We start from the raw sequence: 121,896 nt of genomic DNA on the forward strand, positions 1-121,896 counted from the left end.
AACATTAAATATACTAATTATCCTGATCTGAGCATCATACAATAATGCACACAGGTATTGATATTCAATGCTGTACTCCACAAATATGTACTGTCAATTATGTTTCAATTTTAAAAATATATATGTATTTCTTTGCACTGTCCACTGAAAAATTTTAGAAGCAAAGCCCATAAGTGTGGAAATAAATACTTCTAGAACCCAGATTATGGTCTCTAAAAGGCACTTTCCAATAAAAGGAATCAGAATTTCTTGGGAAAATGGTTAATTCCAGGTTTGGGACAAGAAATTTAAAATATGATCCTGAAATACCTTATTATTCCAGAAAGAAAAAAATTTAAAAATTCCATTGGGATTATATCAAAAGGACTCAGAAGTCAACAAGCTGATCCCTTCCCTGGACAAAGTTGAGACAATTTGAGGATCAAAAAGGACAACTGGAATGGTTTTAAAAACACCAAACAGGTTAAAATGCATGAGTTTGTTATGATACTTAAAATATAAATTTTTATTAAAGACCTTGTTTACTTTTGGAGGATACCAAGGAATCAACTCATTATTTTGAAAACTGGTAAATACAAGGAAAGAATCAAGCATTCATTATACACAATTTGAACCTCAGCATAACCAAATCATTGATGAAGGAAAGTTTATCTATATAAAAATTATTCTACTAATAAATGCAGAAGAAATGATACACTAGGAAACCCACGGTCTTAGTCATTTTGGGCTGCTGTAACAGAATACCATAGACGGAATGGCTTAAACAACAAATATTGATTTCTCACAGTTCTGGAGTCTGATAAGTCCAAGATCAAGGGGCCCGTAGATTCAGTGTTTGGTGAGGGCCCTCTTCCTGGTTTGCAGACAGCTGTCTTCTTGCTGTATCCTCACATGGCAGAGAGCAGAGAGCAGAGAGCAACCACTCTGGTCTCTTCTTTTAAGAGCACTAAACCCATCATAACCCTACCCTCATGACTTCATCTAAACCTAATTATTTTCTAAAGGCCCCACCAGCTAATACCATCATATTGAGTTATTTCGACATAGGAATTTGGGGGGGAAACATTTAGTCCATAGCACCCCCTAATTAAATAGTGGATCTGGGAAATGATCATTAATGGCTGTTGAAACCACTAGGTGAAAAGCTGATTGAATGCTGATATGGATGGATCAGGCTGTAATAGCTAGACCACTGATCAATCTTACTGCAAAAAGAGGGCCAACTATTGTGTGCCTCCAAATGGAAGAAAACACCACCACCTATGAAATAGTCTTGCCAAATATCAAACCTAAACCTATTCAATCCTCTAGATCAGCACTATTTAACAGAAATATAACACAAACCACATATGTAATTTTAAATTGGCTGCTAGCCACATTTAAAGAGTAAAAGTCAAATAGGTGAAAATTGAATTTTAATAATATATTTTATTTAACCCAATACATCAAAAATCATCGAAATTATCATTGAAACATATAATAACAAAAATAATTAATGTTTACATCTATTTTGCACTAAGTTTTTGAAATCTGTTGTATATTTTTACATTTTCAGCATATCAGAATTCAGACTAGCCATATTTCAAGTGCTCAGTAGCCACATGGATGCTATTTCAAACAAACCAACAAGAAAAAAATTATGAGATGATGAAACAAATGTGAGTACTGTCTAGGTATCTGGTTATAGAGAGGGCTTGATATTTATTTTTAGGTGTTTAAGTTTTTTAAGAGAGTCTTTATCTTTTAGAGATACAAATTAAAATATTTACAAATGAAATTATAACATGTCTGGGATTTTCTTCAGAATAACCCAGTGGCAGCTGTAAGAGGAGTGGATAAGAATGTTGAAGACAAAAGACTGGCCATGAGCTGATTGGTTGACACTAAGAAAATGGCACCAGCTTGCTGTTTAAAGTTACTGTCAGGGCCAGCGGTGGCTCACTTGGGAGAGTGTGGTGCTGATAACACCAAGGCCACGGGTTTGGATCCCTATATAGGGATGGCCGGTTAGCTCACTTTGGAGAGTGTGGTGCTGACAATGCCAAGTCAAGGGTTAAGATCCCCTTAGCGGTCATCTTTAAAAAAAAAGGAAAAGAAAAGTTACTGTCAAAGAATAGAGAGGCTCTTCCTTACGAAACCCACTGCAAATGAGATAATGGAATCAGGCTTAACTGTTATTATTGTCCATCTCTCCTGACCCAGGGGAGGTTATAACAGTGCCAGAATGTCTCCCCTAACTCTGAAGCAGACACCCAATTGTGGGTAATATCTCTGCCACCCTGCATCACCCCCACTCCTGAAGGAAAAAAAGATGGTGCGCCTAAATCTTCTCAGTTCTGTGAAAAAATGAAGTAATTTCAGTGGCTCTCAGGGAAGGAAACAAATGTTTGCAACCCAGCATTGGCCAGAGTGTTCCTGGTGGAGAAGCTAGCATGACAGAGACAGCACTAAGCTAAAGATGAAATCTCCTGGAGCTGCTATGATCAGTTAACCATCCCCTCATGGAATATCTCTTTCCTTCTGTATCCAGCTTTAGAGGTCTGGGTTTTGTTTTAGCAAAGAAGGCAATGCTCCTTTCTTTTGTATCACTCACATAGCCTAGTCAGTTAGCAGATAGTGAATAATGGAAGGATAATGAGAGACAACATGGCATTGCTGGAAGAACCCAGTCAAATCTGGGAGGAATTCTCAGGCCATTTTATAGGTGGACTGGAATACTCTCCCCTTGATAAAACTCTACACATCCTTTTTTAAATTACCAAGACAACTGTTTTCCCTATTGTCCCTTTAAGTAGAGTCACATTCATCAACCAGCACGTTCTTATTTAAGTTCAGAAAACATGGTGAGATAGACTTTTACATTTTCATACCATGGCACTTTATATATCTCATTAGTAAAGTGATTACTACGCTATTCAGTAATAAAGTGTTTGTTTCCTGTACAAGCTGTGATTTCAAAAGCAAAGACCCTGACATGTTCACCTTTGAATCTCCACCAACCAAAAAATGTGGGACATAGTCAAAGACAAAACATACTTGTGGAATGAACAAGGCATCCATTCAACAAATATAACTGAGCATCCAAACAAGTTAACAGTATGAAATGGCAACTTTTAAATCTTTTACCTCCGAATGAACACTCCAAATGTGGCTTCTTAGCTAGAATATTGTCACTGACTTCAAAATCACACGCAAAAAATCAGTAAGTTATTTTACAGTCACTCTAACCCATATACCCACACCTTTGAAAAATTCATAACCAGAATTAATTAGCTTGACCTGCTCACAAGACATGGATTTGAATGACTCTTGTTATTTTCTAAAATTTAAAGAATATATACAAAAAGCTATTATCATGAATACTCACCTGAACGTACTGCCCAATCTGTACTCCTTTCCCAATCTCTGTTTCCAAATGTTGCTTCAAAAAGGTTTTGAGTAAGTGCAGTGTCATTAGAAAAGGTCTTTACTCCCATGATTATCTTCTTAGACATCAAGATTAAGTTGCTTTTATCAAAATTCTGTTAAAAGGAATCAGAGACATGACTGTAGAAACACTAGGCAAGTGATATTGTTTTTATATCTATCGCAGTGCCTTACCCTGGAATCCAAGTGCCAGTGAGAAGGGAGCAAGAGTAGAAATAATAGCACGGGCTCTGGAATCAGATATTCGTGAAACTGAAGTACTATATTTGACTATTCCAGCCCTGGTTCCTCAATTATAAAATGGGAACACTTGCACTATTGGGGGGATTATAGATTTGTTGGGAACCTTAGAATAAAGAACATTGAAACAGAATTAGCATGAGCTAATCCAGGCTGCCAGCTAAGAAGCAAATTCAACTCAGTAATTTGTCCTGCAGTTCTATTCCTTGATAATGAATAGACAGATAAATAATGAATAATAACAGACACTAACATTTTGATTTTCTTTATGTGCAGATATGTTCATCGTCTGGTGATTTTCCACTTTCTCTCATCTCTTAGGATAGTTCTTTTGTGGTTGGGCGAAATTTGATAGACTGAATGAGCAAAGTGAAGCTTTCTGTCCCTGCAGAATATATGTAATTTTGGAGTTTTCTCCGAGTCTGTAAATTCCAAGAAGGCAGGTGATGTCTGTGGGGTGTTCGTTATTCAATCCCAAGTATCTAGAGAGTGACTGATACTTAGCTGAAAGTGGATAATTTTTTTTTGACTGCATAAATGAATGAATTCTAGGTATCAGAAAGAATTAGGATGGGAAAAATATGTATGACTAAGCAGTATCCCTGGTGCCAGGATATTGGGAAGGCCCTGATCGAGATGTTGGTTTTATGTGCTGATTGGCTGGAACAAATTCGATAGACCATCATGGACCCATGACAAAAAGGATCCCCTGATGGGGCTCTGGAAAATGAACACCAATGCTCACTCCTTCCCCTCTCCTGATAAAAACCAGTAACCCTTAAAAATTATAAAGGTATAAATATGGGGGTGGGGGTGGGGCATAGGCCAGGGCTTGGTCTATATGATCTTTCTGAGCTGGGCTTGAGATATCTTTTGCCAAATCCCATGGTGTACATAGTCATAATAATAAGGTCAACAAAGCCTCCTAAAATGTTATCTACAAACAGAATGGTCTCCACATTTAAGGACCACTATTATTCCAACAGCCAGAGATGCTAATGTCTATAAAGCACCTGGCGTGTGATGTAGGAGCTACTTTAGAGTATCGAAGCTACATCAAGGCAGAACAAAAGATAGGGATGTGGAGAAGGGCTGACAAAGCAAACCTAGATTCTCTTTGCAGCCTTGCCTCTCACTTCCTGTTGGACCATTGGTTGGTCACACTGTCTGGACCTGTGTTCTGCCTCTGTAAATGAGGTAGTTGAAGAGATGATCTGTAACATTCCTCCTACCTCTAAATTCATATTCTGTGTGTCACTGAGAAGCCTCTTTCTGACAAGGAGAAAGACTAAACTATTTTTTCCCCTTTTTACAATTTGTCCTTTTGCTTTTCACCTATATGTAAATGTATGAGCCTTTGACCAAAACAAAATGACCATCTCTCCTCAGCCTTCTCACCATTAAAATGCAGTGCAGATTTCTGGGGCCAAAAAGGGAAAAAGGAAGTTACTAAGTCACCCTAACTTACTGTTCCTACAGTATCAGGGAGTAATTATGGGCGTAGCCCAGAGGACAACCAGGAGTGGTGATTGCACAGGGAGTGTGGCCTAGATCTCCACCTGCCTCTGGCCTTTGTTCCTAAAGAACAGCAGACACTCTGTATAAGACAACACAGTTTAGGGAGGTCAGTGAGTGACATAGGAAAATCCTGGGCTTCTGAGTCATAGTACTGAATTCAAATCCTACATCCCCTGTTTTTTATCCTTGAGCAAGTCACTTAACCTCTCTGGGCCTCAGTTTCTCCTCTGTAAATGGAAGAAGATAATGTCAACCTCAGAGGGCTGCCATGAGCAATAAAGAAAGTAATGTGCTTAAGTAGAGAAAGTACTGTACAAATTATAATGAAAAGAGAAATGGGACAGGCAATGTGTTAAAGATGGAAGAGCAGAGGACATAATATTGGCATGTAGTGAGAAGAAAATTTGCCACACAGTCCTTCTTTAATTGTTTCAGTGGATAAATATGTTGCAAGATGGGGCAGGGGTTGGGGTGCAGACAGGAAGTATAGTGAGGAACTCTTTTCCTCACAGAGCTAAGTCTGGCTGGAAGGTGAGGCTCACAGAATTGGAAATGTAACCAAACCAAATGCCTAGAGCACTGGTTGTTGATGCTTTTATGAATAAGGGAAGCCAGAGTAGAAGCTCCTCCTTTTCCAATATTGAGAGCCTAGGATTCTGGTAGAGCAAGTTTTTATGGAAGATTTGATTCTTGAGCTAAACCTTGGAGAATGAGTAGGATTAGAATATGACCATTGGGAAAAAGTGAGAAAGCCCAAAGCAATTGGATAGGGCCAGATTTTGGCAGGCCTAGAAATTCAGGCTGCCAGTTTGCCCCTTTGTGGTATTGGGGAGCCATTGAAGGTTTTTAGTAAGGGAGTACCCCAATGAAGATAATATTTATGAAAGCTTAGGATACTCACAGTGAATGGCATAAATACAGGAAGAAGAGAGCAGAGCTGGAGAGGACAAGAAGGGGATGAGGGCAGGATGGGTGATAATCTTCCTTAAATCATGTCTTTACTGCATCTTCTGAGCCAGTCACCAAGTCTTGTTGAGCTCTCCTTAAAATATCTTGTACCCATCCCTTCTATGTATTACATCATTCATCCTAGGAGTATATTTACCAGCTGGATTTGACAGAAAGACAGGTGCCACTGATTAAAGCAAGAAGTTGAAGTAGAGAACTAGTTTGAAGGAAGATTGTATTATTCCATTTCTGTTGCTTATAACAAAATACGCTAAACTTGGTATTTTATAAAGAAAACAAAACTTATTCCTTACAGTTCCTGAGGCTGGGAAGTCCAAAGTCCAGGGAACACATCTGGTGAGAGCCTTGGTGGTGGCAACAGTGACGGAAGAGTATCACATTGCGGAAACAGTGGAGCAGAGAGAGACTAACCTCCCACGTGCTCTCCTTTTAAAGCCCTTAGAACCACACCCCTGATCACCATTGCTAATCCATTCACTCCTGCATGGTCCTACAAACCAATCACCACTCCAAGGCCCCACCTTTCAATTACCATAATAACATTTCCCACCCTCAACAGTTAGAGTGGGGATTAAGCTTCAATGAGGTTGGGGGGGTTGGCAGGGGGATCCAATCTACAGCAAAGATAAATAGTAAATTTGATTTCTGACAGGTTGGGTTTGTGGTAAGCTGAATGTTCAAGTGGAAAAGTCAGTAGAACTGACTTTTCCAACATGACTGGACAAGACTTTCTGCAAAAACAACATGAATTTGGAGAGTCTAACCAAAATCAGATAAAGAGTAAAAAAGAAAAAAATTGAACATACTCTGTCACTCTTTTCTTTTCTCTTTTTATGTGTAATTACTAATGTGGGAACAGAGTATATTTGCATAGTTTGTATTTTCTTCAGCTGGCACTATGGGGAACAATAACCGGAATTGTAATGGAAATGTTATTTAAGTTTGTTAAACTAAAATAAAAATAGATAAGAAATGGAAAATGTGAGTAAATATTTTAGCTTTGGGGGGATGTGATTTGGACAACTTACATCTACTATGTAATTGGATTCTATGAAAGGATTTATGACCAACATAAATGATGCTGGGAGAATTTTAAGACAGTATTTTACAATTTGAAAGGAAAACAGATCTTCAGACAGGAGACCGCCTTCCCATGCATTCATAAAAATTAGAGGAAAACTTCACCAGCCCACCAAGCTTGCAATGTTCAGTCTCGAGGGCTAATCTTGCCTAAATTTCCTTACAAAAGGAGAGTCCTGAAGATGCTGGCCCTGTTTCTCAATTATCGGAGTAGCCCTCACTCCCTTACCTTTGGTTTCTCTCCCCTTACTTTTATTTCCTCCCTCTTGTGCCTTTTTGATAGCAACTATAAAGCAGTGGTTTTTAAATGGTTATAAAACTTTTATTTGAAGCAGAGATGATTATGTACTTTGGGACAAAAGGGAAAAAGAACTAAATAAAAGGAAGTGACTCTAAGCTCTTAAGAAAGAGAAGACCATTAATAGCAACATCTTGATTTTGTTAAGAGACAAGCTGAAGCCATCCAAAGTAGACAGGGAGCAAGGTGATAATAAGAGAAAATGTGTTTCACAGACAAAGGAGCAGACAGCAGGGGAGAGCAGTTCAGGGAAAGAGGCGAACATTAGGGAGAGAGCAGAAAGGACCCGATAATCCCTCTGGATCATACTGTTGGAAGCAAGGGCCCTTTGAACTCCTTGGCAACTTCAGCCTGTTCTCAAAGTAGATTGTGAGGAATGAGAACAAAAGAAAAATTCACTCTGAGTTCATCTTGTCAGAGCAGGGGATATTGCTTTGTGGCCAGCACTAAAAGATGGTAAAGGTAGAAAGTAGAACTGAGTAACAGAAAAAAAAGGTGTCAGGTCACTGGGAGCTTGCCTAGTGTAAAGTGAGATAAAACCATGACTGACAAGACATTCAGGTCCTACCACATACTGCTATACAAGTCACATCTAACCAGGGCTCAGCTGGCTAAAACCTGAAGATAATGCCTCAACTACTCTAGAATGTTTGTTCACTTGACAAACAGTAATTGAAATACTGTGTCAGCCAGGACTATTGCTGTTAATGCTATAAGGTGCAATAGGAGCCCTTATATCCTTGTACCAGTTGGTTTTGTGAGGCCAGAAAGGATCACTGGAAAGTGAGTATTGGGAAATTGATGTTGACCTTGGAAGGGCACAGGCCTAGCAGAAAATAGGGGTGAGATATATGAGGACCAAGTGGAACTAGAAAGAAATGTGTGTATGTTTGAACTCCTTGTTATAGATTGATTGTTTGTGTCTCCCCACCCCCCACCACCCCAATCCATATGTGGAAGTCCAAATCCCCAATGTAATAAATAGTATTTGGAAGGTAGAGTCATGAAGGTAGAGCCCCATGAATAGTAGTGACCTTATAAAAGTGACTCCAGAAAGCTCTCTAGTCCTCTCTCTGCCATGTGAGGATATAACAAGAAGATAGCAGTCCACAACCCAGAAGAGAGACCTCACCAGAACCCAACCATTGGCACCCTGATCTCAGACTGCCGGCTTCCAGAACTGTGAAAAATAAATTTCTGTGGTTTATAAGCCACCCAGTCTGTGCTATTTTGTTCTATAGCAGCCTGAACTGAGACAATCCTTAAGAGGAAAGAAACAACCAACTCACAAAAATCCTGATGTATGCCTGTGGTTCAGGCATAATTACTAATGGCACCCTCCCTTTTACATGCGAAAGTGCCCTAGTTTCAACAAATTATGTGGTCAGCCTAACGTGAGTGGTAGAGACGACCTCCAACCTTAAAATTTCCCATCCGTAAAACAGAAGGGTGAATAAGATGATGCATACCTCCCCTTTTGGCAGATTTAGAATGGTTCTGGGAATTACCTGGGGGTCATGCAATTGAGATGGGACAACATGGGAATCTGTTAATGTGGGAATCTCTAAACAGCTGCAGGAACCAGATCCTGTGGGTACACTTTCTGTATATTTTGATCAGTTGAGAAATTTTTAAGTGCTAAAGATTCCAAAGCCCTTCCTCCATATTCTGAGCCAAAGGTTACAAAGTAGACACCCCAAGTCTTGTTTCGCTGGCAAAATATTTTTTTAAATTGATATAACATTTGGGCCAACCCTGTGGCGCACTCGGGAGAGTGCGGCGCTGGGAGCGGGGTGACGCTCCCGCCGTGGGTTCGGATCCTATATAGGAATGGCCGCTGTGCTCACTGGCTGAGCGCGGTCCAGCCGGTCACAAAAAAGACAAAAAAAAAAAAAAAAAAAACTGATATAACATTTAAAAATTGTGAGATTTCATCTGAAAACCCAGATTTGTGGCTTCTCTTGAAAGGCTGGAATAACTGACAGCACTGGACCCACAGCAGCAATTAGTAAGTGGTGGGTAGCAGCTGTCCCATCTAGATGGGTTACTTGCTCTCTAGTTTGATTGTCTCTACCACTCACATTAGGCTGACCATACGATTTGTTCAAACCAGGGCACTTTTGAGAGTATACGGGAGGGTGCTGTTAGTAATTATGCCTGGACCACAGGCATAAACCAGGATTTTTGTGAGCAATGAGCATGTATGATTACCCTAATTCACGCTGCTTGCACTGGGCTTGCTTCATTCTTCTTTGCCCTGTTATTTGACTTTTGTAGTCACAAATCAGGGAATCTCATAAGGAAGATGGGAGAGAAAAGGTGTAAAATGAGTAAGACACATGAAGATTGTAAAGAAAGCAAAGACATTAAAAAGAACATTAAAATGAACATCAGTTCCACCAAATCTTTAGGTAAAGGCACAGCCTTGCTGGTGGCTGGCTCAGTGTTTAAGTTTGACCTTCCAGGCTCCCTGCCCTACACAGCACTGTCAGTTTTAATAAGCTGTAATCCCATAGCTACAAGCAAGACTAATCAAACTGCAGAGAGCAGCCTGTTCCTATTCAGGAAGGCACAGGATAATCATGTAACTCTGGTTTCTCAGCGAGCTCCAAGCTGCCTCTACAGAAAAAATATCCTGTATTAGATAGTTGCTTCACACTCTAGCCTTGACCCTTTGATGACCTTTACTTGAAATTTTTATAAAAACATTTTAATTGCACAAGTATTTGGTTTTAAAAAATGTTTAAAAAGAATATTTTTGCTTTACTTTATTCCAGGAAATAACAAAATATCCCTCCCCAAGATATATAAAAAACCTCACTCCTATTGATTACCCAAGTCTACTTGAACTAATCACAGCCCCCAAACCCGCTCAACACCATTCAGGGTATGGTTACAGTCTCAACATGGTGTGTGGAAGAGTGGGTGGGAGGTGAATTTGGGGAGCTGGAGTGGCAACCCAGGTTGAGCACCTACAGGTACCAGTGTGGTACTGTGGGTTACACATGCGAGTGCCAGCTATTCCCATTGGAGAGTGGGATCCAGAGCTGAGCTGCAGTAAAGTTCCTAAAGCACCCAATATCTCATGGTCAGGAGGCCCCTCTATTCAGTCCTTGATTCTCTTAGCCCTTTCAACCCAGAAAAAAGTCAAAATAAGAATCTATTTAGTGCAATGGTTAACTGTTGAGTTTTAGTTAGATGGAGCTAGAGTCTAACATGGGAGCTGAGTAGTGATAGGCCCTTATGCAAACTACTGAACCTTCCTGACATTTCTGGTAGGTCCTCAGATAGGCTACTCAAACCTTCCTGAAATTCAGTTATTAACAGGAACAGGTAATACCAACACTTCACAGCCATGCTCTAAGGGTCAATGAGATATATATGGAAAGCATTTACTAAAGTACATGGCACATTTTAAATGCTCCATAGATTGTGGTTATTATTATTTTTATTATGTGCTAGCACTGCCTTAAGGACCCTAATTATATAATTTACAGAGATAGGTAAGGGAATCTTCATAATGTGTATTTGAATATCTCCTTTCTAGAGTCTTCATTTAGCACAAATGCTCTTAAAACAATGAATACAGATGGTATAAATATAGAAAAAAGTTTTTTACAATGAGAAAACTCTAGAACATTTCTGGTACAGTGGAAATTTATTATTTTGTTTAAAAGACACACTACCATTTACAGAAAGCAATACACACTAAAATTTTTTAATTAAAAATGTTTACTGGCTATTGCCATTAATAGATTTACTACATTAAAGGAAAGAAACATTTTTTCAAATGTGCTAATAAGAAAAAGACCCAGGAAACTGAACAATGTGGGACAGAATTTTCAGTGTTTTACACATAACAAAACTCATAAATTTTATATGGATTCTGGGATATTTACAGATATTTATTCCCTCAACAATGGGTTTGGCATTGAACAGAAATATGAACATATGAAAAAGCCCAATCCATTTCAAAACAATCAGATCCTTGAGAACAGAAACTCTGCCTTCCATAAGTACTCCTTGCCTTTAATGAATTCTTTAATTTTGAAAAGTCCTGGACATTCCAATTCCAATACAACTAAAAAGAAAACCTTATAGATAGGCTCCTGACACATAAAAATATAAAAACCACATAATTATAGTGTTCAGTAATGCCCACTAAATTTTGAACAGCACAATACAGTATGAGTATAAACAAATGTATTTCTTATCCCTACAAAAAGAGGTATCTGTTTGGTTTTGTTATTGTTTTTACAAAAACTATGTGTGTGCACGTGCATGTATGTATATTCCTTATAGAAAACTTGACAAATATAGAAAAGCACAAAGAAAATAAAAATTATGTTATACCATCAACAAAAATGTCACTCCTTTGGCATGAGCAGAAAAAAATCATAGAATCAGACATGGCCTAGGAAGGACCCCCCAGCCTCAGGATCTGCTGATGCCAGTTCACCAACCACTTCAAAATCCACAGACCAAACCTCTTTTTTTTTTTGTCCTTTTTGTGACCGGTAAGGGGATCGCAACCCTTGGCTTGGTGCCGTCCGCACCACGCTCAGCCAGTGAGCACACCAGCCATCCCTATATAGGATCCGAACCCGCGGCGGGAGCACCGCTGAGCTCCCAAGCGCTGCACTCTCCCAAGTGCGCCACAGGGCCGGCCCCCAAACCTCTTTTTAAGCTCTCAAATATCTCTACTGTTGCCAGTCTCCTGGCGCCACTTTGTTTTTCATCTGGCCATTAGTGATTAATACATAAGAATAACAAGTAAGGCTATGGCTCTAATCTAAAACTTTTTGTTCCTCAAACTTTAGAGCTAGACAGAATCTTAGAAATTCATTCAGTCCTATCCATTATGGCCATCCCCATTTATTTAGGAGGAAATGGGCAGGGAAAGGTTAAGTGACTTGCCCAGGTGTCACAATGAGTAGGACAGAAACCAATCCTGTAATTGCCAGCCCAGGGCTCCGTCCAAGTGCACATACTGTGAACAAATCTCCACAAGTGAGAGGGCTACAGTCATTTGTGGTTAGACTATAGTTGAGGTTGGGGGACAGATCAGAGTGGATCTGTATGATGTGATGAAAGCAGCTCGGCAAAATTTGGCGCCTAAAAGGCAATTGCACTGGCTCTAGGAAGACAAGTTATAAATAGATCATGTGGTCAAATGAAGGAGTGTGACCTGGGCCAACTGATCATAGGAGTGTTTGAGCCCCACATTCCAGGGATGTAAGAGCCTGGACACAAGAGACACTGTGACTGATTACATTGCCAGGGCAGTGTGAAGGTAAAAAGTATCCAAAAGAGCCCCCTGAGAGTATGAAGATCAAAATACAGAAAACCCTCAACTCAGCCAGATTCCTTCTCCAGTCAACAGGCCTGTGTCCACAGAGGTCATGCTACTCATGAACAGTCATCTGCTATCAAGCCCCAATCCAACCCAGTGGTCCCTCAGAAGCTCTTCACTCCCACTTCATCACCCACATCTAAAGCTTTTGTCTTTGACTAAATGAATCTCTATTGCCTAGATAACCTAGTAATTTTAAAGGTCATGGTTCATTTCTTTCTGCTCTATCCATGTTATTTAAGTCCTTAAAAGAAATCTCTTCACCCTTATGTGGGCAGTTTAGTACAGATGTTCTCTATTTCAGCAGACCTTATTTCCAAACTAATTAAATGATTAAAGCTAAGATCATTTCTTCTTTGCTTCTTCCCATGTTATAACAGTGGTACAAGCTCAACGTGAAGAGTCAGACTTGTATTTTCCAGGTCTCAAGATGCTTGCCTGCAGATGAGCTCTTTCAACTTTGCCAGTCTGTCACTTTTTAGTGCTTCCCGGATGGAGTGGAAAAACCCAAAGTAGTGTTCAAAGTTGTGCATCATAAGGAGGACTCCGGCCAGCAGCTCATTAGTGACCAGCAGATGGTGGATGTATGCACGAGTGTGATTCTTACAGCAGTAACAGGAACACCCTCTCACCAATGGGTGAAAGTCTTCCTGGTACCTGAAAAAGGAAGTCACAGTGACATTCTAGAAAGTGAGGAATACAAGAAACCCACATGGAGCCTATCTATTCTGCTGGTGAGATTACAAATGGCTAATAACATCACTGCAAATGTTCAGTGCTGGGCACCTACTTAAGATGGCAATGTGGTTAAAAGTTAACAAAGAACACAATGAATCAGGGAGACCCAGGAGTTTTCCTCTGACAGATGCAAACTCCAAGTCTGAGGGTTACAAAGGAGCATCAAAAGAAATTCATGTGGTCACTCATTCATGTAGAGCATTATTAGTCACATTGTAAAGGCACATAGTGTTAGAAAACACTGCTCTGTCTGGTGAATGATACTTCTCCCTCGGCCACCACTACTAGTATCAGAAGACATGGCATTTTGCAGTTTACAAAGCACTTTCTACTTCTACTTGCACAGCTTTTTGCAGTTTATAAAGCACTTTCACATACATTGTCTCATTTAGTCTTCACATCCACTTTCGGAGATAGCCATTTTTATTGTCATTTTACAGATGAAGACTACTATGGGGGTTAAGAGGGAGGGCTCTGGAGCTACATGCCTGGGTTTAAATCCTGGCTCCACAACTCACTTGGGCAAGTCACTTCACCTTCCTCTTTCTGTGCCTTTGTTTCTCATCTGTGAGCCAAAGGTAATAACAGTGTCTACCACATAGCATTATTGTGAGGATTAAATGAGTTAATATAGTAAAAGGGCTTGAACACTGCTGGGCACATACTAAAAACTATATAGTTGTTACCTTCTATCAGCTATTAAAGAGAAGTTAAATGACTTGACCAAGGTCATACAGTTAAGAGCAGTGCTAGGATTTGTTTCCAAAACTCCAAATCTAGTGCTAATAATAAGGATGTTACAATTTCCAACTAAATCCATAACGTAAAGGAAATTTTAAACATTTATATTACCCTAACATTTTAAAAACAGAAATGTTTTTAAATGATTTTAAATGTCTCCCCAGCTATTTTTCAAGAAGTTAAATCTGGTAGATATTACCATTTCAGGCCTACAATTAAGAAGTCTTGTCAGAATACAGACAAGAACTAGAATTTCTGCATTCTTTCATAAATTCTCAAGTCTGTACTACTACTAGATAGACATAAATAATTCAGAGCCCCCAGAATGTCCCTTCACACAAGTCAAAAAACAACCCAGAACTAAAGTGAGTGCACAAAACTCAAAGAAAAACCACTCCGAGGTTCACTGATGACTATCACCTTTGGCCAAATACAAAAATACAATATATCTTAGTTTATTCTTTATATAGGAAAATATTTTATTTAAGATTTATAACCTGTATATAACCAAGTTCCTTACAATTTAAAAACTTTGTTGTGTTTCATCTTGAAATCCTTATTATGCTCTGTCACTATATAAGGTATCAGAAGGAGTAAACACAAAACAATAGATTTGTTCTAATCTTTCTGACAGCTTTTATAAAGCAATAGTTATCTAGCCTTGGTTTTCTGACAAGACAAAGTATAAAAATTCATATGCAGAGAAAGAGTTTTTCTGGAACTGAATTTGAGAAGGCCTAAATAATATCCAACTATAAATATTTTACAAAGTCATAAACCAAAAAGGGAATAGTTACATAAAGTTTTAAAAAGACCAAAATCAAAAAGTTAGAAATCAAAATCTAAACTTTAGGAATTTCTTACTTTTTTTCCTTCAGATTAATTTCAAATGATGTCATTTCTTCATTGCATCCAGTTGTTTTAATTTTTTTTATTTGATCCACATATTTTATTTCTTCTTGTATCCCATTTTGTTGTAATACTGAAGGACAAATCAATAAAGAGTCCTAAATGAAGATCTGATAAGGAGTGGCCATTGGAAGAATTTTATTTTAGTTATTATTTCATGCCTTTGACCCTGTAATTCCACTCCTAAGAATGTATCCTAAGGAAATCACACAAGAAAAGAAAATAGCAATATGCTCCAGAATGGTCACTGACCTATTATCTCCAGCATCAAAGCAATTTAGAGATTGAACAACGTCTAAGCAAATTATGGTTACAAGTATATAACATATAATCTTACCATCAAGGAATAATTAAAAAAACAATTAGGATGGGGGTATATGTGGGTGGGTGGGGGTTACATGTACATGTACATGAAAATAAATTGGGTTTTGTAACTGCCTATATTCCAAATAAGATTAAAGTAGAACATGGTTTTAATTTATGTATTCTGTATGGAGATTCTGGACTTTCAGGGAACACAGACTATTCAGAATTAGATGGGAATTTGAGTTGTTCCCTTGAACTCTTTGCTTTAAGAAGGAACATTCCTAGAACTGCAAAACACCAGCTTCTCTACAAAAAGCTGCCTTGAACAGGGGCAAGTAGAGAAGAGGTGTTTTGGGAACGAATGATAACAATCTCAGTGTTGGTCCAAGGGGAAGGGACAGATGGTCCTAAGAAGGTAATTTTGTCAAGGCCAAAGGAAGAAGAGAAGTGACCTGAGCACTGAGCTATTATAATTTTGTTCCATGAATTTGCATGCTGATGTAGAAAATCATAATAAAGGCTTGACACTTTGGAAAACTCTTGTCATATGAGGGAACTGGTGACAACTTACTTGTTTGGAATTTTCACTAAGTAATTGGAAAAGGCATTTAATTTACTGTACACACACACACACAAATGTGATTAATAATAGTTGTATACAAATGTTCAAACTATTTCAGTTTTCCTCATCATGAAGAAACCTGGCTTTCTCAGGCCAAAAAAGGAACTTGTTTATTCCAGAGAACTCAGTATCAGGTTCTGTTTACAGCTTTGCATATTCATGGTACTGAATGACTAACAGTTACCTCTGTCCTGGTGTAAATAATTTAGTTTGTAAATGAAGTAATAAAAATTCATGAAATGTTAATGGTACACCCATCGACATACATTATGTTCTGCTCTGTCTAAAAGGACAGTAAAATTGACCTCCTATATGTAAGAATTTGATCAACCTGATTTATTTTGTTTCGAGCAGTAATCCAACTTAGATTGATGGTTAAATTGCTTTATAAAAACGTAACATCTTCTGAATGAAATCTGAATCACTTGTAGGTGAATAAAATGAACCTTTATAGAAGCCTCTGGCCCTACTGAAATTTAAGGTTGGTGGTGGTCAAGCAAGAGTTCAAAGGACAGTGGAAAGCCCATGTCTGAAGGCCAGAGGGGAAGACTAGGCACACAACACTCTCCTGAAGAACTGCTTTGAGGGACCCCAGCCCAAAGTGTGTACCCCAGTTCCCTTTCTACTGCCAGTTAAATGTTAGAATCTGAAACTGATTTTCTTGACTTCTGAATAACTAAACAATAAAAGAAAATGGCAGTGCTTCAAAGCAACATTAGCAAAGGAAAATAGCTTTCACATCTCAGTATGTAAAAAAACCAAAAAAGCAAAGAGTAACACTAGGATCAGAAGATGGTGAGGTCTGCCTGTATTTTAATAGCATGGAGTTTGCAAAAACCACACAAGAACTCTTTTATGAAAAAACAAAATTAACTTTTACCAAGCAGTTCAAAGGTTTTCTTTCCTTAGATTTTCATCACAATTCACTTTGAATATTGTTTTTTCAGGCTGTTAACAGAAGAGGTTTTGTTTTTCTTGGTTCTACTCACTACAAAATAACATCTTAATATTGATGAGCTACATGTATAGTATTAAGTATCGGGTTTTGTGTATCAACATGCCAGTGCATACAGATAAGAAATAAAGCTGTAGTTTTATAAAAGACTGGTCTTACAGGTATACATTTCTGTCTTGTGACTCAAACTAAAAATTAATAGGAAATAGAAGAAACTTAAGGATAAGATAGAGATTAACTTCAAAAGACCTACATGTCTCTTCAGGATTTGGCTGGTAATCGAAGCTGAAAGTTAGGGCACATCCCCGCTCTGTCACTTGATAAGGGAAAAAACTCTCAAATAAGTCCACTCCTCTCTCAATACACTCAAGCACCTCATCTGGTCGGCTAACACCACAGATGAGCCTGTAAAAATAAGAAGAACAGTGACATGAGGACAATACCAGGAACAAAATCAGAGTCTTTCCAATAAACAGGGTACTAAAAGTAATAAAATGAAAAACACCAATTATGGTTAGAGTGGCAGGCAATGGATAACAAGGTGTGGTAGAAAGAACATAGGGCTTTGGAGGCAGAGAGACCTGGGCTTGAATCCTAGCTCTGCCATTTATTTACTTGCTGTCTTACTTTGGGAAGGTTTCTTAAGCTCTCTGAGTTTTAGTTTTCTTACGTTAAAAACAAGAGGAATAACACCCTGAGAATCACTGTAAGGATTAATGAGATATTGGAAAAAGCACACAGCATAGTTTCCGACTCCAAAGAGAAGCTTAATAAAACTGTGTTTTCTTTCTACTCTGATCCCTTCTGAACATGCCTTCCTGGTCTTAGACTAAATTTTATAGCCTACCTATACACTATGTAGATTTTTTTAAGAGTGCAAAGCTCTGTGCTTTACTTCCTCCCCAAATACTTTCAATTTAACTGTATTTTGCCTATAACTATTTTTCACAATTGGTTCAATAAAGACATTTTTATCTACTATATTCCTCATAGGTTCATTTACAAAGCAATTCTTGTTCTCAGAATTTCAACTACAGCCATAGGATCTAAGAATCTAGTTGGCTTTTTTTTACACTTTCTCTATTAACAAGAAGTCTGCACAGTATAATGAGATGGTGTTTTCTGAGGCAATGGATAAGGCATTCTGAAAGTGTTAATACATAATACTCAACCAAATTTTGCCACTAAAACAAGATGTAGAGATGCAGTACAGTAGATCAGGGCTGGCTGGCTGCTGCTATTTTTTATGTTTGTTTTTCTACCCATAGCTCCTTTTCATGAACTGGCAGAGAAAAGCTTACAGACTCCCTGATTTCTAAAAGAAATTCAAAAAAAAGGCTTATGTAATATTAAACAAGCAGAGCCCTTAAATATATGCCAGTTTTCCTGACTAGTTTCCTTCAAGTAATGTAATGTTTTAGAACTCTTCTCCAACTGAAGCTGGCACTTCTATACACTTATAGAAAGAAAAACAATCCCAGCTTTCAAATTCAGTAACAGACATCTGTGAGCACTTTAACGCAAAGAAGTCCAGAAAATGACTAGAAATACTAGTGCTGAATTGTCATCCGCATCAGAATGAAAAAGCTCAGGAAGGAGAGCAATGAGAACAAGAGAACTAGCTTAACATTGAGGGGCAAAGGCTGGGTGGGGTGATGGAAGTATCCTGTTCTGGGTGGTATTTACACAAGTGTCTATATGAGTAAATATTCATTTGAGCTGTACATAAGATTTATGCACTTTAAGTTATACCTGGATTTTTTTTAAAAAGTGCAATTACACATAGTACTATGTACAATCCAACATCCATACAGGAATATAAAGTAGCACCCCATAATCAAACCTCTTAATATATCTGCAGGAAGAAAGCATGAATATTCACACCAAGTGGGATAAAAGACTATAAAGTCTTTTTTTAAAAAAAAGAAAAAGAAAAATTTGGAAAGCCTGATACAAGTACAATATCAGTTTCATTCAGAAACTTAGAATTTGTAGGTTTGACTCTTGCAGATCAGCTCTTCTCACCAATACAAAGTGAACCCTGTTATTTATGGAAACATAGGAACCAACTGTACTAGTGCTGCCAATCCCCTCAATTTAAAAACATGACACCACTCACTACTTGCCTCAAATCTAAGAACTTCTTAAAGGTTCTTATTAGTAGAGCCTATCTTCATTCCACTAGGCATCCCAGATCTGTCCTCAACTTTCCTCAATTTAAGAGTTCCACACAGCTTTGTATTTGCCCACAAGTATAAAGTTATAATGAACAAACAACATTTTAATGTGGCATAAGAATGAAGGGAAACAGTATAACACATACCCTCACTTATGAGGATCAAATAAAAATAATTCACATGGCAATTATCCTCTGCTCTATATTCTGTAATTAACGGCAGGAAAGCCTTGATGGAAACTTCCCTCACAGTCTGCCTTAGCATACTCAGCCCAGAAAGGACATAATCAAAACATCAAAACACACGTTCATGCACAGACTGCATAACACACACTTGACCAGCACTCCTGCCCTGCATCACGTGAGACTGGCCTTCACCCTAACTGAATACTAGCCTTGGTTTGTCCTCCGGCAGCTCTGCAGTGACTGATGACAGCAAGTGCAGTCTAGTCACCAGGGTCGTTGGATTCCCTTGAAAGCCATCCAGAAGGAAGCCACCTACAGGCCGCTTGGCTGTCTCTCGTGCTGATCTCAGCCTCTCCTCCATCACGTCTCCACCTTCAATCACTCCAATGATCACACTTTTCTGAAGCACCTGAGTTAAGAAAGGATTAAATGTTTTAAACCATTTTCAGTAACAGAGACCTTTGTTTAAATGAATCTTATATGGAAGACCAATGGATAGAAGAGATCTCAGTGAAGCTGGTATAGCTGAAGCACATAGGGGGATGGTTCTCCATTCTCCCCCAAAATCTTTAGGGCTCCAAGGAACACACTTTGAAAAACAACACATAGGTATCATATCAAAACAACAGCATAAGCATAAAGGAAACAGAGAGGGACCCCAGCATTTGACCAATACACAGAAGTAATGTGAAATGACAGAGCTAATTGCAACAACATAAATGGGGAACTTGAGGTTCATCTGGCCTTTCTAATAATCATCGTTGTCACACTCCTGTCCTGCTTTCTACTTACATGATCATCACTAGTCCTAAAAGGATAATTCCTGGCCCAAAACAATTGCTAGCAGGCCAACACTAACTACTCAGGCCCATGGCAATGTCCTCACACTGAACTCCTGCTGTGGATACTGTGAGTTCTATTCAGAATGACAGCTGTTTCCTTTAATTATTTCATGTATATTAAATTTACTAGCCAAATTATATTTTTATTGCTAAGCTCAAAATAACAAGGTTCCTCAAACTCAATGTGCTTTGCCATAGTGGGACCTGATCATTCCTCAGGATTCCTCCATATAAATGACTTCAGACAATGAAATTCTCCCCTCTGATCACTATCTTCCATTCCCCCACCCTCTCTGCTCTCCCCTAGTAATTGCATCCTTTGCCAACTTAACTATCTCTGCTATCGGGATCCCTTATTTACTACTTTAGCTTCATCTTCCTCACCCCACCATAACCATTCACCACCAGCAAACATTTATTGAGGACTTACATGTCAGGCAATCTGCTACATGATGAAGATATGGTAATAACACACAAATTAAGCTTAAGAAGGCCACAGTTTTTTAATATAGAAAAATGCATAAGGAAATCACTGCAATACAATATGACTGGGGCCATGATATAGCTACGTACAAATCAAAGGGGTAGCAAAAGATGAATAGAACTTCCTAAAAGTGTCATGGACCAGTTTCATAGAATGATAAATGGGATGAAATGAGCCTTATCTGGAAGCAATAGAAGGAATATGGCTAGAGATACAAAAGGAAGAAACAGTCCAGAAGGAAGTCTGTGTACAGACACAACAGAATGAGAATGAAACAGGTTAACATCTAAAGGAATGGCAAGTTATTCCAAAAGGCAAGAGTGCAAGCCGCAGGAGAAAGTAGCCCACAATGAGCAGGAGGAGTAGGTGGAGGCCAGGTCACAGCAGGCTGCCCATGCCATGTAAGAGCTGAAGTGGAGAATCACTAAATTCTTTCAGGGAAGTGGGCAACGGGATCATATTTGTGCTCTACAAAGATCTCTCAGAAAGCAGGGCTGAAGAGGGATTAGATAGAAATGAGAACGGAGGGCCGGCCTATGGCTCACTTGGCAGAGTGCAGTGCTGATAACACCAAGGCCACGGGTTCGGATCCCTATATAGGGATGGCTGGTTAGCTCACTTGGGAGAGCGTGGTGCTGACAACACCAAGTCAAGGGTTAAGATCCCCTTACCAGTCATCTTTAAAAAAAAAAAAGAAAGAAAGAAAGAAATGAAAATGGAGACAACGATGGAGAGGTAATTACATAGGAGATGAAGAGGTTATAGCTTAAGATGGTGATAAGAAGGGTGGGAAGGAGGGGCAGATTCCAGACGTACATAGGGAGATGGAATCAAGGAACGATTTAATATTAAGTGTGAGTGACAAAAAGGAGTCTTGAAAAGCTCAAATTTCTGGGCTGAGGAACTTGGTGGATGCCATGAACTGAGATAAAGTACAGAGGAAGAGCAAAGGAAGAAAAGGTTTGAGGAGATAAGACGATGAGTCCAATTACCTTTGAGGTAGAGGGATATTCTAGTGATATAACCTTGCTATGACCTAGTAGTTATGTAATTCGGAAGCTAAGTAGAATCATCTTGACAGTATATACAGTTTTTGAATTATTCAGCAATTAAAACTAAGGGAGGCCTGCCCAGGGACAACATATAGAGTATGATGAAAAGAGAGCCTTAGATAGAATCCTAGAGAACAATAATACTTAGGGCTCAGGGAAAAAAATAGGAGAGAGCAAAACAGACCAAGAGTGAGGAGAGACACATAGGAGGAGGAACAGAAAAGTGTGATCATGAAACATAAGGGAGGCAAGACTTTCAAGAGAAAACAGTGGTTAGAACTATAGGCTTACCTCTGACTCTTCCTGTAGCCGCAGACAGTTATCTAGGAATAGAAGTGATCGGTCAACAGACTTTCTTGCCCTTTTTAAGGAAGTTGCTTCCTCACAAGATGCCTCTCCATCTGAGAGGCACTGGAACCAGTCTGGCTGAAAGGCCTGCTGAATTGCCATGAACTTGGAGGCAGTCATTTCCACTCGTCCTCCAACACCCCACACAGACACAGACTGCCAGAGAGCAAGGCAATGAGGAATTAGTAAAACACAAGAAAAAAGAAAGCAATAAAATGATAAAGCAATAATTCTTCTCTACAGCTGGAGAGATGGTAACAATCCAATATCCTAATCCTAATTATGGTGGGTAAAAGAGTTTTACGATATTCCAAATTCTCTGGGGACCTTATTGCTCATAGAGAGTCCTTCAACGGCCACACAAGGCAACTTCTAGGCTAACTCCTAAGAATTTTTTGTTACACTTTCCTAGTCCAGTCTTCCATTCTCCCCTATCCCACCTGCCCTATCTCCACACCACCCTTGCTGTTCCTACACACACCACAGACTTGATTTCTGTCTGACTTTGATCACAATGTTCCTTTTGATTGAAACGCTCCTCTCCTACTTCTTTGACTGGCAAAATACTATGTATCCTTTAAGACAATGAATTCAAATATCTTCTACTCTAATGTGTTCTCCAAACTTTCCTGGGCATAATCAATCGCTCACTCCTCTGAGCTCTTACAGCAATTTGTACTTGTTTCTTTTATAGAAAAGACAGCACTTATGACACCACTGTATATTTATCTGACTAGAGTATCCCAATTCATGTTTATAAACCAAAAGCACAGTCTAGGGCCCCACACATTAACATTCAATGAGTGTTTACTGCATTAAGTTAGATACAGAATTATGTGCAAAGACATAAATACTATAGTTCACGAGAATCTCTATATAATTTTCCATCTTTGGTTACTCCTTCCCCTGTAACACCTCTCTTCTTAGAAGAGATCAGCAAGTACATAGATTGAGAGGCCACACTTTTTATTCTGTACTAACTCAAGAATACTGTTTAAACAAATCCTCTCTCCCTTACAAATCGGGTAGATAACTGAGATCAACATGTTTTCTTTTTAATTCAAATTACAAAATAAAAAGAAACTTAAAACAGAAATACAATTGAAAATAGTGTTCTTAGGTATGATTAATAGATATTGCTGATGTCAGTAAAGTAAGTGTAGGAAAAGTGATTGTTTGTAAAACAATAGTACACACTGAAGCTTTTCCAGAACACTGTCCTCAGGGATAATACCAATGGGGCCACCTCTCAGAAGAAAACTTTTAATTAAGTCCTTTTGATACTGTTTGTCACCAGCTAAAAGCTCTGGCTATAGACCAAGCTTTTTCTGTTCTACTGGCAAGCAGTACTACACTGAAGTTCTACTCTTTATAGTTGTACATGTGGTAACACTTATCAGCAACTTTCCCCACTCGTCCTGAAGTTGTTAAAACTGCAAAGAAAGCATGGTATCATAGCAATTTCTTTTTTTGGCATATACTTGACTCTCCTCCACCTCCAAATTTTTTACAACAGCAAAAATGGTGAGGATACATTCCTTGCCTTAACCTCCTATTCAGGCAAACATACTCTTCAAACAAACATAGAATCATCAAAATAAAGAGAAGGCATAAAGGGATCATCCTAAACAGTGGGATTCTAGCATCTGAGGGATGCAATAGGCCGACTTCCTGGGACAAAGCTGTAGCCTTGGAGGCCCTTCTGAGAACACACCTTGTTTGTTATATAACCAGCTGGGCAGGGGCTGACTGGATCGTGCAGGGAGCAGTACAAGAGCGATTCTGGCATACCTGTATAAACGCAAAACAGAACCCTTGAAAGTGCTTACATCAACAATTACACTGTGTTGTAATAGAGAACAGCTGGATAAAGCAACTCTAAACACATTAAACAATTGGTATCAGATCTTGGAATTATAGGAGACCTATCAACATGAATGAAAAGATTACTTTGAAACCAACTAATCTAAAAGAATTATATGTAAAGGTTCATGTCTAATGACACAGTGAGCTGCTACAAAGGAAAGGTATATCAAAGTACGAGATACAACAAAAGTATTTAGTAACATGTTGATCCCACTGGATTTGATTTGAAGAATTTAGAATCGAGTATGCTCATTCTAGGTACCATCCAAAGGGAACTGGATGCTGTAAAGAAGAAATGATATAGTCAAAAAGTAATCTCATTAATAATAATATCATGGGTTCCTGGGGCAGAACTATAGGGAAGCTGTAGGACACTACAGACGGATCTCATTTTTCAGTGTTTCATTGACTCAAGATGAGTTTCTTAGGTCCTTTAGTCAAAAAGACAATCATTTAAAAAAAAAAATCCCCCTAGGGCCGACCCATGGCTCACTTGGGAGAGGATGGTGCTGATAACACCAAGGCCACAGGTTCGGATCCCTATATAGGGATAGCCAGTTAGCTCACTTCAGAGAGCCTGGCGCTGACAACACCAAGTCAAGGGTTGAGATACCCTTACTGGTCATCCTTTAAAAAAAAAAAAATCCCCTAAAATGTTAGTAAACTATATGTGCTTAAATTTCATAAGCTACACCACATTGTCCATAAGAAAACAAGATAGGATTCCACTGAAAAAAGACAAAAATAAAAAAAGTAAGTTAAAAACCTCTGTAGTTCTCTACCTTATTTTCCACAATTTTAATTATTACAATTCTCTAGAAAGCTTATATCAGATTTTTTCACTTAATTATATGCTTGTATACTTAAAGGTGATTATTAAAATTGGTCTTAGATCAAGGAGAATATTACTTAAATTCCTCTACTGAAATACAGGGCCTTGTGACAACCAACAAGCCATCATGCAGTTTCATTCAGAAGCAGAGGACTAAGTACGCAACGGAAACAAGATATTCGCTCACTTGAGTACTAGATATTGGGGAAATGTTTCAGGAGAAAGGGGTGTACAGCAGAACTGGTTCTTTAACTAGCTCTGCTAAGTGTTTCCTATAAATAAATGGACACATACATACTATATACAATCTTGCTTCTGGAACAAAATAGTAACATATCAGAATATAGCTGTATATAAACTCTTCATCCTCTGCTTTATGTTTAAGGCTCAAGCATGAGACTGTGTTGGATCTATGGACATCCTATGCGAGCTCTCACCTCTGGGTCTTTGCTCAGTGCCTGGTGTGTGTGCCCCACACCTGTCTTCCAATGCTGCTGCTCACACTCCTGACCTGGCTAACACCTGCTTCTCCCTAACCCAGCTAAGATGCCCCATTCATCCTCTCTCTCAAGAATCCTCTCTTTATTCTGAACACCTTCCACATGTACCCAGAGCAGGTTATGTGCTCCTCCCTCTGGGCTGTCATAATAAACTTACATATCCCTAATCCTGCAAAGCAGTAACTACATTCTTACTAGAATTATCATTTATCTTTATCCCAGCTAGGCTCCAAGTTCCATGAGAACAGCAACTGTTTCCTATTCAACTTTGAATCCCTAATGCTTGGTTCTTAGATGTTCAAAAAAATGCTTATTTAAACAATGAATAAATAAATGTACAAATAAAAGATCAAAGCATCAACAGCACCTTAAATACAAATTAACACATCACCTGGCTCATACAAATAACTCAATGTTTACCTATAAATTTTCCAACTCCTTCCTTATATTCTGTCAAGACTTCATAATATTCTGCCCTGTAAGCAAAACAGAAAAATATATAACATAATAATGAATCATTCTGTGGATACTCTATACAATAACTGAAACCCTCTTATCCTCACCCAAACAAGCTATGTGACAGTAAACATAGTCTTGAACAATAAAGTACACCATTAGTCAAGAGTCCCAACTAACTAGGCTAGGTTCATTAGCCAGAATAAAGGTCTTCAATTTGCAAGCGGTTCTGAAAGAGAAACTGGTAAATATCAACTGCTTCAGAATACTTGGATTTTCTTCCTCCTCTTACCCCACTAAAATCACTGTTAGTAACACAATACTGCATAGTTATTTGATCATATTGCAGGCTCTTCAATAAAGTGTAAATTTAGTATGTATATTACACAAAATGATCTAACTCTATTAGTTCTGTTTCTAAAAAGTAGTACTAGCAAGTATATGTGCGAAGACAGAAAAAACTTTAAGCACATGACAATAGCCCCTGAACTTCAAATTTAGCTCTCTTAGAGCATTCCCTGCCATGTCACCTCTGGGAGCAGTGGCGATGAAGGCAGTATGGGACTGTATGTTTAGAGGAAAAGTGAAGCAGTTCTAACACTTAGGCTTCCAGATTAGGGCCAGGTGATGTATAATATATGATACCTCCCTTCTGACATCATTCTGAAAATCTACAAATTATACACACGAGCAAAAAGAAATCTTTCTCTGTATTATACCTAATTAAGGTAACTAAGCTGCTGCCAGAGTCAATACTTAGATGACTGGGTCTTAACACTTACAGGGATGACAGTGTAAGCTGAGCCATGGCAGGAACCCCATGGATATTACACAGTGTGTGATGGGTCAGGTGTGGGGCAGAGCCAGTCTTGGTGTACAGAAGGCAGCCTGGGATGTCCATGGTGCGGTCCCCTGTTTTGCCCAGGTTTTTTATTTTTCCTAGGCGACAGCCATTAACTACCTTGGTAAGACTCAGCTTCATCTTAAGGGATTCCTCTAGGTCCTAACAAGAAAAGATCATTAAAATTAGAAGGAGTTTCACAATATCTAAAGGCTAAGCATTTTGCAAAGAAAGCAACCTATAGAAAAATTAATGACAGCATGTCTTATTACTACTTCCAGCCTACAATTATCAGATGTCAGAATAGGGGAATGGGAAAAGACACAGGGAGAATAAGATACCTTCCGCAAGGTCCCAGAGCAATATGATAACATCACCTACTTTCAAATTTAGTCAGGGAATTTTTGTCTGAGCTGATGAAAAATAAACAAATGGAAGGATGGAAACAGAAAGACTAATCATGAAAGAATGTCATGGAGCTGAATTCACCCTCAGCCTTGAAAATGTGTATGGAGAAAGGTCACGTTGCTTAGGCCACACCGATTGCTGATTTGATCCATTTTTTCCTTCTCCAATTTGAGAGAATACTAGCAATATGATTTGTTCCTAATAATGTTGTTAACTGAAGAAAATAGGTTCCAAAGCAGCATTCTGGTGTTTATTAAAATATATGGAAGAGGGGCTGGCTGGTTAGCTCAGTTGGTTAGAGCATGGTGCTGATAACACCAAGGTCCAGGGTTTGATTCCTGTACTGGCCAGCCACCAAAAAATAAATAAGTCAAAGATAAACAGAGATTATCTCTGAAGTTGGATTATTTTCCAGTTTGTTCTTATATGTTATTCAAACAGAGATGAGAAACTGTGTGAAGCATATGTTCAATCCGTAAGTAATCTATCAATACTTTTTATAATTGGGAAAGACAGATATTTGTTTAAAGAAAAAATAAAGATAAACTTTCTAACTTCCATAGATACATCAGGGAAAAAAATCAGAAAACACAACCAATTACTTGTCGGAGGCTGCAAAATAATTAGTATTCAGTGAAGCAAAATCCTAGGTTCCATTTTTAAAATGCACTACAAAATTTGATAAGTGTGCATGGCAGATGACTGTCAAAATGTCACTGGAGATACCAACATTTTACAAATACTTCATTATATCTCTATAGCAAGTACCATACCACCTGGAATGCTTGCCAAATGGGCCAGGCTCAGTTTTTAGTAGACAAATTATTACAGCCATCTGAGAGGCTCCAACCTCAGATCCCATCCTTGTAAGCATTATGCTATACCATACTCTGAAAGTCAACTATTGTTTAAGATGCTGCTGAACAAATAAGCATTATCTGTCATTAGTTTAAAAATATTCAGGAATGCAAATATTACTTTTTTAAAGACACAAATTCTTATATTTAAATAAAATAGCCATTACTGTCATTAGAATCTTAGACATAATAATAATTACTTTCTGTATGGTCCAATAAGAGATTTCATGTTAAACATAAATTATAAAAATTAGTATAAGTGTATGAGGAAAGCTTGGTCTATCTTCTATGACTATATCATTATTTCAAGTTACCAAAAAAGATGAAAACATAAAAAAAAGTGTCACTGGAATCCACAGAAATGGAGACTGTTATGGGAAAAAAACTTATGTTTTAACAAAGAATAATATATTACCTATTTTTAAAAACCCCTCGTTACATATTAAAACTGTTAAAAGAAGAAAGTTTATCCCCCCAAATTACAGAAATATAATTACAAGCTAAGAAGAATGTGCTCTAGAAAATATAATACAAGGGAAGAATCATATTTCTTACTCTTTTATCAGACAATACTGATTTCAAATGATAAAAAAATATTTTATATTTTAAACCAACAGAGCTCTGAAGCCATTTTGTAGCAAAATTAAAGACAGCATTTTGCAATCTAAGTAAGCTCCACAGATTGAAGCCGGAGGAGCACAAAGACGAGAAATGCACTTTAAAGCTAATGAGTCAACACCTATTATTCTGACTAAATATTGAAATCAATCAATATGGAACACTAAGTTTTTGAAATGTAAATAAGAACTAATGAAAATTTAACAGACCAGGATTATTAAAAACTGCAATAACTTAAGCACTCCCTACCCTCACACACATCTGAGAATGGGAGAAACTGTATTGTCTGGAGCTATTTCAGAAAGGGCTCCTCCCCTTACTCCAGAAATTCTGTCTCGTCTGAGCTGTTGAAGGTATGAAAAGACTTTAAATGTACACACACAAGTTGTATTTTTTTAAGTTAAATTCACTTAAAGGTAGGAAGAACCTTCACAGGGTAAATTAAAACGTTTGAAAACTGAAGTTTAGGATTCTAGAATGATATCAATTATTATTATTATCTCTCCCCATCAAACCCATGCTTTCATTTCTCCAGTTTAATAAATGACATAAATGACTGAAAATCAAAGCTTCTGATGAAAATGAGATAATCCACTTTTTCAGACTGAGTTAATTCAATTCCAGGTAAAAACAAACCCCAATGCTTTAGTAAACCTGTGTTTAATATCCCAGGTAATGTATAATTGCCATTAGACTTTAGACTGCTGAAAGCAGTTTATAGATTTTCACCATTACTACCAGAGACCCCAACCTGGAAACTCATCACCATCATCACCCACTTTGTCATTTTACAGTAACTTAGGCTCAGCAAGATTAATCATAGGCTTGGTCTAGAACCTAAGACTCCTGCAGAGAGGCCTGTGCTCTTTTTATTGTGCCTTTTAAGTGAGAGTAATGCTACCATGCTACAAGATGTATTCTCAGACTTTTTTTTAGAACATCCTGCAGCACATCATGGCCACTCAAAGAAAAAGATGATTTTTTCAAAGTTGTATATGAAGTCTTTGACACACTTTCTTTTCCCCCTAAAACTCACTGTGGAAATTAATTTTAAAAAGAAGTTTTCAAGCCCTTCGACTTGAAATATCACATATGCTCAAAGAATGACTTCCTGCTGTGCTGTCCAAGGCCACAGAGGCTTGCACTCTTGGTGGGCTGGCCACTGGTCAAGGATCTGGCCTTCAACCTGGCAAGCTCTGAGCCTGATCTTGTGCATACATCCAACACAGATCCATCACTTAGGGTCAGGCTCAAACAAACTAATCTCAGAGACTAAATGACAAAATCAAATTGCACAATTATTTACTCAGAACCAAAAAAAGGAAAGTGGACATGTCCATTCTTGCCATAAAGAATGCCATTCAGGAAGCCAAATGTAATGCTGTGTAAGCATAGAATTAGCATAGGAAGAGTTAGTATCAATTATACACACAAAGGCAACTAAAAGGAAACCCATCAGTTCTTTTCATATCACCAAACTGAGATTCTGCAAAGTTGGATACAGGGACTCTCCAAGAGTATAGAGGCAGCTATCCCTAGGAGCTTAGACTCTTGGCTTCCTATACTCGACTTTCTCTCAGGGACCTCTCAGTTCAATCCTTGTGTGAGGAAAGAATAAACATGTTCTAGGAGTCTCCATCTTTTAACAGAAGAGCCTCAAGTGTAATTAATCGTCCACTCAATACTGAAGGAATAGTATTCCCCACTCTTACCTCAACTGAAGAAATAGCTTTCCTCATTCTTAACCCAAGGTCTACCATTACAGGTATTTGTAGTCTAGAGGACATCGGCCACCATGTTCTTAGATGCAGAGATGGGCTTCCCTGTGATACAGTGCTTTAATCCCTAAAGTTTAATCCCCATAACTTTAAAGATGAAATTCAAAATCTTCAACTTAGCAGAATGAACCCACTAGGTCAGCTGGAGAGAAATACTCAATTGGCCCTCTCACAGTGCAAGACTTTGAACTCACATTCTGCTGTTTGGGGCTTCTTAAAAGTTCCACCCTAATCACAGTAATTCGACATGTTACTGAAGGAAAAAATAAGCACAGAAAAGCAGATGATCAAGCTTAAGAAAAAGCATTGTAGTAGATAAATTGCTATTGTCAGTGATTCTGTTTGGTAAGGATGAATGCAAATACTAGGAAATCTGAAGAAAGTATCAGAGAATGCTGGAAATCAACGCTTAAAAAAATAAAATAGACTTCTGTCCAGAGCTAGAAGAACCAAGCCTTCTTTCTTCACTCACTGATCAGATTATGGTAAATGTTTGCATAACTGCATTTCTTTTCTAGGTCCTCAAATACAAGTTTTTATTATGAAGTAATGTACATAATATACACACACAAACATATTCATGTACATATTTTTTAAAGCATGCTTTGGGAGTGATACAACCCACTAATCCAAGCAAAGTTCAAGAAAGAGACCAACAGTCTCCAAAATATCAACTGGCTTTTTATTTGCCTCCATCATCTTTCGTTCCCTTTTGAGGGTCTCTTCTAATAGATCTGGTGTTCTGCTTTTCTAAATATACAGAAAATTCACACTTCACTTCTACAGATGAGAAAGTCTACGAGAAAACCATTAGTATGTAAGGACAAATGACGGTCTGTCAGTGGATCTGTACCTTTACAAAGGCTGACAGTCTCCCTGAACCTCTGGCAACAGTGTACCTGTCCTAACATCTCTAGTGCCAACCCACAAAGTAGCTGTGTCCAAAGCTCCCGCTCTAAATTTCTACTCTGCCTTATAATAAAGCCCATATATCCCTGAATGGGCTGTCCTCGGAAAAGTCCAGGTTTAGACAATAAGATTGGATTTATCTTCACTCCATGGGCCATCTCCGGAGCTCCAAACCTCCTAGGCGCCTAGCTCAGGGATTCGAGACGGTCTCACCCTCCCAAGTATCCTGGGCAGTTCAGGAAAATCTTCCAACTGAGAACCTGGCCCTTCAGCAAAGGCTGGTTGAAAGGAGGCCCTTTTCTCTCACAGATGTCGGCGTGGCTCACACGATTTGGCAGAATCTGAATTTACGGAAGCCAAGTCCACCAGGAGACCCAGAAAAGTGAAGGAGAGACACAGCGGAAGTACAATCACAGTTTACTACAACACACCAGGAAGCGTCTGGGCCCGACACGACTCATCCAACCCTAGCAGTCCCCACACCAACAGGGAAAAGGGGCACTTACCCGCAAACCTCCCAACTCTTCTAGCCTGCAGACCCGTAAAACTCCTCACGGTTCGCTACCACGTGTCCGGCATGCAGAATTCTCGGCCCCCTAAACCACCGCCTCCGAGGCAGAGCCAATCAGGGAGCAGGGCGTCATCACCGGGCGCCAGAAAGAGGTGAAGGCGCTATCAAAGCGAGCCCTGGTGAACTGGAGGAACCAGTTGCCATGGTAACTGAGCTAACGCGAGCCGCCTGCGCAAAGCCTCCTGGGAGTGGTGGTTTGGCGGCGTCCCACACCTGCTTTTCTTAAGGACGGAGGAACTACGACTCCCAGTGCGACCCGGAAACAGCCTGGGAAAGGGGCGGTTGTTCAGCTTTGGCCAGGATCTGGGCCTGAACCTGGAAAATGCTGCTGGGGCCCCAGGAAAGGTCCTCCTCAAAGAAGAGGATGGGGCTGAATCGCTGGAAACGGTTCACAAAGAAGCCGAGTCCCAAGGTGATCCCAATCTGGAGCTTTGGGGGGCGGGACCGGCCCAAGGCGCTGCACAGTCCCGAAGCCAGCCGCAGACACTCCTATGCTTCCCTCCTCTTCCTCCCAGGGCCGTCCTTACCTGACACGCCCCTGCCTTGACAGCCCCGGAGCCAGCATTGCCTTGAGTGAAGTGCTTCTAGGACCTTTGGGGTCTGGGTACCTTATGGCTTTGGTGGGCAGCTTTGTGCAAGAACTGTTTCTCAAACCAGAGAGGTCTGCCAGCGCCCATCAGGGTGAAAGGAATTAGAGAACTCGGCCCTCTCTTTAGGAAAGTCGCAGATTTCTTTTTTCTTTTCTTTTCTTTTTTTTTTTTATGTTTTGCAAGTCTAGTGGAACTGATCTTTATTGAACGAGGGAGACCTTCACGTTAAATGCTCTGCCTAGGTCGCTCCCCTTCCCGTTTTACATAAAGTATATGAAATGATCTCAGGAATGCAAGTAAATATTAAATATTTGATTCACTTGAGAATTTCTAAATTCAACCAATTCAAAAATAAATCTTCTCCTGTTCCCTCTTTTCATGCGTTAGCACCTGAAAATAAGATAAAAACCTGATAATCACATTTTATCTAATTCTGTTGGCGGGGTCGGGGGGTTAGGGGCTGGCCGGTACAAGGATCCGACCTCTTGATCCTGGTGTTATCAGCACCACGCTCTACGTAGTGAGGTAAAAGGCTTGCCCCGCGGTAACCCCAGTTTAAATTTGAAAAATATGTAAGTGACATGTGCGAAGTCACACGGTGTGTGCTTTCTACAGATCACCTTTTTAACAGTTACAAAAATAAGCGGCTTCAAATGTAAATGAGAGTGCTAAAATGGAGAGGTTTCCCAGCTTTCAGTTCCAGAGTAGTTTCACCAGCTGTTTTCAACCTTAAGTTACACTTTCCCAAAAAGTATTCTGTAGATGTGTGACCTTTGTGAGGGCCCAGAAAATTGTTCTTGTGGTTTATTCTATACCAACTAAATGCACTGGACATATTCCACTTGGTGAATATCTTGCTCCAGATACTGGAGGGTGCAGCCTAAAGCATTAGAGACACCTGGAAACTGAGGCTGCTCCTACTGCAATGTATTAGCTGTATAATGGATTAGATCCAGAATAGGATATGGGGATATATATATACATACATACATATGTGTGTGTGTGTGTGTGTGTGTGTGTGTGTGTGTGTGTTCATATATATATTTGATGATGAAAGGTCAATGTTTGGGACAATTTCTTAGGACTTGAAAAAGGAAAGATTTTTTGCTGCTAGTGCTCATTGTTACTGCCTTAAGGATTAAAAGGTAAAAACTCAAGAGCTCCTTGAAGTTCAGTTGTGTTTTAATAGGATCAGCTCTTTCTTTGTTGCAGTGACAAAATTATTCAGCTGTAACAGCTCCATTAATTAGTTATCTGTAAGGTGCTTTGAGGGTGAAGTGTTAGGTAAGTGAAAGAGTATTATACCTTTCCCACCTCCATGTGTCAGTGTGCTAGTTAGATAAACCCCTTATTTTAAAAACCCATCTGAATTTTTAGCAAAGAAAATACCTCTTTTTCTTAACTATTAGAGGGAATTCTGCAAAGCTTCTGGGGGTTATAGAGAGTGAAGAGAGGAGGTGTCCTGATAGCCTGATTTCTAGTTTCAGATTGATATCTGACTGATCTGGGTGAAAATTTATTTGACTTCTACCTCATTTTCTGCTTTGTAAAACAGTAGAGGTTGGATCGATTAACCCTCACCACACCCCCCAGTACTTATTGAACCAAAAAATATCCCTGATCTAGGTAAGGTAGGAAAGTCTCTTGCTACAGGCTACTCCTGAAAAGAGTAAGGAGAGGAACACACCCTTCTCCAAGCAGGAGATTACTTGGATAATCTGGCTAATTCATCAATGTTTGTTTGGGTTTTTATGAGTATTATATCCAGTATTTTTATATCTTGGCTGTTAACACTGGAGAGCTTTAAAAAAATACTGATGCCTAAGTCCTACCCCAGACCAATTAAATCAGCATCTTAAGGTGGGCTTAGAGAAGAAATAAAAACAATCAGTGTCCCAGAGAAGGCTTCATGTTTTTTCCTCATATTGTTATTCTATGTTCTTTTATTGCTAATCAGTGCTGAGTTTTCTAATGAAATGCTTTGAAGAAAGAATAAAGTACACTTTTCCGTATGCTTTAGTCAAAAGGATAGATTAAAATGGCAAAGTTGATCAAGATATTGCTGTGTATTAATGTTCTGTATATATTACCTACAGCCTGCTTTTGACCCTGACAATGTGGAACACTGGATTAAGGTAAGGCTATTTCAAAATTCAGATAGAAAGAGAATTGAGAGTCGGGCATAATTGTATGGAAAATAAATGCTAATGGGTCTCCACTTTGCACATACTTTGCTATTTTTATTACCATGTGACTATGCATCTTGCTTTAATTTCATTCTTTTTAGTATTTTTTTCATTATTCCATTTGTTCTCATGAAAATGTTTAAGTGTGAAGGAAAAATAAACAGGTGTGTAGACATGCTCTTTCAAATGTCGTGCATCTCACATTAAAAGAATTAAAGGAGCAGGGGAAGAGAAACCTTGGGAGAGGATGTGGTGGCCTTCCTCACATTTTGGGAGGACTGTACTGTAGTTACATTGACATAGGGGGTCATGGGGTAAAAGCTACGTGTGCATCACAAGCAAGAATTGTTTAATAATTAGAGCAATCCAAAAATAGTGTGCGAATTCTCTTAAAATGAGATGTGTTTTCTGTCTCTATGAGATGTGTTTTCTCCACTCTATGAGTGGAGGTATTCAAGTGGAATCTAAATAGTCACAAAGTTAGACTAATGAAGAATATGTTTGAGCATTCAGTAGGTTAGATAATCTCTGAGATCTCTTCTAGGCCTGAGCTGTATATTTTTGAGTCTAAGTAACATTTAAGTTGAAAGTGCCATTAAACCACCTCAGGTGCATGCCTCTAAGTGTCAATTTGGCAACTTGCCATACTTGGTTCATTTGTGTACCACATATTTCAAAATTATGCAGTATTTTCCTGGGAAAATATCTTTCTGCCTGACAGTATTTTGAAGAGTTAACACTTACCTAAATTGACATGCACTATGAGCACCAGGGCAGAAATAATCATTTTTAACCATTTGTTTATTCAGCTGGTATTTATTAAGTGCCTACTAAGTGCTAGCCCACTATGTTCGGCACTGGAACTAAAACAGGACACAGGGTAGGTACAATCTCTGCAGTTCCGGAGTTTATCGTCCAGTGGGAGATAAAAAACTTACTTAAAGCTCATGGAAGAATTAAAGATGTAATAGAAGCATGTGGTGGAAGGAACTAATTTAGATAGGGCCAGGGAAGGCTTCCTGGATACTAGAGGTCTGACTTAGAAGGCCACTAAAATGGATCCACCATCATGGAGGCTAGCCTCTGAGATGCCCACTCCTCAATGTCTAGTAAGCCTAGCTTGCATATCACTGTTGACAGTCCCAGTGCCAAGTACCTGTAGGGCTAAGTAGTACAGTTACCATCTCTTCCAGAGGGGAAGACTGAACTAAAACAGGAGGATAACATTCTTCTTTGGATTGTCTGTACCATTTTCCTTTTTCATCCAGTTGTCAGCCAGCCTGACTCAGATTTTTATCATTCCCTTTATCATTCATCTGAAACTTTTGCAGTGCATCTTTCTCCATTATGCCCTCAAATCTCTTGTCTTGAAAAAATCAATAAGTCCTTATTTGACCCTGCAGTCTATTCTGATTGCTGAACAATTTCTTTCTCTTATCCATTGTCTTTGAATGTATAGCCTAACTCCTTGCCTTTGGATTTTTATTATCCTCTCATGTCCACAATTATTTTCCTGCAGTTTCTATTTCTTACCATTCTATGGAAACCGTTGTCATAAATTACTTCCTGACCAGATCCAGTGGTCTCTTGATAGTCCTCAAACTTTTTAGGTTACCTTTGATATAGTTTTCACTTTTTTATTTTAGAAATCCTCTCCTCCATTATCTTTTTGTAACACTGTTTTCTCCTGCCTCTCCTACTACCTTTTTGTTCACTTCTCTACCTCGTTTCTGATTTTAGTGCCTGATATATCCCAATTCTAGGTGTACTCTAAACAGTTATAACCTCTGGACCTAAGACTTCCAATCCCATTTGAGTTGTCCACCCTCTCAGAATCAGCTGTGACCTTGTTACCTGGAAGGAAGGGGGAATATGCAGAAAGGTGTAGAATGTAATGAAAGTTAAGGAAGCCCTCTCTCCAGAACAGAAAAAGGAAGATTGCCCAGCAACACTGAAGGCATGGATGAAGCAGAAAAACCATAATTTTTCATGGTGCCAAAATTTGGTAGATCAGATTGATGCAGACTTGGAGTTTTTCATTTGAAAGGCAAAGGCACAAGGGGTTTGGGAATGATGTAAGATGGTAGCTGAATATCAACACTGAATAGGAAAGAAAGGGGACCTTTTAAAAGTCTCATAGATTGAAAGAAGAGGGAGGCATGAAATGACTGGAAGATTTGGTTGGATCCAACATCAATGTTGTGGGAGTAGGGGAAGTGAAACAGAGATGGATAGGAAGTTGATGTTGGAAAAGGAGTTATAAGTCTGGTGTGAGCAATAGAAAATTCTGTGTGACATGATTCAGGGTGACATTGTCAGTGTGTTGTTGAAGTGGAATTGAGAGGGAAGGTTTTGGAATGTAGAAGATCAAACAAACCTTAAGATGTTGGTGAGTATCCTCAGGGATGTTAAAATCACTTAGAATCAGGTAGATGCTTAGGTAGAATCTAAATGCTCACCCAAAATGCAGCAGTCCACCATGATTTACAATTTATCCTCATCCTGATTTGATAGACTGACTCATCTTACTCTGATGCATTCTTGAGTGAGATTTCTAAACATTTTCGTCAAGTCAATTCTCTACTCTTGAACCTTCAGTGATTCTGTGTGCCATCAGGTGAAACTCTGTAAATTCCATATGGGCATTTAAAACCTTCAGTCAATCAGCCTGTAATATCAATTTACCTGTAATAACTCCTATACTGATACTCTGTGTGAATCTTGTTAGGCCAGTCTCCTTTTCCTCCATGAGCTAGGTGTTCTCTTTGCTTTGACTGATGCTGATCCCTCAGCCTGGAATATGCATCCTTCCTGAGAGGCCAATCCAGATCTTTCCCTTACAGCCCAGCATGAGATGCACCTCTCAGTGAACAAATTTCTCTTACCCAACTCCACTACCTAATCCCATCATCTAATACTCTTTTCCTTGGAATTATTTTGTCATTTATAAACACAGATACATCATCAAGCATTTCCTTTTTTTTTTTTTTTTTTTTTTTAATGACCGGTAGGGGGATCTTAACCCTTGACTTGGTGTTGTCAGCACCACGCTCTCCCAAGTGAGCTAACCGGCCATCCCTACATAGGGATCCAAACCCGTGGCCTTGGTGTTATCAGTACCACACTCTCCCAAGTGAGCCACAGGCCGGCCCTAAGCATTTACTTTAATGCACAGTTATTACAAAAGAATTGGGCACTTTCAAAAATAGATTACTCACAAAACTATTATACGTATATGAACATGCAGTATGCGAGGGTATGTGAAGAAACTCATGGTCTTATCTCCCTTGAGAAAATGAAAGATTACATTGTAGCTTCTGTTTTTGCCATCCATGGTGATAGGGTCTGGAGTGACTATGTGATTAATGTGTGGAATGGACACAAGGAGCATGTACTGAGCATTTGTAAGATCATGGGAATAACTGAGATAGTTCCTTTCCAAACAACATGCTTATGTATAATGTCGTTACTGAATAATGAACTTTTGAAGGGTTTAAGTTATTTTTTAAATCACTCATTGCTTTAGAACTGTTTTTGAGTTTTCTATTGTACACATGGCATATGGAAACAAAAACAAAAACAGTGAACTTTTTAAGAACAGAAACTTTTACTTCTGTTTTTCTCTAATGCCCACTATGGTGCTAGGAACAGAGCTAGCTTTCAATGAGGACTTGCTGAAAGAATAAGTTGTTAAATTGATACAATGTTTTACTGAAATATAGGATAGACCTTTCCTGTCTGTTACGTATTTATTTTGAAAAAAAAAGTAAGGATGTAATATTTTAAGACAAAGAGATACAGAGATTATTTCTAATCCTTAGTATCATCTAGTAGTTTTTTTCCTCCCAAATCTTCATTTTAAGTGATATCCCAAATACTTTGTTACAGCCAAGCAAACCTTTCTCTTTACTCCCTTATTTGTCAGTACCAGGCTCTATTCTTTTTTAGTACCAAGATCAGTCTTCCTCCTTTTATCTCCCAAGCTCTCTACTCTGCTCAGTTAAGAATGGGTACAAATTTCCTTTCAGGTGGGATGACACATCATACATTGTTATTTCTTTAACTCATAGCCTGAGAACTAAGTCAAGTCTACAAATCTGTTTTTATTGTTTATTTTTTTGTTTGTTGTATTAGTTTAAAACACTGAAGTCATTCAATTTATTTGTACATTATATATATGTGTATATACAGACACATACAGTGTATGTGAAATTCATCTTGCTGTTTTAGAATTGAAGATCGTAAAGGGAAGGACTATGTGCCAACCATAAATCCAACATATGACATATGCCAGTAATGTAAATTTGGACACATCAGAGGCTGTGTGAAATAATATAGGAAAAGGTCTCTACAGAGTGACCTTGTAAGGAATGAGTGATATTTTCTTGACCATTACTCTGATGAGATCATGTTTTCTTCTGGTTGATATCTTTTCCTGTATGTTCTGTTTTCTACATCTTTTTCAAATTACCCTTGAGTTTTTGCCTTTATTCCTCTGCTTCTGTCTAACTTTAACATATGGTAGCCCATGGTACTACCAGGCTTTCCACAAAGGGCAAGAAGAAAAGTCATTTTCAGAATAGGTCAGGTGACAATATAAAAATGGGAAAGTACAGCTTTTTTGAATAAATCTTTCATTTATTCATTCATTTAACACGTATTTATTGGGCATTTGTGAAGCACCAAGCACTGTTCTAGGTTCTAGGAGCTCACCTGTGTAGAGGACAGCAATCCCTGCTAATGTTTTACTTGGGAGAAACAATAAATGATAAAATGTTATAAAGTGATAAGTGCCAGAGGGAAGGTCAGAGCAGAGAAGGGGAGAAGGAGAGCCAGGAGAAGGGTGATTACAGTTTCATAGAGGGTGATCAGAGAAGGCCTTACTGAGAAGGTGACATATGAGCAAAGTCTTGAGGAGGTGAGGGAAAGGGTCATATGGATATCTGTGGGACAGCAGTCTGGGGCAGAAGAGAAGTAAGTACAAAAGCCCTGAGGTAGGAACACACTGGGCATATCTGAGGAGAAACAAGCAAAGTCAGTGTGGCTGAAGTAGAGTGAGCAAAGGGAAGAGTAGCAGGCCAGGAGGTTGGAGAGCTCACAAAGGGCTTGGTGGCTCAGGACTGAGCACATTGGAAGGACTTTGGCTTTTATTCTGGTTGGGATAGGGAGCTATTGAAGGTTTTTGAGTGGAGTTATGACATGATATGGCTTTCAGTTTAAAGGGGGTCATTCACTGTTGTGGTGAGAGGCTATTCCAGAAAACCCGTGAGGAAATTGTTGTGCCGTGGACCGGGGTGATAGCAGTGGAGTTGATGGGAAGGGTCAGATTCTGGATATGTTTTGAAGACACAGTCAACAGATTTCCTGACAGATTGTGTGTAGGGGTGGGAGATTGATTGATTCATTCATTGGTTGATATCAGATTAAGGAGGACTCCAAAATTTTCATCCTGAGGAACCAAAAGAATGGAGTTGTCATTACCTTAGTTGGAAGACTGGAAAGACAGCAAGCATGGGAGAAAGCAGGTTTGTGGGGAGGGGGAAAGAAAGGGGCTTAGTTATAAAATAAGTTCTTTTATATTGTGCACGTAAATCAAAATGTCAAGGCAGTTTGTCCACCTTTACTGTTCCCTTCCCCAGTCCTGAGAATTTGATCATGTTTTTACTAGAATCTCACTGTTGAGTTTAACATTCTGGATGACTACAGTTCAGTAACTCTGTTTATCCCAATTGTATTGAACCTGTAGTTTGCCTAATATATGAAGGGAAGTTCCTTTCAGGAGTTGTAATTTGAGGAAGTTGTAGCTCCTCTGCCTTTGATTCATATTCATATGTAAGTCTTAGTGGCATGGAAACTAATAAAATACTGTATTTCTTTATTTAAGATAAAATATCCGGGTTTCAGGATCCCATTACTAATGCCTCAAAAAAAAGTTATCTAAACCTTAAATAACATTTGTTCAAATATAAACATTGTGAACACTTGTTAGAACTCAATAAAATACTGCAATTAACTTAACATTATATATGAAAACGAAAAATTATTTGGGGTGGATGTCTAAACCTCCAAGTTCCTTCAAAAATGGAAAAATGGAAGAATCTTATAGTTGATAGAAAATCAGATACTTGAATAGGAGAGAAATTCTCTAACCCTGAACAAAGTTGTCATCTTAATGGATTTTTTTTTTCTGTCATATTGAAGAGAGTGGAGAAAGCCTCAGAATTTGCAGTTTCGAATGTATTTTCTGGCAAAAAATCAGATTTACCCAGAAGGCTTTGGGGCCAAATCTTAGATTTGGAAAAATCTGAGCAAATAGAGGATCACGATGAAGTCTATGCAGAAGGTAAGAGAATATATTTTTTCCTGTGGTATTGACAATTCTTAAAGCATAACTGATAGTACATTTCAAAGTACAGGATGGAAGCTTTTCTTACGTGTTCTTAATATTTGTTTCTACTGACTTGAAGCTAAATTTACTCTGGAGTTAACCCCAATATTACAAATAAGGGCATATTTAAGGCCCATTTTATTTCCTGAAATAGAACCACATCCAGAGATTAATGTAACAGTTAACTGGTGAGTGTTCTAAGGTACTAGGCCTATGGCACAGATGATAGCATGGTTTTGGGCATGGTTTTTTTGCTTTTTTTAAATTTTATTTTTAAAATTTTTAATTGACTTAATTGTACATATTTATGGGGTACTATGTGATATTTGATACACATATACAATGTGTAACGATCAAATCACATTAACATAACAGCTCAAACATTTATTTCTTTGCACTGAGATTCAAAATCCTCTCTTCTAGCTAATTGAAAGTATACAATAAATTGTTGTTAATTGTAGTCACCCTACAGTGCTATAGAACACTAAATCATATTCCTCCTCTCTAGCTATACTTTTGTATCCATTAGCCGACCTCTCCCTAACCTCCCTCCTCACTATTCTTGCCATCCTCTGGTAACAACAATTCTATTCTCTTGCTCTCTAGTTCTATGGAGTCAACTTTCTTAGTTTCCACATATGAGTAAGAACATGCAGTATTTTTCTTTCTGTTCCTTGTTTCTTTCACTTAATGTAATGTCCTCCAAGCTTATCCTTGTTGCTGTGGATAACAGGATTTCATTCTTTTTGATGGCTGAATAGTATTCCATTGTTTATTTATACCACATTTTCTTTATCCATTCATTTATTGATGGACACTTAGGTTGATTCCATATCTTGGCTATTGTGAATAGTGCTGCAATAAACATCAGACTGCAGATATCTCTGATGTACTTATTTCCTTTCCTTTAGATATATATCCAGTAGTGGGATTGCTGGATCATATGGTAGTTCTATTTGTAGTTTTTTAAGGAACCTCAATACTGTTTTCCATAATAGCTCTATTAGTTTACATTCTCACCAACAGTGTAGAGGAGTTTCCCTTTCTCCACATCCTTGCCAGTATTTGTTATTTTCTGTCTTTTTGATAAAAGCCGTTCTAACTGGAGTGAGATATCTCATTGTGGTTTTGACTTGCATTTCCTTGATGATTACTGATGTTGAGCATTTTTTTCATATACTTATTGGCCATTTGTATATCTTCTTTTGAGAAATATTTATTCAGCTCATTTGCCCATTTTTTAATCAGAGCATTTGTGGTTTTTTTGCTATTGAGTTTTTTGAGTTGCTTGTATTTTCTGGATATTAATCCCTTGTCAGATATATAGTTTTCAAATATTTTCTCCCATTCTGCAGGTAGTCTCTTCACTTGGTTGATTGTTTCCTTTGCTGTGCAGAAGCTTTTTAGTTTGACATAATTCCATTTGTCTATTTTTACTTTTGTTGCCTGTGCTTTTGAGGTCTTTTCCATAAACTCTTTAGCAAGACCAATGTCCTGAAGCATTTCCCCTATGTTTTCTTCTAGTAGTTTCATAGTTTTGAGTCTTATATTTAAGTCTTTAATCCATTTTGAGTTTCATTCCTCTGTGTATGGATATCTAGTTTTCTCAGCACCATTTATTGAAGAGACTGTCCTTTCCCAAATGAATATTCTTGGTGCCTTTGTTGAAAATCAGCTGGCTGTAAATATGTGGCTTTATGTCTGGTTTTAATTGTTTCATTGTTCTATGTATCTGTTTTTATGCCAGTATTATGCTGTTTATGTTACTATAGCTTCATAGTACATTTTGAGGTCAGGTAGTATGATGCCTCCAGTGTTGTTCCTTTTGCTCAAAATTGCTTTGGCTATTCAGGGTCTTTTGTGGTTCCATATGAATGTTAGAATTGTTTTTTTTCCATTTCTGTAAAGAATGTCATTGGTATTTTGATAGGGTTTTCATTGAATCTGTAGATTACTTTTGGTAATATGGTCATTTTCATAATGTTAATTCTTTTAATCCATGTACATGGGGTGTCTTTCCATTTTTTGTGTCCTCTTCAATTTCCTTTATCAGTGTTTTGTAGTTTTCTTTGTAGAGGTTTTTCACCTCCTTGATTAAACTTATTCCTAGGTAAGTTTTTTTATAGTTATTGTAAATGGGATTGCTTTCTTGATTCCTTTTTCAGCTAGTTCATTATTGGTGTATAGAAACGTGACTGATATTTGTATGTTGATGTTGTATCCTGCAACTTTATTGAATTCATTGATCAGTTCTAGGACTTCTGGTGGAGCTTTTAGGGTTTTCTATATATAAGATCACATGGTCTTCAAACAGGCACAATTTGACTTCCTCCTTTCCAATTTGGATGCCCTTTATTTCTTTCTCTTGCCTAATTGCTCTGGCTAGGATGGTAGCATGTTAATTTGATCTGGTATTATACAGATTAAACACTAGTTTATAAATCAATTTTGTTCCTTACGAAGAGACTCTACAACCAGTCTGACCTCACTGTCTCCCAAAAGCATTTATTCTTCTGGAATTCAGTATTTTTGTTACTGATACCTTGAGGAACTCCACCATTTAGGGATTGGGAGATCAGGAGGGACCAGCAAAGGAGACTGTGAAGGAGAGGCCACTGAGGAAGGAGGAAAGTCAAAGGATGATGTCCTGTAAGACAGCTTTCATTCATGTTATTTATGTCTCCAGTTATTCAGTTTTTTCTTCATTTATTCAACACATGTATACTTAATTCTTACTCTGTGAGACCTACTATTTTAGGCACTGGAAGTACTGGTTATAAACAAAGGAGGCAAAGCCATTGCCTTCAAGGAGTATACATTCTATTGTGGGAATAAAGAAAATTAAAAACAATTTATCAGGTAGTGATAAGTCATTCAAGTTTGGGCCTGAATAACAAGGGGACAGATGAGCAATGATGGGGGAGAGCATCCCAGGTAGAGGGAAAGGAAGCATCAAGAGCTAAAGTATGCTTGGTGTGCTTGAGGAACTGAAGGAAGACCCATGTGGCTGCTAACTTCCCAGTAGATAGAGATGAGCTTGCAGGAGTGAGCAGAAGACACGTCGCATAGGGCCTTATAGGAAAAGAATTTAGGTATTATTCTGAATATGATAGGACAGCATTATAGGGTTTAAGCGGAGGTATAATAGGACAATTTTTGACATATATGAAGAATAGATTATAAGGGAGAAAAAGAGAGAAAAGGGTAACCAGTAGGAGGCTATTGCAGTGGTCTGGATGAGCAGTGATGGTCTTGGTTGGTTGGTAGTACTGGAGGTAGAGAAGAATGATTTTGTAATTGGCAGGGCTGTTTCGTGCCCACCCCACCTCCCACCCTGCCAATAGAGGTACACAATATACTTTAGCTTATTAAGGGTTCTGAGAAGTCCTGCAGTTAAAAAGAAATATTTACTTATCCCATATCCCAAACTTCCTAGACCATGAACCTCTCTTTATCCTAAAATACCTATTAATATCGTGAGAAACTAGTGATCCACATTAGGATGTACTAGTGTATGGATACAGCATGGTTTTCAAAGGTTTATATCAGTTTTTTCTCCTCTCATCAACTATATTAATATTCTACAAGAACCGAGGATCATACTTTGAGAAACTCTGCTTTAAGGTAGCCTGTATACCTCTCTTCTGATTCATACCTCTCCTCTGATCCAACATGAGGTGTTTCTACAGGTTATACCTCCAAGGGAAGTTTACTTTCTTTGCTCTTTTGGGAAACTTCATGGTAAACCCTCATTTACCAATGAATGGCATTTAGTATATATGAATTATTTTACATATATATTATATTACACATAAATGTCTAAAGTATTATATACAAGAGTTACTCAATAAATATCTGCTCCCTTTTTACAGTTAGTTTCTACTACTCTGATTCATTTTTTTCCTATTTTTATCTATATTAAATGCCTCAGCATCATTTATGTTTTCGAATTTAAAGAAATGTATTTCTTTTTTAATGGAAATGTATTCATTATACGTTTTTAAGGGGTACAATACAGGTTTACAATGTGTGATGATTAAATCAGGGTAATTAGGATGTTCATCATCACAAAACTTTATCATTTCTTTGTGATAAGAACATTTGATCTCCTCTCTTCTAGCCATTTGAGAATATACAATGAATTATTTTCAATTATAGATGCCTAGCACTACTGTACACCACTAGAACTTAGAAACACCCCATTCCCTAAGAGCTATGTGATAATGATAATAACAGTGATGAAAGTAAGGCTAAAATAGCTGTTTTTCTTCTTTGAAATCCCCATGCCCTACACACAAAAGCTATTTGATAATGATAATAATGATGAAGGCGATGCTACAGACATTTTCCCCCATACCTATGTATATTAAGAAGTTTTTCTCCATATCATTAAGAAAGAAATCCAAATGGAAGTTGGCTTTTAGGATATCACACTCTTTGATTTTTCTTTTGTCTTAGTGGCCTCTCCTTCCTAGTCAGCTTTCCTGGTTCCACCTTATCTCATCAACCCCTAAACATTGGAGTTTCTTAGGGCACAGTCCTTGAGCCTCTTCTCTATCCACCTTCCTCCTGTGGTAATCGCATCCACTTTTGTGGCTTTAAATACCATCTGTATGTTTACAATTTCCACATTTATTTTTCAGTTTGTACCTCTCTTCTGAAATCCAGAGTATTATAGCCAATACCTATTTGACATCCCCATTTGGATCTCTCAAACTGAACATGTATAAGACTGAACTCCTGATCTTTCCCCCACACCTGTTTCTCCCTTGGCCTTCCCCATCTCAGTAAATGACATTTCCATCCTTGCTGTTGCTTGAGCCAAAAACCTTGAAGATTTCTTTCTTTCACATCCTATATCCAGTCCATCAGCAAATCATGTCAACTCCACCTCCAAGCATTACTTACTAGAATTTGACCATTTTTAATACTTCCACTCCAGGTCCAGGCCATCATCCCCTGGATTATTGTATTTGTCTCCCAGTTGGTGTCCCCTGCCTACATGCTTGTTCCGTATTGTCTATTTTAACATAGTAATCAAAGTAAATGATGCTCTTAAAATATGTCACCTCTTTGTTCACAACCCTCACGTGGCTTCCTATTGCACTCAAAAGTAAAAGCCAAAGTAGCTAGAATGGTGTCAAGGCTCTGAACAAGGGAATTTCAACCTCAAGACTATTGACAGAGAATTTTTGTTGTAGGGGCTGTCCTGTGAATTGTAGGATGTTTAGCAGCATACCTGGCCTCTACCCACTTGATGCCAGTATCATCTCTCTCAGTTGTGACAACCAAAAATGACTCAGACATTACTATATGTCTGTTGGGTGGCAAGATTGTCTCCAGTTCATAACTGCTGCTCTAAACCTGATCTACGTATTACTTCTTCCACCTCATCTACTATTCTTCCTTTCACTCACTCCTTTCTAGCCACCCTTGGCCTCCTTGCTATTTCACCAACACTCTAGACACTTCTGCCTTAGGGACTTTGGATTTGCTTTCCTTCTGCGTGGAATAGCGTATCCTTATATATCCAAATGGCTCACTCTCTCACTGCCCTTCTTTGCTCAAATATCTTCTCAGTGAGGCCTTTTTGACCACAGCTACAACACCCATTTTCCATTTCCTGCACTCCATTTCTCCTTTTCCTGCTTTGTTTTTCTCATTTATTTATTGTCTCTTCTCCCCAATAACAATGTAAGCTTCATGATGGTAGGATTTATTTTTCCAGTTTTGTTCTCTGCTGTATTCCCAGCATCTAGAACAGTACTTGACACATGATAGGTGCTCAGTTAATATTTGGTGAATGAATGAAAATAGTGAATGAAGAAAGCCTCTGAAGTAATTGAAATATTTGAAAGATGTTTTTGTTTTATTGATAGCTCAGGAGTTGGTGAATGACTGGTTAGACGCAAAACTTAGGCAGGAATTAGCAAGTGATGGAGAAGGTGATGCTGAAAACACTCTGTCAAGTATCACTCATACGCCAGAAGCCAGTGGCCATTTGAAATATGACAAGTTTGATGGTAAGAACTTATCTGATTGTTCTAAGCTTTAACATTGAATAAACGTGCCTAAGTCTTTTTAATTGTTTTGAATAATAAATGATATATTGTTTGATTTTCTGTGTTTTGCTTAGTTTCATTATTGGCTTTAATTTTTTTTGATTGAATGTAAATTACATATGGTATATCTTCAGTAAATTCCTGGTGTTTCTTAAAATTAAAATATTCTATTATTTGTAATTCTTCTTATCATTGTAATAGTAGTGAATGCCATTTACACATGCCATTCCCCATGTATCATTGGATGACTACTTGCTTTGATGAAGATTACATTTATGCATTTGTATATCATTTTATATTTACAAAATGCTTCTTTTATTTTATTAGCTATAACTTATAAGGGAGGTTATTACTTTTCTATTTTTTCCCCTGGGGTGGTGTGGGGGTACACTGTTGTGTGCAGAGCTAGGGTGAGACAACTTAAATAGCTAACTTGTGTGGGTTCCTCAGATGCACTCAAGGGTCTGAGATTTTTCTCTCTGAGCATAGGGGTAGGTATGGTGATAGTGGGGGCAGCTTCCTATGCATGACTCAAACAATCTTAGTGAATCCACCTGGCAGCATTCCCCTTGCTTAGGGCTATACAAAATCCCCATCTAGGGGATCACAAAGTCATGAGTTCTTAAAGTTAGAAGAATCCATCACGATCATCTGATCTGATCTACCCTCCTCACCCACCCGGGTATAGATCCTTCTACAGTGTCCCTAACATGGGATAATATAATCTCTGCCTGAACACCTTCCCAGGATAGGGAGCCTGCACTTTGGAAGGAGTCCATTCAGCCATCATGAGGCTCTAATCCTCACAGAATTCTCCCTTAATTAGGAGAATTAGGATTTTGTCCTTAATAACTTTTTGTCCTTTGGTGCAACAGAAAATAATATGTTCCCTCTCTCAAGAACAATCTTTTAATTTTTTTGTAGAAGTTGTAATCATATCTGACTACTCATATACTTCAGTGTTGCCACATTAAATAGCACCAGTGCTCTCAACAGCTCTTTGTACCACATGGTTTCTAGATCTTATCATACTGGCTGCCGCCTTCTGGATATCTTCTAGTTTATTAATGTCATTATTAAAGTGGAATGTTTTAGGACTTTACATTTGTTTTTGAGCAAATATATGGAATATAGTGAAACTTACTTCACTTGATATGGTGCTAATAGATCTAGTTATATCTCTTTACTTATACTGGCTATTATCATCTAGTATCATACTAGGCCTCAGTCATCTTATGCTGGTAGAATTTTTTCCAATTTTTGATTGAAATATTGAACAAAAATATTATGTAACCATTAAAAAGGATGTTTATAAAAAATGTTAATTAACATGCGATTATCTCAGTAACCACAAAAGAAAGCATTTGACATTCATTCTGGATAAAAACTGTAAGCAAACTGTAAGTAATAGAAGGGAAATTTCTCCATTTGGTAAAGGGCATTTACATAAGACATATAGAAAACAAATACCAAAATGGCAAACGTAAACCCTTCTTTGTCAGGAATTACGTTAAATGTAAATGAATTTAAGCACTCCAGTCCAAAGGCAGAAATTGGCAGAATGTATTAAAAATGTATGACCTAACTATATGTTAAATGCAAGAGACACACTTTAAATTCAAGGCACAAATAAGTTGAAAGTAAAGGGATGGAAAAAGATCTATTATATAAATAGTAACCAAAAGAGAGCTGGAGTCACTATACTAATATCAGGAAAAAAAGATATTAAGACAAAAACAATGTTACTAGAGACAAAAGGTGCATTTTTAATGATAAAAGCACCAATCCATGAAGAAAACTTAAGAGTTGTAAACATATATACACCTGATAAAAGAGTCCCAAAGTGGATGTAGCAAAAACTGACAAAAGTGAAGGGAGAAATAGATGATTCAACAATAATAGTTGGAAACTTCAAACCCCATTTTTAATAATGTATAGAACAACTAAAAAACATCAATAAGGTAAATGTTTAGTGTCATTAAATGTTAGGGAAATGCAAATTTAAACCACAATGAAAATTACCATTACATACCTATTAAAATGGCTTAAATTTAAGACTGACCATACCAAGTATTGGTAAGGATGTGGAAAAACTAGACTACTTCCACATTGTTGGTGGAAATGTAAAATTTCCATTTTGGACAATAGTTTTGACAGTTTCTTTAAAAATTAAGCATGTACTTATATGATTCTACTCCTAGGCATTTTTCCAACAGGAGAGAAAGCCTGTTTCTACAAAGACTTGTCCACAACTGTTCATAACAGCTTTATTTGCAATGGCTAAAATCTGGAAATTACCTGAATGTCCATTAATGGATGAATGAACAAATTGTGGTATATCCGTACAGTGGTATACTACTCAACAATGAAAAGCAATAAACTACTGATACACACAGCATGGATGAATCTGAAAATAATTATGCTGAGCGAAGAAGCCAGATGAAGAAAAGAATACATAGTATATGATTTGATTTCTATAAAATTCTAGAAAATGCGAGCTAATCTATAGTGACAGAAAGTGGGCTTACCTGGAGCAGGGTAGAGGGCATAAGAAGGAGTGAGAGGAAGAGATTATAAGTCAGCCTGAGGACCTTTTTGGGATTGATAGACATGTTCATTATCTTGATTGTGATGATGTTTTTACTGGCATATGCACATGTCAAAATTTATTGTAGACTATAAATATTTGCAGTTTGTTTTATGTCAATTATACCACAATAAAGATTTTTTTAAAAGTAAAAAGTTCTCAGCGTTGTTTAGATTGAAGTAATACCTTTTAGATTTGGCAGTGAAGTGTCTTCAGTGACGTGGGTGAAGGCAATTCCTGATGAGTGGAGCTTTCTTCCTCTTAGTTGAAGGTAATTTCTGAGGGCTGTTCTTGTCCAATTGGCATTATCAGTTACTATTTATTGAATACTCACAGCTTTGTATTTTTATTGTACCAAGATTCTTTGTATAAGTATGAATATTATACTAAAATTAAAAAAATTTAAATTGCCCTCTTTTCTGCTGTTCTGTTTCTCACAGATTTATGTGGCTATTTGGAAGAAGAAGAGGAAAGTACCACCATTCAAAAATTTATAGACCATCTGCTTCATAAAGATGTGGTGGATTCTGGGATATTGGAAGATCTTGGAATGAAGGGAAACCAAGACAAGAAACAGCAGAAGGATCCTCGTCTTACCATGGAGATGAGACATAAGCAGGTGGGAGGGAAAAACAAAATTAAAATGGATAACAGGAAGCAATCTTTGTGTAACACATTTAATAAGCTTAAATAAAGACTTAGGCTTTATTATGAAAAAGAGTGCCATCTGTGGTTTGGTTAGAAAGAATAAAAATAAAATATAAGAACTTCAGAAGAAAAATAATTGTCATGAACTGAGGACAGGAAACAATTTATCTAAGCAATAACCAAAAAATAATAATTGATTTTGACCAATAGGGTGTTGAGCCAAACTTTATTAGTTTGAATGTGGTACTCCCTATTACAAATATACAAGTTGCATTTGCTTATATTTGGTTTTGAATTGTGACATTAATATATTAATACTATAAATATTCTTGTGAATGTAATAATGATAATTCTTTTCTAGACAACTGAAATTCACTCATTTTGTGATTATCACTTGAGAGGGAGAACAGGTCTGAATTAAATCTAGTTCAGCTGTTTTGAATTAGAAAGGCATGTGGAAATTTTCTTTTCTCCAAAGGAAATAGTAGGTTATAGGAAAAAAGACTATCTCAACACTTTGAAAAGGAGCTGCAGGGAATCAGAATGACTAAGTGTTTGCCATATGTCCAGGACTAAGACTGAACTGAGTATACATATATACATAATATCTATACATATGTGCTATCTTTTTATAACACTGAATTTCTGATTGCCAAATTTGAAAATCACCACTTTAAACCATTAAGGTGTGCCTAATCAGTGCAGGGGATGTTGGAGAAACAGGGATGGAGGTATGATCCTCGTTTAGATTTAAGACAAAAGGAAGGAGAGAAGGTTCAAAAAGATGTGTGATCATTGTCTAGAAGTCTTATCACAACTAGAGAGTAAGTTAAGGGTAAAGGTAAGTGAAGCAGGAGGGAAAGGACCATTCTTTAATTCATAGCTAGTCAAGAAGTAATAAGTTTGAAAAAAGTGAATGTGCTTATAAATATCTGCAAAGTTCATGTTTTCGATTACCAAATATAATTCAGAATCACTGGTATATTTAAATAATGATAGAAATTAATAAAGCATTGTGGTGTTCCCTTATGGCAACAAATCACTGTTTATTCCTTCACAATGTAACCCCTAAGAAATATTCTTATTCTTTTCTGAATTACAATGAAAATGCAGACAGGGCCTAAATAAAAAGCAGTAATATATACCTTGGACAATTTTATGGGTGGGAGATCATAAATAAATAAGAATTCAGAACTTGGGATCTGACCCATTAGATTGTCACCTTTTTCATGATGCAGATCATTCACAAACTGAGAGTCATCTTCATCTGACTTCACCTAAAATTTTGTTTTGGCCCTTACACAGTAAACAAATGAATTCTCCTTATTCCTCCAATAAAAAGTGGGGTTCTGGGCCAGAATATTTCAAACTGGTCATATTCTGAACTTCAAAATGTGTTCCAAAGTTTTGCATATTCCTTTCCACTTGAAAGGCTATATTTCACCCTTGTATTCTCTTTAAGGTAAAAGAAAATCGCTTAAGACGTGAGAAAGAACTGGAGTGCCAGAGAATGGAAGAGGTCCTGAAAAAATCGGCCTTCTTGGAGGCTCAGTATCTGGTGCAAGAAGAGAAGAAAAGGAAGGCTCTGGAGGCCAAGAAAGAGGAGGAGGAGATTCAGAGGGAGATGGTAAAGCTGCGGAGGGAGATAATTGAGAGGAGACACACTGTGGAAGAAGCATGGAAAACGTAAGCCAGCGTGATATGCAGTATGGAATTTAAGCAGTCATTTTGGAAATGGTCTAAAGTTTTTTAAATGCACAGACATTGCAATAACAAAACACAAAAGAGAAACTACCCACTATTTCACCATCTTAACAAATTAACTAATTTCATTCTTCCATGTTTCCTCCTGATTTTAGTCTCTTTACATACTTAATTACAACCATAAAGTACATTTAATTAGTTATTCTGCTTGTTGTAATTAACACATTGCTTAGAGTCCTGAGGTCTGTATATTACTCCATTGAGTTCCTATAAAATAATTTATGTAATGCCTCCTCTTCATACTGGTAAGCATTTTGGCTAGTTCAGATTTTTCACCAATGTGATATTGCAATGAGCATCCTTAAGCATAGAGCTTTTTCATTCTTTTGAATTACATTCTTAGGATAAATTCTTTTTTTTTAAAGATTTTCCCTTTATTAGAAGTTAGGATAAATTCTTAAGAGTGTAATTATTGACTTAAATGGTACAGGTCTTTCTTTGACTCTTGAAATATTGCCAAATTGCTTTCAGAATGGGTTATACTTATTTACTCTATCACCAGCAGTGGGCCAGTTTACCACACTCTTTTCAGCATTGGGGAGTATCATCATTTTCAATATTTTTATACTTTTAATAGGTATTATATTGATTCATTTACATTTCTTTGGTTACACAATATTTTTAAGGTTGAACCTGTTTCCTTATTCATGGTCTGTAATTGTAACTTGTCCTATTGTGAATTGTGTTAGTGTCTTATTTTCTGATAATCGTATGGAAAGTCACCATTGCCCTACTGCCACTGATCAAGAAAAAGAATATCTTACTTAAGAGGAAAGTAAAAATAGTACTCACAGGATGTAGTACTGTTATCCATCCTCATGCGGAAAATGAGCTTCATAGGTGAAATAACTAGTACATTTATTTTGAGAAACAGCACTAATGCAAAGTTCTTGGAATAACAAGACTAAATTTTCTGAATACTCAAACTGAGAGGCCATAAGACCTATTAGATAATCTCTTCCAACTTCATCAGCCTACACAGCTTTCCCCCCACTGTGTTCTTGATTGCTCTTATTCTACCCAATTTAAAACAGCTCAGCAGTGGACATGCACTTCACTTCTTCAAGTGCCAGGCTCAGGCCTCCTCCATATGCCATTCCTTTCAGAAAGCAATCATCAGTGTTTTAGTGAGGTCTTTCTAAGGTCAACCATGCATTTCAGATCGCTCCCAAGCCCTGAAAAAACTAGGCTGACCTAAAATAAGTCATGAAAATAAGCAACACTTGATGGTAGCAAGATGCTCTGCTCACAGTGGGCCCTCAACAGATGTTCACTGACCAGTCATTTCTTTTAGAAGTTAAAATCTTATTCATGGTTACAGTGAGACAGGTAATATGCTCTACTTCTAGGTGGATGAACTGATTTAAACTTTCCAGAAAGCAATTTGGCAATAAACAACAAAAGCCGTAAAGTGGTATTATCCCTTGACTTGGGAATTCTAGTCCTAGGTAAATTGCCCTAAGAAAATGATCAGAAATCTGGACAAAGATTTGTGCACAAAGATAATTAAAATAACATTATTTATAATAACAGACATTCATAAATATTAGAGAAATTATTAAATAATGGTTTACAATGTTATCACTGTTTTTTTCTGGGTGGAAAGATAGATGGCTTTTATATCTCTCTAATTTTTCACAATGAGCAGGTATTTCATAACAAATATATATTTTAATGTTACTGAAATATATCAGATCCATGGTATTAGAACTGTATTTCTTTAATGCCCTCTATGACCTGCCTATAATCATCTAATATAACACTATTATGGCATTAGTTTGGAAAGAGTCAATAAAATTCTATTGTTATTTTTTTTAACTTATTTGTAAGCTATCCTAAATCTGCTTCATTGCTTGGTTTTTAAGTGTCTCTCCTTCAAGGTACTTAGTAATTACAAAGGGAAAATAACAACTTCACACTAGAGAAACCACCTTAACCAAGTGATAAAGATTAACGTCACCAGAAATAAGATATAACATGGTGTGCCGTCTGTACGATATACGAAAATGAATGAAAGAATGTCTATAGAGTATACTGGCATCCCTTTCAATCTGAGTTTCCACAACCGTAAAGTTCCAGAAAGACAAGGTGATTTTCCTGAATTTTTAGAGCTAGTTTGTGGGCACAGCCTACAAATCATGATTCCTGACCAGGTGCTATCTTTACCTTATCATTAATAGTGCAGTCAGCCCTCTGTATTTACGAGTTCCATCAGCCTTAGATTCAACCAACCCACAGATTAAAATATTTGAAAAAAATGAATAAATAAATAAAAATATTACAATAAATGCAAAATTTAAAAATACAGTATAACAACTATTTATGCAGCACTTAGATTGTATTAGGTATTGTAAGTAATCTAGAGATGATTTAAAGTATATGGGAAGATGTGTGTAGGTTATATGCAAATACTATGCCATTTTATCTGATACTTGAACATCCTTAGATATTGGTAAGGTGGAGGGAGAGGATGGGAGGATGATCCCGAAACTAATCCCTTGTGGATATGGAGGGACGACTGTATGTGCTTTGTACCCATACACATACCTATGTAGTTAAATATATTCCAATAAGAAAGCAATAGCTATGCACTTGCTTGAAGTGGTGAGTGAAAGAGGGATGGCCTGGATGAGGAAGAACAGATAGACGGGTGAGAAAGAGGATGAGCAACAAGGTTACTAAGAGATTTTAGTTACGTGCTTAAAGGCCTTTTCATTATTATCATTAAGTTCTATTTTTATTTTAATCTTTTCAGCTATTTTAGAATTATTCTGTTCTCTCCTCACTCAATAACATCTGATTCTTTGATTATTTTTCTTCTTAGAAACCTTGTAAAATCCTTGTGGTAAGCCTTGTTATCCTTTTTATACTTGAGGACCCTTTCCCCCCCTTGTAAGAAGAGAAAGAGAACTTATGTCCATATTAGAAAATACCTAGTAATTGTTAACTCTCAAATTTTGATCAAATTATGGCTCAATATTAAACTCAATGTAAATACTTTACTAAAATATCTACAGGACTTTCTACTTTTCAAAATAATTCATAGCAATTTTACTTCATTTAATCTGCATTTGATAAAAGAATAAACTAAGACTCAAAAAAAAAAAAAAAAAAAACACCCTGCTACGTAATTGTAGAGCCAGATCTAAAAATCTGTGTCTTCTAATGGAAAATTAAGAGTTCATTCACTGTTAATTGCAATAGGTTATAATTACTTATTGTTAAATCTATTGTACATACATGTATTTTTAAATTGCTATTAATAGGGAGAAGAAAAGGCAAGATGAAAATTCTCAAAAGAATCCAGAAAAAGGCATGTTTCAAAGTGCTCATATTCTTCTGGATGAAGAAAAAATGGCAAAGGAAAGAAAAAGGAAACTGAAAGAGTTATTAATCCAGACTTTCAAGGAAAATCACCAGGTGGGAATTATACTGTCTTTTCCTTCAGCATTCTGTAGTATAAATGACAAGGAGCTCCATCAGAGATGGAATAAAGTAAACACAGAGCCCAACTGAGCCTCATCACAAATACCACATTCGCCCACAGCATTTGTTCTGTGCTACCCAGCGGACCTGGTACGCAGGGCAGTGCCCCATTCCCCTGTTGTGGGGCTATTCTTTGTGTACTCAGGTGGCGTCCTGGGAAGTTGGGGGGTAAATTTAGGACTTCTTCCTAAATTGCTCTCCTTAGAATAGCATTTAACTACCAAGGTATCTCTGGTAATTTTTAAAAGCCTGGCTTCCACTTTGACAGTCTTAAGGACTGGATTATTTAGAACATACAAGAACTGGTTACTTGCCTTTTGGTAGCTCAAATTCTAAAGCAATGATGTAGTCATGTCTTTTCTTTTTAATAGTCTACATTTTATTTTACTCTTTCTCTTTTTTTTTTTTTTTTTTTTGCTTTCTCTTTTTGTAAAAATAGCTGTCCAGTTTTTTATTGACAAATGAGTATCCTTCTCAGGCTACTTGAACAGTTTTTTCAGAGAAGTGGGATTGATAAAAGTATGAATTTATGTCTTATAACATTTCAGGTAAAAGGAATTATTTGGCAGATTTGTAAATGAGAAGTTTGGAAAAGAAAAGATAAATATATATAATATAATTTATGTCTCCTACAACACCTTCCCCAGGACTTTAGGCATTGCTGAAATTCAGTGAAAGATAATGGAATGAATATGTGAACGGACAGATTTAACAAGCGAAAAGAGAATGTTAGGGAGATGTTGAGGAGCTTGATAAATGTAGGGATAGACTTTTAAAAGCCCTGGAAATCAGTAACTGGAATTTGAATGTGATGTGAATCACTAAGATATGAGGAAAAAAGTAAAATACTCAAAGCAATTTTTTAAAAAAGATAGACAAATCTGATGGCATCTTTGACTGATAGGCAGGAAGTCATAATTATTCAGATATTAAACAACAAAAAATTGGTCAAAGTTTTGGCTTCAGGAATAAAGAGGGAAATGTGGTAGGAAGAAATGTTAAGAGTTGGGATTAACATTTTGAGAAAGATTGGCAAAGACTGTTAGATTCTGCAGTCTTCATGAGGCAGATGGAGTTAGTGTGTTCTCCTATAATAGCAGTTCAGATTTCTAAGAGAAAATAGGAAGAGAAATAAGTATTCAAGGAGCCATCTTGAGAAGGCATAAGGAAAAAGTGCCATGATACATTACCCAACCAATGAGAGACAAGTAAGACATGTAGTCCCTGAAAAAATAATTTTTATGTTGTATTGAAGTTCACTGTATAATAAGAAATCACAGGGTTTAGATGGAACTGCTAGATATAAATGTTAGACACATATGCAGAGATTTACAAAATTAATGACACATCTAAAACAGATTAGTTGATTTTAAAAGGAGCAGTTAGTATATTTCAAAAGGGGAAATGAGAGATTCTGAATAAATTATCTCCACTTTGCCACAGATTCTGCTTGATTTGTACCTATGCCTTATTATTTTTAAGTTTTTATTTTGAAATAATTTTTGGCGTACAGAAAAGTTGTAAAAATAGTGCAGAGAGTTCCTGATAACCTTCACCCTGCTTTTCCCTATATGTAAACATAGTATAATTCTCAAAACTAGGAAATTAACATTGGTTCAGTACCATTAAATACCATTACCTAAATATAGACCCTATTAGAATATGACCAGTTTTTCCACTGATGTTCTTTTTCTGCTCCAGGACTCAATCTATAATTATCTGTTGCATTTAGTTATTATGTCTCCTTAGTCTCCTCCAGTCTGTGACAGTTCTCAGTCTTTCTTTGTCTTTTATGACCTTGATATTTTTTAAGAGAACCAGTCAGGTATTCTGTAGAATGTCTCTCAATTTGCATTTTCTCCTATTTTCTTCTTCTTAAGTTTAGATTATGCATTTTTGGTAAGAATATTCTAAGAAGTGATACTGTGCCTTTCTCAGTATATCATATCAGGGAGTACATAATTGTTGATGTTAACCTGATGACTTTGTTAAGGTTGTGTCTTCTGGGTTTCTCCATTGTAAAATTTTTCATTGTACAACTGTAAATTTTTTATTGTACTATTTTTTCTTTTATAATTAGTAAATTATAAATAAAAAGTATCTTGCAGGAGATACTGTGAAACTTTGTAGATATCCTGTTTCTCCTTAAACTTTCACCCATGAATTTCAGCATCCATTGGTAGATCTTCCCTGCAACAGTTATTAATGTGGTATTTGTCTAATGGTGATTTTGTATTTCCCTCATTTCTTCTACATTTACTAATTGAAATTCTTCTAGAAGGAAGAACTGTCCCTTCTCCCCTACTTAGTTATTTATGCAATTATTTATTTTATTCTGTGTTGGCTCATTTTTTTTTTATTCTGTGGGTTATAATCTAATATTATTGTTATTTACTTTATTCAAATTGTTCCAACTTTGGCCATTGAGAAATCTTTTAGGTTAGCTCCTTTGCCCTTTCAACATGCTTCCATCTTTTCTGGCACCACCGATGCTCTAGGTTTATCATGCATTTTTCCTGCCCTAGTCCTGTAATCAACAAGTTCTGCATGGAACCATGTTTTCTTTTATTGGAGAATGGTCTTTAGAAACTAAGATCTGGGTACTACGTGTGCTCACTGCTATGGGTTGTCATTGTTTTAAGCCCTCTCAGCAGACTGAGCTAGGAAATATACATGTGTATACCAACCCATGCATACACACACGTTATATTTATTTCTGTTTGTCTAAATCTACAAATTTATATTCATACCTCCAATTCCAGTACAACAACACAGAGGTCATGTTATACTTCCCCTTTTCTGTAATTGTAACTTACTTCTGTATCTGTGTGTGTGTGTATATACACATATATAAAATAATTGCAAATTCATGATATTTCAATGCTAATTCAGTACCATAGGTTTCAGTGTAGGCTTTCCCTTTTACTCATTTGTAACTTCTCTAACAATGAGAAACCTGGCTCTCATTATCTACATTATATTTACTTATTACTTTAATCCTAGTATACTATAAAAGTAGGTTCAGAATTCCTAATAACCCTTACACTATGAAAGCAAGTGTACTAACTAGAGCACAGTATTTATACAGTTATTTTTGTTTTTAACCTCATAGTATTCAGTCAAAATATCGTTTTCCAAAGTTACTTAGGTTAGTTCTTCCCCTTCCCCTTCAGTGTGACTGTTATTTATTTGTAATATGGCTAGTGAATCTCTAATTTAGATTTCCCCAGTGTAGGTAGGTATAACTGAAACGTGGTAAAAATCCACATACCAGACTTTTACATAGATTTGGCTGGAGACAGGACCATCTTCTGGTAAATGCCACAGGAGTAGGCAGGCCCTCTGGGCTCATTATCTTGGTCCCAGTCCACAATCCCAGGAACCTGAAGAGTTGCCCTTGGGTAATGAAACTTCAATACTCAGCAGCCTAGATATGACCATGGGATGAAAAGGAGGAAAATGCCTAGCTGATTTGCAGTGAGCTCCAGAAAACTGGGAGCTCCTGTCAGCACCCTTAAAATGGTTCACAGGCACACATCCAACAGAAATAGCTGTACTGAATATTTGTAGGAAGACTTTAAAGAATCTATTTCTAGGAGTCTCTCAAGTTCAGGTTTCTTTAATTTCTGTAATTCTTTGGGCTTTGACTCTGGATTTTATTTGTTTCCCCAAACAATCTCTTAACATCTCATTTGGGCCACATTATTTAATAGGAGACTTTCTGAAAGAAACAGTGCAGGCTCTCTTATCAAAACACAGGCATGGATGCAGCACTATTCATGCATCTTTCCTATGCATTTCATTGCCAGGTATCTTTGTTTTATCAAAACATCTGTTTTTGTATAGAAACTTTCTACTTCCAGCCTATCCTATTTTCTCTTTGATCTTGCAGTGAAATCTCTTGGGGAGATTTAACAATCCAAATGTCACTGCTAATTAGCAGGAACAACAAGGGACTAACTATGAAATTCTTGTACTTGGAACATGGCCTTCTTAATTCTCACCCCATTCTGAAATACATTTTTGTTTACTTAATAAGATTAGAAACTCTATGATCTTTCCTGCTTGTGAAAGTTGAGTAGAACAGTGGAAAATGGGGTGACACTAATCAAAATCTTAATTCTCTGGGGGAAGGTTTTGGTTTGCTTATTTAGTTGGGTTTTTCTGTTAGAAAATAAAATAATAATGACCCAAAGAAATCATTGTTAATGCTATGTTTATGACATAGCTAGCGCCTTCCAAAAGTTCACTCCAAACTAAACCAAGAAAAGATGGAGATATATAGAAAAGAATCCTGGACTTTTTTCTGACAGGGTAATGAAAACTAGTTAAGTACCTCATGATTCCTTTCCAAAGATCTTAGGTTTCTCAGGACTGCCTACACACCGGTGAAGCAGCACAGTTTCTGAGCTGACACATAGCAACCATCCTCTCAGCAACGTTGTCTTATGTTTGCAGAGGGAAATGAAGGAAAAGCCTCTGCAAATAAAACCGCAAAGAAAGAGGAACGCCAGCACACACACTGGGATTCCTGTAACTCTCACCTCTAGGTTTATTGCCAAGGGCAATGTTTGGTATATATTATAGGAAGAGTTTGAAGCATTATTATAGATGAGTATTACCTTATATAGCCAACTCTATAGAAATTTTCCAACTAAAATTTTATCAGTTTGGGTAAGTTTTGTTTAATTTGTTGTTATGTTCTTTCTTCCCTCCCTCACTCTATGAGGAAACCAGACTTCTCATTCTCACAGAGGGGACAGTGAAGGCTAATTTACCAAAATGGTGAGCTGGTGTTTTGCTTTTCAAAGTGCAATGAAGGGGAGCAATAATCAGCCACAATGTATATCGACAAAATAAAATTAAAAAAAAAAAAAAAAAAAAGTGCCGTGAAGCCTTTTTTGACCCCAGAGATTCCTATTCTTAAATATATGATTATTTTTTGCTTTTAAAAAAATGTACCGATTAAATTATGCTTCTAAAATATTAAGAAAAGAGCCTTGGCATAAATGAAGCTCATTCTCTTGAAATTTTAGAGTAGAAAGTCTTTTACCCTAAACACTAGACATTTCAGGTGAATATTTACAAGCATCTTGAGAGCCATGAATGTGAGGAACAAATGACATTACATCATTGTCTTACTGTCAGATTATCCTGGAGTTGAATCTTGCGTTTGTCTGATATGTTCTGAGGTAAGCCGTGTTCCTGGCATAGTTTGCATGTGTGTGGCCAGAGGTAGAGAAGGGTGGACAGGGAGTAGGAATTGGTGGAGGAAGGGAAAGAAGGTCTCACAGGGAAATAAAGAGGAAAGGAAAGAGGAGATGAGGGGGAAAAGCAGGTGTACCTTCCCTAAAGCATGAGATCTTGAGAACTGGGCCAGGCCATGTTGGGAAAGGAGCCCTAGGCTAATGAGTAGCCAGGTTATAGGCTATATTATGAGTCATTCTTTTTTAAGAGAGCCCAGAGAGTTTTATTGGTTAAGAATTTACTGTATGGCAAGGCTAAGCAATTGCTTCCTGAAATTTTCCTACTTCTGGAGTGAAACAGAGTAACTTTTAAATAATTGCAGCAGCATTACGGATTGAAACTTCTAAGCTGATTTAAGAAAAATTTACAAAACGTCCTTATGTTAGTGATACATATTGACACACTTATGGGTAAAATGACATAATGTCTGATGATATCTGGGATTTATTTTTAAATACTCCAGGAAAAAAAAAGTTGGTGGGGGAGAGAGGAAACAAGATTGCCAAAATGTTGATGATTTTTGAAGCTGGGTGAAGGTTTATTCTTCTGTTATACTTTTGTATAACAAAAGTATATGTTTTGTGTATGTTTGTTAAATTTCTGTAAAGGGTTTTTTTTTTTTTAAGCTTAAAAAAAGGAGAAAAAATTTAAATACAGAAGTAAAATGAGCATCACATCTTCCAGGATGTAACAAAATAGTTTTTTGTCTACAGCCAATGGAAGCATTTTGTATAGCAGTGGTTATCAAAGTTTAGGCCTCTATGCTTTTCCATGGAACTCAACACCAAGTCTAGGTCTTAGCACTGTGTTCTGGGAACTGAATATATTTCTTCTAATGTAATTACTTACAGGAATATATATGTTTGCGGGGTGAGGAGATGCCCTGATTTTTTCTCTTCTCTTTGGGGCAAACTTAGAAAAATCAGGAACCGGGGGGGGGGGGGGTGAAAGGGTACTGATTCTCCATTTCAAAATTCAGTGTTGCTGCTTCCCACTGGAGATTTATTTAGCCATGATAAAGATCCTCCACTCCCCAACCCACAGACACTTGTAGTGTCTGTGGGGTCTTTTATTTGGCTACAGTGGTCCCCAAAAGGAAAAAAGAAGTTGGAGATTGCTTCCTTTTGTAGTAATAGGGTGTCTGTTCATTTTGGCCTAGGAGCAGTAAGGAATCACTTGAGAGCCTTACGGGAGTGTAGCTTTCTTCCTGACTTTGGAGCCCTGGCCAACTCCTCTAGATCACTGGTTGCACCGTGGTTAGTTCTATTTGACAAAAATAAATTGTGAACTTGTTGACATTTTTGTCCTCTTTACAATTCATTGTTTATTTTTCCATGATGGAGAATTTTGATGCAATTATCACTGAGCTTTCTGACAAAAGGGAAATAACTGGAATTTTGATGAGTTATGCACATCATTAATCAGAATAAGCATTGTAATTCTGACAGGGTTAGAATTACAATGAAGATTAGATAGCAAATTGCTGTTCCACCTAACGTCAATCATTACCAATGACAGCAGTGTGATTACACTTCAGGAAAGAGCTTTTCCTGCCAACAGAATGAGGGCACCTCCAGTGCAGGTAATAAATTTAGCAGGGCAAGCTGTCATTTGTTCTCTTGAGTGGAATTCTTAACAACAAAATGATGTCTTGTGGAAGATTTTGAGGGGAGGAAAGCATTTCACTTAAAAACTTTCTAAATTTCACATTGTAGTATTTTATTTTAAAAATTATTACAGTTATGTACTTAGAAACAGTTCTAACCACAGTGATTTTCTGTATTTTATTTACCTGAATGAAGCCTTAATTATCACTACAGCAATGATAGAGATGCATTCTATATTTGAAAAGAACACATGACTGTTTGAAAATCTATCAGAAATAAAAAACATGATACAGAAATGAATGAACTAGAAATGAAATGGAGGGAGGTCAGACTAGTTACCTGGCTAGTTAAAACTTTAAGTTCTCCAGGCTTAAACAGAATGTATTCCTCTTCCAACCTAGTTATTATGTTAAATAATAGTTCTTGTTTCAAAGAGAGAGGGGATAGAGCACTATTGTGGTTCCAGGGTGTAGAAATTAAGAGGAGAAGCCGGCCTAGGAGCAGCAGGGAGTTAGCTGTGGGGGAGGGAGGATTAGAAAGAATAAATAGATTATGTCTATGGAAGAATGCCACTTCTCATCCCTTCCAAATAAAAATAGACGGCTAGCATCTTCTTCCAGAGAAGATGGGACTGAGAGTATATTACTTTCCCAAATATTTTCTTCCAAGCACATTTATGGGACTGTTTATCTGAATAATGAAATGTTTGCGATGAATCAAGAATAACTAAGCAGCTATTCTTGATTCATACTTAATTTTTTAATTTAAATTTTAATGAAATTGCTTTTTTGAGTGTGCAGGAAAAAAACCACTAGCAAGTCAAATTCAAGAAAGCAGTTGCTGTATGTGTGTCACTTTGCTGCTGTTAACTTCTGTGACTTATAGACCTTTGAAATCATTTTGCTCTTGAAGTCTCAACTTAGGTATTTTTAAAGAAATATATTGACTATCGTGTTTATAAATTCGTTTCCCCTTCTTAATTTATATATGTTCCTAACCAGTGCTTTTCTACCACGTAAGTTATGTATAGAGTTTTCTTTCATTATATTTTATTTAATTAATTAATTTATTTATTTTGGTGGCTGGCCAGTACAGGGATCTGAACCCTTAACCTTGATGTTACAACACCACACTCTAGCCAATTGATTTCTTTCATCTGAAAAGAAGCAAAGAATTTGCTCCTTCTTTTTAAGAGAGATGTTTTTTGCCTATGAGAGTCATCAGGATGTCGGAATGTTTCCATTTTACCCTTAGGAGTACCATTAACTCTTCACTTTGTGAAGTTAGTCATTAAACCTTTCTCTACTTGAAGTTTTAGCTTGGTGAGGTAAAAATAACAATAACAATATCTACAATTTCTATTTTGTAATCATGGCCTAAGAATTAATAAAATAGTGCATGTAAGGTGCTTTGAACTTTGCAGAGAAAAGGAATGCAGAAATCCAAGAACACTATTAATAGTGTTCTCATTGTCAAGGTGGATTATGGTTGTGCTATTTCATTACTAAAAATATTCCAGGAGTTAAAATTAGAGATAGCTATGCATAGACTACTTCACCAATTTGTTCAAAAGGAATCTCTGAAATAAATCTGGTAAAGAGACACAGGATATTTTCTTTTGACTGTGCCATACAAGTTAACACCATTTATTTCATGCTGTATTTTGTGGGATAAACAAATAATAATGCAAAAAGCATAAACCCTCAACCTGGCAGCCGTGTGTCTTCTCCTTGTATGACCGAAGGCATATCCTACGTTCAGCAAATCTTTACTCCCTCCCTTCCTTCCTTCCTATTTTTCTTCCTTCCAAGGGATCCAAGGCGAAGGTCTGGGAAATGTGCCCTCATCAGACGTAATGGAAAGGAAACAGGGCTTTTTTAAGTTTGCAGTGTTTTCTCCTAATAAGAAATTATAATAAAGAATATTGTATAGTTTGTGTAAACAGGAACATAACTGATATCCTGTGTAGAAAACATTTCTTGCCAAATGGACTATTTCTGAGAATTCTAGCATATGCTTCTTTATGTTATTGGTCTTTTTATTTATATATCCTCTCTCCCTAGAATATCTCAGAGGTAGAGACTATGTCTTGGACAATTTTTTTCAGAGTTCCCAAATTCAAGCAAAAGTGGGGGGTTGCTTAGTAAATGTTGAAATAGTGAAAATTAAGTATTTTTACAGAAAAAGAACCAGCAAACAGGGCTGACTCTGGCAAGGCTGCCAAGTCCTTGAAGCTGGTCGTCAGGCATCCCTTGTTACTTCCCATGAAGTCACTTCCTATGAGGTTGCTTTCTATTTTAGCACTCCCCATACTCAGTGCCACTCTCAGATTTGTCATTCCCATTTATGGGACCTAGTCCCTTTTCTCAGGAGGCTCGGAGTCTAGTGGAAATCAGTAAACCATTGATTATGATATAGTGTGATGAATGTTTTGACTGAAGAGAACATAGATTGCTCTGGGAACACAGCAGATAGGCACTTAACATTTGCAGAGAAGGGCTGGTAATAGGAGCACTTCCTGAGATAGGTGACTCCTAAAGTAGTCAGACAGAGAGAGGGCAGAAGAGAAGGACAGAGAAATTAGTATGAACAGAGATAGGAAAGCATGAAACAGTGTGATTGGTGTTAAGGCCAAGAGCTGAAAGAATTTGATCTAGAAGGAATGTAAAGTTTGCTGTAAAGATAGAAAATGTAGGAAAGGACTACATCTCAGCAATTTTCTTAGACCAAGGTCATGAGTAAAGTACTATTCTGGAGACATCCTTAGGGTCAGGAGACCTTGTCTAATTTGCTGTCAGATGTATATAGTGGAAGATTGCAGGCAGCCTGAACGTTAAGTCTCTCTCGGCCTGCTCACTAACACCCTAACATGGTCAATGGTAACCCTGCTGAAATTGTTGTTTTTAGCTGTCTTGTTCTCAGGGACCAGAAACCTTATTCCATCCTCATGGATCTCCCATGTTCACTTGTGTGGGACATCAGTGGTGTCAGTAACAGGAATGAATTAAATAGTTGGTATTTTAAGCTCCAAGACAGACTGGCAGGGGAGGCATGTTGGAAGGAGGTCTTTCGAGCCTCTCAAACAAGCCCCTTAGTTCATGTTTTAAATGTGACTTGTTTTTCCAGCTCCCCATAGGACTGGTACCTTCCAATGAGAATTAAGTATTTTAGTTTAAGCTATGAGGCTGAGAATGCCTCAGATGCGTAAGTTGAATATTTCTCATCACTATTAACATAAAGGAATTATGCTTTGTCTGTTTCCTTCCATCATGTTAGAAATTCCTAGATTTGTTAGAAAAAGGGTGAGGGGGAAATCTGAGGAGCAGGCTCTCAGTATTAGGTATGAGAAACACTAATGCTGATCAGTTGTGATTTTCCAAATGTTTCCACTGCAGTGTCAAAAACGGTATTTCTCTGCCTGGCACAAGCTGATTCTTGATCATAGGATTAAACTGGGGAAAGCTGGGACCCTGTCCGACTGGAAGTTGCAGCTGAAGGTTCTGAGAGCCTGGAGAGACTACACACGATCCCAGAAGTTGGAACGGGAGACTCAAGCATTGGAAGATGATCTTAGGGAAGAAAACAGGTACTATTTATTTGTACCATGAGAAGATTTAAAATATGTCTATCTAAGACATCTTCCTCCTGAAGAGTCCAGAAATAAACTCTGAAAGTGCTATTCACTGGAATCATCTTATCCACTTATAAAGTATAGTAATCATGATTGTGTTACATTTCAAACTAGAAAAATTTAACTGAAAATTATAAGCCTACAAAATTATTTGATTAAAATATACCAATGTACATGATTTTTCTTTCTTTAAAGGAAGCAAGTATTAGGCCTTTCCCTTGCCGCCTTGTGTAGTAGCACTGAACCTTGGACCATCTTATAATTCAAAAGAGGGAGTTTGGTTTATATACCAATAATTCTTATTGTTAGAAAACACTGTCTGCACATAGAATGTTGATTAAGGATGCAGGGAACATCCATCTGGGAGGGCCAACCTGCCGAGAGTAATTCCTCCCACTCTGTCATCTTTTGTTCCTCACCTTATTTAGAAGTTTTTGATACCTCTTTATCAGCTCCTTCTTATGTTTGTGAATTACACACAATTTGTCTTCAAATGAAGCTTTCTTTGTTCCATCATCTTAAAATTAAATACATTTTCTTCTCATGTCTGAGTTTGACTTTACATTCCTGAATCAAAATCATAGATGTAGAAGGAACCATTTGTTTATTTGAGGAGCTGGGGAGAATTCTTGTTTTATATATAATTACTTCTCTACTGGCAACTCTGTCATTCATTCAGGATGAAAAATTGAGTGAATGGTACATGGAAGTATTGTTACATAGAAGGGCATGGTACCCCCTGGAGCTGTGCAATTTTGTGACAGCATCAGGCTCTGGGGAGGATGTGTAGGAGTCTGGTACATGGTCCCTTGTCCTCAAAGAACTCAAGTTCATCAAATTCTGAAAGACTTTGAATGCCAGGACAAGGAGTTTAGGTATTCTTTGGTCAATGAGGTGAATTCTTGTAGATTTTTAAGCAGGAGAGTGACCTAGTCAATTTCCCTTTCCTACAATATACTGGGTGAAATCTTCAGTTTTAAAAAAAAAGATGTCAACATAGAAAACTCATAATTTGTTTCCAAAATCTCAGGACCTAGTGATTGATAGGGGAATTGGATGACAGTTTACTGAAAAAGGAATGGCTGGCAGGATTTGTTGGATAAAGAAGGGAAACAGGAGTTGTTATAACGTGGAAGCAATGTGAGTGAGGGCATAACTTGAGTGGAAACTGAGGTGCTGAAGTTAAAAGCAGCCTGTGAGATTTACATGCTAGAAGACACTTACAAAAGAAAAATCTGGAGAATTTAAGATTCCATTCCAATTAAACTGTTTAAATATAAAAGCACTAAATGGGGATTTCATAATAGCATGATGTGCCAATTTTTTTTTAAAATCTTCTGAAAAGATCTCAGAACTTTTTTGCGTCATATCTGTGAATTATTTTCAGGTGTCTATTTTTAAATGTTCAGAAGGGATACTAAATTTTTTTAAACTGAGTTAGGAAATATTTAACTTATAATAATTTTTTACTACAAAAAATTAGAACAAAACAATCGTACAGCAGAAAGACACCTCAAGAATCATCTGATCCAGCCCCTCGTTTTACAGATAATAAAAGTAAGTCCTAAAGACAATAAATGACTCTGTCAAGGTCACAAAGCTAGTCCAGGACCAGAGCCTTCTTTTTGATTCTGAGTCAGATACTTTTCCCTATACTATACCACTTTTCTGTTAAATAGCATTTAAGTAACAGTTCCCTAAAACAGCCATGTTTTTCAGTTATTTTGCAATTTATCTTAGACTGTTGCAGATGAAAAATAAGAGTAGTAATTAACAAATGGCAGGTTGTGCTAGAAACATGAGAAAAGAGCTATTAGGCACAAACTTTCCTTTGTGCTGCTTTCCTACAAATCCCTGGCTCTCCACATGTTGTACTTTGTTCTAGAGATTGTTTTAGGAAATTTAAGTTGGGTGATTCTGTTCAAAAGAGTAGCTACTACAAGCAGAAACCAAGAAGTGTCAAGGGACTGAGGATGTCAGGAGAACCCCAGGATCCTCTTCATTGTGCTCATCGGGTTTCTCCCAGTGGAGAATGCATATTTGTTGAATAACAAGTGAGTCAGTGAATGAATGAAGAGCTCAGTTGCTTCCCCTTCTGTAATTTAACTTGATAGGGTTTTCAGGAATTCTTTCTAAATCGTGAGCTCAAGGGATAGAAGAGAGCATTTATTATAATGGGTTACTCATTATAGAGATTTAACTCTTTACCAGATTGACAAAACACAGGTGATTCTCTGGCTCATCCACCGGAATGTTGAAATCGTTTGTTGTATCTATTGTTCAGATGTGAGCTGTGTCTCCCCATCCCCCAGCTCCTGTTCCCATGTTTGTTTTTGCCACCTGAAGTTTCCCTTCACTGGCCCATTCCCCACGTAGGGCCCAGTTTTGTGGGCTTTTTTCTTTCCCTTCTTTTCTTTCTGTTCTTCCCACTTTCTCTCTGGAGCAACAACAAATCTCTCACTTCTTATTATTCCTAATTTAACAACCATCTTTTCTTATTGAGCCTGTACTCAGAGTCTCACCTCCCTCCAAGGGTTCATCTGTTTATTTCTTCTAAAAATGCATCTTGCTTTCCCTAATAGGAATTGTGGTCACTCAATTTTTGTCCATCTCTTTTCTTTTCTTTTTTTTTTTTTTTTGTTTAGATTCCTTTATTTATTTTTTTTTTTTTTAATTTTATTTTGTCGATATACATTGTAGCTGATTAATGCTCCCCATCACCAAAACCTTCTCTTTTCTTTTAAAAGTAGAAAGGTAATGGTATTATAAAATTTTAATGCACTATCATAACAATTCCAAAATTAACAAATATTTCCAAACCCTGAGGATTCACTTAATTAATGCAGCAAAATTCTAGTACACACACTGAGTTAGACCCTTTGATATGGTGATATTGAAATTTGAACTGTATTTTCAATTTCCTAAGTATAATTACTTTTGAAAGTTGGTTCCAGGTCTTCCATTCCTCCTCTCCCCCTTCCTCCCTGAATATACGGCCAACCCTAGACAAAATTGGGAAGAAGCAGGGTTTATTTTCAACATCTTCCACCAGCCCTGCCTGAGCCAATTCCCTGATATCTCAGTCCTTTCCTGGGAAGCACCTCTGCCCTTCCCTGTGTTAAGCTCCAACAGCATCTTCAGTCCTGCCCTCTCTTGCACCAGCTCTTTGGATCTTTTATCTCTTGCTTTTGTCCCTCAAGCCCCTCATACTTTATTACTGTAATCTTCAAGTTTATTTGAAGGAAACATATTTACTTTAACCAGCATTGTCTGGAAGCAGTGCCCAAAATGTAAGTGACAGGGATTTCAGGGTACTATGGCAGGCTGATGAAAAAACTGGCCCTTTGACATCCCTCAAACCATGTCATTCATTTGTTTGTTTATTCGTTCTACTTGATATAGTAAATTCAGCCAATCAGCTTTACTGATGCTTACTGTATACTATACTCTCCCCTAAGTACTGGGAGCTGGACGAAAGTATTAAACGTTCTTGCCTTCTATTTTTCAGTGTAAGTAGGGAAGTTAAAAATTGCTCCTAAATACTAAAAATAATTTCCACAAAAGGCACCATAAGGTAAAAACTTAGGAGTGGCACAGACTTGGCTATTATACATTATAGTCCCCTGAGGAGCTTTTTAAAAATAGGAATTCATGGGCCCCACCTTCTGAGAGAGAGGCAGAATGTGACAAAGTAGAAGAGACAACTTTTCAGTTTGGGGAAAAAGTGGTAAACCAGTACCTAGTCAGGCTGTGTGGGAACAGGTCAGAGTGAACCCACCTGGCTCACCTGGAGGTGGGGAGGGGAAGTGGGCCTGAATTGAAAGTAGACTGTCATATAGTCCCCATTTCCAGTACTCCTGATTTCAGCGTTCTTTCAGGCAATTGTTTGTGGAGTGTGTCTGTTAATGATGTTTGATCGTCTTTCTATCTGTACAGGCTGCATGACATCTGTAGCTAGCAAAGCTTCTCACATATCTATCAGAGAGGCAGGAGGACCAGACTTGCATTTCCTGGCTCACTTTAAAACTCTTTAAAGCAGAATTGTCTTGTCTTCCACTTTTTCCCTGAGGGGCTACCTGATACATTATTGAATGCATTTGCTTATTCATTCCTGTTCCTGCTGAACCTGTTCATCCCCAATGCACTGTTGAAGTCACTGCTATCTTTATGTTCTGCATCAGATTTCGGCACTCAGTCAGATCACTAGTATGTGGTTATTTATCATCTCATTCCCTTTTTAAAAAATCTAAGACACTTCTTAGACATGAGTACCTGGTAGTTTTGTCCTAAGGTAGTGTTATTAACTTACATGTGAATTTTATTCTACATTTTTAGGTTCTTTTTTTATTTAATCAGATTCTCAAGAAGAAAATCTTGTAAGATAGGCTGTATAGGGCTTTTCAATACCATTTTTGAGGATGAACCCACAGCTTAGAAACTTTCAGTCCTCATCCAGTGTCCCATGTCTAGTTAGTGTTCTTCTGACTTCTAGGTTCTAGAGATATACACCTCAAATGACACTTAGTTACTAAGTGTCATTTGAGGTGTTGATGGGCAGCATGGCTCATACTTAAATTCCTATTTAAATCTTTTGTATTTTATGTTCTAAGGTCTGCAGAGACAGCCTTTCTCTGCATGCAGTTACATTAAGTGTAATGACCAATTTGTATATTCTTGTTAGAAACTCCCTGATTTCAGCTTGCAATCATATTAGGACAGGTTGTTTTTCATAAGGAAGCTCTGTCCTTCATTTTATGATTATTTGGGAACTGTGTCTGAAACCATTTCTTTAGGTGAGCATCTGACTAAGGTTTTAAATTTTTTAAGTGATTTTTCACTTTCAGAAATAGTTGTATTTTTAGTGTCATCTTTTTTAAAGTGTATAAATTGGCTTACACAGAACATTGTCACTCTGCTGAAGTGAACTGCAAGGGAGCAAGAGTGGAACTAGCCTTATCTCTGGATTCCTAGCTTCTGTGCTTCTGCCTTTCTGCTTCAAGTCACAAGCACAGATATTTAACTGTATTTTCAAATCACTTACATGACCATTATAGACTGGGCCCTAAGCACTATAGTGAACACGCATTTTTTACTCACTTTCTTACTTTTGTGGTCTTGTTATATTTACAGAAATATTTTTCTCTTTGCCTTTCATAGTGTCCAAACAATCTCCTCCCTGACAGTAAAAAAAAACCCAGTACTGCGTTTGGCTATTTAAGCTGTAAAAACATGAAATTAACACATCAGGTAAATTTCACACTCCTTCCTGAGCAGATTGATGTAAATTGAATTTCACATTAATCAGACAGAGTAATGTACATCTTCTACCCTGTAGAAACTTATGATTTTTACTCATTTGAGTAAAGTGTTATAAGGTTTTTTGTTTGCTTCATTATTTCTACACTGATATTTTTGGAGCTTGCTCTTAACCTGTGTTGCTACCTGATTTATTATTCTTATTTCTTCTAAAATTTTTATTTCAAGCTTATTTGGTCTCATATTAGATACTTATTTTCATAAAAGTAAAATATTATATATAAATTTTTATTACCATCTATATATTATACTTCTATGACAAAAATCACTAGTCAGTCACAAGTGTTTACTGAGTACCTATCACCAATTATATATAATGAAATATGCTGTTGGCAGACCTGCTTATTTTTTAAAGAAATATAGCATAGATTAGAACAGAAATATCAGAGCATCTCTGGTAGAAAGAGTAAATATTGTTTGGTGAAACTTTTGTTTCAACCATACTGTATATACTTTTGTTATACACACACACACACACACACACAAATTTGTATACTGAGTCACAGTGTAATATTTTTTCTTATTGTAGGTGGCAGTCAAAAAAGGTTTATAAGTCACATAAGCATCTAAGAACTGTAGAAACTGACTTAAGAACTTTATGGTTTTCTTGATATGACCCCATAGAATTCTTGAGGAGAGTTAAGCTTTATAAATGTTTAACAGAAATGGATATGCAAACACTGTCATGGAGAACTTATGAGTCACCTTTAAAAGATAAAATCAAGTAGGTGTCTAAATAATTTTAGGTTTTAACACTTAGAACTGATGCCACATAAGTTCCAAGCTCACAGCTCACTTCTTCAGGGATAATAACCATCTACTTATAGATAGATCCCAGAGACCTCTATGCTTGAATTGACAACTGGCTGCCACCAAATTGTCTTCTAATGGAGATTCCTATTAGGAAGAGAATGTGGCTGGAACTGACACCTCTTCCCAAGTCCACTCAGTCATGTCCTGTAACACTTATAAAGTTTCTGTGAGTCAAAGGGAGCTTTTCCTTAGGAACGGCTGGATGACGAATGAGTCATGAGAGCAAGTGCCTTTGCCTTTCACTCGTATCTAGTGTTTCCCAAGTATCTTCACAAGGCAGTCATGCATTCAGTTCAAGAATTTGGTAAATAGGTCCTTCTCTTTGGCAATTGTTTTCCCGACCAAGTTCTTCTTTCACAAAATTCACCCTTATAGTTTTACTTTGATTTTGTAAGTCTTATACTTAATTATTGACAATTAAGTGGTATAATTTTGTCCTTTCCTTTCCTCCCAAACCTCTTTCTTAGGTATTCAAGCATAGCTGAATCTCTCTCGCCCTCGTGCATTCATCTTTTTAAAGTAGTTATTTATATACCTATTCTTTTTGCTCCTTTCCCTCCAAAAGCTGTCAGAAACTATTTTATTGTAATCAAAAAAATTAATATGTCTCTGTGACATGATAGAACAGAACAGAACAGTCACTCTTTCTTCTTGAAGGTGATTTCTTAAGGTGCTGACACCTTCAATGAGACTCTTTGTACTAGAGAATTTATAAAGTGATTCCACTTAGCTTAATATAAAAGGATAAGCTGGAGCTAAGATGGAGCATTTCTGGGACTCCTTTGGACCTGTGTTTCATTTATGTTATCAATTAATAAACTGTAAATGGTTTCTTTATTTTAATGGAAGTGCTTTGTGGCTTAGAAAACAGCAACTGGCCGCTGAGTATAACCGGAAACAAGTTCTCCGACACTGCTTTACAGAATGGCAGCAATGGCATGGTGCAGAGCTCATAAAGAGAGAGCTGGCTCTAACAAAGGAGGAAACGAGGAAGAAAATGGAGGAGCTGCTGAAGGCAGTATCACTAGGGAAGCTCAGTGCAAATGGGTCATCAGGCATCAGTCTACTTGAGGAGGCCACAGCCACAGTGGGTCCACCAGTAAGAAATGGAGAGGTACTCTGTTTTTCCTTTGGTCTTCCTATTTATTAAACACTTGCATTTGAGCTTTGTGCTTTTGTAGCCTGGGTATGTTAGCCATGACCAGATTGGTTTATCCAGGCTATCAAAAGATTAGAGCTGCCATAGTGCACAAAGATTACCTTTCAGGCAATGTTTATTTTCTTGAACTGAATCTTCTTATAATCACATATAAATGTTGGTATAGTTGGAAGTTGGTAGGGACATAATATGGAGAAGGTATTTAAACCAACTGAATGAAGGACTCCTTTAGAAACAGATAGATAAAGCAGTGTTTGTAACTCTTGAGCTCTTCTTATTTGGTCTTCAGATGTTTCCTTTCTAAATGAGCTTGTGACTTATAATAGGGGAATTTTTTAATTTTTATTTTTCTAATAAGAAAAGTCATACGTACTAGTTACAACAACTTACTAGGAGAAAATCACAGAGAAAAAAGAAAAATAACATGCAATTCCATCATCTGTAGATAACCACTAACAACATGTTCACGTATAGCCATTTAGTCTTTTCTCTATTCAGGCATATGCAAATTTGACTGTTTTAATATTTTACTCAGTTTTTAAATTTTCTTCAATCAGGTGACTGAGAATATCTAGTCTGCCATAATTCAGGAAAAGGAAGGCCATGTTTTGTTTTGTTTTTTCTTCTTAATGCTAATGTAATTATTCTGTTTTTCTAAAAAAAAAATTTTTTGCACCTTCACAATATAACAGGAGAATTTTCTATGTGACTACACATACTTCTGCAACAGTAGTTCTCAATTTAGGAGTATACCTTAGAATCAGCCCTACTAAGTCAGAATTTCTAGATGTGGGGCACCTGTACTTGTTCTTAAAGTTCCACAGGTGAACCTAACACATACCCTTGCTTAAGGACTACCATTCTGTGCCATAATTTTGCAATAGCTGCATGATGTTCTACAATGAACTATAAGCTAGAATCTGTTTAACTTCTCTATTGCTGGAACTTAAGTTGTTTCCATTTTGCCACTATTACAAACAATGCTTCAGGGAAAATTCTAGTACCTAAATCTTTGCATACATCCATGATGCTTTACATAGGATAAATAACTAAAAATATTTTCTATAATTCTATTTTCATGTTATTGCTTCAACATTTGCATTTCTTTGATTACTAAAGAGATTAAGCATTTTTTATATTGTGTGTGTGTATAATATATATGGATATAGAAAGATAGATATACATAGTGACCTATCTCTTTATGCCCTTTGTCCACTTTTCTATTTGATTGCATATCTATTTCTTATTTATAGGAGATCTTTATACTTTTAAGACTACTGATATTATTACATTTGTTGCAAACATTTTTTCTATTGTGTCTTTTGTCTTTTTTTGTTTGGTTATGGTGTTTTGTACTATACATAGTTGTTAATTTTTTATAAATTCAATCCTGTCAATTTTTTCTTTTATCATGGCACTTGTCATGTTTAAAAAGCCTTTTGGGGATGATCCTGTATCCCTTCACCTCTACCTCCATGTGATGCTGTTAAGTACTTAACTGAGACATGTGAAATTAAATTGGGCACTGGAGGGTTCTCAGCCTTGATTTTTACCCTGATTACTGCCAGCAAGTATGCTGATTTTAATTTAAGCTTAGTTTCGGCAAAGGGGGATCATGAGAATGCTTATTGGGACTTAGGTAACATTTTGGTCTCATCCCCTAGGCAATTTATCTACCTTTATGTCAGTTAGAGAATTCTGTTTCCCTTGAGACTCAGGAGAGAATTCTATCTTAAGAAATAGTTGTACGAAAGCTTTTACCTTACAAAGTTCCACTCTTGTTATCTTTAAATAAATCAGCAGAAAATATTTTCTACTTGGGCAAAACAGATAAATTACTATATATATATATATATATATATATAGACTCAAGAAGAAAAGCCTCCAAATCTCTGATATCAAGAATAAAATATTTTATGATGAAAGGATAATAACTATAAAAAATAGAGCAAATACAAATGGGCTGTATAGTAGACTCTGTTGGTTAATAAATAATCTTTTCCAGAGTGTAGAGTAAAACTTGAACAAATGAAAACATAAAATCTTTAGTTAGGTGCTCACTAATTACACAATCACATGAACTCATGTAGCAAGAACACACATTTATACCTTGAAATTTTTCAAAATTATCAGTTAGCTAATATGTGATTTTCTCTGATTAAGCCAGACTGTTCACTCCTGTTCCAAGTACAATCTGTACCATTAAGCTTTTCTTTCATTCTCTTATTTTCACCTTAAAAAGTTACCTTGATCCAAAAGAAATCTTGTTGCTGTTCTCAAAGCTTTTACACAGTGTTGCTGGGTTAATAACATGTCTTTACCCCAAAGTTTAAACGAGCTATGTAAAACATTTGCCTTGCTTGATGCTAAATTACGTAAGCAGGTATTCTCATGGATATAAATGTCCACTGACATTTCTGAAATAAAAAGCTTATTTTAAAAAGTCTTTAACATGTCAGGGTTTCTATATATCACATTTTAGCTGAGTCTGTAGAAAGAATTTTCATCATCACAAAAAATATTTTTGATACCTGAGGATGGCACCCTGTTAAAGCAAAAAGCTTCTGCTATTAGATAACTCACAGGGTTTTCCTCTTTACACCACTGCAGATGGCAGAATCAAAAACCAGTCAGACCTTAGACCATGGTATCAAACCATACTAGAAGAGACACTTTAACTTGAGATTATTTTGGCCAGGACAAGTTTTTCTGATTAAGAATTCTTGTTTCCCTTCCCTTCTGTATAGAACTTGTAATTGAGTATGATACTTTATTCTATTAAATGAGATTTATATGATAAAGTTTTGAAAATTATTAAGTCATATGCAAATAGAAAATATTATTAGATAACGCAAATATTTGCCCAGTGATCCTTGGCTTCCAAACACTTGCCACAAACAGATAGTTCAGGAATAGCTAGAGACTGTAAGCTAGGCTTTAAACCAGGCCTTGATGCTGAAATAAATAAATACATTGTACTGTGGCAAGTGATTAATTTACTAGTGGCAGGAGAGATATTGAAAGAACAGAGCTATTATTGATTTGTAAAGATATTCTTTAGTTTTCAGACATTCTTGAGAAAGAATATATCCTTTGCCACAAATTTTCCAAATCGGCAAAATTCAGAGTCAATTCATACATATTAAAATTTCCATAACATGTATTGGGAGTAATCTTGTCTAATTCACAAATGAACTGTCCAAATTAGAAATTTTTAAGAGAACATTTTCCCTATTGCAAATGCCCTGGCCATGGCAATGGTTCATACATCTGCTGCTGCTACTTTCCTTCCCAGTTTTCATGGTGAACAGCAGTGCACATTCTAAGAGTGGCTCACAGAACCTGAGCCAGTAGCGTCTGAGACAGCCAGCCCAAGAGCACTGAGCATCTCTAGCTGGGTACAGGGCAGTTGTGCCATTGAACAAAACAATGCTATCTAGGTGAATGTTGGATTTCATCAGCATAGTTCTTTAAATGGCTGTTCCTTCTTTCTCAGGTGACTGCTGTGCCCCCTTTGTGGGAAAAGCCTCCCTTGGGGAGCAATAGTTGTATACCCAGACTTCCACTAGGAAGAACAACAAAGGGCAACTTGCAGGATCCCCTTCAGAATACCCTTCTGAACACACCTGACAATAAGCAGCTCAAGACCCTGGATGCTGAGCCCTCCCAACAACCTGGCAGCAATGGGAAGTTTGGAACCACCAACCAGAAAGCAGAACCCATTTGCATGGGTCATTTCCACAACCGCCATGTCTTCCAGCAACAGCTGATTGAGAAGCAAAAGAAGAAACTTCAGGAACAGCAGAAAACAATTCTTGAGCTGAAGGAAAACCAGCGGCTGGCAGAGGCTCGGTGGGCAGCTGAGCATGCTACAGTAGTCACAGAAACACAGAGCCGCCTGTTGTCAAATCCCAGAGGAGAAGAGGAACCAAAAAGAACCTGCCAGATGACTCTGAAGTACGTCCATTGTATGAGAACACTCTATGGACTTGTTTTATGGGACTCTTCACTTTGGGGTAGAGAGCCTCCTGAACTTCTTTGCCCTGCTTGTAAATTCAATGCTCTTTTCCTTTTCGTGTGCACTCTCAAAGCAAAGAAGCCCCATATATTGTGACTGGTACATGACAGGTATAAATAGACATTTAAAGCAAGTGGCTGCCTCAGGATTCAGTTATACAGTTTGTGTTTGGGTTGTGGCTGCCTTTGTCGAAAGAGCTCTGTTATGATACCAGTAAAAGAGAAAAATGCGTACTTGCTTTAACTAGATTTCTGGGTTTCTGATTATGTTTAGTGCTGAGCAGCCAGGTCAGACAACATCAGGTCCATATGGAGCAGCCCCTGAGCTGCCTAGTTACCTAGCTTGAATTTTTAGGTGTTTGCAGTAAAATTAAACACCTTTGAGCCTGGAATAAGAGTCCAGATTTCTCAAAATTCATGTAAAATGATATTGGACATGCTTGAGACATATTCACTATGTGTGAGAAATGGTAGGATAAGAAGTGGTGATACCTATTGATTTGAAGCAATAGGATGGGAGTCAAAGTGCCTGACTCGCACTATAGAGTCAGGCCAATCACTCAACCTTTCCATACCTCATTACACCAGTTTATAGAGTAAGTAAAATAATATGTATTTATCTCAGAGAGTAAGAACTAAGTAAAGTTTGTAAAATGCGTTGAGTTCCCTCAGGTGAGAGGGCTTTGAAGGAAGCTGGTTGTTGGACTGAGTTGTTTTCCTTTTTTTTCCCCATCAGTTCACCTGTTGCTTCCCCTGGGACTGAAGTCAGTAGAAGTGACTCCCGAAATTCTCTTTCTGGACCCAGAAGGAACCCAAAGCAGCTGACGGCACCCCATCCCATACTGAAAGGCAGGGCTGTCTTGGTTGTAGCCCTGGTGGTGGGGATCTTCCCTCCTAGGGTAGAATACGCTGGGACTAAATCCTGGCAATTCTTAGCTTTTGATACTTGGCAAAAGCTGGTCAAAATTTAAGATGGGTTGACATGTGAGGAGTGGAGGGCACCAGAGAGTTCCACTACTTGTTCCTGTCCCTTTGCCAACCTTTTTGGCCTTCCCAGCCAACAACAAAAAACATTGCTGAAAGCTGTATTGTTTTTCTGCAACTTGAGATTTGGATTGTGGGGGGAAAAATAGGATAGTTACACAAATGAGAAAATTTTGAGTAGCTGCTAAGGCTAAACATTGATAAAGATCACCTACCACTGTATTTTGTTAATGTTAAAATGTTGATCAGTTTACAACAATCCAAGTCAAGTTATTATATCATTTTACAATGAGTTGTGCCTTGATGATAGGATTTCAGTAGTGAAATCTACATACCAGATGTTTTAATTTGATAACATTTTTTATGTCCATAGAAACCTTTATTTAACCTAAATAGCAATGCTATGAGAATAGAATCATTCCTAACAACCCACCTAGTGAATCTGTTAATTGTTCTTACTATACACTTAGTTACCCACTGCACGTGTTTGCATATGGTGGTCAGCACTTTGATAATTTTATTTTGGATGGTAAATTTGATTTTTTATTTGAGGCAAGATTACTGCCCTAACAAGAAGTGATAACATCTGAAGGACACTGTGCCTGCAGTCAATTTCTGTTAATGAAGAAAATGACAGTCCTTGCAATGACTATCTGCCAGGACAGCAGTTTATGCCATCTTTGCCCACTACTAAGGCTAACCAGGAAATGACCAGTGCAGTGTGATAATTTTTTTAAAAGTATTGTTTAATCAAGGGGTTAGCTATTTTAGAATCCCAGTCTGCTTTTCAAGTGTAGTAGTCTTTAATGATGAGATCTAGAAAAGATGGGGAAGGGCATATTCCCAGAGACTCTTCTTGTCAGGGCTCTCTTACTTTAATCCCCTAGTCTATTTCTGCCTTCTTAAAGACAATCTCATTCCCACCATCTGTGGGACCACCACTATTCTTTTGCAGCAAAGCAGACACTTAAATATCTGTAAGAAATAGCCTTGTGAGTTTTTTGTTTATTAATTGTTAAAACTTGGACTTAAATTCTCTTCTCTATAACACGCACAAGGAACTGAAATTAGCCATTGCCTGGCTTAGGTGAGCAGAACTGGATACTCCTTCCACCCATGCCCCACTTCCTTTGAAAGCCCCAACTGATTATAGAGTCCTGTTATCAGACCATCTTGCACATTTGTTTCTTTTGGATCGATATTTAATAAACTGTCAAGAACAAGAGTCTGACACTCAAATTAGTTCAGATGCCAGTCCTCCAAATGCTTAGTACAATTCCATTTTCTGCCCATCTGGATATCCAGGCCTTAAAACTATAATAAAATATATTCTTTGTGACCACAAACTTTTGTTTGTTGTTGTTAACATGTATAGACATATGTACAACTTAAGAAAGACTCACTTAATGAGATTTGAGGAATGATTCTATTCTTAAAGTATCTGTTAGATATAATTAAAGTTTTCTATACTCATCAAAGGTATAATCAAATTAAAGTGGTTTCTAGGTTTCACTCACTAAAAGTCTATCATCAAGGCACATTATTCTATTTAAACCAGTAAACAGTTATTCTAAAAAAAAATGTAAACAAAAACATAATTAATCTACAAATTGTTCATCATTGCTGAGCATCAGATTGTAGGTCTTTAACCTGTAGGGTATATATAAATTTTATATATCTATTTTTTTTTTTTTCTGAGATTGTTACCACTCAACTTGCAAGAAAATACTAACAAAACACTAAATTTTACTATGAAATGGAGACATTTCTTTTGCAGTGTTCCTCATATTTTTTATATTGGAATTCTGTTACTATTTTCTAGCCATGGAAGAGAGAGCGATTCAACGAGCTGAACGTAGGCGGATCTTGGCAGAGAGGAAGAAAAAACAAGAAGAAGAGAAATTGGTAATAAATTCAGAATGCAAACTGAGGCAAGAAAAAGGATTTTTCTAGGTCTTTCTTAAAAAAATGAAACCTTGCTTGTTCAAGCCTCTTGAGATAATAGAGTTAGACTGGCTTCAAAAAATAGCTTTTGGCCTATTGGACTGAATTCTGTGACAATTTTAGGAAAATAAGGGGGAAAAACAACAACATCATTTGCATAGCAGAGAGGAAGTGTTATAAAGTAGATGGGAGCTAGCAAATTGGAAGATTTACACAGAACTAAGATTAGTGTGATAATGATAGATGCCCGACCTAATGAGTTTACAGAGGGGAACAGTTCTTACCCTCCACAGTTTTAACCTAGACTATCAGAAGTAAATTTTGCACCTAGGAAAAAATAAACAGCTCCAGCAGTTGGGGGGGGGGGGGGGGTTGGTGAAATGAAAGAAAACAGTTTTTTATTCCCTACACTGTTTATAATTTGGATTTAGTATTCCATAGATGAGAGTAAGAACTAAAAAGTAATAATTTTATGATGAAAAATTAATGGTGTAATTCATGCTCAGTCTCACCTTCCTAAGTATTTGGAAAAATGATTTTAAGTTATCCAACTGACCACATGTTGGTTGAGTTTTCTACTTTTATCACAAAGTGCAGACTTCTTCGAGAGATAGGGCAGATACTTGATTTTTCTCAACATGAAAGATCTTATCTCCGTACAAATTGTGGATTTTTATTTTTCTTCATTCTGATCTCCATCAGGCCCAGTTAAAGGCCCAAGAGGAAGAGTGTCAAAAGAGGGAGGCTGAAGAAAAACAGGCTCAACTTGAGAGAAAACGAGAAGAAAAGAGACTGAAGAAAGTGGTTAGTAATGTCTGCTTCATTAGTCACCTGTCTCTTGAGCCCTATTGTATGTGATACTGTGGCCCTGTTCACCTTCCCTATCCCAGAGCTTCTTTCTGGAATGCTCTTCTCTCTTCTCTACCTCTTTTCTCTGTCTTATTTAGTAAAAACCTGCTCATTGTTCAGATCTTAGCTCGAACGTGACTTCTTCCAGATTAGCCTTTCCTGTCCTGCCCTCCCTTCTTGCCTCCTAAGTTTAGGTTAGTTCCCTCTTTGTGGACTCTCATAAGTATCTTTTCTTCAGAGCATACTGATGCTTATATTATGTATCTATTTTGTGGCCATTTTATTCATTTCTAAATCCACAACTAAACTGTAATCTCCATTAGAATAAACAAAGCAGTCTGGTACTGTATGGGCTAGCAGTATACCTGGCATATAATAGGCACCTGGCAAATATGTGTTAAATGAGTGAATAGATGAATAAACAAATGGAAGAAAACACACAGAAAAAATAAGAGACAAAGCTCTTACTTTCAAGGTTGTTAAATTTTAGTTAGGAAGATAAGATTTAGAAATACATATCTGTCAGAGACAAAATAATAGAGCATTTGCTTTTTTGTGCTACACAGACTCAAAGCAATCAAGAGAATCATATAAGGCAAGGTCCATGAAGATTTTGGAGAAATTAGAGGCATTTTCATGGAAAGGAAATTTGAATTGGGAATTGTGTTAGTCAAGGTTCTCCAGAGAAACAGAACCAGTGGGATATATATACTCATACAGGAAGAGATTTATGAGGAATTGACTGATGTAATTATGGAGGCTGAGTCCTATGATCTGCTGTTTGCAATCTGGAGACCCAGAAAAGCCATTGGTATAATTCTGGTCCAAGTCTACAGGCTGAGAACCAGGGGAGACAATGGTGTAAATCCCATTCCAAGGGCAGGAGAAGACTGATGTTCCAGCTCAAGTTGGCAGGCAGGAAGCAAAAAGGGATGAATTCCTCTTTTCTCCTCCTTTTTGTTCTATTCAGGCCCTCAACAGATTGGATGATGCCCACCAATATTAGGGAGGGCAATCAACTTTGCTGAGTCCACCAACTCAAATGCTAATCTTGTCCAGAAGCACTTTATAGTCACACCCAGAAATAGTGTTTAATCTTACACCCCATAGTACAGTCAAGTTGGCACATAAAATTAACCATCACAAGTCCACCCCTTGTCAACATGGAACCCATACACATCTCTTTAAACCATACTTAATCTGCAAATTAAGTCAATAGTAAGATCATAATTCTGCCTAACGTGATGCAACTATCTGCTATACAACTGAAAATGTACAAACACCTTCCTCAGAAGAGGAGGTAAAGTTCTTGAGTGATGTTTGCTCTTCTCCTTGATACTCCATACTTAAATACTATAATATAAAATTAGCAATACTAAAGCGCTGTGATATAAAGTCAATACATCTTATGTTAAATGATAAGGGAATAAGAGGAAAGAAAATGTACAGATGTATTCGTAGAAAAATAAGGAGAAAGTCCTTATGACAGTTGCAGTCCTTCTTTCTATAACTGGTCATAGCTGGTATTTGAAACTATCTTCTACCACTGCCCACTCTATATTCCCTTTACCTCAGCTGCTTGTGGTTCTTTACCCTTCATTTCTGAAGGGCCTGGGCCATTAGTAGTCCTGGCTGGATTGGGTGGTCGTAGTTTTCCATTGATATTAATCACAGTGCATGGTAATACTAAGAGATGCCATAAGGGATCTTCTGTATTCCAGACATCCTCTTCCTTACCTCCACTGTATAATAGTAGTCTGATTTCCCCTTAGCGGGCATGATCAATCACCCCAGCCAGCACCATAACTCCTTTCTTTGCCTGTTGATTCAATGGGATGAGGAGCCCAAAGTGGACAGGTGGCAGTCTTAACTTCCTGTTCAATGGCGTCATTGTGTCTCTTGGTGGAAGCATTCTTCTATCTGGAACAAAGACCTCTAGGCTAGCAGAGCATAAAGTCACAGGAGTAGGAAGCAAAAATTTTGCTGGTGGGTTAATAGGGGTGATAGTGAGTTGCACCAATCCCATTTCCACCCCTTGGTTCTTGGACCCATGAATCCTGACTATCAGAGAAATCGTACCGTGTATTGGACACTGATTCAGAGCATGTACAGCCTGCTGGAGAACCTTACCCCAGACCTGCAAGATGTTATCACCTAGCAGGTGCTATCACTGAGTCTTCAGAAGGCCATTCCCCCATTCTCTCAAGCCAGGTGCTTCAGGATGTTGAGGGACATGGTAGGACCAGTGAATTCTGTGAGCCCAATGCTGCACTTTGCTGTGAATTGAGTTCCTTGGTGAAAAGCAAAGCTGTGGAACACTATGACAGTGAATATGGAATTTGGTGAGCTCATGGATGGTAATTTTCGCAGAATCATCTCGTGCAGGAAAGGCAAATTCATATCCAGCGTAAATGTCTATGCCAGTGAGAACAAAAACATTGCTCCTTCCATGATAGAAGCAATCCAATCTAAAAACTGCTCAGTTTCCTCCCTTAGCTGTGATGAGAGATTCTAAAATAGCATTTCCCCAGCATGTGTGCCATGTAATCCTAGAGGTTCCTGAGATATGAAGTTGTTTTGAGAAAGTATAGATAAGTTCTCAATACTTACATTCTAAGATTGAATAAGTTTAGGAAATGCTGGTTAAAATAAACAAGTTTCTGGGCCGGCCCCGTGGCTCACTCGGGTGAGTGTGGTGCTGGTAGCGTCGAGGCTGCAGGTTCGGATCCTATATAGGGATGGCTGGTGCGCTCACTGGCTGAGTGTGGTGCGGACGACACCGTGCCAAGGGTTGCAATCCCCTTACCGGTCAAAAAATAAATAAATAAAAATAAAAATAAACAAGTTTCTTTATTAGTTAACTTCTCACACTTTTAACATCCTACCAGGCACTGTTAGTTTTCAGAAGAGGGGCACGGTATGCCAACTAGTCACATATATCTGACCACAGAACCCTTTTATTATAGAGCGCCCACTCATACCTCGTAGAACAATTTGGGGTCATGCTATTGTAAAGAAATGAGACAATTTTTTAATTGGAAACTGTAAGGTTAAAAGGAAATGGAACTGTACATAAATACTGTACTCTAGTTGGTAAACTTTTTTCTTGTGGGGGCATGGGTTAACAGTACTGAAACTGTCTTTTAGCCATACTGGGGTTGAACAAATCAGTAAACAGATGGTGAATTGTGCCATAGGGGGAATTTATAAATAAGCAAGAAGGGAAGGGTAAAATAAACCCTCTGGTACTGCATTAGAGCCAGAGACATCAGCATGAACTCATGTTTACCTTAATATATATATAGATAGATATATATAGACAGATATATATATCTATAAATATATATTAGATGACTAGATGCAGGAATGGGTATTTTATTTTTTTGGTAGCTATTGTAAATGAGATTGCTTTCTTGATTTCTCTTTGTTGGTGTATAGAAATGCTGCTTATTTTTGTATGTCAATCTTGTATCCTGCAACTTTACTGAATTTGTTTTACCAGTTCTAAGAGTTTTTTGGTGGAGTCTGCAGGTTTTTTCAATATAAGATCATGTGGTCTCCAAACAGGGACAATTTGACTTCCTCTTTTCCAATTTTGATGCCCTTTACTTTTTTCTCTTGCCTAATTATTCTAGCTAGGACTTACAGTACTGTGTTGATAAGAGTGATGAAAGTGGGCATCCTTGTTTTGTTGCTGTTCTTAGAGGAAACACTCTTAAACTTCCCCATTCAGTATGATATTAACTGTAGATTTTTCATATATGTCCTTTTTTGATGTAAGTACTTATTGCTATAAAATTCCTTCTCAGTTATGCTTTTGTAGTATCTCATGGGATTTTGTATGTTGTATTTCTATTTTCATTTGTTTAAAGTAACTTTTTAAATTCCCTCTTATTTTTTTCTTTGACCCATTGTTTGTTTAGGAGCATGTTGTTTAACTTCCATGGAATTGTACAGTTTCCAAAGTTTCTCTTGGAAATTGTACAATTTCTAGTTTTATTCCATTGTGGACTGAAAGGATACTTGATATGATTTCAGTTTTTTTAATTTGGTGAGTCTTGATTTCTTGCCTAACATGTGGTATGGCCTGGAGAATGTTCCATGTGCTGATGAGAAGATTGTGTATTCTGCAGTTGTTGGATGAAATGTTCTGTAAGTGTTTGTTAGGTCCATTTGGTCTATAGTTCAACTTAAATCCAATGTCTCTTTGGTGGTTTTCGATCGACACAATCTGTCCAGTTTCAGGAGAGGGGTGCTGAAGTGCCCAACTATTTTTGTATTGGGGTCTATCTCTTTTTAACAGTCCAATAATATTTTCTTTATATATCTGGGTGCTCCAATGTTGGGTGCATATTTTTACAATCGCTATATCCTCTTGCTGAATTGATCCCTTTATCATTATATAACAGCCTTCATTGTTGCTTTTTATTGCTTTTGATTTAAACTTTACTTAATCTAAGTATAGCTACTTCTGCTCACTTTTGGTTTCCATTTACATGAAATATCTTTTTCCATCCCTTCATTTTTAGTCTGTTTGTGTCTTTATAGGTGAAGTGAGATTCTCATAGGTAGCTGATAGAGTTTGGATGTGTTGTCCTCCCTAAAACTCATGTGGAAATCTGATTCCCAATGTGGCAGTGTTGGGAGCTGTTGGAGTCATGGGGGTGTTTCCCTCATGAATGAATTAATGCTCACCCTGGGGAGGGGGGTTTATGAGTGAGTTCTTGCTCTATTCATTCCCATGAGAGCTGGTTGTTTAAAAGACCTGGCCCCTTCCCTCTCTCTCTCTATCTTGCTTCCTCTCACCATGTGATCTGCTTATACCTGCTGGCTGCCTGCCACTTTCTGCCATGAGGAGAAGCAGCCTGAGGCCCACACCAGATGCAGCTGTCCCAGAATCATGAGCCAAATAAACCTCTTTTTTTTATAAATTACCCAGTTTCAGGTATTCTGTTATAGCAACACAAAAAAAGACTAATATAGTAGCATAGAGTTTGGCCATGTTTATTCATTCATTCCACCAGTTTATATCTTTTAAATGGGGAATTTAATTCATTTACATTCAAGTTTGTTATAGAAAGGTGTGGCCTTACTCCTGACATTTTGTTAATTGTTTTCTGATTTTTTGTATATCCTTTGTTCCTTTCTTCCTATTTTATTATTTGTCTTTTCTGTTTAATGGTTTTCTGTAGTGATAGATATAATTTCTTTCTCTTTTTCATTTGCATATCTGCTTTACCAGTGAGTTTTATTCTTTTGCATTTTTTTTTATTATGGTAGTTTTTGTCCTTTTGTTTCCAGTGTAGGACTCCCTTATGGATCTTTTGTAGAGCTGTTCTGGTGGTCATAAATTCCTGCAGTTTTTATTTATCTGGACAATATGCTGTTTCTCCCATTTTTTTTTGAAGGATAGCTTTGCTGTGTGGAGTATTCTTGGCTGTCAGGGTTTTTTTATTGTTTGTTTGTTTGGTTTGTTTTGTTTTTCCTTTCAGCACTTTGAATATATTATACCATTTTCTCCTGGCCTGTAAAGTTTTTGCTGAGAAATCTACTGTTAGTCTGATGGGGATTCCCTTTTAGGTGACTTGATGCTTTTCTCTTGCTGCTTATTAGAATTCTTTGTCTATGACTACAGTGTGCCTTGGAGAGGACCTTTTTGGGTTAAATCTGTTTGAGGATCATTGAGCCTCTTGGATCTAAGCCCTTATCTCTCCCTAAACTTGGGAAATTTTCAGTTAATATTTTGTTGAAGGTTTTCAATGCCTTTACCCATTTTGTCCCCCTCTATAATACCCATAATCCAAATGTTTCTATGCTTAAAGTTGTCCCATGTATCTCATAGGTTTTCTTCATTCTTTTTCATTCATTTTTCTTTTTCTTTTCTTCCTTACTTTTTTTTCTTTTTAGTCCAGTTACTTCAAAAGACTTGTCTTCAAGTTCAGCAATTCTTTCTTCTGCTTGATCTAGACTGTTGCATAAGTTCTCTGTTGAATTTTTTATTTCATTTCATGAATTTTATAATTCCAAGATTTCTTCTTGGTTCTTTTTTAATAATATTTATCTCTTTGTTGCATTTCTCATTTACATTATGAATTGTTGTTCTGATTTCATAGAATTGTTTATATTCTCTTTCATCTCATATTTCTTTGGGGTTGTCATGTTTCCTTGTTTTTTGCTTGTTTGTTTGTATGTTTTTAATTTTTTTTTTTTTGTATACCTGTGTTTATGTCTGCACATCTGGTGAAAATGTCACTTCTAATTTTCTATAGTAGCTTTTGAAGGAAGAGACTCTTTCCTATAGATGTATTGCATAATCTCAGTTGGATAAGGTGTTTTAGGTTTGGTTCTGGGTGAGCATAGTAGTATAGTCTTCATGTGATTTCTTCAACTGTATTCAGTGTTGGAGTTGTCTACAAGTGCCTTTGTGGCATAGGTGCTGGGTCACTAAAGTGGGCAGGATTGCCAGGGAAATGGGTGGGACTACAGACCTAAGGGAAAATCACTGAGGTGCTCTGCAGCTTCTCAGCTAGAGTGAGCAATGCTGGGAGGGCTCACTGGGGACTTGAGTAGGACCTGGTGCCCCAAGACAGATACTGGCCACTCCGTAGCTTCTCAGCTGTAGTGGGTGACTCTGGATGAGGTTTCTGGGGACTCGGGCAATAGCCTACACCCCCAGGAGAGGCTCTGAAGCACTCTTAAGCTTCTCACTTGGAGTGGTCAATTCTGTGCAAGGTCGCTGGGGCCATGAGCAGGACCCTGTACCCTCAAGAGAGACACTGGGATGCCCTGCAGCTCCTCAGGTGGAGTTGATAGCTCTGGGCAGGGTTGTTGGGCCTTAGGCATGATCCTGCTCCCCCAAGAGAAATTCTGAGGTACTCTGCAGTTGTTCAGCTAGGGTGGATGGCTCTGGACAGGTTCAGTGGTGCCACAGGTGGGACTCTGTGCCCCCAGGAGAGGCATGTGGACACTCCACTGAAGACAGCAGGTCTCCCAGCAGAGGCAGAAGGCCCCAATTCATCAACTGTCAGGTTCTCTGAAGTGCTGCAAGCATTGGCTCCCTTTGTCTTAGGGGTGGCCTTCCCCCTGTGTTGGACTGTCTGTTCCCAGGGGTGCAATATGCTGCATGGGTGCAGGGTGAAGGAGTCACAGTGTGATGGGATGGAAACAGTGCCTTGAGGATATGGAGATGCTGGGGCTATTGGGCCCCAGGACATAATGCACTGTGGTGTTTGCTGTGATCTCAAAATGACGATGTGCTGCAACAACCTGGGTTCCAGAGGATGGGGGCTCAGCATGCATTTCCTCTCTGGAATAATGTAGCTGCTTGGGCTCCAAGCAGTGCCCTGTACTGGGCTCATAGTCTCCAAGGGCTGTGTGGCTCTCTTGTAGCTAAGATTACAGGTATCCATGGTGGAAGTGTAGACTGTTGGGGATTTTTTGCTTAACTTTTCCCTGCATTCGGAATCTCTACTGGCTCTGAGCCAGTCCCATCCAGGTGCTTCACTTGCCTTGTTTTTCCCCCCAACCACCTGTTCACTTGTCTTTCTATGCTGCTATCCCATGTTTCTGAGCCTCAGAGGGTCTGCTTTGCTATTTTGCTGAATTGCACTGTCTTCTCCTAGACACTGTATTCAACATGTGATTATCTGTTTGTTGTTTTGGACTTTCTTTGTGTCAGAGGCAAGAGCTCAGTGTCTCTAGTCAGTCATCTTGGACTCCTCATAAATCCTTGTTCTAATTTTATATCTGTTCTTTTGTCAGTACCATACTGTCTTTGATTGCTGTAGCTTTATAGGCAATATAAATTCTCCCACTCTATTCTTCTTTGTCAGAATGTTTTGGCTATTCTTGTTCCTTTTCATTGTTATGTAAATTTTAGACTAATTTTGTCAATATGTACAAAAAACCTTGCTAGGATTTTCATTGGAATTGTACTGAATCTACAGATCAAATTAGGGGAAAATTGACACCTTAACAACATTGAGTCTGTAATCCATAAACACAGTAGATCTCTCCACTTTTCATTCTTTCATTCATTCATTCATTTTCTGTGTGTATTAAGGTAAAACTAACAAATAAAAGTTGCATATATTTTAGGTGTTCAATGTGATGTTTTGATATATGTATACACTATAAGATAATTATAACAATCAAACTAATTAACATATCCATCACCTCACATAGTTACTTCTGTGTGTGTGTGTGTGTGTGTGTGTGTGTGTGTGTGTGTGTGTGTGTGTGTGTGTACTTAAGATCTACCCTGTTAGCAAACTTCAAGTATACAATAACTATAGTCACCATGCTATACATTATTAGGTCTCCAGATCTTATTCCTCTTATAACTGAAAGTGCATATGACCAGTATCTCCCTATTTCCTCTGCTCTCCAACCCCTGGTAACAACGCTTCTCTGTTTCTATGAATTTGAATTTTTTAGATTCCTCGTATAAGTGAGATCATGCAGTATTTCTTTTTCTCTGTCTGGCTTATTTCAGTTAGCTTAATGTCTTCCAGATTCATCCACGTTGTTGCAAATGGCAGGATTTCTTTCTTTGTTAAGGCTGAATAATATTCCATTGTGTAGTACATTTTCTTTATCCATTCATTCAATTCATCCATCAATGTATATTTAGATTGTTTCTATATCTTGTCTGCTGTGAATAATGCTGCAATGAATATGGTAGTGCAGATATTCTTCAAGATAGTGATTTTATTCCATTGGATGTATACGCAGAAATGGGATTGCTGGATTAAATGGTAGTTTTAGTTTTTTGGCTTTTTTTTAAAAAAAGATGACCAGTAAGGGGATCTTAACCCTTGACTTGGTGTTGTCAGCACCACACCCTTCCAAGTGTGCTAACCAGCCATCCCAATATAGAGATCTGAACCCATGGCCTTGGTGTTATCAGCACCACACTCTCCCAAGTGAGGCACGGGCTGGCCCTGGTAGTTTTAGTTTTGATTTTTTGTGGAATCTCCATACTGTTTTCCATAATGGCTGAACTAATGTACATTCCCACCAACAGTGTACAATAGTTCCCTTTTCTCCACATTCTTGTCAACACTTATTTTTTGTTTTTTTCAAGATTTTTTTTGGATGGCTGGCCTGTGACCTTGGTGTTATAAGGCTGCACTCTAACCAACTGTGCTTACAGGCCAGCCTATTCACCAACACTAATCTTTTGACTTTATTCACCAACACTAATCTTTTGACTTTTTGATAATAGTCATCGGTGATATCTAATTGGTGTTTTGATTAGCATTTCCCTGATGATTAGTAATTTTGGGTACATTTTTATATTGGCCATTTGTATGTCTTCTTTAGAAAAAAGTCTGTTCAGGTCCTTTGCTCATTTTTTAATTATGTTATTTGAGGTTTTTTGCTATTGAGTTGTATGAGTTCCTTATGTATTTTAGATATTATCCCCTTATCAGATATATGGCTTGCAAATATTTTCTTGATTGTTTCCTGTGCTGTGCAGAAAATTCTTAGTTTGATGTAGTCCCACGTGTTTATTTTTGCCTTTGTCGCCTGTGCTTTTGGTGTCATATCAAAAAATTCATTGCCAAGACCAATGTCATGGAGCTTTTTTCTATTTTCTTCTAGCAGTTTTTCATTTCAGGTCTCACATTTAAGTTTTTAAATTCATTTTGAGTTGATTTTTTTGTGTGTATGATGTAAGATAAGGATGAAATCTTATTTTTTTTCATGTGGCTATTCTGTTTTCCCAGCACCATTAACTGAAGAGACTTTCTTTTTTCCATTGTGTTTTGTTGGCACCTTTGTTCAAGATTCATTGACTGTGAGTAGGTTTATTTCTGGGCTTTCTGTTCTGTTTCATTGGTCTATGTGTCTTATTTTATGCCAGTGCCTTGCTGTTTTGATTACTATTGCTTTGTAAGATAATTTGAACTCAGGACATTTGATGCCTCCAGCTTTGCTCTTCTTCCTCAAAATTGCTTTGGCTACTCAGGGTCTTTTGTGGTTCCATACAAAGTTTAGCATTGTTTTTCTATTTCTGTGAAAAATGCCATTGGAATTTTGATAAGGATTGCATTGACTCTTTAGATTGCATTGGGTAGTATGGACATTTTTACAATGTTGAGTCTCCTGTCCATGAATATGGGATATCTTTCCATTTATTTTGTCATCTTTAATTTTTTTCATCAATGTTTTTTAGTTGTCTACACACTGAAAAAATGTACCAATCTTTCATCTTCTTGGTTAATTCATTTCTAAGTATTTTATTCTTTTTAATGCTATCATAAATGGGATTGTTTTCTTAATTTCTTTTTTGGAAAGTTTGTTGTTGTTACTGTATAGAAACAACTGATTTTTGTATGTTGATTTTATATCCTAGAACTTTACTGAATTTATTCAATAGTTATAACCATTTTTTGGTGGAGTCTTTAGGTTTTCTATATGTAAGATTTTGTAATCTGCAAACAGGAATTTTACTTCTTCCTTTCTGATTTCAATGCTTTTTGATTCTTTTTCTTACCTAATTGCATGGCTAGGACTTCCAGTACGATGTTGAGTAGATGTGGTAAGAGGGAGCATCCTTGTTTCCTGATCTTAGAGGAAAAGGTTACAGCTTTTAGCCACTGAGTATGATGTTAGCTGTGGGCTTGCCATATATGGCCTTTATTGTGTTGAGGTACATTTTTCTGTACCTAATTGGTTGAGAGTTTTTATCATTAAAAGATACTGAATTTCATCAAATGCTTTTTCCTCATCTACTGAGATGATCATGTGACTTTCATCTTTCATTTTGTTAATGTGGTATATCACATTTAATTGAGTTGTACATATTAAACCATCCTTGCATCCAGGGATAAATCCCAGTTGGTCATTGTGTATGATCCTTTTAATGTGCTCTTGAATTTGGTTTGCTACTATTTTGTTAAGGATTTTTGCATTTATGTTCATCAGGGATATTGACTTATAATTTTCTTTTCTTGTAGTGTCTTTGTTTGATTTTGGTATCAGGGTAATGCTGTCCTCATAAAATGAGTTTGGAAGTGTTGTCTCCTCTTCAATTTTTTGGAAGAGTTTGAGAAGGATTAGTATTAATTCTTCTTTAAATGTTTGATAGAATTCATCAATGAAGGGCATCAGGTCCTGGGATTTTCTTTTTTGGAAAATTTTTTATTACTGATTCAATCTCCTTACTCTTTATTGGTCTGTTTATTGGCTGGTGTACGGTTCATGACCTCTGTCTTTCCTGTTCTCAACCTCTCCAAACCACTCATCTGTGCTGATCACCTCAGTGATCAGGGTGAGTAGAGAAAGAAGCGGGCCTGTTGGGCAGCATCCCACACAGCTTGGGGAGCTGGGTGCTCACTCACTACACTCACTTTTCCCTATGGGAAAAATCAGACTATGTGGGTTTCTCTTGGCACTGAGCTGTGCTGCTTTAGGGGAGGGGTGACCCAGGTAAAATGAAACTGTTCTTACCCTCTTCAGTGCATCCAGTGATGTGCTGGAACTTCTCCACTGGAGTCTCAGACTCCCATAAATTTACTCTCATACATGGGTATTTGTCAAAACTGATGCTTCTGTGGGCATATGATGATAGAAAGCTCCTGTTTAACCATCTTGCTGATGTTCTCTCTCCATTTATTTAGATCTTTGATTTGTTTCATTGGTGTTTTATAGCTTTTCAGAAACCTTGCATGTATTTTGTTAATTTTATACCTAAGTACTTCATTATTTTGGTATTATTGTTAATGGTGGATTTTTTTTAATTTTCATATTTCATTTATTTATTGCTAATATATAGGAACATAATTCATTTCTGTATATTGACTGTGTATCCTGAAACCTCACTCACCTCATATTTTAGTTCCACGAGGATTTTTTTGATAGATTCTTTGGAATTTTCTACATAGACAACCATGTTTTCTGCCAGTTAAGGCAGTTTTATTTCTTCCTTTCCGATCTTTATGCCTTTTATTTTATTTATCCATCCATCCATCGTTCATTCATTCATTCATTCATTCATTCATTCATTCATTCATCTTATTGCAGTAACTAGGACTTCTAGTACAAGGTCAAATCGGAGTTGTGAAAGAAGACATCCTTGCCTTGTTCCATATCTTAGGGTGAAGGCATTCAGTGTTTCACCATCAAGTATGATACTAGCTGTAGGTTTTTCATGGGTGCCTTTTATTAAATTAAGTAAATGCACTTTTATTCCTAGATTGCTGAGAATGTTTACTATTTCAATTTCATTGAAAGCTTTTTCTGCATCTGTTGATGTTATCATATAGTTTTTTTCTTTTGTTTATCTATTAATATGATAAATTATACTTGATTGGTTTTCCAAGGTAGAATCAGCCTTGCCTTTCTTAGATGAACCCTACCTTGGTCATGGTGTATTACCTTGAGGGAGTTGGGTCAAGATGGCGGCGGATGCGGCGGCTGGCGCGGAGTAGCTGAGGTGGAAAAGGTGGCCACTGGGCCTCAGGCAGCCGGGAAACTTGTGGACCTTCCTCTGGCCATTTCTTAAGGGAGGACTGCTGCTGCTGGCCGGTCGTGGGGGCTCAACGCCACTTTGCCCCTGGCAGGAGAGGCTGCCTCATTTACAGGCAACAGCTTTGAAGTGTGGAGCAGGAAAAGAACTGATTCTTAGCTGCAAAAGCGAGTCTTGAAACAGGGAACACAGCGCCAGGGCTGCTGTGGATGCAGCCAGGATCCCGGAGGCTGGGGCCGCACTGAAGGCGGCCAGCTGCCCTATTCAGGATTCGAGGTTTCAGGCCGGCATTAAAGAAGATTCCTGGGAGCGCCCGAGCGGCGCCGCGATGAACAGCCCGAGGCGGCAGCACCGAGAACACGGAAGGCAACAAACCAGAGACAGAGCGAGCGCCCGACCTGGCACAGCACTGTGAGTGATCCCTGGCACAGCTCTGTTCGGGGGGTGGATGCCCACGCGGCTTCCGCCTGCACCACCAGGCCACTCACTGCCCCGGTGCTGCCTCCATTTTCCCAGGTGCGGGCAGCTCCGCCCTGCTCGGCCATCACTGAGCCCATTTGCTTGGCCTGGCGCGGGGCTTTCCGGACCCTGCGGGCCGGCCTCCTCTCCCACTCCCTCCCCCACTCCCTCCGCGGTTCTCTGGTGGGGCTGGGGGTGTGGGGCATCCCGACCAGTGTTGGGAGGGCTAGGAAGTACGGGCGGGCCGACTGTCACTCCACCACACCCTGGACTCCGGCCCGGTAAACTTCCTGTTACTGGGAGGCAGATACCATCTCTGCGACCACCAGTTTGGAAAAAAGCCTAACGAATTTCTGGTTGGGAATAGTGTGGTAGGAGAGTTCCCAGGTCCGCTTGAACCTGCCGGAGAGCAGGCTGCAGGCGGGCACTAGACTCGGTTTATACCGGGGGGATACAAAGGTGAACAAGACCCGAGAAAGATCTACACAGTGCTACAAAGGCACCCAGAGAGACCGGTCGTCTGTGCCTAGCAGAAACCTGGTAGACTTCCTGGGCGAGGCAGTGCTGAGCAGGGTCTTGAAAGCCCAGCTGATAGACGAGGGGTGCAGAAGACACACCCCAGCCCAGCACAGTGTGCACAGAGGGGGGAGACGGGCAGCCAGGGAGGCGGAGACTCGACAGAAACCACACACCCGGTGGGGTCGCCACTGCACGATCTAACAGCCTGGGCCAGAGCACACGGAACGGGGAGAAGTCCTGTACAGAAAGTGAAAGCTCAACAGAGATCACACACCCTGTGGTACGTGATCCACCAGCCTAGCAGAGTACAAGCTGACCAGAAAGGTGGATCCCCGGAGAAGCCCAAGACCCGAGGCAACCACACACACAAGACACTAGAGGCCAACTGAGCAGTCACGGAGGGAGCCATACCAAATTGGCAACCACAGCAACATCCTAGTTAGTCATTAGTCTCAAACCGGTGGACTGTGAAACCCCCTGCCACAATGAATAAACACCAAAAAAAAGACACCAGAAATACAAAAAATCAAGAAAGTACACCACCAAAAGTTAATAAATCTCATACTCTAGATCCTATAGAACAAGAAGCCCTTGAAATAACTGACAAGGAATTTCGAGTGATAATTCTAAGGAAACTGAATGAGATACAAGAAAACTCAGCTAGACATCATGATGAAATGAGGAAAAGTATACAGGATCTGAAAGAGGAAATATACAAGGAAATCAATGTCCTGAAAAAAAATGTAGCAGAACTTGCTGAGCTGAAGAAGTTATTCAGCGAAATAAAAAACACAACGGAGAGTTTAACCAGCAGGCTTGTCGAAGTTGAAGAGAGAACCTCTGAACTTGAAGATGGGCTGTTTGAAATAACACAAGCAGACAAAAAGAAAGAAAAAAGAATCAAGGACATGGAAGAAAATCTGAGAGAGATATCAGACAACCTCAAGCGCTCAAATATCCGAGTCATGGGTATTCCAGAAGGGGAGGAAAATGGAGATTCCATTGAAAACATATTCAACAAAATAGTGGCAGAAAACTTCCCAGGTATAGGAAAAATCACAGATCTTCAGATCCAGGAAGCTCAACGATCTCCAAACGTATTCAACCCAAAAAGGCCTTCTCCAAGACATGTCATAGTCAAATTGGCAAAACTCAGAGACAAAGAGAGAATCTTAAAAGCTGCAAGAGAGAAGCGTCAAATCACCTATAAGGGAGCCCCAATCAGGTTAACATCAGACTTTTCATCACAAACCCTAAAAGCTAGAAAGGAATGGGATGATATTTTCAAAATACTAAAAGACAAAGATTGCCAGCCAAGAATACTCTACCCTGCAAGGCTATCCTTCCGAAATGAGGGGCAAATAGTATATTTCTCAGACAAACAAAAACTGCGGGAGTTCACTACCACAAGACCACCCTTACAAGAAATCCTCAAGGGAGTACTGGGTTTGGTTCCTGAAAAATAACTACCACTGCCATAAAAACCTAAGAAAAATCTAAACCCGCTAGTACAATAAAAATGGCATTCATGAAGAGAAAACAAGCTAACAAAAACACTATCTACAATCTAAGGAACCAACAAACATGGTGTATTACCTTTTTTATATATTTCTGGATTTGATTTGCTATTTTGTTAAGAATGTTGTGTCTATGCTCATGAGAGATATTTGTCTGTATTTTTTTTTTTTATACTATGTTTGACCTATTGTGGTATTAGGATAATGGTAGCCTCATAAAACAAATTGGGGAGTGTTCCCTTTTCTATTTTCCAGAAGTGAGTATGTAAATTTGGTATTATTTCTTCCTTAAAATGTTTGGTAGAATTCCCTGGTGAAGCCATTTGGGCCTGTAATTTTCTTTTTTAGAGGGCTTTTAATAATATATTCTATTTCTTTAGTAAATATAGGTCTGTTTGGGTTTTTCTTCCTTCCTGAGTGAACCCTGGTAATTTGAGCATTTTATCTAAGTTTTTGAGTTTCTTGGAATAGAGTTCTTGAAATAGTATTCTCTTATACCTTTTTAATTTCTGTGAGATCAATATTGATTTCCCCTCTTTAAGCTCTAATATTAGTAATTTTGTCATCTCTCTTTTTTCTTGGTTTCCTTGGAAAAAAAACCAACCTTTGGTTTCATTGATTTTTTTTGTTGTTTTCCTGTTTTCAGTTTCATTGATTTTCACTCTAATTTTTGTTATTTCTATCCTCCTGTTTGCTTAAGATTTTTCTTTCTCTAATTCCTTAAAGTGAAAGCATAAATCGTTTATTTCAGATCTTTCTCCTTTTCTAATATATGCATTTAGTGCTATAAATTTCCAAGTACTCTTTTACTTGCATACCATATATTTTGATATTTTCATCTTCATGTAGTTCAAAATATTTTTAATTTTCCTTGAGAATTCCTCTTTGTTCCACAAGTTATTTGGAAGTGTATTCTTTCAATTTCAAATATTTGGGGATTTCCCAGATAACCTTCTGTTATTTCTAGTTTAATTTCATTATGGTTCAAGAATGTTGTATTAGACAAGATGGCAGAATAGACCATCCCTAACGTCACTCTTTCCCACAAATCAACCAGTTTACAACAATTAAAAAGCAATGACAGCTAAGCTGGGGCTGCTATAGCTCAGGGGAAGAGGAGGAGAGACCTATGGAGTGCATGAAGGCGGGAGAAGCCATGATGAGAGAAAAAAAAATGCTCCAACCATTTTTAATCCCAGCTGCTTCCAGGTTGGAGCTGCTGGGCACATGGAGCAGGAGCCAGCAAAAGTCGCAGCTGTGCCCTTTGGATGAAGTTGCTTGGAGGCAGCAGGGGAGAAGACAGCCTTGGTGGCCCCCAGGCCAGCAAGAAAACTAATAGGGTTCCTGTGGACCCACTTAGAAGTGAGTAGCAACAACAACTGAAAAAAAGGAGCAACTCAGAGGCCAGTGAGTCATTGCAAAGGATTAGTCCATGGTCCGTCTCATGGAAAGTGTTTGGAGCACGGGCGGTGGGGGAGATAGGGCACCAGGAGAACATTGGGGAACAGCAAGGACAGCTGATCTGCTCCCCACCAATTAGTGTAGGATCACTCAGTGGAGAATGTTCAGGAATATAGAACTGCAGGGGGTGCAGTTTACTGAAAGAATCAGGTCCAGACCCGAGTTTCCACACAACCCAGGTGTACTGGATCTCATGAGAGCCAGAAGTACCTATAAAGTCAGCCATTAAAACCTGAGTTGCACAAAAAGCCTTCACCCGGGAATCAGCAGCAAAGCAGCAATTTAGCTCAGCTACAGAGCTCAAGTGCTAGTCCCCACAGGAAGTTCCCCCATTTTAGAAGTAAGCAAAAGATTACAAATTAATTCCAGTGCAGAGTTTAAGTGGTGGGAACAGCAAATAACCCAACACAGAACTGAAAGCAAAAACAAAATACCCACAACTGGAGACAAAGTTTGATATTAACTAGTAAAGGTCTCACATCACCAAAGAACACCTATAACACCTAAAAGGACCGGAAGTCCTCTGGGCTACCAAGCCAGAGATGGGGAGGGCTGGGGGCCTCAGCCATGACCCCCGACACCCACAACCAGTCCCAAGGGTGGGGACCTCAGGCCTCAGCCACACACCCCCGACATGTGCAAGCAGCCCAGTGATGACCTCTGAGCCACCACAGGAAGCACCCTGGGCTCTCCCAAGCCAGGGGAGTGGGGAAACAAGGGCCTCGGCCATGCCCCCTTGACACCTGCAACCAGCCCAGAGATGACCCCCGAGCCTCCGCAGGAAGTGTCCCAGGATCTCCTGAGCTGGGGCATTAGGGGGCTGAGGGCCTTGGCCATGGTCCCCTGCCACACACAAGCAGCTCAGCTAAGACTACCAAGCTACCACAAGCAGAGCCTTGGGCTCCCAAGCTGCGGTGGTGGGGGGGCAAGGGCTTTTGCTACACTCCCCTGACATCTACACCCAGCCCAGCAATGACCTAGCCACCATGGAAGCCCCCTGATCTCCCCTGTGGGAATGGGGGGGGGGGTGCCACAGGCCTCAACCCCTCCCCTCCTCCTTCTTCATTCCATCCTATTTCCTAACCCCTTTCCCCTCTCCCCCTCCTTCCCAACTGCTTCACAACATCATAGAATGTAAAAAAGTAATGTTAATAAATAAATCTTAAAAAAAAAAAAGAATGTTATATTAGTCCATTTTCTGCTGCTTATAACAGAATACCTGAAACTGGGTAATTTGTAAAGAAATGAAATTCATTTCTTACAGTTTTGGAGGCCGGGAAGTCCATGGTCCAGGGGGCACAACTAGTGAGGGCCTTCTTCTTGGTGGGGACTCTGTACAGGATCCCATGGCATTGCAAGGCATCACATGGTGAGAATGGCATGAGCAAGAGAGCTAACCTTCTCACTTACTCTCATTAGAAAGCCATCAGAACCACACCTGTGACAACCCATTAAACTATCAGTTCATTGCTCCATGAATGGATCAGTCCATTCACAAGGGTACAGTTCTTGTGATCCCACTTTTCACCATCTTATTGGGGGTTAAGTTCCAACATGAGCTTGGGAGGATATTCAAACCACAGCAAATGTACACAGTATGAATTTGTTAAGTTTTGTTTTATGGCCCCAAACATGGTCTATCTGGTGAACACTTCATGTGCATTTGAGAAGAAGGTGTATTAGGCTGTTTTTGGTGTGGTCTACAAATATCAATTAAGTCACAGTGTTTGATTTTGTTATTCAGGTCATCCGTATCCTTACTGATTTTGTGCTACTTATAAGTTATTTAGAGAGGATTGTTGAAGTTTCTAACTAAATTGTGCGTTTGTCTATTTTTCCTTTCATATCTATATGTTTTTACCCCATATATTTTGAAGATATGTTATTAAGTGCATATTTGTTTAGAAAGGACATATATATATTTCCATTTCCTCTCTCCTATCCTTTGTGTCATTGTTGTCATATATGTCATATTTTACTTTTATTTCTACTATAAATACCCAATACCTTGTTAAAGTTATTGCTTTAAACAGTTATCTTTTAGTGGAATTAAAAATGAAATAATTATATTTTACCTTCATTTTTTCGACTTCTTCCATTTGCTCTTTATTTTTTTGTGTAGATCTAAGTTCTTTTTTTTTTTTTTTTTTTTTTTTTTTAATTTTATTTTGTCGATATACATTGTAGCTGATTAATGCTCCCCATCACCAAAACCTCCCTCCCTTCTCCCTCCCCCCCTCCCCCCCAACCATGTCCTTTCTGTTTGTTTGTTGTATCAACTTCAAATAATTGTGGTTGTTATATCTTCTTCCACCCCCCCCGGTTTGTGTGTGTATGTGTGTATGTGTGTGTGTGAATTTATATATTAATTTTTAGCTCCCACCAATCAGTGAGAACATGTGGTATTTCTCTTTCTGTGCCTGACTTGTTTCACTTAATATAATTCTCTCGAGGTCCATCCATGTTGTTGCAAATGGCAGTATTTCATTCGTTTTTATAGCTGAGTAGTATTCCATTGTGTAGATGTACCACATTTTCCGTATCCACTCATCTGATGATGGGCATTTGGGCTGGTTCCAACTCTTGGCTATTGTAAAGAGTGCTGCGATGAACATTGGGGAACAGGTATACCTTCGACTTGATGATTTCCATTCCTCTGGGTATATTCCCAACAGTGGGATAGCTGGGTCGTATGGTAGATCTATTTGCAATTGTTTAAGGAACCTCCATACCATTTTCCATAGAGGCTGCACCATTTTGCAGTCCCACCAACAATGTATGAGAGTTCCTTTTTCTCCGCAGCCTCGCCAGCATTTATCGTTCATAGTCTTTTGGATTTTAGCCATCCTAACTGGGGTTAGATGGTATCTCAGTGTGGTTTTGATTTGCATTTCCCGGATGCTGAGTGATGTTGAGCATTTTTTCATATGTCTGTTGGCCATTTGGATATCTTCCTTAGAGAAATGCCTACTTAGCTCTTTTGCCCATTTTTTAATTGGGTTGCTTGTTTTCTTCTTGTAAAGTTGTTTGAGTTCCTTATATATTCTGGATATTAATCCTTTGTCAGATGTATATTTTGCAAATATTTTCTCCCACTCTGTTGGTTGTCTTTTAACTCTGTTAATTGTTTCTTTTGCTGTGCAGAAGCTTTTTAGTTTGATATAATCCCATTTGTTTATTTTTCCTTTGGTTGCCCGTGCTTTTGGGGTCGTATTCATGAAGTCTGTGCCCAGTCCTATTTCCTGAAGTGTTTCCCCTATGTTTTCTTTAAGAAGTTTTATTGTCTCAGGGTGTATATTTAAATCCTTAATCCATTTTGAGTTGATTTTAGTATATGGTGAGAGGTATGGATCTAGTTTCATTCTCCTGCATAACGATATCCAGTTATCCCAGCACCACTTGCTGAAGAGGCAGTCCCTTCCCCAGTGAATAGGCTTGGTGCCTTTGTCAAAGATCAGATGGCAGTAAGTGTGAGGGTTGATTTCTGGATTCTCTATTCTATTCCATTGGTCAGTGTGTCTGTTTTTATGCCAGTACCATACTGTTTTGGTTATTATAGCTTTGTAGTATAGCTTAAAGTCAGGTAGTGTTATGCCTCCAGCTTTATTTTTTTTGCTGAGCATTGCTTTGGCTATTCGTGGTCTTTTATTGTTCCATATAAATGTCTGAATAGTTTTTTCCATTTCTGAGAAAAATGTCTTTGGAATTTTGATGGGGATTGCATTGAATTTGTATATCACTTTGGGTAGTATGGACATTTTCACTATGTTGATTCTTCCAATCCAAGAGCATGGGATATCTTTCCATCTTCTTGTATCCTCTCTAATTTCTCTCAGCAGTGGTTTGTAGTTCTCATTATAGAGATTTTTCACCTCCTTGGTTAACTCAATTCCTAAGTATTTTATTTTTTTGGTGGCTATTGTAAATGGGCAGGCTTTCTTGATTTCTCGTTCTGCATGTTCACTATTGGAGAAAAGAAATGCTACTGATTTTTGTGTGTTGATTTTGTATCCTGCTACTGTGCTGAAATCATTTATCAATTCCAACAGTTTTTTTGTAGAGGTTTTAGGCTGTTCGATATATAGGATCATGTCATCTGCAAACAGGGACAGTTTGACTTCATCTTTTCCAATCTGGATGCCCTTTATTTCCTTCTCTTCTCTGATTGCTCTGGCTAGTACTTCCAACACTATGTTGAATAGGAGTGGTGAGAGTGGGCATCCTTGTCTAGTGCCTGTTCTTAAAGGAAAAGCTTTCAGCTTTTCCCCATTCAGGATGATATTGGCAGTGGGTTTGGCATATATGGCTTTAATTATGTTGAGATACTTTCCCTCTATACCTAACTTATAGAGGGTCTTTGTCATGAATGAGTGCTGAACTTTATCAAATGCTTTTTCAGCATCTATAGAGATGATCATATGGTCCTTGTGTTTGAGTTTATTAAGATGGTGTATCACATTTATTGATTTGCGTATGTTGAACCAACCTTGCATCCCTGGGATGAATCCCACTTGATCGTGATGAATAATTTTTCGTATGTGTTGCTGTATTCTGTTTGCTAGTATTTTAGTGAGGATTTTTGCATCTATATTCATCAAGGATATCGGCCTGTAGTTTTCTTTTTTGGTTATATCTTTACCTGGTTTTGGTATCAGGATGATGTTTGCTTCATAGAATGAGTTTGGGAGATTTGCGTCCGTTTCAATCTTTTGGAATAGTTTGTAAAGAATCGGTGTCAATTCCTCTTTGAATGTTTGGTAAAATTCTGCTGTGAATCCATCTGGTCCTGGGCTTTTCTTTGTTGGGAGCCTTCTGATAACAGCTTCAATCTCCTTTATTGTTATTGGTCTGTTCAAATTTTCTACGTCTTCACGGTTCAGTTTTGGGAGCTTGTGTGTGTCCAGAAATTTATCCATTTCCTCCAGATTTTCCAATTTGTTGGCGTATAGTTGTTTATAGTAGTCTCGAATGATTCCTTGTATTTCAGATGAATCAGTTGTAATATCGCCTTTTTCATTTCTAATTTTTGTTATTTGAGTCTTCTCTCTTCTTTTTTTTGTTAGCCATGCTAATGGTTTGTCAATTTTATTTATCTTTTCAAAAAACCAACTTTTTGATTCGTTGATCTTTTGAATTGTTTTTTGGTTTTCAATTTCATTCAGTTCTGCTCTGATCTTAATGATTTCTTTCCGTCTGCTAACTTTAGGATTGGATTGTTCTTGTTTTTCTAGTTCTTTAAGGTGAAGTGTTAGGTTGTTCACTTGCCATCTTTCCATTCTTCTGAAGTGAGCATTTAATGCAATAAATTTTCCCCTCAATACTGCTTTTGCAGTATCCCACAGGTTTTGGTATGATGTATCATTGTTTTCATTAGTTTCAATAAACTTTTTGATTTCCTGCTTGATTTCTTCTTGGACCCATATGTCATTAAGTAGAATGCTGTTTAATTTCCATGTGTTTGTATAGTTTCCAGAGTTTTGTTTGTTATTAATTTCTAGTTTTAATCCATTGTGGTCTGAGAAGATACATGGGATAATTCCAATTTTTTTGAATTTATTGAGACTTGATTTGTGACCTAATATGTGATCTATCTTGGAGAATGATCCATGTGCTGATGAGAAGAATGAATATTCTGAGGTTGTTGGGTGGAATGTTCTGTAGATATCTGCCAATTCCAATTGGTCTAGAGTCTTGTTTAGATCTTGTGTTTCTCTACTGATTCTTTGCCTAGATGATCTGTCTAATATTGACAGTGGAGTGTTCAGGTCCCCTGCTATTATGGTATTAGTGTCTATTTCCTTCTTTAGGTCTAATAGAGTTTGTTTTATAAATCTGGCTGCTCCAACATTGGGTGCGTACATATTTATGATTGTTATGTCTTCTTGATGGATCAGTCCTTTTATCATTAAGTAGTGTCCCTCATTGTCTCTTTTTATGGTTTTTAGTTTAAAGTCTATTTTGTCAGATATAAGAATAGCCACTCCAGCTCGTTTTTCTTTTCTGTTTGCATGGTAAATCTTTTTCCATCCTTTTACTCTTAGTCTGTGTGAATCTTTATGGGTGAGGTGGGTCTCTTGTAGGCAGCATATAGTTGGGTCCTGCTTTTTGATCCAGTCAGCCAGTCTGTGTCTTTTAATTGGGGAATTTAAGCCTTTAACATTCAGAGTTGTTATTGAAAGGTGTTGATTTATTCCTAGCATTTTATTGGTTGTTTGGTTGTCTTAGGTGTCTTTTGTTCCTTGCTTTCTGATTTACTGTTTGGTTTCTTTGTTTGTTGGTTCCTTAGGTTGTAGATAGTGTTTTTGTTAGCTTGTTTTCTCTTCATGAATGCCATTTTTATTGTACTAGCGGGTTTAGATTTTTCTTAGGTTTTTATGGCAGTGGTAGTTATTTTTCAGGAACCAAACCCAGTACTCCCTTGAGGATTTCTTGTAAGGGTGGTCTTGTGGTAGTGAACTCCCGCAGTTTTTGTTTGTCTGAGAAATATACTATTTGCCCCTCATTTCGGAAGGATAGCCTTGCAGGGTAGAGTATTCTTGGCTGGCAATCTTTGTCTTTTAGTATTTTGAAAATATCATCCCATTCCTTTCTAGCTTTTAGGGTTTGTGATGAAAAGTCTGATGTTAACCTGATTGGGGCTCCCTTATAGGTGATTTGACGCTTCTCTCTTGCAGCTTTTAAGATTCTCTCTTTGTCTCTGAGTTTTGCCAATTTGACTATGACATGTCTTGGAGAAGGCCTTTTTGGGTTGAAAACGTTTGGAGATCGTTGAGCTTCCTGGATCTGAAGATCTGTGATTTTTCCTATACCTGGGAAGTTTTCTGCCACTATTTTGTTGAATATGTTTTCAATGGAATCTCCATTTTCCTCCCCTTCTGGAATACCCATGACTCGGATATTTGAGCGCTTGAGGTTGTCTGATATCTCTCTCAGATTTTCTTCCATGTCCTTGATTCTTTTTTCTTTCTTTTTGTCTGCTTGTGTTATTTCAAACAGCCCATCTTCAAGTTCAGAGGTTCTCTCTTCAACTTCGACAAGCCTGCTGGTTAAACTCTCCGTTGTGTTTTTTATTTCGCTGAATAACTTCTTCAGTTCAGCAAGTTCTGCTACATTTTTTTTCAGGACATTGATTTCCTTGTATATTTCCTCTTTCAGATCCTGTATACTTTTCCTCATTTCATCATGATGTCTAGCTGAGTTTTCTTGTATCTCATTCAGTTTCCTTAGAATTATCACTCGAAATTCCTTATCAGTTATTTCAAGGGCTTCTTGTTCTATAGGATCTAGAGTATGAGATTTATTAACTTTTGGTGGTGTACTTTCTTGATTTTTTGTATTTCTGGTGTCTTTTTTTTGGTGTTTATTCATTGTGGCAGGGGGTTTCACAGTCCACCGGTTTAAGACTAATGACTAACTAGGATGTTGCTGTGGTTGCCAATTTGGTATGGCTCCCGCCGTGACTGCTCAGTTGGCCTCTAGTGTCTTGTGTGTGTGGTTGCCTCGGGTCTTGGGGTTCTCCGGGGATCCACCTTTCTGGTCAGCTTGTACTCTGCTGGGCTGGTGGATCACGTACCACAGGGTGTGTGATCTCTGTTGAGCTTTCACTTTCTGTACAGGACTTCTCCCCGTTCAGTGTGCTCTGGCCCAGGCTGTTAGATCGTGCAGTGGCGACCCCACCGGGTGTGTGGTTTCTGTCGAGTCTCCGCCTCCCTGGCCACACGTCTCCCCCCTCTGTGCACACTGTGCTGGGTTGGGGCGTGTCTTCTGCACCCCTCGTCTATCAGCTGGGCCTTCAAGACCCTGCTCAGCACCGCCTCGCCCAGGAAGTCTACCAGGTTTCTGCTAGGCACAGACGACCAGTCTCTCTGGGTGCCTTTGTAGCACTGTGTAGATCTTTCTCGGGTCTTGTTCACCTTTGTATCCCCCCGGTATAAACCGAGTCTAGTGCCCTCCTGCAGCCTGCTCTCCGGCAGGTTCAAGCAGACCTGGGAACTCTCCTACCACACTATTCCCAACCAGAAATTCGTTAGGCTTTTTTCCAAACTGGTGGTCGCAGAGATGGTATCTGCCTCCCAGTAACAGGAAGTTTACCGGGGCAGGAGTCCAGGGTGTGGTGGAGTGACAGTCGGCCCGCCCGTACTTCCTAGCCCTCCCAAAACTGGTCGGGACGCCCCACACCCCCAGCCCTGCCGGAGAACCGTGGAGGGAGTGGGAGAGGAGGTCGGCCCGCAGGGTCCGGAAAGCCCCGCGCCAGGCCAAGCAAATGGGCTCAGTGATGGCCGAGCAGGGCGGAGCTGCCCGCACCTGGGAAAATGGAGGCAGCACCGGGGCAGTGAGTGGCCTGGTGGTGCAGGCGGGCAGCCGCGTGGGCATCCACCCCCCGAACAGAGCTTTGCCAGGGATCACTCACAGTGCTGTGCCAGGTCGGGCGCTCGCTCTGTCTCTGGTTTGTTGCCTTCCGTGTTCTCGGCGCTGCCGCCTCGGGCTGTTCAGTCGCGGCGCCGCTCGGGCGCTCCCAGGAGTCTTCTTTAATGCCGGCCTGAAACCTGGAATCCTGGATAGGGCAGCTGGCCGCCTTCAGTGCGGCCCCAGCCTCCGGGATCCTGGCTGCATCCACAGCAGCCCTGGCGCCGTGTTCCCTGTTTCAAGACTCACTTTTGCAGCTAAGAATCAGTTCTTTTCCTGCTCCACACTTCAAAGCTGTTGCCTGTAAATGAGGCAGCCTCTCCTGCCGGGGGCAAAGTGGCGTTGAGCCCCCACGACCGGCCAGCAGCAGCAGTCCTCCCTTAAGAGATGGCCAGAGAAAGGTCCACAAGTTTCCCGGCTGCCTGAGGCCCAGTGGCCACCTTTTCCACCTCAGCTACTCCGCGCCAGCCGCCGCAGCCGCCGCCATCTTGAAACTCCATAAGTGATACTCTAGATCTAAGTTCTTAAGCTTTATCATATTCTTTCTGCCTGAACAAGTTCCTTTAACATTTCCTTTAGGATAGGTCTGCTGGGAGTGAATTCCCTCAGTTTTTATTTGTCTGAGCAGGTCTTTATTTCTCTTTCACTTTTGAAAGAAATTTTTGCTGGATATAGAATTCTGGGTTGACAGTTTTTTCTCTCTTTAAAGATGTTACTCTATTGTCTTCTTACTTGCCTGGTTTCTAGCAGAAAAGAAGTCTGCTATAACTCTTGTCTTTGTTCCTTTGTAGGTGTCTTATTCTGCTCAGTCTGCCATAACAAAATATGGTAGACTAGGTGGCTTCAACAACTGAAGTTTGTTTTTTCAGAGTTCTGGAGACTGTAAAGGCCAAGATTGGGATACCAGTTTTGATAAAGGCTCTCTTTCTGGCTTGCAGACAGCCTCCTTCTCTCACTGTGTCCTCACATGACCTTTCCTCAGGGCACATGCATGAAGAAAGAGAGAGCACGTGCGAGCTTTCTGGTATCTCTTCTTATAAGGACATTAATTCTATCCAATTAGGGCCCTGCCCTTAGGACCACATTTAACCTTGCAGAAATTTCCCCTTATCCTTGAGGGATATGTTCCAAGACCCACAGTGGATGCCTGAAACTATGGAGAGCACCAAACCCTATACGTACTATGTTTTTTTCTATATATACATACCTATAATAAAGTTTAATTTATAAATTATGCACAGAGATTAACAACAATGACTAATAAGAAAATAAAACAGTCATTACAATATACTGTAATAAGTTATATGAATGTGGCCTCTCTCTTTCTGTTTCTCTCAAAATATTATACTGTACTCAACCTTCTTCTTGTGGTGATGTGAGATGATAAAATGCCTACTACGAGATGAAGTGAGGTGAATGACATTGGAATTGTGACCTGGCATTAGGTTACTACTGACTTTCTATATTCCTTACTCTGTGTAACCATCCCTTGCTTGCAGTAAATAGCTTGATGTCATTTGTTTTAGGGGACCCCTTACTGAAGTCTTTGTGTAGGTTCAATGCTTTCTGGTGCACCATGTTGCCATCAGTTGGAACATGTTTTCTTTTTTTTTTTTTTTTTTTGTCGTTTTTTCGTGACCGGCACTCAGCCAGTGAGTGCACCAGTCAGTCCTATATAGGATCCGAACCCGCAGCGGGAGTGTCGCTGCACTGCCAGCGCAGCACTCTACCAACTGCGCCACGGGCTCGGCCCGGAACATGTTTTCTATTCATGTCTTCCACCTGCAAATTTAATGCTGCTTCCTCTTAACTAAACGCTTATCATGCACCGTGGCTGTAACTTTTATAGTTTGAAATGCAACAGCAAAACTAGCCCAAATTTCTTTTTCCTTCTTCATTATTTCACGGATAGAAGATTCATTCTTACTATAGATCTTGGCAACCTCAGGATATGATTTTTTTCTTTCCTTATTAAGTTGAGAACTTTCACATTTTCACTTAAAGGAAGCAATTTGTGGCTTCTGTTTGGCATATTCAAATTGTCAGCATCACTACTCTTGCACTTTGGGGCCATTATTAAGTAAAATAAGGGTTACTTGAACACAAGCACTGTGCTACTGGGGAAGTCTATCTGATGACCTAGATGGCTACTAAGTGACTAACAGGGAGCATATATAGGGTGGATATGCTGGACAAAGGGATGATTCACATACTAGGCAGGACAGAGCAGGACAGCACAAGATTTCATCATTCTAAGAATGTCATGCAGTTTCAAAACTTAGGAATTATTTACTTCTGGAATTTTCCATTTAATATTTTTGGGCTGTGATTGACCACAGGGAACTGAAAATGCAGAAAGCAAAACTGTGGATAAGGGGGGACTACTGTGATTCCTTTCTTAGTGGCCCAAGCTCAAATACAGCCATATTGGGGGTCAAGACTTCAACATATGAATTTTAGAGGGACACAAACATTTAGTCCATAACATTAGGTAATGTGGGACCCCCTGCCCCCAGCTTCCTTCAAGATTTTTTTTCTTTGTTTTTGGTTTCAGCAGTGCAAATATAAAATATCTAGGTATGGTATGTTTGTCAGTTGGTTTGCTTATCTTGCTTGGTGGTCTTAAGCTCATTAGATATATATGGTTTTGTGTTTTGTCACTGATTTTGGAATATATTTGCCCATTATTTATTTAAATATTTCAACTGTCCCTCTCTTTCTGGGATTCCAGTTATGCCAGTGTTACATTGTTTCACATTGTCCCACAGCTCTCAGATACCCTCTTGTGCTTTTCACCTTTTTCTTTTTCGCCTTTCAGTTTGTGTAATTTCCATTGCTGTATCTTCAAGTTACCTGATTCTTCTCTCAGTTGTTTAGTGACCTTTGAAGGTCTTCATTTCTGTTACGATGTGGTTTTGATTTCTAGTATTTTTACTTTGAATCTTTCTTATAGTTTCCATGTCTCTGCTGTAATCATCTATCTGATCTTGAATGATGTCTATCTTTTCCATTAGAGCCTCTAACATCATTATTAAAAGTTATTTAAAGTTCCCTCTCTGATAGTTGCAACATCTCTGTCATATCTGAGTCTTGTTCTGATTATTGCTTTATCTTTTTAGACTTTATGTCTTGTCTTTTGGTATGTCTTGAATTTTTTTGGCTGAAAGCTAGACATGTTGTTGAGGGCAACAGAAAATGAGATAAATAGGCCTTTAGTATGGAGATTTATGTTAATCTAACAAGGAATTGGACTATGTTTGAAGTTCATTCTTGCTATGGGCAACATATGAGTTCCTCTAAGGACTTTGTTTTTGTCTCCTCTTTAGGTTTTGGGTCTTCCCTTTGTGCTGCTCCGCAGAGAGAATCTGTCTTCACAGTTTTTCCAGCTGTAATCCACTATTATTATTGGGGGCTTGTACTGGACAGGATTCCCCAAGTCCCCTTCCCCCAGCTGTAGTGCCATTCCACCAGTGCCCTCAGGTGGTGCCACTGCAGATGAAGCCTTTGGTTTCCTAAAGGAGAATGGTCTAGGCAGATTTTGCAGTTGCTGTTCTTCCTCTCCCCGAGCCAGAATCATGGTGGGATCTTTCTCTGGTTTCTCCCTGATCCTTTCTGTGAGAGGCCGGCATGTTCTTAGAGGAAAAGCCTGAAGGAGGGTAGTAACCACCCCCATAACGGTGATGTCCAGGAGCTTCGCTCTTTTCGAGCTGGCCCACTCTTAGACTCCAGCAATTAACCAAATTTTCTAGTTTAATTTTCCTACTGGTTCGTATGGTGTCTGGTGGCTTCTGCCTCAGGTAAGCAAATGCTGGGGTCCTGTGTTTCCGTGAAGGTGCCTGTCTCTCCAAATTTGGGGATGGCTTCAGATCTCTGATCATTTCGCAAAAAGTCACTAATTTGTAGTCAGTCCAGCTTTTTTACTGTTGGAAGTAAAATGCTTATCAAGATCAAGAGTGATGAAAAATACATTTCCAGCCAAGAGATTGTTTTATTTCTCTCACTATATCAAGCCCAGAACTTTCCTTTTCAGGAACTTCAGTCCACAGAAATAGACGAAAAGATTTTGTCTCATAGTTGCCATTTAGTTGGTCAACTGCAGCTGTCTAAATTGAGATAGATGGATGCATTTACACACTGGCTGTGCTTTCAACCTTGAGAGCAGCTTCAGATCTAAAATGCACACATATGGCAATTGTCTTCTTTTCCTTCTGGGCAAAAATGCTTTGCCCAGTGAGCTTCTCCACCATTTATCATGTAGTCTTATTCCTTTTAATGCATCATATTGTGCACAGGCAGTTCTTTACTTCCTTATATACTTTATTATAGCCGTTCCCAATAAGCATCCTCCAAAGTCATAGCAATGTTATGGGATCAAAAACACAATGGCACTTCTGAACCAGCAACTGTTGTGACTTTTCAGAATCAGTTGCATCCTGGATGTAACTAATGGAAATCTGTTTCATCTCTTCTAGTTGGGCAATTTTTGTTCATTGAATTTATCAGCAAATTGTCCAACAGAGATACCCTATTTTCTAGTTATATAGATGAGCAACCCTAGTGTCGATATGATAGAGAAGGTCTCTGGGCAATCGCATATATTTCTTTGGATAGAAAACATAAGCCCAATTATGTTTGGTTGGGTCCTGTGACACCAGTTTTAGGATAAAGGAAGTGGAAGAATTCCTCAGGGATAAGCCCATGACAAACTTGTCCTCTGTACTCAGGAAGAGATGCTACAGGGGCAAGACATGGCTACAGCTTAGAGTCCCTAACACTAAGGGAGAGCCTGTCAAGTGCAGCAGTTAAGATGGTCACTCATCAGTCACACACAATAACCTTCTGAAAATAAAAATCTAGCCTCCGCTTAACATCCCATTGCTCTATTTTTATTAAATGCTTACTTTCTAGTAATATTTATCAAGCAATAACTTTAGTGACTGTATAAATATGGTTTTGATTGATGGACAGTTGAAGTTTGAAGTTGAAAACATGATTTTATCAGAGAAAACCAGGCAATATTTGAAGTCCTCCATAATTGCTTAACAAGCATCTTTGCGCATCGAACAGATACTTGTAAAGCATCTACTACGTTCTAGTCATTGTACTAGGTGTTAGAATAGAGCAATGAAGATGAGACAACAGCCCTGTCCTCAAAAAGCTAATATGCTAGTTGGAGGAAAAAGGTGATAAACTAGTTAACTAAGGAAGTAGGAGGAAGAGGCATAATGGAGGAAGTAAGACCTCTCTAAGGAGGTCATATTTGAGTGCTGCATGCTGAGGAGGTCTCCCCAGTGTCTACTCGAGGTTATTAACTGTGAGATGCCTATTAGGCATGCAAATGAGCATGTCAAATATGCAGTTGGGTACAGAAGCCTGGACATCAAGACTGTAGTAAGAAATCAAGTAAAAAAAACATGTCAATGTTTTGAATGCTTTGGAAAAAGCTAAAATCAACTTGGGAAATTGACTGGATAGAAAAGAGATGATAGTCCAGGACCAAGTCCTGGGATATATGAATAATTATTCTGAGGATGAGGAACTAGTGAGGTAGAAGGAAACCCAGGAGAGTTTAGAATTAAAATGCTAAGAGAAAAAAGTGTTTCTGTCAGGGGAGTGGTGGTGGTGGTTAACCCGGCTAAATGCTGCTGAGCTGCGTTAAAAGGAGATGGACAAATGACTCTTTGATCTGGGAACATGGAGTTCACTCATGACCTGGACAGGAGGGCTTTTAGTGGCACACTGGCAAGGGGGTGGCGGGCACATTCCAGTGGGCTTAGGAGAGAGTATGTGAGGAAATAGAGACCATGAATATAGATAGGGGTCACATGGGATCAAAGAAGGACTTTTTTGTTGGTGATTGATTTTGGGTTTTGTTTGTTTTTTAAAAGATGGGAGAGACCAGCACGTTTCCATACTTATAGGAATGTTCTGATAGTGAGGGAGAAATCCATGATGCAAGAGATCAAAGGGTACAAAGTACAGCAGTGGGTAAGCAGGAATACTTTCCAGAGCACAATGGAAGGGTAGCTTATAATGACTGCAAGGCAGAGTTTGGGGGCAGTGCTGACTGCCCTGTACTTTCTTTTGGGGGGGGGCAGCTGGCCAGTACAGGGACCTGAACCCTTGACCTTGATGTTATAACACCACCCTCTAACCACCTGAGCTAACCAGCCAGCCTGCCCTGTACTTTTCTTCACATAGGTGTAATTCCCAGTCTTTCTCTGAAAGCATAGTGGCTTCTATAGATACACATTTAAATGAGTCTTATTTTTTGTATGTCATTTTTAATTATGTAAGACATAATTTAAATCAGAGAGAAACCCAGATTTTGTATCCCTTTTTAGCCTGAGTGAACTACATGCTCTGTGAAACACTAACTGCATAGATCCCCAATATAAGTGCTGTATCAAAACACACAGCATCCTACCTTGTAATGCTCACAGAAAATCATGGATAGAGGTGCTAATATAGACATTTTATGTGCAAGGAAATGGAAAATTTGCTTATGTTAATGAAATACAACCAACTCTATCAAGGAATCCTTAATTGAGGGAGGAAATACACATTAGAATTAAATTGCCGTGTAAAAATACAAAATTTTGATCAAGCTGAACTCTTAATAAATGTTTTTCTTTATATTTTTCCACAGAAATGAAGAATTTTAAAAATTCTATTTTCCCCACAGTCCATCTGAAAATGTTTGTTTGTTTGTTTGAGCCTAGAACACATACTGTAGAGTTATAATTCCAGGAGGATATTTACACCATAACTTACGAGGGTACTTCAAAAAGTTCGTGGAGAGATTCATATCATCTTTTAATTCTATTTTTCCATGAACTTTTTGAAGTACCCTCATATGTGTGCATGTGAGCAGGTTCTTTTGGCCGATGAGGGCTTCTCCAAAGGGCTGTTGTCTGGGTTAGATTTCTGTCTGCATCGCGCAGCTGCCGCCTGGATGCTACAGTGATATTTCAGTGGATGTGAAAATGGTCAGTTTCTGTTTTCCTCGCCACTTAACGCTCAGCTTTCTCTTACTACTCGTAAGAAAATTGCTGTAAATAATTTTTATTTCTGGCCATTCCATTCAACAAATATCTCAAGTGCCTGGAATAAAGATTATTAAGGTTATTTTGGTTTATGCTTTAGAGAATATGGACATTTCATTTTTAGGAACTTATACAGAAATAGGTAGTTTGCACTGGAAGGTCAGAGTGATTCTCCTTTCCATGTTAGAAATGTTCCAGTGCTCTCTTCAATTTTTTTCTCACAGAACACTCATCAGGCACATTAAGTAGCTTGCCAAAATCAGCCAGTTCACCATTGCCCTCTTCCTGTTGTGAAATTGTAGGAAGTAAAAAAAAAAAAAAAAAACCGTATTAAATTCAACGTTTTTGTATTTATACTGCAAAGATGACGACTGTGAAGGCGTTCTGCAGTCTTGGCTTTTGCGCATGTCTTTCATAGCAGGTGTCGCTCGCTACCACTCACCACTTCCAGGTAGATTTTTTTCTGTCACCTTTATTATAGGCTATTTTCATTAAAAAAGAAAAAAAGAGATGATGATATCTGTAGGGTAGACCATTAAGTTTCTGTCATCTTTCTCAGGCATACTCCTCAGGGGTGCAAGTCTCCTTTGAGGGCCATGGGGTATCTTTTCTCAGTGCATCACCAGGGAGAGTTCATCTTTCTCCTTCTCAGAGGAGGGAAGGCTACTTAATGATGAGCAAATACTTTTAAGTTACTTCTGGACTTATTGTTCATCACTTAAAGAAAAACAGCTTAGTAGTAACAATATTCTTCTAGACTTTTAGTAGCATATCTTTACATTTGAAGAGGGTTATTTGTATGTAAATCTGTAAGCCACAATTTAAATGAAGGGGCTGCATTGCTGGGTTTTACATAATAATGAGGAAAAAATCCCGATTGCTCTCCGATCTAGATGTTTTACTTTTTAGAACTTGGTGAGAGGTAAGTTATTTCTGTGAACAATACCGAATAAACCCAAGCATATTCATAGCCCAGATTCTTGTAGGGTTCATGACCAACTTTTCCTGACTCTCTTGGCAGGATTGTTTCCTTTTTTTTTTTTTTTTTTTTACGTTCCAGAGCTATATTTATCATGATTATACACTGTTTAGTGGTTACATCTTCAAAATAAATTCATTAGCTTTTAGTTGAAATGAAATTCATTAATTTTTGGTAATGGCATTTTTATTTCTTTATTTTTTCCAGAAAGAACTAGAGAAGCAGAAGAGAATTAAGAGGAACCAGCAACTGGAAGAAATAGCCAAAGAACATTATAAAAGGGTCTTGATAAGAAAAAAAGGTCTGGAGCCTTGGAAGAGATTGAGAATGCAAAACAAGCAAAACATCCAGGTCAGTGTCACACTGTTATGCCCACATTAGAAAATGGACTTTTAAAAATAGGATGAATACCCAATTAGGCTTTCAGGGGAGTTTAGTATTTTGAAAGCCAGAAAGGTAAGTGAACTGAGTATATTTCTTTGTTTTGATAAGACTTTAGATTTGGTCTTCTAAGGTAGAGAAAGGCTTTTGTAATTGAACAGGTTGGAAAAAACTAGAGTAAATTTTTGATTACATATCTCTAAGATGAACAGAGGCTTCTCTCAATTTTAGCAGAGCTTAAGAAAGGGAAAAGTTATTACCATTAAGTATATTAGTCAAGTTTCTGCTTTAATAAAGTTGTACAATAAACAACCCCCAAATATCAGTGGCTTACAACTCAAGTATTTATTTCTCACTCACGTGTCTCTGGGCCAGTGTGGATTGGGTTCAGGTCTCTCTCCAAGCCTCTCATTCTGGTTCCAACAGCTAATTAGGGCATGCTTTTCACCTGGCAACTGTCAGAGGTACAAATGGCCAGACCAAATTATGTAAACTTATATGAAACCTCTGCTTGTATCATATCCACTAACAATTCATTAGCCAAAGCAAATCACACGGCCCAGCTCAAGATCATTGGGAGGAGAAGGAGGCTCCATCTACTCCATTGGGGGGCACTGGAAAATCACATTGCAAAGGGTGTGTGGACGTATAATTCTATTATAGAGAATAGTAATCTACTCTACCGCCCAGAGATATATGAAATCAAACACTTGATATTTCTGGAATTTCTCTAGCAAATGTATCCAGTGCGTAGAACAGGGAATTCAAGTAAGTAATCATGAAGTTCAAAATAGATAAAATGTTATCTTGCCTTTTGACTTCCAGACTAGGATGAGTCAGGCAAAAGTGTCAGGTACCATAGAGACCTCCTGTGATGGTCATTTTAGCTAATAAGTATGATTGCCAAGAGATTTGCTTGAATTAATAAGATTTACAGTGCTGGATGGCTAGACAAGGCTTAGAAATTACATCATTGTCTGGAGAGGACTAAGGGAGAAAGGTTTTCCCCTCCTGCCTCTTAAAAGAATATAACTTATTTTTAAAATCTATAAGCTCTTGAGTTGTGTGTTTATTTTAATGGAATGATACTCTGAGCTTTTTAAGTTGGTAAGACATTAAATTATTCATCACGTTATTTTTCTATCACATAGTTTTGTGGCTCATTGATAATGTCTAAATTTCAATGCTGGTGACAGCTCATCCTACGAAAGTAGCTGAAAGTATTGGCATTTCCTCAATTAGACAATGGTTAAGTACATAATAAAGACAGGTTTGTTATGGAGTTGCTATCCAGACTCCAGGAGAGCAAACCAAGAATGTTGCCAGCCACCCACTCCCAAACTCAGTGGAAGTGAAGTGATGGCTCTCTCTAGTTGTTTATCCCATTTCTATTACCAGCCGGTCACTGTGGTCTCCAGGGAGTCAGCATTGAAAGGCCATGCAAAATGTGATGCTGTAACCTCCATATAGCAGGGTCAGTAGTCAGAGCTTTAGGACAGGCTGTGTGCACCTTCAGATTATTCTTCTCTAATAATTGCCTAAATGTGGTTTACAGCATCATTTGCCAAGGTAGGTGTTTCCTTAAATGATTTAAAACTTAAGGAATAATTTCCTTTTCTCATTTAAAAAATTGTCCAGGTGGCAGAAGAACATCACTCTTTGGCCCTACAGAGGAAATGCCTGCTGACTTGGTTCCAGCATAGTCGAGAAAGTCTGGCTGGGAAGACAGCCCAGGCTGATCAATTTTATTCCCAAATATTGCTCAGGAGAGTTTTCCGGAGCTGGCTACAGGTAAGGCCATATGGAAGGGCACTTTAAATACACTGCTCAATCCTACATAAGAAAACTAAATAGAATCCAGAGTGTCCATGGTCTTTATGTTTTTTCAAGAACAATAGTCAATCCAATTCATTGCTTTGAAATGAATTTGAAAATGTCAGATCAATTTTTTCTTAGTATAAAATCTTAAGCACATATTCCTTTTCACACAGAGTATGTGTGTATAAGCTGTAATGTATCATTACATTAGCTTTTGTTCTTAACTCATTTGTTTCTTGCCTCATAGTGCTCAAGTGATTTTATTAGAAACCTACCCTTCAATATTATAACTGTTTCTACCACTCTGGTTCTGTTATTATTTTTATAATACATTATAGAGGATATTATCTTGGCTGCCATGTTATCCTTTCCTCTTTATGCCCCTAGTGTGCTTCGTTCCTTTGTTTTGTTTGTTTCTGTTCTCTTGTTTGTACCGTTTATTTGCTGTAGTTCTTTGTCTACTGGTATTATTTGTCTCACTTCTGTTCTGTCCTCATCCCCAGTACCAGACTAATCTAGAGGAAGAAGTAAGAAAACTTTGTGTACATTTTCTTCAGAAGAAGATTTTCGAGGTCTGGCTTAATGTGGTCAGAGAGGCAAAGGTGGATTCTCAGAACAAGCGTGAGATTGCGGCGGAGCATAGTGACAGGTGAGGTTTTGATCTCTAAGGAAATTCACTCACTGACTTCACAATTGCTCGGCAATACATTCTATTCCTGGAATGTGTCTGAAAAGATGAGGTGCAGGCTAGGAGAGCAGGGCACTCAGGGACAAGGGGGTCCCAGCTCATTCACTGACTATGTGGGTAAAGGCAAGATAGTAAACCCCGCGGGGGTCCAGGCTCCCTGTCTTTATGATGAGGAGGAGGCAGAGATCTGCCCTTTCTACCTTACAGAGAATAAAATGATGTGAAATACATAAAACACACTGAAGCAAATGTGCTATATTCTTTATGAGTCATACAGTTTTATTTTTTTAAGTTCAATTTCTTCTTTTAACATTTATTGTAAAATATAACACAAATATAGAAAAGTGCTTAAATCATACAAATACAGCTTTAATGAATTACTATAAGTAGACACCCATGTCACCACCACTGAGGGCAAGAAGTAGAACATTGCTGTCCCATGGGCTCCTTCCTATCACAGGTCCTTCCTGAAGGTAAACTACTCTCCTGACATTTACAATGAGCACCTCCTTGTCTGTGTTTTTACTTTTACCTCCTAAGTATATAGCCTTCAATGCTACAGTTTAATTTTGCCTGGCTTGGAACTTTATATGTTTGGAATCATACTGTATGCCATACTAATATTTAAAATAGTTATGTCTTATTTAATCAGTGTCTGGGAAATAAAACATTCCATATATAAGTAACCTTTTTCTTTTCTAATTTTAAGCATTTTGGACAGAAATGTTCAAATTTCATTATGCAGTTCCCTTTAAGAGTAAAAAAATAATCTGCCCTTTTTGGGGGATTTGGTATGATTCCTTATGAGCATCAGTTAATGTGCTGGGTGTATTCACTGACGTCTCCGAGTTCTGAGGTGTGAAGACTGCTGTGTCAGTGTATACGTGCCCCTTTCTCAATGTCCTCGATTCATTTTTGGTTTCTTTGTTTTCATTTGTGTGTGTGTGCATATGTGTGTGTATCTGTTCTTAATACTAGTTTTCCTGTCTTGTTGCCACTAGGGTGTCTACCTCCAGCAAAACCTGCCCATCCTTGTCTAATTTACAGACACTGGAAGTTAATGGGCTGGAAAATAAATAAGCAAATTGATTATAATTTTGTCTAAAATAAGTAAATAGGCAATGAGTAAGGGTATTCAGAAGACTAGTCTTTGAATAAAATGCTTAAGTTTTAGAGTTTGAAGTTTAGGACTCAATATCTGTGTGACCTTGGACAAATAATTCAACCTTTCGATTCTTTCCTCTTGCTCTTTTATAAAATGAGAATAATAACAGAATCTGTCTTATGGGGTTGTCATGAAGAGTAAACAAGGTAACATAGTAACTCACTTAATGCACTGTTTGGCCCAAAATAATAGCTAATATTTTTTTAGTTTAGTGTCATTGTGAATATATTATAATTAAACATCCTTTTTGCCTGCCTTTGTTTTCTTTCTGTTTCTCAGCTGCCATATACAAGCTGAGAGATTGATTTGGGGCTTTCATATAAACCATCTAAACTGATGGCACTGTAACCCAGGCACGGGGGGCAGATGTCATGATTTCCATTTTCAGGCAAGGAAACAAGCCACACGCAGGCAGGTGAATTGCCCAAAGCATACAAATAACAAATGGCAGCTCCTTGGACTCCCAAACATTCTCTTCTTCCTGCATTAGTGTTCCTCCTCATTTTTGTAATTCACACTCAACTTGTAAACTATAAAATATAATAGTAAGATAGTGATCTATTCAGGGTTTGAAGTTATGAAATCAGTATAGGAACCCATGCAATCAGAAAAAAATAAATTCTCAGTCAGTGTCGTCTTCATATAAAAGCACTGCCGTGACTTCATCTCTTCCCACTTTGCTGCCTGATCCCCGTGTCCCAGCCCCACTGGTTTCTTGTAACTTACGTTCCTCAGACAAACGAAGCTCATTTCTGCTTCAGAGCTGCCACATGTCCTCATCTGCTCATCATTCAGCTCTTTGCTCACTTGTCACCTCCCTGACCACTCTGCCTCCATCACTGTCTGTCTGTTAGCCTGCCCTGTTTCCTTTACAGCACTTAAGACTCTCTGAAAGTATGTAATTTGCTGTGTCCATGTTTCTTGCCTGTCCCTCCCCACAGAGTGGAAGCAGCACATCTTGCTCACTACTACATGCTCGGGGCATGAAAGTGTTTGGTATAGAGGTACACAGTAAATATTTGGTGAATGGATAGATGAATTTTATTGTGGGGGTGACACTAGTATTTAAAGTCACAGGTCTTTTAAAAGGAACTTTAACATTAAAAAATTGATATTTAAAACTCTTATTCAATTTTATATGAATGAAAGACTACTGTATAGAAGAGCTGTGGGTGAAAGGGAAGGAAGGAGAGAAGTCTATTGGTCTTAGGCGTGATCTTTAAATTGTAATAACATTGAGAAAGGTGATTCCTAATAAGAACATGAAGTTTAATTTTACATATCTGTATCACTTCTAGATAATTTTATAAGTCTGGCATTTATACCCTTGGTAACAGATGTCACCAGTCCTTAGTCTCTTGTTATCAGCATTTATTTTGCAGTTCTGTAGTCAGAGCTCAGCTATGCATTTGTTCAGTTCTTCTCAGCTGAATTAATACTTCTCATATTTCTAATATTGCCTTGTTACTGTGGTTCTCAACCACAGAACCAGCATGAAGTAGGTAGTAATAAGTCAAAGACCTACTCCCCAGAAAATGCACATATGTACATCACATACAACTTACACAAAATGTCAAAGAGTTTGTGGACCCCAGGTTAAGAACCCTTACTTGGGTGACTTAAATCATACTTATTACATAATACACCCACGTGTAATTTATGAAGACATATTTGGTAGGCATAAAAAATACCTAAAATATGGTCCATGGCTCTTATAATTAGTAGAAAACATAATAGATTAGATAGATAGATAGATAGATAGATAGATAGATAGATAGATAGATAGATAGATAGATAGATAGAGATAGGCTATTCAGATCCCAAACGACCTGACTGGTTAGCTCACTTAGAGACTGATGTTGATAACAACAAGGTCATGGGTTCAGATCCTCAAACCGGCCAGCTGCCTCCCCCCGCCAAAAAAGAGTGGAAGATAGAGTCAAGGACTGGTTGTGGGACATATAGCTAGTATGGCAAGCTGTAAATGGTGGACTGAATGGATGAAAGAAGAAAGCAATGAAGCTGGTCCTCTCATTGGAGAGTCTTTTTTTTTTTTAAAGTAATGCCTCTACCAACAAAAACCAACATTATCAAAAACATCAAACAACCAACAGCCATAAATTAATGAGCAAGTGCATTCTAGGGCTTCATTAGATGGGTAAGAGGCCAGAACAAGTACCATCTCTGCTTCTTGTTGTAAGAATATAAATGTAACTACTCTGTACCTTGATTTCAACAACATGACTCCACTCACAGTTCCCACCATACCATGCAGTTCTTGCCTCTCTGCCTTGAATCCAAGACATAGCCTCTTCTAGGTAGCCTTTTCTCTGCCAGACAAAAATTCAGTTCAGACATCATCTATTCAAAACCTCCCGATTCTCCTCACCACCAGACCACAAGCCCTGTGCTCTCCACCACTGCCCCTTCTCACCGTATCAAACCATCTGTTCACCAGTGTCACTCCCTCTGTGCACAGAGACCATCTGGCTTCCCCCACACTCCTAGTGTTCAGCTGGATAGGCGCTAATGAATCCTAAAAGGCCATTGCACGCTTCCCTAAGACAGCAGAGACACTCAGCTTCAACAAGCAACCCTCCAGAACTGTATTTCCAGAACTTGATGTTAGGATTTTTTTTTAACTGAAATTCAAGACTTCTTTTTTGTTATTGTTGAAGGTGAGGTTACCAGTAGGCTCTTTAAATGTATGTCTAAGCACTGGTGCCTCAATACCAGTAACTGTGGCACGTTCTGTATGTAATTTTTTAGCATCTTTGCCTTGAGTGTGTGGCTCCTGGAGCCCCTGCCGATATCACCGGTCCTGGGTTGGGCACAATATACAGGCTGAGATCAGATCAGCTGGGGAGTGTTTCTCATAGCCTGTATTATCAGAAGCCATTGGAGGCTCTGCTCAAATGTTACCTTCTCAGAGCGTTTCGCTGACCACCCAATCGAAAATAGAACTACCTGTCGGTCACTCTCGTACCCTCTTCTTGCTTTATTTTCTTCGTAGCATTTCATACTGTCTGGATACCATTTGTGATTTCCACACTTTTTATATAATGTCTTATTTACATAGGAGTTATTTTTACAAAGTTTTTAATGTATTTCAGATGGAAGTCAGCTTTTCCTTATTATTTCATTTTTTCCCCCCTCTTTATTAAAGGAGGATTCTCTGGATCACATTTCAGACATGGAAGAAGTTTACCAAATTTATGAAAGAGGAAAAAGTAAAGGAAGAAAGGCGAGAGCAACTCCGTAGGAAGGTAGCCGAAATTCTTCCAGACTTCCAGATGCTAGCACCATGGTGACTAGTAGTTGTATGGGCAATTGGACACTCGGCCCTTGAGAAGTCTGGTGTGCCAGTGAGCATGACTAGCGCAGTGCTGAGGACGGAATCTTGACTGGGCCATGACGTGTGTTACTGCCACCCACCCACACACAAACCTGAGTTATTTTCTGTGAGCTACTTCTTGGATCAAAGGAATTCTGAGAATTTGTACTTTCTTCTTTGACCTCTGGATTGCTAGTTCATTCACTACAGCACTTATCACAGTGGGATCATCCAAAGGAACGGTCTAGAGCTCCACTGTTTACATGTATCCTATGTATTTTTAGCATAGTAAACTTTAAAAAAGACAAGTGTTTGCCTGCCTGAGCCTGTGAAGAAAAATGTGTCCTTACAGCTTAATGTGAGCTGTTGATAAATGTAACATTAAACAGAAATAAAAAGTAGTGAGTACCTAGAAAAGGAGGCATAGCTGGTCGGTCTTCTATACCTTAGCATCAGTGCCACACATTCCAGACCCCATCCTTTTTGACCAC

General features: G+C 38.2%; 2 protein-coding genes and 1 pseudogene across 4 annotated transcripts; 1 reads left to right on the forward strand and 2 right to left on the reverse strand.

The window, feature by feature from the left end:
* Positions 1-11,336: 11,336 nt before the first annotated feature.
* On the reverse strand, positions 11,337-31,901 carry QTRT2 (queuine tRNA-ribosyltransferase accessory subunit 2). 3 transcript variants are annotated; one of them, XM_063102741.1, is made up of 9 exons: positions 31,815-31,898; positions 26,680-26,900; positions 25,862-25,917; positions 23,958-24,034; positions 22,187-22,399; positions 19,727-19,926; positions 17,409-17,560; positions 15,228-15,345; positions 11,337-13,541 (listed from the first exon to the last, which is right to left on the reverse strand). In XM_063102741.1, the coding sequence occupies exons 2-9, from the start codon at positions 26,877-26,879 to the stop codon at positions 13,310-13,312; spliced, it is 1,248 nt and encodes a 415-aa protein (XP_062958811.1). In that variant the 5' UTR covers positions 26,880-26,900; positions 31,815-31,898; the 3' UTR covers positions 11,337-13,309. The 3 variants fall into 3 exon arrangements, with proteins under 3 accessions (XP_062958811.1, XP_062958822.1, XP_062958830.1); XM_063102752.1 differs by lacking the exon at positions 26,680-26,900 and having other exon boundaries at positions 31,815-31,875; XM_063102760.1 differs by lacking the exons at positions 25,862-25,917; positions 26,680-26,900 and having other exon boundaries at positions 31,815-31,901.
* Positions 31,902-32,201: 300 nt separating this feature from the next.
* CCDC191 (coiled-coil domain containing 191) lies at positions 32,202-121,390 on the forward strand. The gene is made up of 17 exons (XM_063111353.1): positions 32,202-32,291; positions 34,566-34,604; positions 40,857-40,998; positions 46,923-47,066; positions 50,133-50,311; positions 51,803-52,026; positions 55,371-55,524; positions 65,840-66,030; positions 73,069-73,318; positions 76,860-77,320; positions 78,117-78,229; positions 80,187-80,269; positions 81,011-81,112; positions 114,227-114,370; positions 116,039-116,191; positions 116,722-116,867; positions 121,238-121,390. The coding sequence occupies exons 1-17, from the start codon at positions 32,202-32,204 to the stop codon at positions 121,380-121,382; spliced, it is 2,760 nt and encodes a 919-aa protein (XP_062967423.1). The 3' UTR covers positions 121,383-121,390.
* LOC134386938 (ATP synthase F(0) complex subunit B1, mitochondrial-like) lies at positions 110,076-113,447 on the reverse strand (annotated as a pseudogene).
* Positions 121,391-121,896: the final 506 nt, after the last annotated feature.

Source organism: Cynocephalus volans, chromosome 1 (assembly GCF_027409185.1).
Source record: "Cynocephalus volans isolate mCynVol1 chromosome 1, mCynVol1.pri, whole genome shotgun sequence".
Classification (NCBI taxonomy): domain Eukaryota; kingdom Metazoa; phylum Chordata; class Mammalia; order Dermoptera; family Cynocephalidae; genus Cynocephalus; species Cynocephalus volans.

What these genes read in the sequence shown, in the direction of transcription:
- QTRT2 (XM_063102741.1), bottom strand. Translation starts at nt 26,879, where the DNA reads ATGAAGCTGAGTCTTACCAAGGTAGTTAATGGCTGTCGCCTAGGAAAA. An exon ending in CAGCTTACACTGTCATCCCT is followed by an intron (nt 25,918 to 26,679) that starts GTAAGTGTTAAG and finishes TTTTGCTTACAG; the next exon opens with GGCAGAATATTATGAAGTCT. An exon ending in GGCTACAGGAAGAGTCAGAG is followed by an intron (nt 19,927 to 22,186) that starts GTAAGCCTATAG and finishes TTCTTAACTCAG; the next exon opens with GTGCTTCAGAAAAGTGTGAT.
- CCDC191 (XM_063111353.1), top strand. Translation starts at nt 32,202, where the DNA reads ATGCTGCTGGGGCCCCAGGAAAGGTCCTCCTCAAAGAAGAGGATGGGG. An exon ending in CAAAGAAGCCGAGTCCCAAG is followed by an intron (nt 32,292 to 34,565) that starts GTGATCCCAATC and finishes TATTACCTACAG; the next exon opens with CCTGCTTTTGACCCTGACAA. An exon ending in AAAAGAGACTGAAGAAAGTG is followed by an intron (nt 81,113 to 114,226) that starts GTTAGTAATGTC and finishes TATTTTTTCCAG; the next exon opens with AAAGAACTAGAGAAGCAGAA.